Genomic DNA, 144179 nt, shown 5'->3' with positions numbered 1-144179 from the left:
AGCAATAAAACAATGTAAAATCACAAATAAACTATTATTAAGAGAATAATACATACGAATGGAGGAGTTAAAATGTATAACATTCAGCGCCTAACAGGGAGGTGCCGATTCTTGCCTCCCACCGCTTAATAAACTCGGCGTGGTATAATAAGTTCGCTTAGTGGGTGGGTTTCATACCATTTTGCTGTTGTTTTGTTAGATCTACTCCTGTTTGGCTTGCTTCTGGCTCAACATGGTGAATCTGTTATTTTGTCTCCGGCTAGATCTCTAATATCCCATGAACTATTACCTAATAAACATGTCACCCAAGAAACATATGACCAGTCAATGCTTTCAAAAAATGAGCAAAATAAAATTAAAAAAATTCAATGCACAACCAAAACAAACCTAAGTATATTCTTATATAAACAGATGGTGATTTAGTATCTTCTTAAGGTGACTAAGATTAAAATTAACTAACAAATTTAGAAGAACTATTTTTTCTGTTTATGTGGGTAACGACCTTCACCTTGTGCCACTGATACTAAATAAGTGAATTATAGAGTTAAACTGATGTAACATATTGTGGAGGGAAAATTGCCCCACTAATAGAAATCAGCCACATCATTTAAAGAATTACCATCTCTCTACTTTCGGTTTATTAGTCCTCCAAGAGCCTGACATTGATCAAGCCTAGTAAAACCATTAATAGCCCAAAGGTATTACTAACAGCCTCTCTTACTACCATATGACCAATTCGGCCCACTCATATTATGATCCAAAGATAGTCCTGATTAATCAATTCCTACATGGAAAAGAATCCTATATGGAAAGACACTCTGCATGGGAAAAGTTCTACATGGAAATAATTACAGAAGGAAGGTACCATGTATTTAAAAAATTATATACGGAATGAACTCTTTATGGAAGAAATGTGGTGGACAAACATAACGAATCCTATTATAATTCTACCTCAATTTGTATATAAATAGAGGCACAGATCTCCAATAAAGATCATCGAGTATTACAAATTTTTCTCTGAGTTGTTCTTGTTATGAATGATGATTTGTGTATTACAACTACATGGCATGTAATACCCCTAATTTTAAAAGGATAGTCTCAGCATTTTAATTAATGTTTTATTGCATTTTATTAGCTTATTTGTTTATTTGCCTGTTTGTGTAGTTGTGGTTTTTATTTAATTTAATTATTTGTGTGTTTTATTTAAACTGAATTATTTGTTTAATTGTTTTTATTTAGTTAAATTATTTCTTTTCATTAATGTATGCTTATGTGGAAATTTAATTTTTTGTTTTCATTAAATGTTTAATTAGGGTTCTATATTCTGTTTAGGTAATTAAGTTTTTGACCGACTAGTTTTACTTCTCTTTTAGTTTTTCTTCTCTGAGCATAATTAGGATTAGGGTTTATGGTTTTCTTAAGCCTAGAAATATATAAGTATGTCTGTCTACGGTTGGGAATACCCTATTCACGTACAAAGAGATTTGAGAGGAAAACAGAGGGAAGCTTGAGAGGAAAACATAAAGGGATTTGAGAGATAACCAGGGAGGCTAAAAAAAGAAGGAAGGGTTTGCTTCTGGATTGAACCGAGAGCAACGGAGGTGTTGAACGGCAGTCTGGAATCTGTCTAGAAACTCAGAGATGGTGGTTTAAGGTTTCAAAACTAAAACCGAAGGCAAGTTCCTATTCTAACTCCTTCCCTTAAACCTATGTTTTGTGCATGCTATATAGTCTCCAGGAGTAAAATTAAACTTTAAAACAGATGTTTTATGCGTGTTAAATTAAACTGTAAACTATTGTATGTTTTGTTTAACTGAAACTATTTTATGCATAAACTGTTACCAATTATGTGTTAAATTTTATTAGCAATTCGTATTAGCATTTGAGGAGTTTCTGGAACTTTTGGGGCTTAGATTGAACCCTAAAAATCTTAATAAAAATTCAGTACAAGAGCTCTGAACTTCGCCGAAGGCAAAGAAAATGAACAGAAGGAGTGTAACACGGCTCTCAGGGAGAGAGCCGGCTCCCTAATGGAGGGAGCCGGCTATCTATGAGGGAGAGCCGGCTCTAGGTGTGTGAGGGCCGGCTCCCATGAAGGGGAAGCCGGCTCCCTTGCTGGAACACCCCTACGGGGTGTATTTTTGATATTTTTTTTATTCTAGGGGCTTAACTATGAATTCTGAAAATTAACGGGAGGTTTTAAATGATTTAAATCAACTTATTAAAACCCTAAAACAGTTAGTATATGCTAATATGCTAATATTACTAGATATCATGAAATTTAATTAATTATTTGCATGCTGTCAGTGGATGTGGAATATTTGTTTACTTGTGGTTGTTCTTGCAAGTTAATCGGATTTGTATGATTATACCTAGGTATAATTGAATATAATATGCTCAGTTGGTTATTTGATTTAGATTATATCATTCCCTGGATTTTAATTGACGCTCTATTGTTTATTACTTTGTCAATTATTGGAAGGCCTTGTAGATTAATTGAAGTTTAAATCAAATTATTTATATTGTCAATTACATGGATGTTATTTTGGATTTTAATTGATGAACCATTAAATACTGTTCTATCAATTACATGGATGTTATTTTGGACTTTGGTTGATGAACCATTAAATTTTGTTTCTATCAACTATATGGATTATAGGGATTTTATTTGATGTACTGTTTGAAGTGATGCATCATTTATGGATCATATGCATTATATGCACCAGTATGGGACGGTGGCATATTAAGGATGGATTAGATCAAAACGCTAATTCCTACCTATTCATACATACGGAATGGATTAACTAAAACAGTTAAATCCTACATATCTTCATGCCCTGTCAACTAAAACAGTTGAATGACATACCAGATGTTTGTTTTTATATTCTGCATTAGGAAAGATATTATATATATATATTTATGGTACCGTGATATGAGCTTGAGTCTCAGGATCATGGTTAAGGTGCGTATATCGCCTAGGATGTATAATTAGACCTAATGATGTTCCCTGGTAGGTCTAGGTATACATGACCACGTTACGTGCGATTTGCATGTTACCTTCTACTCAGGCTGAGATAGAACTGTAGGCTAGTGAGTGTCCTATAGTGTGTATTTATACATATATGGACTACTTTAGTTATTGTTAAGCTATCTAGGATGTATCTGCATATCGAGTTTCCGTATAGATTGTAGTAAGATAGAACTTGCATATGGGCCTGACCCACTCTTATTTTTCAGATGTTCGTCAGTTCCAGGCTTAGAGCTTGATCGTGCTGAGCAGATATAGTCACTCACTCCTCCGACTATATAGGATTTCCTTTCATATTTTAGTTCTAGATTTTGTTTCCGTATTTTACTTTCTATTGGGATTTTATTAGGGGTCCACTAGATGGATTCCCGAGTTGTACGGATATCAGAAAGTTTGGAATTTATTAGTTTTTTTAATTTTGAGGATTTTAATATTTAGAATTCATTCAGCCTTTATTATTTATTTTTAAATTCTTTTGTCATCTATGTTCGATTGCATATTAATTATCTGGTATCCCTCAGATCTGTGCCCGGACTTGATCACCCGTGACTCTAGAATCGAGGGGTATCACACTCTTTTAGAGACGATACGAAAGTTTAACTATTTGGAGATTGATCAATCCCAAATTCTACTAATATTATTTGCTATATTACTAACAAATATGATCACCCTCGTGCAATCCTTCATCTTCAAGATTTAGTACCCCCTTCTTTGGATACACTGAAATCTCCTCCATTAGGATCCTCTTCGGACCCTACTCCTCGCTTGTCTCTTTCTAGAGAACAACTGAAGTCGTGTTGGCCCCGATGCGGTAACCTAACACGTACACCTAATTTTTTCCTTGGCTTATACCTTAAAGTAGCGCTAACCAGAACTAATCCTTTGATTGATAACTCTGCCTTTTGGAAAAGAAATCGATAACGTACTCTTTTACTCCTTTGGGTCTTTATCGCTTTCGCCTTGGACCCCATCCTCCTCCTAGAGTCAACCATTCTACGACTACAAAATATAATTGACTTCAGCTCCTCCTCACGAACTGTAGATAGAGTACAACGAATCCTAATATGCCTCTAAGCTTTAAGAGACGTAGCGTGGAAGTCATATAACGAAAGACACTCCTAAGAACACTTCAACCTGGAGTGCTCTGATACCAACTGTGATACCCTCAAATTTCCAGATGTAGGTTGGCCAGGCCCACGCTCGAATACCAGAGGATATCAAAATGAATCGGCAATAATCGAACACAGAATACAAATATGATAAATAGGAATAATTAAATGGCTGAAAGAAAATTAAAACGATAATCCAATAATGAAATCCTCAGAATAAATTTTTATAAATCAGAAAATATTCTGGTACATCTAATCCTCTAATACAAATACAACTCGGGAATCCATACTATGTGGACCCCTAGAAAATTCCAACTGAACAAGTGACTAAATCAGAACACTGAAACGTAAAGAAAACTTCTATGTAAATAATCTGAAAGAGTGAAGTAGATGATCTCTACTCAGCACGAACAATCCCTACTTCTGACGAATACCTGAAAATTGAAGTCTATAACAGATAAAACATCAATTAATTCCATATAAGCATACTACATTTTTTGATAGTCAATTATGCTTATTATAGTGCTTAAACATGATTAATATTGTTTAACCATACATAGACAAATTGCTAGAATACTAGTAAGCAATTAAATCCTTTATTCCATACTCAACATGTAAGTTTACTGTTGGAATTCATGTTGTTCCATTCTTTAGCATATTGTTATAAATCATGCTCCCAAGTATTTTTATATGTCTATTACAGTTATTTATATAATTTAAAGAAACTTAAACAACTTAGGAATACACCAAACGGCCAAACAGAACCCTAAAAACCAATTTCTGCAAGTTCCAGCGCGAGAGCAAGCTCCCAGACTTTGAGAGCCAGCTCTGCTCTCTTGGGAGCCGGCTCCCCATAAGTGGGAGCCGGCTCTATAGTGCTGGGAGCTGGCTCCCTCCATGTGGGAGCCAGCTCTGTCCATGAGGGAGCTGGCTCCCTCCATCAGGGAGCCAGCTCCCTCTCTCTTGAGAACCATAAACTGATCATGCTCATTTTTTTCACCTCCGGCGATGAAAAAAACTTTTTGCACTCCTTTGTTACAGTTCCTAGGATCCAATCCATGTCCAAAACAAACCCAGATATTCATATAAACTTAACAAGCATCCTTAATTTTAATTAAAACATAATTTCAGAAACAGTTTATACAATATATCGACTGCAGTTAAAACACCAAAAATAAAATTTAAACCTTGAATTAACATTCAAACAAGTTCAATTAATGTCCAATTAATCCTGGAGCCTATCTAGGCATGCACAGAACACAGGTCAAAGGGAAGGAATTAGAATAAAACTTGCCTATTAAGGTTTCGGTTTGAAACCTTTAACCGTCATCTGCTTAGACTTTCCGGCGACCTCAGATTGTCGTCAACTCCTTTGTTTACCCTTGGATGGATGTACATATATATATGGGTATTTATGTATATAGGGATTTTATATTTATTATTATTAAAAATAATATTAATATAATTATGGTCAGATATATATATTTTGTATATATAGTATAATGTAAATAGTAGTATATATATATAGTTATTAAGGTTTTGTTAATATATATATATATATATATATATATGTATATCTGGTTTGACAGACTAAACTTATATATATATATATAGATATTTATGTATAAACATGATGTTACATAGTTAAAATATAAATTGACAAAAGTTTTATTTTCCTTTTCTTTTCTTCACGGCTGTTTTAAAGCTGGGATAAGATTAGGAGTAGGGTTTAGTAGTATGCTATATATATGTGTGTTTATGTCTAGGCAAGGGTTAGAAACCCATTATGCAGACGTATAGAGATGAGGCAAATAACATAGAGTTTTTGAGAGAAAAACTGAGAGAGAGATAAAGGGAATTTAGCCAAAGATTAAGGCTGAACCAAAGAAGGAAGAATGGAGGTTGCTCGTGGGTCTAGCACGGAGCAGCAGAGAGGTTCGACGGCAACCAAGGGTGGCCGTAAAACAGAGATTAATTTAGGAAAAAGAAGGAGTTGGGTTTTATTCAAAACCCCTAAGACAAGTTCTATTTCTATCTCCTTCCCTTTGATCTGTGTTCTGTGCATGTCGAGAATAACTCCAGGATCATTAATGGGTAAAATCAATCATATATGCATAATAAAAAGATGAATTACAGTGCCTTATATTTATGTGTATGTTGATTTTATAACTTGATGGGTTTTGAATTTGCTTTGCATGATTCTTGTTTAAATTATGCGTGGAGGCTTTAAATAATGTTTAGGGTTGATTGGGACGTATAACATACTATTAGAACCTTAACGGAGGAGAACGGAGTCGCCGGAGTCGGAGAAGAGACAAACAATGAGGCTTCACGTTAATGTCTATGGGCTAGATGTCAATCAGTTTCGAGAAACCAGTTGATATCTGGAATTTTACATCAATCGGTTTTTGTAAACCGGTTGACACTTACAAACTTTATATCAACCAGCTTATGTAAATCGGTTGACACTTGCTAACTTTACATCAGCCGGTTTGTGTAAACCGGTTGACACCTGGAGAAAACACGTCGACTGGTTCCTGAAATCATCGTCTGTGTTGTCTAGTGTAGGATTTTGTCACACGGGTTTGTATCTAGGGATGGTTGGGTCTGTTTAAATGATTTTAATGAATTTCTGGGACTCGACAATTAACTGGAATGCATAATGTACAATAATATGCTAGGTTTGGAATAAAATCAACATAATGGTTAATTTATGGATATTGTTTTAAGCTGTTTTAAATCAAGCAACTGAATTGAAATAGTTTAATCATGTTGTACAAGTTATATAGTCTATTTGAGATGCCTGATAATTTATATAAAATAAATTATATGCATGCTATTTAGATTTAATAGTATTGCTAATTAATATACAAAGATTGTACTCATGTTTTATATCATGGCTATATGAGATCAATAGATGTATTTATAATTGTATGCATCTTTGTATGGATTGATGCACCAGTATGGGATAGTGGTATCTTAGGAATGGATTAACTAATAAAAAGTTAAGTCCTACCTACTTGGATATATAAAGGAATGGATTAACCATAGTGTTAAGTCCTACTTATTCTCGTCAGTCCACTATATCAGATGGATCACATTTTTTGGATTAGGCTTATATGGACTTTATGTATATGAGTATGGTACCATAATATGAGCTTGAGTCTCAGGATCATGGTTAGGGTGCGTATATCGCCTAGGATAGATAACTAGACATAGTTGATGTTCCCTGGTAGGTCTAGGTATACATGCTCACGTGATGTGCGATTTGCATGTTACCTTATATTTAGGCTGAGATAGAACTATGGGCTAGCGAGCGTCATATAGTGTGTATTTATACATATATGGACTATTTAGTTATTGTTGAGTTATCTAGGATGTATCTGCGTATCGAGTCTTTTCTTAAATTGTAATAGAGTAGAACTTGTTCGTGGGCCTGACCCACTATTATTTTTCAGGTATCAGACGGTTCCAGTCTTAAAGCTTGTTTGTGCTGAGCAGAGATGGTCATTCATTCTTCTGACTATGTAGGACTTCTATTTTTACTTAGTTTTGGATTTACTTATTGGTTCAGTTTATCTTCAGTTGGGTTATTTATTAGGGGTCCACTAGATGGATTCCCGAGTTGTATTTTTTATTGGAGGAATGCTTGTATCAGCGATAATTGTTTATTAATGAAAGTTATTCAAAGGATTAGTTATTGGTTTATCATTTTAGTTTCTTTTCAGCATTTTATTTATTCTTGTTATTCATATTTATATTCTGTGTTTGATTATTGACGATTTGTTTTGATATCTCTGGGTATTCGGGCGTGGGCTTGGCCAACCCACATTCAAAAATTCGGAGGTATCACAATAGGTATCAGAGCACTCCAGGTTCAAGTGTCCTTATGAGTGTCTTTCCTTATATGACTTTCACGTTGCGTCTCTTAAAACTTAAAGCCATATTAAGATTCGTTGTACTCTATTTACTGTTCGTTAGGAGGAGCTGATGTCAATTATATTCTGTAGTTACAAAATGGTTGGCACTAGGAGGAGGATTGGGTCCACGGCGAAAGCGATAAGACCCAAAGAAGTAAAGTAATATGTTATCGATTTCTTTGCCAGATGGCAGAATTAGGAATTGAAGGTTTAGTTTCGGTTGGCATTGCTTTAAAAGTATAAGCCAAGGAAGGATTTAGGTGTACGTGATAGGTCACCGCATATCGGGGCCAACACGACTTCAGTTGTTCTCAAAAAGGAGACAAACGAGGAGCAGGAGCCCGAATAGGATCCTAATGGAGGAGATTTCAGCGTATCCAAGAAAAAGGGTATTAAATCTGGAAGATGAATGATCGCGTGAGGGTGATCTTATTTGCTAATAATATAGCGAATGATATTAGTAGTATTGGTGTTGATTAATCTATATATAGTTAAACTTTCTTATCATCTCTAAAAAAAGATATATAAGAAGTACTCTTCAGGAGTTTGGGGATCGGATGGAGTTCTTATCAGAACGAAGCAATGATTTTATATCATATATAGGAGAGCATTAGTATTATGCTGTGACGTTCTAAGTTGCTTTATAAAGCCACGTTAGATGGATTGCATTCTGCGTATAAGGAGGATAAGGGTTAAGCCTTGTTATTTGTTTAGACAAACATATGTTGCTTTTAAGCAATGTTTAGAAAGGATGTGTTTCGAGGTTGGGTGAGTACCTATGAAACTATAAAAGGAAAGTTTGTGAAACAATTTTACAAGTTGATTTCAAAAGAGACTTTTTTTTTTTTTTTTTTCTCGATTGGACGATGTCTTAAGTATGAGTATATTTTGTGTTATTGTGTTTGTCATACGTGTTTTGTTTTTGTTAACTATTCAGAATTTGCAATGTGGTTTAGTTGGGGACACAAGTATGTGGACAACCAACTATTGTTTTAATAACAGGGAGTAATAGCATTATTACGCTAGGATTGTGAGCATGTGGTCATAGGATTTGGTAGATATACATAATTCTAGTCAATCTATTGGACCTGGATATGAGTCATTATGGTATGTTATATGGGATGGGATAGTTAAACCATCACTATGAGTCAAATAATCTAGAACGATTAGTTTGTTATACTTTACGCTAGGTATAGATCCGTATCTTTTTACAAAGCCATGATAATGGTAGTTGTTAATGTTTCAGTATTCGTGAGGTTGTGGTAAGTAAACACCACTGTAACGCCACAATGGTTTATCAGAGGTGTCAGAGTTGCAGAACATTTTCTTGGAAATTTCAAAAGTTATTCCCAAGTCGGAAAAAAGATTTAGTACTGGTTTAAGTACTTATTAGAATGACGCCAAACGAGGACAATACTGAATAAATCTTCATCAGTCTATTCTTAATCAAGAATTTTATTCATGAGGGTATGTCATTAAAAGGAGTTGACAGGGTTGCATATCAAGGAGGAAGCAAAGTCTCTTCATTTGCATAAATAATATGGAATTTTTATATATATATATATAGGTCATATTTCGCAACAATTAGCTGCTGCTAGGGAACTGATGACTATATGGATGATGGAAAAGTTCCATATTCATTAGAAGTTAGATAAGAAGTCTGATTAACATTTACTTATATTAAAGAAGCAGGGTGTGTCAAGATAGGATGGGGAAGACCGATCACCCATATAAGGAAGAGGTACACGGTGTGTGTGGAAAAGTCATAGCTAGTACTTTCGATGTATAAAGTTACCGGTTAATTGTCATTATCGGTAAGTTTGTCACGGATTAGCGGTGCAAGAATTTTAGTTGCAGAGTTAGCTTTTGAAGATGCTCTAATTTAAACAATGGGTGCGACGAAAGCTGGTGGTACCAAACTAATGGTACTTTTGGTAGACAAATGGGAAGGAGGATGTAAGGACTGAGGTTCACAACTCTTAGTTCTTTATTCATCCTGGTGGAAACAAAATGCTTCACGGTATGAAGTAGATGTTTGGAGGATAGGCAGGAGGAGGGACATAGTGATGTTGACACCATCTCTAATATTTATTACATAATCGAGCTGGACTATTAGAGATCACTGGATCCTTGCAGCCATTTTCTATACTAAAGTGGAAATGAGAGAGAGCACTTTCCACGAATTTAGTTGAAGGATTGCTGACTTTATACAAGGGTCAAGATTCTGGTTAGGATACTGGTTGACTGATAAATTAGGTCAGCTTAATTCTTGTTTACTTTGAACTGGTATGATATCAGTTCATATGAATAGAACAGATCACAAGACGACTTAAATGGATAGAAATGGTGATTCAAACTTTGCATTAAGTTCCATTTGGTGGAAGCGGATATGGAAGTGGATGCTCTCCATAACCGATATGATATATAAATCTTTCGATTAGTGGTTGAGTTATCAGTTGAATTTATAACTTGTATAATAATGACACTGGCTATTACCAAGGAAATTAAGGAAGTCAACTTCAAATATTGGAGCTGACCTTAGTGGAAGTGTTACCTTACTCAGATAGAGCTTAAGGTACTGGAGGAGGATTGGTAGTTTCTGTAAATGATGTCGGAGTGAATGAGAGGAAAAATTTGTCAATTCTTGTAATACCTCTAGTTTTCAAAAGGATAAGATTGGAATTTAAATTTTGTTCTATGTAAATTTTAATTTGATTTTGTGGCTAGGTGCTTATGCGTCAAATTGGTTATATGTTTAATTGTTTTATTTTTACTTGATTTAATTGTTCATAGTTTATTTGAATTTTCCGTATCTGATTAATTAGTCTATTTGATTTAATTGTGGTTAGTTGCTTTATTTTTATTTTAGCCGATAGGATGGGTTGGATTACATGGGTACGGTTAATACTCATGATTTTATATTCATGTATTTATGGGGATATATGTATGTTTGGGTTAATTTATTTATAAGGAATTATTAATAATTAAATTAGAAAATTATTATTATATGAATATTATAATTTTAGGGTTTCGTTTAATCTCACGAGTTAGCCGACTTAGTATAATTTTATTTTATTTTCCCGTCTCCTCTCAGAATTGGAATTAGGTTTTCTTTAAGCCTATATAAATACAACAATAGGTCGTCTTAGGGTTGGAAAATGAACACAGACCCTATTCACGTATATAAGGGTTTATTTTACAGAGAACTTTTAGAGTGAAAACTGAGAGAGGGTTTGAGGAAAACAGAGTAACCTAGGTGAGGGTTTTGGCTGCGGATTAGGGTTCGGACTTAGGAGAGGGGAAGGCTGAGCAGTAGAAGGTGGAGTTGACAGTACTCGGACGTTGTCAAAAAGCTAAGGAAGATGGCGACATGGTTTTGAATCCAAAACAGTAAAGACAAGTTCTATTCTGTCTCTCTCCCCTTGGCCTGTATTCTGTGCACTCTTAGATAGTCTCTAGGGTTTTAATTAAATATTAATTGAGTTTTTGCATGCCTATCATATGCCAATATAATCATCTGTATATGTTTACAATATGTCTGAAATTTTTCTCACATCTCTGTTCTTCGTGGTTAGTTTTAAAGCATGATACTATTATGGTTTTAATTGTTGTTGTTGTACTTACTGTTGTAAACCAAGTACTGGGATGGCAATGTATAAATATTAGACTGTTAAAGTTAGTCTTAAGGAAGAACAGAAGGGTAGGAAGAGGCCGGAGATGAACAGATGATGCAAAACGAAGCAAGAAGGAGCAGCTCTCAGAGAGGGCAAGAGAGAGACGGCTCCAGAAGTGGGGAGCCGGCTCCCCTTTTGCAGAGCCAACTCCAACAGCCAGCTCTAGGATGCTTGGAGCCTGCTCCACTTTTTTTAGAGCAGGCTCTATGATGGTTTTCATGTACAGGGTTGTTTGGATGGGTTCTGGAGTAGTTTTTAAGCTCTGTTTGGAACTGTGTGGATGATTCTTGAATCTGGAACTGTGTGGGAAGTAAACTAAAATGATTAACATGCAACCTAGGTATTGTTATAAGCTCTCAGTGCATAAGAGATGCAATTATGCAAGTGGAATAGGAAACAAAGGAGAAGGCTCAAAGGAAGAAAGAGAAGGCTCTAAAATGTGGAGCCTGCTCTAGGTGGTTTAGAGCCTTCTCCAGTTTTTTAGAGAAGGCTCTAGGTGGTTTAGAGCCTTCTCCAGTTTTTTGGAGAAGGCTCTTTTTAATAGTGTTTTCAGAATTTTATTTTTATGAACTGTATTGTTACTGTTGGAGCATGGAAACTGTTTTGTTGACTCTGGGGTTTTACAGAGGGATTATAAAGTTGGTTTAGGGTGTTATTAAATCTTTAAATTGATTAAGTTTGACCTCTAAGTGAATGGAATTAATAGTGCGTTAATTAACAACTTTACATGCTGTTAACGGCTGGAAGGAAGTTTATTGTCTAGTTTTAATTTGACAATTTAGGGTGCTATATAATGATTCTAAATTAAGTTTAAAAGCACAGTGAAGTCTTTTAAATTAATAAATTGGACTTGGGGCATAGTGCATGGCTCTGTGCTAAAAGATAAGACAGAATACAAGTATACAACTTAGTACACTGTTACCGGATGGAAGGAATTAAATTGTTTAAATTAATGTACCAATTTATTGGACTATAATATGATTATAGAATTTATTTTAAATGCATGATAAAGTCATTGATGTATTAGATTTGATCTATGCATGCTCTGGATGGTAGTTGCTGAATTATTAATGGTTTCCTGCAACTATATGGTTTAACTCTTGGATTTAAATTGCTGAAACTTTAAATATGTTTCTGCAATTATTTGGATTTTGGTTTTGGATTGTAAATTGCTAAACTATTATGTATCAGTTGAAATTTACATGGTTTTGGATTTAAATTGCTGAAATACTAAATACTCTTCTGCAATTATTTGGAATGGTTTTGGACTGTAAATTGCTAAACTATTATGTAATTGTTGTAATTTACACGGATATGGAGGATTGTATGCACCGGTATGGGACGGTGGCATACTAGGTTTGGATTAACACCAGTTGCTAAAATCCTACCTATTTTGGAATAAGGGTACGAGTTGTTAAATAAAATCCTCCTTATATATATAAGTCGGTGCGGTTGAATACGCTGAATGACTTACTGGATTTCTTATGAATGAATGTGAACGGATTTTATATATATTATTATGGTACCACGATCTGAGCTTGAGTCTCATAGTCGACGGTTAGGGTGCGTATATGCAGTGTGATGCGTAACTAGCTATGTTGGTTAAGGTATACCCTGTTAGGCTTAGGTAGTCATGCCCACTCAGTTGCGTATTGCATGTTGCCGTCTATTCAGGTTGAGACCCTCAGCATAGTTTAGTGAGAGTCCTGTAGTGTGGATATATATTTATCTATTACGGACTATATAGATATGGTTGGGACATTTAGGATGTATCTGCGTATCGGGTCTCTGTTTGGATTGTAGTTAGGATAGAACTTATTCGTGGGCCTGACCCACTATTATTTTCAGGTAACGGACGGTTCCAGGTCTTAGAGCTTGTTCGTGCTGAGCAGAGACGACTACTCATTCTACCGACGACGTAGGAGGTTTCTTCATGGTTTAGCAGTGGACTTCTTTTCAGTTGTTCGCTTTCCAGTGTTGGTTTTGATTAGGGGTCCACCAGATGGATTCCCGAGTTGTATTGGAATTGAAAAAGTTGGATGTATCAGATTAATACTTTATTTATAAAATTTTATTTTGAGGTTTTCAGTTTTGGATTATCATTCTAGTTTCTTTTCAGCAGTTTTATTTATTCTTGTTTATCTTATCTGTATTCTGTGTTCGTTTATTACTAATTTGTTTGATATTCTCGAGTAATCGGGCGTGGGCCTGGCCAACTCGCATCCGGAAATTCGGGGATATCACAATTCTTCTCAATGCACTCAGACGATTATAAGGTTCATCAAGATATCGAATATCTATTCTAATGAACCGGTTGGTGTAAGCACGTGTTTAATTGGTATATCTAGATAAGTTGGTTTTAAATTAATGTTATACGTATGCTATGCATGCTATGACTATGTGTGATTTCGTTCATTGTTAAGTTTAAAAAATTGGTACATGGTTGAATTGTAGGCATGATTGATTTGCCAAAGTATAACTAAATATATTTAAGGAGGCATGGTTGATTTGCCAAAGACATGGTTGAATTGTAGGCATGGTTGATTTGCCAAAGTATAACTAAATATACTTAAGGAGGCATGGTTGATTTGTCAAAGATATGGTTGAATTATCGGCATGGTTGATATGCCAAAGTATCAAAAATATATATACTTAAGGCGGCATGGTTGATTTGCCAAAGTATAAAATTAAAAAAAAAAACTTACTTAAGGAGGCATGGTTGAATTTCCCAAGTATAAGTAAATATATTCATAACGGCATGGTTGATTTGCTAAAGCATAATTAAAAATTGCTTTATGAAATTCGCTATTGGCTTTTTAGTATTGCATATAGATTAGCGTTACCAAATTGTTAGCACTGAATGTATATGAATTTTGTGTGATTATCCTATGACATTTGGAGGAATAAGGATCGTTACCTTAACTACATATTGGGTAAGATTGAGTCGTTGTTAGATACAACCTAGGAGTTGTACATTTATGGTGTTTCTTAAATATGGGAACCGTGATTATTTTTGGATGCATTGGAATTTGGTGGAGCCTATACACGGAGGCTGAGTCTATACGAGAACAGAAATGAATTTTAAAAGCAAATAGTTCAGAGTTTTGTGAATTCTGAGGACGAAATTCCTTTTGTTAGGGGGGAAGAATGTCATACTCCTAGTTTCAAAAGGATATAATTGAAAATTAATTATTTTATTTTATTGAAATTTAGGTGCTTACGTGGCTATGCATTGATATGGTTTCATGATGTATGTGTAATTGAATTAATTGTTTAATGTTTGTGTGGTATTTGTTTAATGTTTGTGTGATATTTGTTTAATTGGTTACTTGAGTAATTGTGTGAATTGATTTGTTTGTTTTAAATTAATTATATGTTTAAATTGATTTAATTGTTTAATTGACATTAAATGTTTTTTTATGTCATGGAGTTGGGCTTGGACAGTAGTGATGGACTAATCGTTTAGGTCTCATGGACTACTTGGATATGAGGTTAATGGGTACGTATATTTACCCATGGATGGATGTACATTTATATATGGGTATATATGTATATAGTGATTTTATATTTATTATTATTAAAAATAATATTAATATAATTATGGTCAGATATATATATTTTGTATATATAGTATAATGTAAATAGTAGTATATATATATAGTTATTAAGGTTTTGTTAATATATATATATGTATATCTGGTTTGACAGACTAAACTTATATATATATATAGATATTTATGTATAAACGTGATGCTACATAGTTAAAATATAAATTGACTATATTAGTTTTATTTTCCTTTTCTTTTCTTCACGGCTGTTTTAAAGCTGGGATAAGATTAGGAGTAGGGTTTAGTAGTATGCTATATATATGTGTGTTTATGTCTGGGCAAAGGTTAGAAACCCATTATGCAAACGTATAGAGAGGAGGCAAATAACAGAGAGTTTTTGAGAGAAAAACTGAGAGAGAGAAAGAAGGAATTCGGCCAAAGATTAAGGCTGAACCAAAGGAGGAAGAATGGAGGTTGCTCGTGGGTCTAGCACGGAGCAGCAGAGATGTTCGACGGCAACTAAGGGTCGCCGGAAAACAGAGATTAATTTAGGAAAAAAAGGGAGTTGGGTTTTATTCAAAACCCGTGAGGCAAGTTCTATTTCTATCTCCTTCCCTTTGATCTATGTTCTGTGCATGCCGAGAATAACTCCAGGATCGTTAATGGGTAAAATCAATCATATATGTATAATAAAAAAATGAATTACAGTGCCTTATATTTATGTGTATGTTGATTTTATGACTTGTTGGGTTTTGAATGTGCTTTGCATGATTCTTGTTTAAATTATCACGTGGAGGCTTTAAATAATGTTTAGGGTTGATTGGGACATATAACATACTCTTAGAAACCTTAACGGAGAATAATGGAGTTGCCAGAGTCGGAGAAGAAACAGACAATGAGGCTTCACGTTGACGTCTATAGGCTAGATGTCAACCGGTTTGGAGAAACTAGTTGACATTTGGAATTTTGCATCAACCGGTTTGTGTAAACCGGTTAACACTTGCAAACTTTACATCAACCGGTCTGTGTAAACCAGTTGACACGTAGAGCAAACACGTCGACTGGTTCCTGAAATCGTCGTCTATGTTATCCAATATAGGATTTTGGCACATGGGTTTGTATCTAGGGATGGTTGGGTCTGTTTAAATGATTTTAATAAATTTCTGGGACTCGACAATTAAATGGAACGCATAATGTACAATAATATGCTAGGTTTAGAATAAAATCAACATAATGGTTAATTTATGGATATTGTTTTAAACTGTTTTAAATCAAGCAACTGAATTGAAATAGTTTAATCATGTTGTACAGGTTATATAGCCTATTTGAGATGCTTGATAATTTATATAAAATAAATTATATGCATGCTATTTAGATTTATTAATGTTGCTAATTAATAAACAAATATTGTACTCATGTTTTATATCATGGCTATATGAGATCAATAGATGTATTTATAATTGTATGGATCTTTGTATGGATTGATACACTAGTATGGGATGGTGGCATCTTAGGGATGGATTAACTAATAAAAAGTTAAGTCCTACCTACTTGGATATATAAGGGAATAGATTAACCATAGTGTTAAGTCCTACTTATTCATGTCAATCCACTATATCAAATGGATCACATCTTTTGAATTAGGCTTATACGGACTTTATATATATGAGTATGGTACCATGATATGAGCTTGAGTCTTAGGATCATGGTTAGGGTACGTATATCGCCTAGGATGGATAACTAGACATAGTTGATGTTCCCTGGTATGTCTAGGTATACATGCCCACGTGATGTGCGATTTGCATGTTACCTTCTATTCAGGCTGAGACAGAACTATGGGCTAGCGAGCGTCCTACAGTGTGTATTTATACATATATGGACTATTTAGTTATTACTGAGTTATCTAGGATGTATCTATGATAACCTTGTGGGCGGATGTACCGTGGGCGGGTGCGAGAGACACTGTCAGGCTACCACACTGGCGAGTTACGAGTGCACAGTCCCACATCGCCTGGGTAGAGGAAAGGTGAAGTACTTATATGTAAGTGTGTCACCTCCAATTGGTATGAGGCCTTTTGGGGTAAAACCCAAGAGCAAATCCGTGCGGGCTAAGGCCAAAAGCGGACAATATCATACCATGTGATAGAGTGGGTCGTTACAAATGGTATCAGAGCCTGACCTAGCCAGAAGTGTGCCGACGGGGACGTCGGGCCTCCAAAGGGGGTGGATTGTGATGACCTTGTGGGCGGGTGTGCCGTGGGCGGGTGCGAGAGACACTGTCAGGCTACCACACTGGCGAGCTACGGGTGCACAGTCCCACATCGCTTGGGTAGAGGAAAGGTGATGTACTTATATGAGGCCTTTTGGGGTAAAGCCCAAGAGCAAATCCGTGCGGGCTCAGGCCCAAAGCGGACAATATCATACTATGTGATGGAGTGGGTCGTTACAGTATTTGTGTATCGGGTCTTTGCTTAGATTATAGTATAATATAACTTGTTCGTGGCCTGACCCACTATTATTTTTTAAGTATCGGACGGTTCCAGTCTTAGAGCTTGTTCGTGCTGAGCAGAGACGGTCACTTATTCTTCCGACTACGTAGGACTTCTATTTTTATTTAGTTTTGGATTTCCTTGTTGGTTCAGTTTATCTTTAGTTGGGTTGTTTATTAGGGGTCCACTAGATGGATTCTCGAGTTGTATTTTTATTAGAGGAATACTTGTATCAGCGATAATTGTTTATTAATAAAAGTTATTCAGAGGATTAGTTAATGGTTTATCATTTTAGTTTCTTTTCAGCGTTTTGTTTATTCTTGTTATTCATATTTATATTCTGTGTTTGATTATTGCCGATTTGTTTTGATATCCCTAGGTATTCGGGCATGGGCCTGGCCAGCCCGCATTCGAAAATCCGTGGGTATCACACCATGAAACCCAGTTGTTTGGTCCATTACTACTATCCAAGTCCATCCATAAAATAAAATTTTAAAATTTAAAACATTATTTAATAAAACAAATAAACAATTATTTCAATTACCACATAAGCAAACAACTAAATTAAAACAAATAATTAAATTAAAGCAAATAATTCAATTAAACAATTAAACAATTATTCAATTAAACACATACCATGAAGCCACATACACACTTAGCCACATAAGCACAGACAATACAATAAAATAAAATCGTTAAATTCCAATTATATCCTTTTAAAAATTAGGGGTATTACATTTCTCATGTTGCCATGCTTAGATCTAGAGCTTCCATGTTTGATTTCTTGCCATTTTTGAAACTTTGAAGCATGTGACTATAAATATATATATATATATATATATATATATATATATATATATATAATTTTTGTTTCTGAATTTGATTTCGGGGGTCATGTGCCAATTTAAGTGACCAATCTTGACTTATTGAGGAATAAAGGGGCCCACGAACATATTCGAATACTCCTATGCTGTCCGCGTCACAGATCTGTGACTGTTCATGTTTTTTTTCCACAAGTTCGATTAATCACACTAGTACTCTGATCGATCAGAGCAAGATCGATCTCAACCATGTCTTGATCGATCCAACTTGGATCGATCTCATCTTTTTCATGATCGATCGACCTTCACTGCTTTGCATATTGATGCCCCTGCACCCTCGTTAGTGTTCATGCTAGTTCATTTATGCCCAATGCCTATGTTTTCCACATTGGATGCATTCCATACTTATAATGTTTAGCATGTTTCACTTATTTGAACATTCAATGCCTATGCTTGGCTGCATTATCCCTTACATAGATTCAAGTGATTTATTCTGAGTTGTCTATCTTAACTTGACAAACATGTTTCTATATGTGTGCTTTCAATTCTGTGTCTCATATACTGTTCATGTTACTAACTACAATTATAAGTGTTTCTTTCTTTTGCAAACCTTGGCTCGAGTCAAGACTACTGCCCGGCAGTAATATGAGCACAGAGTGAGGCAGCATGTAGAGAAGCCTGAGGACCCAGCTACTGCTCAGTCCGAGCGTTCCGTCCGAGCGCTCCTCCTCTTTTGTATCCGCTTCCTCATCTTCTTCATCCGCTGAGGAGGCTAAGCATACATCATCTCCTTCACCGCCACCGACACAGCCCAACATGGTCCGAGATAAACCCACCAGGAGATATTCGCATCTTTCAATGGCGCATGAGTCTGTTTTCGATGATACTTTCTTCTCCCTGTCAATTCTGACCAAGGCGGCCTATGATGAGATCGACCGGCGCCATATTTCACCTATCTTGGCCCCGGTGGCCAATTTGGTTTACCCGCGGCTCGTTCGGTTGTTCTACCAGAACCTCCGACCAGCCCCGAGTAACCTGGCAGAGTTACGAACTACCATTGACGGCCAACCTATCAGCATTACAGTTGAGACACTGGCCACAGCCTCTCAGTGTCCGCATGTCTGCCCTCTAGGTGTTGAGTATCCTATTCTCAGGAGTCCATCTGATGCAAACATGGCTACAGCTCTGACTGGCCCTGTTAATGCCGGTGAGACATTTGCCACCAGGATTCACTTGCCCGATGACCTATGGTTCTTTGATTCGGTGTTATTCCGAAATATATTTATGGCGGGGCACAAAATTCAGAGACGGGTAGATTATCTAGCAGCCCTTTATGCCTTCTACATCGAGCATTGGTTCTCAGTTCCTGCACTCTATTGGAGTGTCATGATGAAGCTCTACACAAATTATATCAGCAAGACCAAGCCCAAGAAGGGCAAGTTCCTCCCCTTCGCTCATTTGATTGCCCAGATCCTTAGGGACCAGCACTATCCTTTTCACTGGGACGAACGTCCTGAGACAGGGGCTTGCCACTACAGCAAGAAGGACTAGAATAAGAGCTACAATACTCTTATCAAGATTCTAGAGGATAAGGCCTTCTTGGCAGCTGAGGAGGCAGAGTTGGCAGAGATGGAGGAGGCAGCCGAGGGAGCAGCAGAGGCAGCAGCAACAGCAGATGATCCAGCAGACGCACCAGCGGCTGCAGATGCACACATGGAGATAGATTTGGAGCAGCAGCCTCCAGAGAAGTCACCACATCACTCTCCAGCGGGTTCACCACTTCATTCCCAGAAGCAGAGTCAGGGTAAGCATCAGTCTCACGATTCCACCATTCCTGATGCTCCATCTCAGACACCCAGCCTAAGGGAGCGTCTCCAGACATTGGAGGATGCGGTCGTCTCCCTCCCAGCAGACTTGGACTACTCTCCGCACAGATATCCTGACTGTGTTGTAGGGCATATCCAGAAATATCTGCAGTTCACGACCCGCGAGACCCCTAATTTTAAAAGGATAGTCTCAGCATTTTAATAATTATTTAATTGCATTTTTATCTGTTTAATTGTTTATTTGCCTGTTATTTGAATTAATTGATGAATTGTTTTATTTAATTGTGTTTTTATTTTTCTTTAATTGTATTATTATTTTCTTTCATTGAAGTAATTGTTTTAATTATTTAAATGCATTAATTGGATTACATTAGGGTTTTATTAATGTTTAATTTAGGGATTAATTAGGGTTTTTCGTCTCTAATTATAAGTGGACTAGGGTTTATATTAGCCTATAAAAATACGGTGATAAGTTTGTATAGGGTTACAAATAAACCCTGTTCACGTATTGAGAGGCAGAGAGAAACAGAAGGTGAAACTTGAGAGATTAACAGAGGGGTTCAAGGAGGACGGGACGGATTGCTTCTGGGTTGAACCAAGAGCAACGGAGGTGTAGAGTAGCAGTCTAGGAAATAGTTGAAAAACTCAGAGACGATGGTTTAAGGTTTTGAATGGAAACCTAAATGCAAGTCTCTATTTTAACTCCTTCCCTTAAACCTGTGTTCTGTGCATGCCTAGTGTAATACCCCTAATATTCAAAAGGATATAGTTAGAATTTAAATTCAATTTTCTTTGAATTATGTGCTTATTTGCTTAATTGATTAAATGTGTATTTATTTAAATTCATTATTTATTGTAATTGTTTGTTTATTTTAAATTAATTGTTTAATTATTTATTTAAATTTATTATCTGATTAATTGGTGATTGAATTGACATGTTCTATTTGATAGCTTATATGATTTATTTGTATTTTTACATATGTGCTTAGGTGGACTATGTTGTTTAGTCTTCTGTTTATAAATTGTATACGTCATAAATAGTTTAGGGTTTCATATTATTCACATAGGTAACCGACTTATAATGAGTTGGGAATTAGAATTAGGTTTTAGTAAATGCCTATATATATTGAATGGTATACATCGGCTAGGGTTGAAAAATAAACCCTATTCACGTAAGGGTTCATGAGAGGAAAAACAGAGGGGTTCTTGAGAGGACAAAAAATAAAGGGAAACTGAGAAAACCAATTAGGAGTTCAGTCGTGGACTGAAGGACATACCAAGGAGGAAGGAAGGGATGGTTTGTGGGATTGAAACCGAGCAGTAGGAGGTTTGCCGTAGGCAGCAGTCGTTAGAGAATTGAGAGATGACGTTGAAAGGTTTCAAACCGAAACCTAAAGGTAAGTTTCATTCTATCTCCTTCCTGTAAACTTATGTTCTGTGCATTCTTTATAGTCTCCAGGGATTAATTCAACTTTTAAAATTGATAGTTGGATTGCATGCTATTTTTAAAACTGATCCAGATTCCATGTCAATTTTAAATTACAACAGTTTTATGTAAATTGTGTAATCTTGAATTGTGATACATACTTAGATGTTTTCAATTGAAATTTATGATGTATACTGTGTAGTATACATGTTGGGAATATGTTGGGATCTAGTTTAGACACTTAGGAACCCTAGCAATGGAAGACAGAGGGTCTGGAACACGCCGGAGAATGAAAAAATGGAGGCTGGGAGAGTGGAGACTGCTCCACCCTTCAATGGAGCTGGCTCCACATGATGTAGAGGCAGTTCCAAGAGGAGTGGAGCCTGCTCAACTTAAATTGGAGCCTCCTCAACCTAAAATTGGAGCCTCCTCTACATTTTCTAAATGCCCAGTAAGTAGTTTTGATGGTTTTTCGGACTGTAGGGGCTAAAATGCAATACTGAAATTTAATTGGGGGTTTTTAAAATAATATATATAACATATTTAAAGACCCAGGAATATTGGTTTATGATCTGGAAAGGGGTATCATGATTTTTAAAGAAAACTATACATGGTACCAATTAAGGAGGAAGACTTAGTTTCTAGTTTGTTAAGCAAACTAAATGGACTGGTATGAGAGTTATGTTTTAGATTTTATATAAATGATATTTATATATAATTTAATAAAGGTCATGAATGTTGGTTTATACTGTATTAATAGACTCCATGAAATTTAACAATAATTTACATGTTGTCACGAAATATGGAAGTTTGATTACTAGTGGTTGTTCTAGCAAATTAAACGAACTAGTATTAAAATACTGTTGGGACTTCATATAATGTACTCCATCTAGACTTCTGAGTATCATTATATTAGGCATAGGATTTATAATTGGGAGTTAAAAGGACGTCATAAGATTTAAAGATTAATTCATATGCCGTCAAGGATTGAGAAGGCTTTAAATGCTAGTTTTCATTTTAGAAATATAAATGAACTAGTATGGAAGAATTGGTTAGGAATTCTAGTATAATGTTGCTCAGTTTATAATTCTGATAATCATTATAACAAGCTATGGATGTTAATTGCTGAACTGTATTAAATTTCTGTTTTGACAATTATATGGAAATGGATTGTTTAAATTGTTTAGTATTATTTTAACAATTTAAAAGGAGGATCTATAATTATAATCATATACTGGATGCATGATAGAATCTTATCCATATCTGATTTCTATTATGTTGGTTTCTGGATTTACTTGATGTTCATTTGGAGTGTGCATCATTCTGGGATCATATGCATTATATGCACCGGTGTGGGACGGTGGCATATCGGAGATGGATTAGATCAAAAAGCTAAGTCCTACCTCTTCATACATACGGAATGGATTAACTAAAATAGTTAAATCCTACATGGATGCATGTCCTGTCAACAAAAGTAGTTGAACGACATAATGGATATTTATTCTATTTTTCTGCATTAGGAAAGAATTTATATATATATTTATGGTACCGTGATATGAGCTTGAGTCTCTTGATCACGGTTAGGGTGTGTATATCACAAGGGTTGAGTAGCTCGATATAACTGATGTTCCCTGGTGGGTCTAGGTACTTGGTCGCTAGAAAGCGCGTTTTATATGTCACCTTCTACCCAGGCTGAACTATGTTATAGGCTAGTGAGCATCCTATAGTGTGTATATATATATATGGATTATTTTAGATATTGCCGAGCTATCTAGGATGTATCTGCGTATCAGGTTTATGTAAGGATTATAGTAGGATGGAACTTACATGTGGACTTGACCAACTCTTATTTTTCAGGTGTTCGTCAATACCAGGCTTAAGGCTTAATCGTGTGGATGCAGATACAGACACCCACTCTTCCGATTACATAGGATGTCCTTTCTTATTTTTAGTTTTGGATTTTGGTTTTTTATTTATTGTTCATTTGGAATTATTATAGGTCAACTAGATGGATTCCCGAGTTGTATGGATTTGAAAGATTTAAATGATATTAATTTATTATTTAAAGTTGGAGGATTTTTATTTTAGAATTCTTTTAGCGTATTATTAATTTATTCTTATTTCAGTTTGTATTCCTGTTTGTTTATATATTGATTGTCTAATATCCCTCGGATCTGTGCTCGGACTTGATTACCCGTGGCTCTAGAATCGAGGGGTATCACACCTAGGTGGACTCCAGGGTTTAAATAAATGTTAAAACATATCTTTATACATGTTTAAACTGTATTTGATCTCATTAAATCAAACTGGTTTGGGATTGATTGAAGTTGAAATTAAATCTTGTTGCCGTTGGTTTAAAAGCTTGTGTTTAATTCATGTTCGTTGTTGCATAATAATGTTTTATGATTAATATGGGACTGAGATTGAACTCTAATAACATAAATATAAGTAGTATACAGGATTTGGATATCACCGGAGGCGAAAAAGATGATCAGAATAGGTGAAATGACTTGTAGGGATGAGGAAGCCAGCTCCCTCAATAATAGAGTCGGCTCCCAGGAGTGTGCAGCTGGCTCCCAACTCTTTAGAGCAGGCTCCCATTGTTTTGGAGCAGGCTCTCAACTTGTGAGAGCCTACTCTCACCCACAAACGCGTATTAACGATTTAAAAGTTTTGTTTGGGCTGTACAGGGTGTTTTTAATCCGTTTAAATTGCATTAAATGATGTAAGTAATTGCTATGGACCTGTAAAAATATGGGGAAGCATTAATTCATAAATTGGTTAAAGAATGGAGCAATATGAATTTAAGGAAAAACCAACATGTTGCACACTGTTTTGTTAATTAATTTATTTACTGGAACTTAGAGATTATTTTGTATATGATTTGATATTGTTTAGTCATATTTTAACAGAGTTATGAGTATAGTGGATTATCTGAAATTAACTATGCTTGGTTTGGATTAAATTGGTATTTAATTTGCCGTAAACTGTATCAATTTATGGACGGTTTGGAGGATTTAAATGCTTAGATTTATTTTAGCAATTTAAAGGATTGGAACATGATTTTTAGGTCTTATAATGAATCCCTAATATCATCATATATGTATTAAACTTTATTTATGCATATCTTGGAGAATGGTTGATGAATACCTGTTACTGTTTTATCAGTTATGTTATTTGGAGGATTATATGCACCGGTATGGGACGGTGGCATACTACGGATGGATTAGTTCAAACACTAAGTCCTACCTATTCTGGATTGAGGTATGGATTAACCATAAAGTTTAAGTCCTACTCATGTTTGTGTCATGTTAATAAACAATTGAATGACCTTCTTTGGTTTCTGGATGGTTTGTTATATCTATGTCAGGCTACTATATCAGATGGATGATATTTGGTATTAGGTTTATGCGAACTTTATATATTTATGTTATGGTGCCATGGTATGAGCTTGAGTCTCAGGACCATGGTTAGGGTGTGTATATCGCTTAGGATGGATAACTGGACATAGTTATTGTTCCCTGGTAGGTCTAGGTACATATGACCACGTTATGTGAGATTTGCATGGTATCTCTACTCAAGCTAAGACAGACCTATTGGGCTAGTGAGCATCCTATAGTATGTATTTATACATATATAGACTATTCTAGTTATTGTTGAGCTATCTAGGATGTAACTTTATATCGGGTTTCTGTATGGATTGTAGTAGGATAGAACTTGTATGTGGGCCTGGCCCACTCTTATTTTTTAGGTGTTCGTCAGTTCCAGGGTTAGAGCTTGGTCATGTAGAACAGATACATATATTCACTCCTCCGACTACGTAAGACTGCTTTCCATGCTTAGCTTTATATTTTGTTTCAGTTGTTTCCTTTCCAGTTTGGGATTCTATTTGTGGTCCACTTAATGGATTCCTGAGTTGTTAAATTAACGAAGGTTTTAGATTATTGGATTTTAATAATAGTATTTGAGGATTTTTAATTTAGAATTTTTTCAGCCTATTATCTTATTTTTATTTCAGTTTTGCATTCCGTGCTTATTTACATATTAATTGGTTGGTATCCCTCGGGTCTGTGCTCGGACTTGATCACCCGTGGTTCTAGAAATGAGGGGTATCATAGTTGGTATCAGTGTACTCCAGGTTCAAGTGTCTCTATGATTTTATCGTATAAGACTTCCGCGTAGCATTTTCTCTTGTTTAGAGCTTAAATTTAAGATTCGTTGTTTTCCTTTATGGTTCATTTAGAAAGTACTGATGTCAAGTTTATTCTGTACTTTTAGAATGTTTGGCACTAGGAAAAGGATGTGGTCCGCGATGAATGTAAAGAAGGACCCAAAGAAGAAAAAGATTACTCCGACGATTCCCCTGCGAAGGCCGACCAAGAAGGTAGAATTGAAGACCAAGGAATTGGTTCCAATAAGTGTTGCTCCGAAGTATAAGTCAAGGAAGGTTTCTGGTGTGTAAGATTGGCCACCATACTATGGACCTAACACAACTTCTGTGGTGCTCGAAACTGAGCCAAGTGGAGAGGAGGACCACGAAGAAATCAGGATAGAGGAGATACCAAAGCATCTAAGATAGAGAGTACCGGAGTTCAAGGATGAATGCACTTTTAAGAGTAATTTTAATTACTAGTAGTAGTGGAGGTATTAGTAAAAGTGTAGTACAGATTTAATCACGTACACTAGTAGTATGTTAAAGAATATATGACAATTATTTTTTTGGAAGTTTACTATTTACAGAGGTTCTTAATAAAGTAAACTAGTGGTTTTGGCTATTTCTTTTGGGTTTTATGATAGCATTTTTGTGATTTTTACATAAATGGTTTTATTAAACTATTTTGGAAAGTGTATAATGCAATAAAAAAGCAATATTGCAGTGGAGTGATTTGTATTTGGACAAGCAAACAAATTCTTGCTTATAACTATGTTATGTGGGTACGAGACGATTACCAAGGCATTTATAAAAGAACTTGTGTAAATCAATATTGTAAGTTTGATTTCAAAGGAAGAATTCCCAAGGAAGAGCGATATTCTATATGTTAGTAGATTTCAGAGTATTTTGTATACCTTATGTGTTTTGCTCTACGGACTATTTAGGAAGTTTGGTTTTTATTGTTTAGCTGGTAATACAAGTGTGCGATAAACCTCAGGGGTTTTCTACACCTTTAGGCAATACTGCTATTTTACATGAGAATGATGGGCCTGTGACACTAGATATTGGTAGACTCAGATTTTTAGCCAATCTATTGGTCCTGGACATGCACACTTATGATGTAATACTTGGGATGGATTGGTTATCTCACTACCATGCCCAAGTTAATTGTTATGATAGGTCTGTTTTCTTTACTATACCTGGTCAGGATTTGTACATCGTTGTTATGCCACGTTCTAACAGGGTCACTAGCACTTCTTTGTTCCATATGGAGGATGAAACGGATGAGGAGATTTCTGTAGCATTGGATAGCATACCAATTGTACAGGACTTTCCGGATATTTTTCAGGAGATTCCAGGGTTGCCACCTAGTCGCGAGATAGACTTTATGATTGACTTAGCTCCACGCACTACGCCTATTGCTAGGGCACCATATTGAATGGCACCAGTGGAGATGAGAGAGCTGAGGGATCAGATTCAGCAATTACTCAGCCAGGGTTTTATTCGTAGGAGTACTTCACTCTAGGGAGCACTAGTTTTGTTTGTGAAGAAGAAAGATGGTTCGTTTCACCTGTATATAGATTACAGGGAATTGAACAAGGTTACTATTTGTAATAAATACCCTTTGCCCAGGATTGATGATCTTTTTGATCAGTTGAAGGGAGCTACATACTTCTCTAAGATTGATCTGCGTTCTGGATATCATCAACTTAGGGTACGGGAGCAAGATGTTCCTAGGACAACGTTTCTCACTAGATATGGTTCTTATGAGTTTCGTGTCATGCCGTTCGGACTGACTAACGCACCAGCAGTCTTCATGGATTTGATGAACAGAGTCTTTAGGGCTTATTTAGATCAGTTTGTCATTATCTTTATAGATGACATTTTGATTTATTCAAAGTCAGAGGACAATCATGCTAGACATCTTCGCATAATCTTACAGACGCTTCGTGAGCACTAATTATATGCCAAGTTCGAGAACTGTGAATTTTGGCAACGGGAAGTGAAGTTTCTGGGTCACGTGGTGTCAGAAAGGGGAATAGCGGTAGATCCAGCTAAGGTTTCAGCAGTGGTTAAGTGGGGACAACCTACTTTACCTACTGAGATTCAGAGTTTTCTCGAATTGGCAGGATATTATTGTAGGTTCATCCAGGGGTTCTCAAAGATAGCGGGACCGCTCACTTATCTGACTAAAAAGGGTGTACTGTTCGTGTGGGATGAACATTGTCAGAAAGCTTTTGATGAGCTAAAGTGCAAGTTGACTTCTGCACCAGTTATGTCTACTCCACAGAGCGGGATTGAGTATCTTGTCTACACAGATGCTTCTTTGTAAGGTCTTGGATGTGTTTTGATGCAGGAGGAGCGACCGATTTCATATGGATCCCATAAGCTTAAGCCTCACGAGCTTAATTATCCAACACATGATTTGGAATTGACAGCTGTGGTCTTTGCCTTACGTATTTGGAGGCATTATCTGTTGAGAGAATCCTTCAGATTATTTAGTGATTATAAGAGTCTACAGTATTTGTTCACTCAACAGGAGCTGAATATGAAACAGCGTCGATGGTTGGAGTTTGTGAAAGACTATCATTTCTCTATACAGTACCATAAAGGGAAAGCGAATGTGGTGGCAGATGCACTCAGTCGCCGACTTGTTGCTAGTATTTCTGCTTTATTCACCACTGAGTGGAATGTTTTGAAGACGGTGGATGAGTTGTCAGACACTTTCATGGCTTGTATAGTAGTTACACCTTCTATTATTCACAAGGTTTTGAAAGCACAACTCACGAATCAGTAGTGCATTGACAGAGTTACAAAGATAACTTTTGGGGAGGTCCCATTTTACTATGTTGGGACTGATGGAGGTTTGAGGTACAAATGACGGTTAATGGTACCTTCTACTGATGATTTGAGGAAGGATGTGATGACTGAGACTCACCACTCTAAGTTTTCTATTCATTCAGGAGGAGACAAGATATATCAGGATATGAAGCGGCAGTTTTGGTGGGCAGGTATGAAAAAGAACATTGTTATTTTTGTCTCTTGATGTAGTACTTGTCAGATGGTCAAGATTGATCATCAGCAGCCGCTAGGAGCTCTACAGCCACTACTTATACCGGAGTGGAAATGGGAGAACATTTATATGGATTTCATGGAGGGATTTCCTAATTCTTTTAAAGATAAAAATTCCATTTGGGTCATCGTTGATAGATTGACTAAATCAGCTCATTTATTGCCTATTCACACTGACTTCACTTCAGAGCAGTTGGCGAGATTTTACATTACCGAGATTGTGAAGTTACATGGCATTCTGTTATGTATTATATCGGACAGGGATTCAAGCTTTGTGTCAGGATTTTGGAAGAGTTTTCAGTAGGCTTTGGGTACAAAGTTACATATTAGTACTGTTTATCATCCTCAGATTGATGGACAGACCGAGAGAGTTAATTAGATCATGGAGGATATGTTTTTTTCGTGTGTTATTGATTTCAAGGGCCATTGGGAGGATTATTTACCCCTAGTTGAATTTGCGTATAACAATAGTTTCCAGAAGACTATTAGTATGGCACAGTTTGAGGCATTATATGGCGGACCATGTCGATCTTCTGTTTGTTGGATGGAGGTTGGAGAGAGCAGATTCTTGAGTCCTGAGTTCATTAAGGATACTTCTGAAAAGATTGCTCTTATTAGGGATCGCATGCGCACTGCCCAGAGTAGGCAGAAGAGTTATGCAGATCATCGTACTCGTGCGTTGGAGTTTTGGGTTGGGGATTAGGTTTTACTCAAAGTGTCTTCTATGAAAGGAGTAATGCGCTTTGGGAAGAAATGGAAGTTGTCACCACGGTTTGTCGGTCCATTCATGATTACGGATCACGTTGGAGCTGTCACTTATCGGTTGGCACTTCTGGATAATTTGGATCGTGTGCATAATGTGTTCCATGTTGTGGAAATTTTTATGAGAAGAATATCGGTATCAGCATATTGATGTTGGGGAGATTGAGTTACAGCCGGATGCAACATATTTGGAGCCACCGTGTCGTATTGTCGACCGTCGGGATCAAATTCTTCGTAATAAGGTTATCCCTTTAATGCGTGTTTAGTGGAGTCATCACAATGAGGCTGAGTCTACTTAGGAACGGGAGGATATCATTCGCTCGCAATTTCCTAAAATATTAGAAAAAGGTAAGAGCGAATTCCGAGGACAGAATTCCTTTTTTTAGGAGGGAAGAATGTAATATCCCTAATTTTAAAAGGATAGTCTCGGCATTTTAATAATTATTTAATTGCATTTTTATCTGTTTAATTGTTTATTTGCCTGTTATTTGAATTAATTGATGAATTTTTTTTATTTAATTGTGTTTTTATTTTTTTTTAATTGAATTAATTGTATTATTATTTTCTTTCATTGAAGTAATTGTTTTAATTATTTAAATGCGTTAATTGGATTACATTAGGGTTTTATTAATGTTTAATTTAGGTTTTATTATTCTTTTATGTTTCACGTTGTGGCCGACTGGGATTAATTAGGGTTTTTTGTCTCTAATTATAAGTGAACTAAGGTTTATATTAGCCTATAAAAATACAGTGATAAGTTTATATAGGGTTACAAACAAACTCTGTTCATGTATTGAGAGGCAAAAAGAAACAGATGGTGAAACTTGAGAGATTAACAGAGGGGTTCAAGGAGGATAGGACGGATTGCTTCTAGGTTGAACCAAGAACAACAGAGGTGTAGAACGGCAGTCTAGGAAGTGGTCAGAAAACTCAGAGACAGTGGTTTAATGTTTTGAACGGAAACCTAAAGGCAAGTCTCTATTCTAACTCCTTCTCTTAAAACTGTGTTATGTGCATTCCTAGGTGGACTCTAGGGTTTAAATAAATGTTAAAACATATCTTTATGCATGTTTAAACTATATTTGATCTCGTTGAATCAAACTGGTTTGGGGTTGATTGAAGTTGAAATTAAATCTTGCGGCCGTTGGTTTAAAAGCTTATGTTTAATTCATGTTCGTTGTTGTATAATAATGTTTTATGATTAATCTGGGACTGAGATTGAACTCTAATAACATAAAAATAAGCAGTATAGAGGGTTTGGATATCACCGGAGGTGAAGAAGATGATCAGAATAGGTGAAACGGCTTGTAGGGAGAGAGAGATGGCTCCTTAAATGAGGGAGCCAGCTCCCTCAATGATAGAGCTGGCTCCTAGGAGTGCGGAGCCAGCTCCCAACTCCTTGAAGCAGGCTCCCATTGTTTTGGAGTAGGCTCTCAACTTGTGAGAGCCTGCTCTCGCCCAGAAACACGTATTAATGATTTTAAAGTTTTGTTTGCGTTGTACAGGGTGTTTTTAATCCATTTAAATTGCATTAAGTGATGTAAGTAATTGCTATGGACCTGGAAAAATATGGGGAAACATTAATTCATAAATGGGTTAAAGAATGGGGTAATATGAATTTAAAGAAAAACCTACATGTTACACATTGTTTTGTTAATTAATTTATTTACTGGAACTTAGAGATTCTTTTGTATATGATTTGATACTGTTTAGTCATATTTCAACAGAGTTATGAGTATAGTGGATTATCTGAAATTAACTATGCTTGGTTTGGATTAAATTGGTATTTAATTTGCCGTAAACTGTATCAATTTATGGACGGTTTGGAGGATTTAAATGCTTAGATTTATTTTAGCAATTTAAAGGATTGGAACATGATTTTTAGGTCTTATAATGAATGCCTAATATCGACATATATGTATTAAACTTTATTTATGCATATCTTGGAGAATGGTTGATGAATACCTGTCACTGTTTTATCAGTTATGTTATTTGGAGGATTGTATCCTCCGGTATGGGTCGGTGGCATATTAGGGATGGATTAGTTCAAATATTAAGTCCTACTTATTCTGGATTGAGGTATGGATTAACCATAAAGGTTAAGTCCTACCCATGTTTGTGTTATATCAATAAATAATTGAATGACCTACTTTGGTTTCTAGATGGATTGTTATACCTATGTCAGGCCACTATATCAGATGGATGATATTTGGTATTAGGTTTATATGGACTTTATATATTTATATTATGGTGTCATGGTATAAGCTTGAGTCTCATAACCATGGTTAGGGTGCTTATATCACCTAGGATGGATAACTGGACATAGTTGTTCTTCCCTGATAGGTCTAGGTACATATGATCACGTTATGTGCGATTTGCATGGTATCTCTACTTAGGCTAAGACAAACCTATTGGGCTAGTGAGCGTCCTATAGTGTGTATTTATACATATATGGACTATTCTAGTTATGGTTGAGCTATCTAGGATGTATCTGCGTATCGGGTTTCTGTATAGATTGTAGTAGGATAGAACTTGCATTTGGGCCTGGCCCACTATTATTTTTCAGGTGTTCGTCAGTTCTAGGGTTAGAGAGTTTGGTCGTGCAAAGTAGATACAGACACTCACTCCTCTGACTACGTAGGACTGCTTTCCATGCTTAGTTTTATATTTTGTTTCGGTTGTTTCCTTTCCAGTTTGGGATTTTATTAGCGGTTCATTTGATGGATTCCCGAGTTGTTAAATTAACGGAAGTTTTGGATTATTAGATTTTAATAATAGTATTTTGAGGATTTTTAATTTAGAATTCTTTCAACCTATTATCTTATTCTTATTTCAGTTTTGTATTCCGTACTTGTTTACATATTAATTGGTTGGTATCCCTAAGGTCTGTGCTCGGACTTGATCACCCGTGGCTCTAGAAACGAGGGGTATCACAGAAATGTTTGAAAAATTGAATACTTGAAGTAGTTTTCTCCCAATGCTTGTTTGCAATATTGGTGCCTATTTTGTGAGAATGAGCTTAATGTTTGTGGGTATCATTTCTAGAAACCCTCACAAGACTTCACTCGTCCACTAGGGGTAACCTAGAGGTTTAAAAGGCTTGTTGCATGTGCTAAATGCAATCGTGTTCCCTACGAAAGTGGCGTTATCCATTTATTACTTTCTAGTTTATAATTATTTAGTTGTTCATTTCATTCATTTACCTTGTAGTTCGTTGCTATGGACTAGTAATATTTAAGTTTAAGGGTGTGATGAGTGCTGAAAAATGCTCATTTAAACCCCTTGAGTTCGAGTATTCTAGGACCTTTATCTATCTTATTTTCCTGTTTTAGACTAATTTCATGTTATTGCCCTTTTCAGGCACTTATCCCAAAAATAAGTTAACCCAACTAAATTAGAGCATAAAAGATGCAATCTCCAACTCAATGGATTAAAAGAGCAAAGTGGAAGCAAAGAGGTGAAAAACAGCATTCTTCGATCGATCTCACAGTGATCGTTCCAACCATTTCAAGATGGATCGAGCCTCTTGTCCTTATCCTCAGAAAATTCCTATCTTCGATCAATCCAACATTTCTTCGATCGATCGGACTTCTTTGATCTTATCCCTACCTACCACTTTTGTCTTTTTCCTAAAATATCCCAAAAATAACTCAGATTTGTCTTATTCCAAAAAGGCGCCGCCATGGTTCGATCGATCTGACCATCCTTGTGATTGATCGAACCTCCTCAAGTGCGAGAAAAATAGAGTTCCAACCAATTAAAAGGTGTGCTCGTGGTGTAATCATTTGGAGGTCTTAGTGCACGAGGTCTGACCATTGGGTATGACATTTGAGCTACCTATATAAGGATTTTGAGCCATTTTACACATAGACAATCTTAGAGAGAAATGAACATAATACACAAGAGAGGTTGGAGGAGTCTAGAGATTAGAGAGACACATACCATTTAAGAGTCCTTCCACTCATCTAGGGCTTCCATTAAGGAGAAGAAAATCATGTCAACCATGGAGTTGGCCCTTAAGGGTTGGATGACAACATCAATGAGTGGCTAAACATCTTCTTGGGGCTAGAGCTAACCCTAAGCATGCCTCCTAGACTTTGATGTTTTGTAATTAATGGGGATTAGTGTTGTAATTCTTGTTTTGACCTTTGATATATATAAATCTTGTTTCTACTATGATTTGTGTAGTTTAATACTTCCAATTGATCATTTCATTCTATTCATATGTCTATGTATACTAGAATAGATGTTCATGTGTTTATCTCTAGGTTTTCTGATATTGATGCATTCCTATGTGTGTTGATGCTATGAATCTAGTAATGGTCAAGGTATGGTGCTTTAATGGAATACTCGTGTGATTTGTTTAACGGTTCATGTTCATTTCTTGATGGATTGTGTCTCTTCCTTAGTTTAATTAGTTTGATTTTCATGTCCCTAACTTAGTTGTGGTGTAGTTGCTTTACTTTCTTAGATGGAAGGACAATCCATGTTTGTTGTTTGATGTTCCATACTTATGAATGCAAATAGTATATTTCTCTAAATTGTGGGTGTGTATTGATTGAGGGCTTAAAGGAAGGAATAATGGCTTAACTTAATATGTTGTGCTATTCACTAAATTGGTTAGACAATGTATGCTTACTTAGCCATCCATACTATTATTTCAATCAATTGCACACAATTTCATTTATAACAGATGTTTCCCCTTTATCCAATAAACATTGAATGTCTAGGAAAATGGTGCTTAGTGGTGAATTCTAGGTCCCAAGACCTCTCTCTTATTCTCTATACTTTACTTAATTTAGTTGTTTCACATTGCTTTCACTTAGTTAAAATTGTAGTTTAATTAACCAATCAAACTAACTTTTGATCACTCAACCTACTAATCCGACCTTGTTTCCAAGCAAAAGTACGCTTCCAATCCCTTGGGACGATCCCTACTCACCCTAACTATATTTTTAGTTAGAAGTGGTAGTAGCATTTCATAAATTTAAACTTGGCACACTACACTTTTGCATGCTTTGGTTTGAGGTGACACCACTTCAGGCAATAGTTTGGGTGCAGTTCTTATGCAAGGCGGCCATCCAATTGCTTATTTCAGCAAAACGCTTTCTGGTAAAAATTTGAATCTCTCTATTTATGATAAAGAGATGCTTGCGATTGTTTCTACAGTTTATAAATGGCGTCCTTATTTATTCGGTCGTCACTTTAAAATTTACACGAATCATCGGAGTCTTAAATATTTTTTAGAGCAACGGATTTCTTCCATTGAACAACAAAAGTAGCTATCTAAATTATTGGGATATGATTATGAGATTATATATCGCCAAGGCATTGACAATAGGGCTGATGATGCTTTATCTCGTGTTTTTGAGGTACTGAGTTTTCTCGCTATCTCTTCCCCTATTTTTTCTGGCATTGATGATATTGTTTAAGAATGTCACTTAAATGATTCAATGCGAGCTATTATCACAGGTCTGCAACACTCTTCTTTGGCCAAGAAGTACTATTCTTATGTGAATGGAATTCTTCGCTATAAAAGCCGTATTGTCGTTGTTCTTTCTTCTCCTTAGTGTTCTAAATTATTGCATGAGTTTCATGCCACACCGACGGACGGTCATTCTGGGTTCTTACACATTTACAAGCGCTTGCATCATAATTTTTATTGCCCGGTATGAAAGGAGCAACTAAGTTTTTTATTGCTCGATGTGATGTTTGTCAACGCAATAAAACTGAATCTCTTTTGCCACCTGGGCTTCTTAGCACTTTGCCGATTCCTGATGACGTGTGGGTTAATTTTTTCTATGGATTTTATTGAAGGATTGCCGTCTTCAAATCGCAAAACTATAATTTTAGTGGTTGTGGATCGCCTCTCTAAATATGTTCACTTTAGTGCTCTTTCTCATCCATAAATTGCCACTACTGTTGCTGATATTTCTATAAGGGATGTTGTTCATCTGCATGGCATGCTTCGTACAATTGTCAGTGATAGGGATTCCTTATTTCTCAGTAATTTTTGGGAAGCCTTTTTCACTATGAATGGTACGCAATTATATCGAAGTTTAGCTTATCACCATAAGACATATGGCCAGACCGAGGTTACTAATCACACTTTAAAGTGTTATCTTCGATGTTTTGTTGGTCAACAACCTCAAAATTGGTCTCGTTGGTTGCCTTGGGCTAAATGGTGGTATAATACCACCTATCATTCTGCTATTCAAATGACTCATTTTGAAGCTATGTATAGCTGTCCTCCTCTTTCAATTTCAACTTATCTTTTAAGTAGTACTACTGTTGATACTGTGAATTTGGCATTACGGGCCAGGATCGTACTTTGTAACTTTTAAAGGCTCATTTGCAATCTATTCAGGCTTGTATGAAAGTTCATGCTGATACCAATCGCACAGAACGTTGTTTTCAGGTAAACGATTGGGTTTTTATGCAGTTGCAACCCTATCGACAGTCCACTGTTGCATCTCAAAATTATTCCAAGATTTCTCCACGTTTTTATGGGCCTTTCCGCATTCTTGCAAAGATTGGTCGGTCGCTTATAAGTTGGATCTTCCAGCCGGGTGTTGTATACATCCAACTTTATATATCTCTGCCTTGAAGTTGAAATTGGGTGTTCATGTTAGTGTTGAACCTCGCTTACCCTCTATATCTATGTTTGATGCTACTGAATGGGTGCCTGAAAATATTTTTAGATCGCAAAATTTTCAAGAAGAACAACCATGTTGTTACTCGTTGGCTCATTAAGTGGCAAGACCATCCTGTTGAGGAAGCTACTTGGAAAAATTATAAGGATTTTTGTGCTCGTTATCTAGATTTTTCGGCTTGAGGACAAGCCATGGTTCAAGGAGGGTGGAATGTTAGGAACCTACTACTATTAAGTTTATTTTAAGAATATTGTTTCTTTCCGATTATTATTTGCTATGTTAAGAAGTCTGTTATTTCTATTTTTCATATATATATGATGCTCGTGTAATGGAATTAAGGTTATTATGAATAAAAACTAATATTTTTGGTGGCTAACCCCTAATTCAAAGAATTATCGGTGGTTGATTTCCAATCAAAAGATCAATTTAGGGTTTAGAACCCTATCAGAGGGGTTGTCGAACCAGAACGTCCACGAGTGCTCCAGCACATATGGTTGGCTGACGAAGGCCGCCAGTGGCTTGGAAGACGACGATCCGTCATCGTCGCCGACGACCTCTCCTTCCTCTCGCTCTTCGTTATCATTGGGTTGAACCCTAGGATGGTGGTCCTCTAGGGTTAAAGATTTATCTACATCCACTATATATATATACATATTTTTAATAAATATGCCTATATATATATATATATATATATATATATAGGGGTCAAATAGCTTGGGCGATGTTTGTTCTTAGGGAAAATTGTTGGAAAATATAGTTGGGAATTGATACTTTTGACAATAATTTTTCAGAAATAATACTTAGTTACAGAAGGCATCCTCAACTATTAATTATTGTAATTAAATCCTCCAACAATTAAAAAAAAAATTAGAGATTTTAGCTCTACTGAGCTTTTGATTGAATGAAAACTTCTAGTTTTAAAATTGAACTAGGAGATTTTATATTTTATATAACTGATTTTTTTTTTTCTTTTTTTTTTTCTAAGAAATTGTCTTCCTTTTATATTTTTATAATTTTCTCTTTTATTTCATTTTAGGAAGTCCTACTATTTTATCAATTGAACTGATTATTTTTTATTTATTTATTTTTGTATCTTATTCTAGTAATTAGAATCTTATTCTTTTTTTTCGTAATTTTAAAAGTTGGTTGCCAAATAAGCCTTTATGCTCCACTATATATAGTTGTAGTTTTAGGAGGCTCATTTATTTATTTATTTTGGGCAGGAGGCTCATTTATTCATTCATTATTGTAATAAGTAAACATAGTTCTTTTTATGAAACTTTGTAGAATCAAAGTTTTTCTATTATTTTACTATCGAGCTTCTTCCACTTTGTCATTATACTAATGAGATTTGGTATTTTAAGTGCACAAACCCACTATCACTGTCAAAAAATTAATAACCATTGGGTGATTGTTTTTTTTTTTTTTTTTTTTTTTTTTTTTTTGGCCAAATTAAGAAGGGGATTCAAACAAAGACACACTCGTTTGAGTTTTGATATTTTAATTTTTCTAAATAAATTTTTTATTAACGAGATGTTTTTTAGTATTAATTTTATAAAATTAACGGGAGTGGCCAAATAAAAAAATAATAATAAAAAAAAATACACAAACCCACTATCGTGATCAATAATTAATGACCATTGGGTGACTGGATTTTATTTTTATTTTTTATTTTTTATTTTGAGAAAGGAGAACTCGAAAAGGGACACACTCACTTGAGTAAATTAGACGCTCAACTACCTAAGTCAATAAATAATACTTGGAGAAGTGATTTAACGAATCAATCATTAAAACATACAGGGTAATATATTTAACTGTTGTTGCGGGTCGAGTACCCACTCCCAATCCGCCCATATTGATTGGTTTGGAACTTTCTTTTCTTTTCTTTTTGTTTTTCTTTCGAAAAGTTGGGTAATTGGGCCATAACAAAAGACATGTGCCATAGTCTATTGGGCCACTTTGAACAAAACAAACCCAAAGCAATTAGGTTCACTAAAGTTATACCCAACCTAGCAAAGCCCAAGGCAATCAAATAGCGTTTGTAACAACCGCTAGTTCATCTCCGGTGGTTCAAAGCCAACTAATTTGGCATATTTGAGAGAGCTGGAGAGCCCAGATCGATGAATCTGGAGGGCGTGGGGGGTGGTCTGATGAAAGAAGAAGGAAGATCCCAAACACTACTACCACGTTGAGCAGCCAACCCATTCTTACGAAGGAGTCTCTTTAAAATACACTAGGTTCATCATACATTTTTTTTTTTTTTTTTAATTGCGAGAGTTGATACCAAATTTGAATTCCGAACAGCCTGAGATAGGGTTTAGGTCTAAGTGAATGTATTGTTTATTTGACTGAATAATGATATTCGAAACGAAGAGTTTGAACGAAATTAAGAGTTGAAGTCTCCCTATTTAATAGATACACTTAGTTGAGTCCCGCACATCGCTCCTAATTGGTTCTTATGTAACATATGGGGAGCCTTTCTGGTACTAAAATTGCATGTTGTCTATTACGTACTGAATTTCTGATCCTATATATTGCAATTGTTCAAGTAATTAAGAGTTAAACTAGATGGGAAATTTTTATGTCAAAAATGATCATGATAGTGTAGATTGTACAAAATAGCACAACAGGATTATCCCAGTTTCAATGAGGCAAGACGGGAACTAATATTATAGATTAATTTTAAGCACACATACATAATTCATTTACAACATATAACTCAAAACACATCATACTTTACCATTTTTTTTTCTTTCATCTAAGAATATATATATATATACACACACACACACACACACTAATCACATGCCATCAAGTCTCATGGTCTTCTTCATTAATTTGAATCCTCATTTTCTCTAAGAATGATTTTCCACTGAGCTTACGGGAGAAGAAATCTTTGAAGTACTTTTCCATCACTACTCTCTTGAATAATGGGGGATTTTGTGGGTTTATAAGGCTATGTGCAGGTCCAACCTCTGCTTCAAACTTGGGATTGAAAAACATGGCAATGGAGATTCTTTCTTTCATTGAATTCACTGTCGCCCTATGCTCAATGCTATTATACACGCCATTGCTAAAAATCTGCAAAAAAATAAAACCAAATTGAAAAGACACAACAATACATGTCTTAACTTGACCATGAATTTTCTTATAGATATTGAATTGATCAAAACGGTGTAACTTACATTGGACCCTCTAATAATTAACAATTATGAAAAACCCAAAAACTGTTAGTCCATATATTAATAAATTCGATGATATTCTGTGATTTTGTTTACGAAACATTTTCTCATAATATATGATCTTTAGTAATTTATCCTGGTATATACTAGTTCTTATGAGTGCGGATCTTGGTTCAATGGTAATGCTCACGTAATTGAAAACAACCTCTTTATGCAAAGAAGACTCGGTATATCTGAGTCTCTACGAAACTGGAGCCTCGCGCACAGATCGAGCATAGTTGCATACATATATACAAAATATGTACTGATGCTATCTAATCAAGTTTTAACACCTAGTTTAGTACCGAAGTTTAAAAGCTGTAGAAATGGAAGCTTCCCAGCCAGTAGCTTTATTTGAGCATCAGTAATTGTCTTTGATAAATTACTGGTACTTTCTCACACGTCAAGGTAAAAAAAATGGAGCATTTAAGACCCTATAGGAAGTTAGGATCAACTGTGTATTTGTGTCTTTATTGCCAAACTAAAAAATAAATATATAAAAAAAATAAATAAATGTTTTAATTAATTCCGAGCTAGTTTAATTTTAAAAGTGCCAATTGATCAGCCTATCTGATATGTACATAAAGTTCATATATATGCCTATATGGATGTATGTCTGCGTGGGTGGAAAGAACGCTAAAAAAAGGTTGAAAATTAGGTAGCGTGAAATTTAGGCCAGATTCAACTAGCATATGATTACCACATTCATTTATTTTAATTTATATATGTAGATATATATATATGTGTGTGTGTGTGTGTACATATATGGAGAGAGAGAGAGAGAGAGAGAGAGCAAACCTCTAGAATGTCTCCAACATTCACTACAAACGAATCTGGGAGGAAATTTACAGGAATCCAAACTCCATCTTTTTTAACTTCAAAACCTTCCACTCCATTTACTTGGAGAAGGATGGTGATACCGCTAGCATCCGAATGCGGCGTTAGGCCTATAACTAGCTCTGGTTGTGGACATGGAGGATAGTAAGTCATCCTCACTGATTGCATCCCATTTTCAAACATCTCTTCTATCTCTCTCTTGTCAATCTTTAGAGCCTTCGCCATCAACCCAAAAACCCGCATGGCAAGCTTCTGCAGCTCCGACAAGTAAGACTCCAAGCTATTCCTGCAGTAATATTAATAATCAAGATCATAAGAGCATGAAGTACGTACAGAGAAGTACAGAGAAATATATACAGACTAGTATGTATATATATATATATATATATATATATATATAACTAGTCCAGTACAAGACTCTTGTCATTATGCATGACAGCGTCGGTACCTCAGTGCTGAAGGTAGTTCTGGTAGTAAGTGTGGCTTCCTTCTGTGTAAAGGATTGGTTATCATATAAAATCTGTCAGCCCAATCGACCTTTTGATCTTCAGATTGGAGTATGGTCTGTCCATACCCTTCAACATCATCTGGCCTTAGTTTGTATCTCATTTTCTCTTCCAATGGAAGGTTGAAGAATTCTTCAATCTCATATTTCAATTTCTCCACCAAGGAAGAGCCAACTCCATGGTTCACCACCTATAAAAACACAATCATAATCTTTTTTTCTTTTCTTTTTTTATAGCTAAGAAATTAATATATAACAGGTAAAATTACATATAGAAATTAATCTCAACATATATTCAAGAATGTACGTGATCATATCGGGTAAGTAATTACCTGAAAGATGCCCCATTCTGTGCATGTCAAATGCAATTTCTGTAGTTCGTCTTCGTTTGCTTCATCCAAAATCAAATGTTTCATGTCAATGACAGGGATTGTTTTGCCGGAGGAGAGAATTGAAGGTTCTCGATCTGCTTGAACGTAGCGCTGTGGCACGGCCTCGAGCATAGAGCACTCTTTCACCATCTCCTGAACACTCATTGAACTCCCAGAGCCAGAGGTCACTGGTTTTGATGGTGATGCCATTGTTAAGCTCAAGTGCACCTATGCAACTGCATCTTGAGATGTGTATTTATAAAGCCACAAATTAAACACCTTTTGGTAAAAGATACACAATTAAGAGAAAATGGTAATTTTTTGTTTCCTAAATAAGAGAAAATGGTGGTAATTAAGAAACAAATATGATTTAATTAATGGTGTCAGGTATAGACTTTTAAATTTATATTTTATGTGGTGTTAAATATGCTGCTAATTATCACATATGCTTCAATGCAAATTTGGGTTGAATGGTAAGTAATCACGCAGTGGGGACCACACTCTACGCGAACTGAACTCAGGGAGAGAGTTCATAACAAAGGGATGTGATGATGATTTTGTTTGGATAATGCAAAATTTATTTATAAAATATTAGTATTATTGACTTGTACAACTTTCTAGAATCTCATCTTCTTTAAAAACAAGCATGTGTAATGTGTTAACCAATTTCAGATTGAATTGTAGCTTTCTGGTGCAAATGTACGGCTAATTCCTACCACCCACCACTGGCATTATGCGTTTAAAGCTAACCGCGTGCATCAGTTGAAAAGATAATCAATCAAAGCAACTTCAAATATTACGTCAAGAATAATCAATTAGCTGTACATTTGCTGTCTTCCACTCCTCTCTATTATTGTCAAATTAAACAAACACAATAAAGAAATCAATACATACAACAAGAAAGCATAAGTTTTACATGATTGATTCAAAATTTAAGATTACGTTTAAAAATCTTAAAAATTTCATTATAATGATTAAAAGAGTGACAAAAATTACCAAAATACTTTCAAAAAATTCGAACCTTGAATCTGCATAAGTGAATTTTAATATACAATATCTATTAAGTTCCACACTACCTCTTATCTATCTCTCTCTATATCTCTATTAACATGTGTTGTTCATGAATCACTGTTAGCTACAGCTCATGAGTGCAAAATACTTCTTTACCAAGAAAAAAGTCGTTTGCATGGATCGAATTCAATTCGATCAATGTCATGCACACATCACTCATGCAAAGGAAAAAAGAAAAGTAAAGAAAAACTAATACTCTTTAAGTTAGTTGGAAGTTGGAACATTTATCACGGTACCAATAATAAAATTAATAGTGTAAAACTGTAAATTACCCTAACACAATTAAATTAAATTATTACATTCCTGAAAAAATGTTAATTCGACTTAATAATTTAATCCGTCAATAATTTTTTGCATACATTGAATAAGGTTAAAATTTTGTTATTTGTCTTAATATATTTAAGTCTAAATAGTATAATCTTAAAAGCAAAATACGCACTTTTTTTCATTAGGCTTAAAAAATTAGGTTACTTTTTTCCGATTAAATTATTAGATATGAATAGTATTCGTTTTGAACATAAACAAACACTGTGAGACCCACCAATGAATTTCAACCATTCACAGAACCACCAATGGATTTCAACTATTCAAAGAACACAAATGGATTTCATTTGATCTCAATAGTATATTTTTTTTTTCGAACAGTATTCATTTGAACATAAACAAACGCCGTCAGACCCACCATTGGATTTCAACCATTCACACACCCACCAATGGATTTCAATTTTCAACTATTCTAATGAAGAGGCGGACCACTTCATATCAATTTACTATATATAAAATGTTCTCTTATTTTTCACTTGAACTTATAACGACATTATTCTTTGAGATTACGTGTTCATTAACATCTGAGTTATTTATTTATTTGGTGAATTGAAACTTCTTTTTTTAGGTAAGCTGGTGAATTGACTTTAAGTAATATAAAGATAAAAATTTCATAGTACTTGTCTCGATCTTTTCAAATATAACTATTTATATTTATAAAAATTAACATTATTTATAAAACGGAATCTTCTAATAAATGTAACTCTTTGCTCCTTCATCCTTTAACATTGAGCAAGCCTCTCAACACTGAAAAAAAAAAAAAAAGAAAGGATGAACACATTAATTAAGCACATGGAATTTTTATAATTTAAATTTATTCCAATGTTTTTTTTTTTTTTTCCCGAAAAACTTAACCAGTAGTACAGATGAAAGTAAATATGTACAAGTGAATGTTGGGCTAAAAGGACATTAATGTGTGCAACTATTCCAAATACTGCTCCATATATGTTTGAAAACTCAAAAGATAAATTTGATCACATATATATATGATAATCAAATCCCAGTGTTTTTCTTTTTCTTTCTATATGTTGATTGGAAGAAGGAGTAATTTAGAATTTAAAATCTATATTAAGGTCATGACAGGTAATTTTCTAAAGTCGAGCCACAAAGGATATTTTATAGTAGTAATCGAAGTCAATTATATATTATACCATAAGATAATTACATTTTTATTGAATCTAATTTTTATAAAATGATTTTTTCTTTTCTTTTCAAGTTAATAAGTTTACTATGTCACGAATATAATTTGTGAAGTTTTATCATTTTTCATAGATTATTAAACAAAAGTTATAGTTCATTTAATGTTATATACATATATATATCTTAACAATCAAAGAGTTTCAATTTGTGCTTGTTGCAAATCCTTGCCGACAGCAGAAACATGAACACCATGGATGAGACTATTCATGTGATAATTGCGAATTTCCAATGTTTTTATTGACATTTAAAATATATTTTTAATAACCTGTATCATAAAAAGACAAATTTTAATTTTGAGATCAGCAACTTCAGTGCATTATGATTTTTCACTGAGGTCAACGGTTGCCTTGTTTTATTATTGTCACTTTCACATATTAGGTGAATAGGTGTTGCTTATCTCACTTGTTTAATTTTCTATTTTTTAAAAAACGTGCCTAATAGTTGTAGATATTTTTATATGAAGTTTACTTTTTGACTAATATGCTAGGGGGCTAACAAGGCACGCTTCTGATTCTGACAAACAAATTGTAGACTCACACATGACATGTTCAAATGCAAATTGATAATGAAATCGTCATCGGTGATCAAATAAATCCTTTGCTATGACGTTATCTGCATTTTTAGATAGGTAGGTAGATTCATTTCATTGCATTTTGAGTAATTCTATGACGTAACATTCGTATAAAAAATACTTATTTAATATATTTATATTGAGAATGCGATCCACAGTTAAATTGTGAATGCATTCTCAATATTTAATAACGATGTATTCTTTATTTAATATTATTATATAAGATTGCATCAATCAATTTTACTGTATTGAAAAATACAATTGTCCTAGATGTATGGTATGCAAATATGCATAATTGTTTATATGCATTTCTAGAACGTACCCCAATTTGCAGATGGGATGAAGCAGTAAGTTTTAGACCATAATTGTTTATGTATCAGATTTACATCAATGTATGTATGCATATATATATATATATATATATATATATATAAAAAGATGGTATCTAAAAATAACTATGGATGCATTCTCAATATTTAATAACGACGTATTCTTAATTTAATATTATTATATAAGATTGCATCAATCAATTCTATTGTATTGAAAAATACAATTGTCTTTTAGATGTATGGTATGCAAACATGCATAATTGTTTATATGCATTTCTAGAACGTACCCCAGTTTGCGGATGGGATAAAGCAGTAAGTTTTAGACCATAATTGTTTATGTATCAGATTTACATCAATGTATATATGCATATATATATATATATATATAAAGATGGTATCTAAAAATAAATAATTTTACACGTATATGATTGTATATTCTATTTGTTGCTTTGTTTTTATTTTTCGGCTTATAATAAAACTATGTGGTGTTGCCAATTTTTCACTTGTCGACATCTATGTAAGCACGAGAAATCTTCCAAAATGCCTTTCACGCGACAGTGTAAATTGTTGACCAATGACAAAACAAAAACAATAGTATTTAATCAAGCATGACTTGTCCCCAAAACGTGAACAATGCATATGTACCTGTAAAGTCAGTTTGAAGTGCTTTTATGAGTAACAAGCCTTTTTGAGTGTTTCCCATTAAATATTAATGGGAAAGTACTCATTTGAGATTGGACTATCACTCTGCCAGGCACTTCCACCAAAATTAAGATTGTTCATCTTAGAAAAAAAATAACAACACACACACACATATATATTGTCTCTTTCTTGGTGTCATTAAAATGGAATTAATTTACAAAATCAATCAATTTGGCCGGTCATATAATAATAATTAAAAATACTAATCAAAGTAACTGAACTAAATGAGAAGAAAAAAATTATTATATCCTTCGTTTACGGAGGGATCGAGAAGAAAAAAATTATTACATTCTTCGTTTTCAGAGGGATCGACTTTGATACCATTTGTCACGACACCCAACTATGTAAATAGTGTCCTCTACGTTCAATTAGGAGAAATTCACATATACAAGTACATACAAGTGTTATTTTCAAATGATGTGAGATGTTACAGAGTGACCAGTGTATATATTACGAAAATGATGATAAGTTGATAGCAAACAATAATTCTTTTTCACATGTTTGCAATTAAAATTCTGTAAATTTTCAAATCAACCAAGAAAATCAAATGACAAAATTTTGGTTTTTTAACATCAAATGATTATAAGATATATATGAATTAAAGTGAGACACCAATTACTTTGATATGGATGCTATAAGGGGAAAAACTACCGAAAATTCCAAAGTACATAAATTTATTCAAATTTTCTTTTTCTAGGCATAATTATATGTCAACAAGATCAAGAATGCAATATTATTGGATCACATAAGTAACCTCTTTATTATGAAGTAGATTCGATCCACAATATTAACAAAAAAAATTTATGTAGTAAAATAGAGTGTCCTAATAATTTGTGAACTTTGGTTAAAACAACTATATGAATGATTAGGCTATGTTTTGTAGCATAGACAAAATAAATAAAAAATAAAAAAAAATAAATAATAATAATAACAACAATAACAACAACATTAGTTATAAGAAAAAAGAAAGGAAAAGAAGAACATTAGTTGTAAAAATAAAAAAAATTAATTAAAAAAAAAAAAGGGAAAGGAAGGGAGAGGTTAGTGTTAAACACCCATCGTTTTTGCTTTGATTAAAGAAGAAAAAGAAAAAAAAATAATAGTAATCATGTTTGAGGAAAGAATGAAAAAAAATCTATCATACAATTTTTTACTTATTGTCTTATATAAAAATAAGGATAAATTTGGTATTTAAAAATTTCATTAAAAGTAAGTTTGCAGAGTCACTCTAAAAAAAAAAAAAAAAAAAAAAAAAAAAAAAAAAAAAAAAAAAAACGTACTCTTTGAGCAAAAACAAAATAAAATAAAAAACCTCTAGTCTGCACTCTATTTTCCCTTTCTTCTTCTCTTTTTCATGCACATTGAAAAAACACAAAGGAAAAGGAAAAATTCTTCCCCTTATTCTGATAGATGTCCAAATGTCATGACAGGCCCCAACCCAACAAATCAAAGTCCAAACAAAATGAATCCCAAGTCTGATAGCCCAAGGCCCAAAATCTCCGTCAATCTTATAAATTTTGTTTTTTAATTTTTTGTGGCAGACAATTAGGACATCTTTTGTGGAGATCAAGAAGGAAAATTGAAGGAAGACAAGGTTGTTTTTGCTTTCTCATTGGTCTTTCTTCCTCAAGCTACCACCGCAAGTCCATGGAGTCAACGCCATCGGAAATTGTTAACTTGGGAAAATCTCTGATAGTACCTAGTGTTCAAGAACTGGCCAAGGAGCCCATCACCAAAATCCCACCTCGGTACGTCCGCGAACACGAGGACTCTCCAATCATATCCCATCACAATTTACTTCCATCAGTACCGGTCATTGATCTTCAGAGCTTGCTTACAGCAGATTACATGGATTCTGAATTAGAGAGGCTACACTCTGCTTGCAAAGAATGGGGTTTCTTCCAGGTTAGTTTTTTGTTTTTTTTTTTTGTGGACCCCATTAAAAAAAAAAATTCAAGAGCTATACTTGACTAAAGGTGTTAGTTTGGTGTTTTTCTTGTGTAGATAGGGTTGGGCTAAACACCTCAAAAATTTGGACCAAATATGGTAGTATAGTCGCTTCTATGATTTTGTTTGGATGCTATGAAAACAGGATGACGGAAAGTGAGGAGAGTTGGAATCTTTCCAACTTTGGCATTATGAAGTATTTGTGACCGTATGGGCCCACCAATGTATCCCGCATTATCTTTTCATAAATTAGCTGTAGGTGCAATAATGTCTCACAACCAGTGCTTGCGTATTAGACATTGCATTCACTATGACAGTTTTGGACTCAGCAGTCACAATTCATTCCATTCGCATGTGTTTCTTATGAACTCCTTTTTTGTCTTTTTTGAAAATGGTTTTTGTTCTTATCAACTGTCAAAAATTCTACTTCAACAGTATCCTGTTATCGAATTCATCTATGCATCTAGAGTAATAGTTAGGTCCTCATTAGTGATTTACATGCCGACTGCTGATGTGGATTAATAATAAATAGATACATTCTATTTTAATTACCAAATCAGAGATGATAATCAAATCAACATCTTTGATTTGATAAGTGGGTATCTACCCATCATATTGAATTTGGTAATTAAAGATGATATGTCCATTTATTATTAGTTCACATCAACCGTGAGAATGATATAGATCCCCATTAGTGATAACATAAGTATTGTTCAGCCAACGAAAACACCATTTGTTTCTTGATGGTAGAGAATAACAAATTAGTATCGATGGGGTTACTATTTTTCGAGCACCTCCAGGTATTGAATACTCATCCTTGAGGCCAGAAATAATAATAATAATAATAATAATAATAAGAAGAAGAAGAAGAAGGGCTATTTTCATAAAACCTCTACTACTTTCAAATTTTAATCATAAACCCTCAATCTATTTCAAAAAAATCCTTACACTTTAAAAGGTGATCATATTACTCCAATATCCAGGTCTAACCCGTTAACCAAGCTGTGAAAAGACTAATTTGACCTTACTATTTAATGTTAAATTTAAAATTGAAAATTATTTTTTATAAAATTAAAAAATACCCTTGTCTTCTTCAATACCCTTATTTCTCTCCATCTCTCACCCCCCTCTCTTTAAAACAGACCCAAAACCAAAACCACCAGCCGACGCCGAAATGGTCCCTACAACACCTAGTCTGAAGATCGCCCACAGCTCACCCACTGCACGAAAACCAACCAAAAGGTCGTTGCTCTCTGTTCCATTAACCAGGTCGCCGGAATGGCTACCTGTTATCCCTATCTCTCTGACATATCGTTGGAGTTAATGGATGTTTGGTCCCTGAAAAAATTAGCACCCATCTTCCATTAATGATGCTGGCAACGACCTTTGGTTGTTGCATTTCTTCTCCAATTACCGTGTCACCGGATGGAAACTTGGTTTCCATTACCCGACGATGACCATTATGTCGCCGTCTTCCTCAACTACTGGGTTGTTATTTAAGCGACCCATCCTCTATCCATCAACAACCCAAACCAGGTCGCTAGAATGGCGACCTTGTTCATCCTTACACAGTGACCTTGGTCGCCATGCTTGCACCAACGATCTTCAAAGACTCAACCCTAATTTCTCACCAAGCACAACACCAAACCCAAATCAACATGGTCACTCCTTCTCTTAACACCCTTAAACCATCCTCCATCTCCACCATTAGATTCCTATGTAGCTAGAAGATACACGTGTGGATGTGGAGTGTGATATTTGTGATGTCGTTACAGAACCATCACTTCGTCTGGTGATGGGTTTGTTTTAAAGAGAGAGAAAGGGGTGAGAGTTTTAAAGAGAGATGGGTGATGAAGAAGACAAGAGTATTTTTGTAATTTTACAAAAAAATAATTTTTAGTTTTAAATTTAACATTAAATAGTAAGGTCATATTTGTCATTTTATAGTCCAGTGAACGGGTCGGACCTGAATATTGAGGTAATATGATAACTTTTTAAAGTATAAGGGGTTTTTTGAAATAGATTGGAGGTTTATGATCAAAATTTGAAAATAGTGGGGGTTTTATGGAATTAGCCCTAATAATAATTATTATTAATATGATATTTTTATTGAGATTAAGACTTACTTTTGGGATTATTACATATAAATGGTGATAATGACTCATATTTATCATTTAATGGACTCAAAGTTTCATAGTTTCTAAAAAATGAAGTTGACCAAAATACTAATGTGGACATGAAAAAACACTGTTTACCCTCTTGAGATACCACTTTTAGACACATAGGTACCACTTTTTGTACACGAATGTATCACTTTTGTTTTGGACATAGAGGTATCATTTTTATTCACATAAGTACCACCTTTTGTGCATAAAAAAAGTGGTACCTGATGCACAAAAAGTGGTACCTATGTGCCTAAAAGTAGTACTTCAGTGAGAGTAAACATTGTTTTTCTATGTCTTTATTTTTTTGAAATTATGAAACTTTGACTTCATTAAATGATAAATATAAGTTAGTAATACCATTTATATATAATAATCTCTTTACTTTTAGTACTGAATGTACTTTGTTTGGAGGGCTTAGGTCAACTACCAAATACCGAATCCTATGTGCAATTAAAAAAACGACCAACAGGCGTGACCCAACAGTACCCTAATATGATCAACACTTGTGACTCCACCGAAATAAGACTATATATAAATACTACTAGATGTAAGACGAATTTTTAACCATTGGCCTAGTATAATATATAGTGTACAAAAATGGGCTAAGTATAAGGTTTAATACATGGATAAATTTAAGGTCTGTGTTTTGAGGAAAATAGTATATACTACCCGGCCCAATTGTTGGTACGGTTGGGAAACTTCGTATCATCGAGGTATTGTAAAACTTTTCTTGTTTGGATGACAAAAATAATTGATGAACGGTAAATACTGAATGTATGATTTTCTTTGTAAATACTGGATGTATGATTTTGTTTGCTAAATGAAGCGCAGGTTATAAACCATGGAGTGAATGGTTCATTGTTAGATGAATTCAGAAGAGAAATTATAGAATTCTTCAAACTTCCAATGGAAGAGAAAAGGAAGCTATGGCAACAACCAGACAACCATGAGGGGTTTGGGCAGCTATTTGTGGTATCAGAAGAGCAGAAGCTTGACTGGTCAGACATGTTCTACATAAACACCCTTCCAACCAATTTAAGGCAGACTCAACTATTTGAACATCTGCCTAAAAACCTCAGGTCTCTCCCTCTCTACATTTATCATGTATGTCATATTAATATTGTTGCCCCCATGCCCTTACTCTCTAGTTCAAAATGAACCCTCATTTGCCCAACAAAATTTTCGAAACACAGACCTTTTCTCTCCTTCAGCAGTCTCCTAAAATTTTTAAGAACTAAATTTCAGAAAATTATTTTGATTCATTTTTTTTAAAAAAAAATCATATTATTGTTAATGGTTGTCCTATCTGAACTAAATTCCTTGCTCCACTGTTCATATGAGTGTAGGAAGACATTGGAAGCTTACTCTACAGAGGTGAAAAAACTAGCCATGACCATCTTAAGTCAACTGGCCAAAGCTTTGAAGATGGATGATGAAGAGATGAGAGAGCAATTTAGTGATGGGGTGCAGTCAATGAGAATGAACTACTATCCTCCATGCCCTGATCCAGATATGACCATTGGCTTCACTCCCCATTCGGATGCCGATGCTCTAACCATTCTATACCAGCTCAATGAAACCCAAGGCTTGCAGATACGAAAAGAAGGAAAATGGGTACCGGTTAAGCCGCTTCCAAATGCTTTTGTAGTCAACATTGGAGACATTATGGAGGTAATTTTTTAGCTTAATTTTGAAAAATGAAAGGGTAACATGCCAATTGGCTCAATTTATGTGAAAATGGATTTTGTAATTGTGGCAGATTGTGAGCAATGGCCTTTATAGGAGCATAGAACACAGAGCAACGGTGAATTCAACGAAAGAGAGGCTCTCCATTGCAACATTCTATAGCTCCAACTTAGACTCAGAGTTAGGCCCTGCACATAGCCTTATCAGTCCATATAACCCTGCAGTTTTCCGGCGAGTCCCTATTGATAAGTACTTCAAGGACTTCTTTTCTCGAAAACTCGACGGTAAGTCATACCTTGATTTCATGAGAATTGAAAAAGGGGATGGCTGCAGTGGTTGAACGAAGCTATGCTGGTTGAGCATTTAAATGGTAACACAAGAAAAAAAAAAAAAAAAAAAGTATGTTAAAATTTTCTGAAGTACTGCTGCATAATTCCCTAGCTAATGTGGCCTTAGCTTTCTTTAAATATTTGACCAAATGATTTACAATCAGCTACTAATAATCCTTACAGGAAATACCCTTCTTATCAAAGAACATGTAGTTCTTCATGTTACATTTGTGAGCAACGAATCCAATTTCAAATTTAAAAATATGATTTCTTTCTATTTCAAATTTAAGTTCGTACTTTTAAACACAACATCGTGTATTATCGAATGTCTTGACTCCTTTTCTCAACACACGGTATCATTGCAGACTTGCAAAAGGTTCAAGGTTCTAATAAGCATAATTTATGTAATCTGATTTTGAAGATACTAGTGCAGGATTGGTTTGGTTCAAAGTCATTTTTTGGGGCGTCTTTGATCTTTTTTTGTGCGATATGGAAATTGGAATGTTATTTGCCATCACACAGCTTTTGTACCGATGGTTATATAAGAAGACATTGACAGAGCCTGCAACTAATCTGGCTATTTCTGTTTTGATTAACTTGAAAATTTGAACCAAGAAGTTCAGAATATGTTTCAAAATCCATTACTAAGGATAATTAAATGATGGATAAATAAATAAAAACATTAATTATGAAAATTCAAGTAGCTCTTTGGTTCAAGGTTCTAATAAGCATAATTTATGTAATCTGATTTTGAAGATACTAGTGCAGGATTGGTTTGGTTCAAAGTCATTTTTTGGGGCGTCTTTGATCTTTTTTTGTGCGATATGGAAATTGGAATGTTATTTGCCATCACACAGCTTTTGTACCGATGGTTATATAAGAAGACATTGACAGAGCCTGCAACTAATCTGGCTATTTCTGTTTTGATTAACTTGAAAATTTGAACCAAGAAGTTCAGAATATGTTTCAAAATCCATTACTAAGGATAATTAAATGATGGATAAATAAATAAAAACATTAATTATGAAAATTCAAGTAGCTCTTTGGTGCATCAGAAATAAAACCACTACTATTTGCCACAAACTACCTTTGTCACTATAGTTACATTGCAAAGGAAGTGTCCTTCTGGGGATGGCAATTTGCCCACCCATTTCATTTAAATCGTTTTTGGGGAACTGTTTAAGTTATTTGGGCGCAAATTTAGGGAGAGGGTGGGGACACCCTGCCCCGCCATGACCCGTTTAGATTATTAGGCTTGTTTAGTTTTGGTGCCATTATAAAATGCTTGTAATTTAAAATTTTATGTCATTGATTACTTTTTTATAGATTTTTTTCAATAGTTATATAATTATACTTCAGGAAAATAAATTAAAAAATAGGGATAATTTTGGGTGTGAAAGGGGCGGCGGTGGCGGGAATAAGGTGGGAGGGTACCCATTTTTGACAATTTTGAACATAAATGGGACGGAGACTTTTAAACAGAGTTGAGAAAAGGTAAACCTGTCCAAAACCATCCCGTTGCCATAATACTACTAGTGCATCATGTAAAACCGTTAATTAATCCATGACATTTTCTTTAAAAAAATTGATGCAAATGACATCAAAATTTCTAGGAGTGTTGGGCCGCAAGCATTCAAAGACTTCCTTACATTCCATTTGGGCCCATCATACACAAGTATTATACATTTATATTGCATCAGACTATCATCACTCACATCCGAATGCGGTACGCATCGCAACTCTTGTGAAAGTTTTTTTTTTTTTTCGTAATTAAATTAGGTATTAGCTAATACGAAGTTCATGCATGCAATTTGCGTGTCAAAGTACACAATTTTTATACATTTATATTGCATCAAACTATCATCACTCACATCCTAATGCGGTACGCATCCCAACTCTTGTGAAAGTTTTTTTTTTTTTTCGTAATTAAATTAGGTATTAGCTAATACAAAGTTCATGCATGCGATTTGCGTGTCAAAGTTGCATGCATAGGTGAGAAAGTGACTAAAGACAAGTAGACAAATTTTATGCATTTTTAAATATATATATATATATATATGAGAGAGAGAATAGCTGATCACTACTACAATGGAACCAAAAATGATGAAGCTAGGAGGATCTCTTGAGGTACCTTGCGTTCAAGAACTGGCCAAGGAGCCACTTACCACAGTTCCACCTCGATATGTCCGCTCTGATCAAGACCCTCCATTCATATCCAACACAACTTCTTTACCTCAGTTCCCAGTCATCAACTTCCACACTCTCCTTTCAGCTGGAACTTCGATGGATTCAGAGCTTCAGAAGATGCACTCTGCATGCAAAGAATGGGGTTTCTTTCAGGTATCTATATCTATATCCATATCCATAATATTTGTATGCAGCATATAAGTTCCATCCAAGTTTTTTTTGGGTAATTAAATATATATATAACCAATATAAGTTTTTTTTTTTTTGGGTCCATATAGCCAACATAAGTTCTATCTAATAAGAATTGTGATTCAATTAGTTAAGTAGATAAAATAAGGTCCAATTTGTTTTCACTTGAAATACATCAAGCAAATCTCTAGCCCTATTCTGTTTGATTGATAGGTGCAACAATCATGATTTTTTCTTAAAACTCCTCGTTTCTTGTGTATTAAAATAAATTGAACTTATCATAACTGTCCATTGTCTGGGGTACCATATATACTCTCGAAAGATTGTATAGTACTTTTTCGCTAGCAAGATACATGCGTGGGAGGAATTAAAACCAACATCTCAATAGAAGTCTTAAAAAACAAAAAACAAAAAAAAACGGAAAAGAGCAAAGAGATCCTCGCTTAATTTGAAATTTTTATGTATCATGGATAGAAACTTTCAATTTGTCTTGATGCATAATAAATGAAGAGTTTTTAAGAAAAAAACATGATTGTCCATTGGAGGTACCAATTAATAAATACTCCAAAATATTATATACTTTTTCGTTAGCAGAATACATGCATGTGCCACCTTGGGCACACACATGCTCTCACCGAGGCTAGAACTCCTAATCTCCCCTTTAGAAGGATCAAGTTTATACCAATTGAGCTATTGCCAATTCAGTATAGCTAGCCTAACTATCATGTTAAGAAGGTGCGTTCTAAAATCTTTAACTATTAATATATAATTCAATTATTTAAATTCCCTAATAACAATTTTCTGAGACCAGTTTTTTGCTTTTTGAGAACTAAAAATCATAAAAGAGCTTCAAAAGATGCACTCTGCATGCAAATAATGGGGTTTCTTTCAGGTATCTATATCTACTGACTCATACATTAATATTTGGATGCTGGCTGCTGCATATAAGTTCTATCCAAGTTTTTTTGGGTAAATATATTATATATGTACCAATATAAGTTTTTTTTGGGTAAATATTGCCAATATAAGTTCCATCTAATAAGAATTGTGATTCAATAAGTTAAGTTGATAGAATAACGTCCAATTTGTTTTCACTTGAAATTCATCAAGCAAATCTCTAGCCCTTTTCTGTTTGATTGACATGTGCAACAATCATGTTTTCTTCTTGAAACACCCTATTTCTCGTGTATAAAAGCAAAATGAGAGTATCATAATTCTTTATTGACCAAGGTACCATATATAAGTACTCCCGAAATATTATATAATTTTTCGCTAGCAGGATTGCGGGAGGAAGCACCAACATCTCAATAGAAGTCTTTAAGAATAAATAAAATAAATATAAAAGATAAAAGAGCAAAGAGATTATGGCTTAATTTGAATTTTTGTTACACTTGGTATTTCTTGCCAATAAACAATCATAGAAACTTTCAATTTGTCTTGATACACAATAAATGAGGAGTTTTTCAAGAGAAAACATGATTATCCGTTCGTTGGAGGTAGCACTTAATAAATATCCCAAAATTTTGTATATTTTCTCGTTAAAAGAATACTTGCATGTGTCACCTTAGGCACACAGATACCTCCACCGAGACTAGAACCCTTGATCTCCTTTTTGGAGAGATCAAGTTTGTACCAACTGGGCTATTGCCCATTTGATATTGCCAGCATCGAAGGTGGGTTCTAAAAGCTTTATCTATTAATACATAATTCAATTATTTATATTCTCTAATAACAATTTTATGAGACCAGTTTTTTGCTCTTTGACAGCTAAAAATCAGAAAAGAGTTTTAAGTACTACTATATATGCAGTAAAGTAAGCTGCTTGGTTGAAAAATGCAGGACACATAGTGTACCAGAATTATAACATTAAAGAGTTTTAAATATTACTTATAAGAGATTTAGTGTTAATTAAAAATTTTGAATAGTTTATTTGTTTGTGCAAAACATATTGTTTAATTTTTGGATATTAAGTTAGTTAAAGGATTAATAAAATAAGATATATATCAATTTTTGGACTAACTAGTGTATACAAATACAAAATGATAACATGCCTGCAGTTGATCAATCATGGAGTGAGTAGTTCATTGATGGAGAAAGTGAAGATAGAGATTCAAGAATTCTTCAGACTGCCAATTGAAGAGAAGAAGAAGTATTCACAAGAACCAGGGGACTTAGAGGGATTTGGACAGGCCTTTGTAGTGTCTGAGGAGCAGAAGCTTGACTGGGCTGACCTCTTTTACATGGTTTCCCTTCCAACTCATCTCAGAAAACCCCATTTATTCCCCAAGCTCCCTCTTCCATTCAGGTCATCGTTACTCTCTCTCTCTCTCTCTTATATATATATATACATGATTATCACTCTGTTAATTAAGCTAAACAATTTTTCTTTTGATCATGCGCACAGAGATACCATGGAAGAATACTCAGCAGAATTGAAAAGCCTTGCCATGAAGATCCTATTCCTTATGGCAAAACCACTAAAAATGAAGGCCGAGGATATAAGTGATTTGTTTGAAGAAGGAATGCAATCAATGAGGATGAATTACTATCCTCCATGTCCACAACCAGAGCTGGTCATTGGCCTCAACCCTCACTCCGACTCTGTCGGCTTCACCATCCTCCTTCAACTCAATGAAATGGAAGGCCTCCAAGTCAAGAAAGATGGGATGTGGGTTCCTGTTAAACCACTCCCTGATGCATTTATAGTCAACATTGGAGACATCTTAGAGGTGGGTTGTGATTTAATTAATTTGTAAATGAGTATGCTATTAAGGTTGAAGAGTTTGAACGAAATGAGGAGCCGAAAACTCTCCATTCCAATGGATACACTTAAATGGTCCCCTTTCAATGGATACACTTTACTAGGCCCACGCCACTCTTAATTGGGTGTATCTAACGGATATGAAGTCTTCGGCTCTCCCTTTTATATATGATCTTCCATTCCATGCTATATACAAGACTCTGCTGAGGTGATAACTCATTTATCATGTCCTAATTAATCAATATAATATAATACCTATATATACATGTCTATATTATATATGTTTTTGCAGATTGTTACCAATGGAATGTATCGTAGCGTGGAGCATCGAGCAACCGTTAACTCAGAGAAAGAGAGGCTGTCCATTGCTGCATTTCTTAGCCCCAAACTGGAGGGAGATTTGGGTCCCGCGCCAAGCCTAATAACTCCTGAGACTCCTGAATCGTTCAAAAGAGTGGGTGTTGCTGATTATTTCAGGGGATTTTTTTCTCGGGAGCTCCGTGGGAAATCATACATTGATGTCATGAGAATCCAAAGTCATGAGGAGGATCCAAGCAAGCACTTAGCACCACCTAAAAACTAACCTGATCATGTTTGAATTCTAGTGAATTAATAAATATTGCATTACATGTTATGAGTACGTTCAAAGTGAATTAGTAATAATTGTTGTATTACATGCTTGACAATAATGAGGAAGTTGTGATTGAGTCGTGCACCTGGTTTTAGTTTGGTAGTTGTGCCCTAAAGCTCTTATTGATGATCCCGCCCTGTTTGAATTTTTGGTATGATACATTCTTGAACACAAGAAAAACTTATGCCTTACTTGATTTGTAATTCTAATAATAATTTTCTATTCTCAGAAAATTAAGAATAGAAAATTGTACAAAAAAAACTCTGTTTGGTTCAGCTTTCGAAAAATTGTCAGTTATAAAAAGGTCTGTTTTCAGATAACTGTCTTTTATTGTTCTCTAAAAACTATTTTATATTCTTTAAATTATTGATAACTGTTTTCAGAATTATAAACCAAACAAGTCCTTAAATACTGTGGTTGTAGTTCAGACAATAATTTATACACTTACACATAAGTGAAAAAGCATTTATTTTAGAGGATCCTATGTTGTACCATATCATTATTACTGTCACTGAGGCACTGAGCATTTAAGTTTTTAAGTTGAACAAAGGTCTTCCTCTGCCTTGGTTTGGGCTTGTTGATTTTAATTTTTGAGTCACTGCTTGGGCTTGGGTCAGGCCTTGTTGGTCCTTCTGGCTTGGGGTTATAGCGTAGGCTTTCTGGTTATGTTGTTTTCTTTTTCTTTGAGAGGTATGCCCGTTGTATACTGTAAATAGTTTTCATTTTTATACAAATTTAACTTATCAAAATAATAATAATTTGATGCACTTAATTAAATATGTTTAATAATGCAGGTAAGGCGATAGTATTTTCCATTACATGTGGGGCTATTATTAATTATATTTTATGGTAATAAATTTTCTGTGTAGTCAGGTTTGAGTATAACATGTGTGCACCGATAAACTTCTCTACTTGATTCATATTAATCACCATTTATTTGAAATTGAAAACATACTTAAAACTGTTTCAAATGATGAACTCGCTCACAAATGCCTTCGTAACCCAATGATTGGCTGAGAGCTACGCTTCGAACATTCGCATCTCTAAGTTTTAATCTAACAAGAACTTGTCTTCCCTTCCTCCTATAAAAAAGAGTTCATTTTCAGGAATATGACTTCTTTAAAGTGATATGCAATTAAGTCATTGTTCTTTTTAAAAATTATTATATCAATTAAGTCATTGTTCTTTTTAAAAATTATTATATTATCCTTTCAACAAATATGTATGTTATCAAGTTGGAAATTTTTTAAAACTATGCACTTATCTTCATTTGACTTTTAGACAATTATTTTGAGATTGTAAAAAAAAATAATAATAATGGACAATTAAATTAGAACTGAAAGATAATTATTTGTATTCTCCTTCCTTTTTGACAAATTTTGATCAGAACAAATCTCACAGATTCTTACAACCAACCACATTTTCTAAATTTGATTGAGAGAGCTAGATAAACCTGTTGTGTTCTTGATTTTAAGAATTCATGTGTTCTATTAAAACTAATTCATGTAAACGTTGGGAGTTGATTGAGTGGCATTTATCAATCGAATGCATGACATTTGTTTGTTAGGCCATCCTCTAATTATTAGGGTTTTGTCTTTGGTAGGAACCTGAGCAAAAAAATTTGATTACTTTAATTATTAATTTAAATTATAAGTTAAATTAACAAAGTTTAAATTATAAGTAATTAATTTAAGTCTAAAGTCGAAACTCCATTAGTGGTCTCAGACACTACCTGCTGTGCATGGTGAACCAGTAGCTCTATTATTATTACTTTAAGTATTAATTTACATTATAGTGCAAGGTGGGTGAGAAATGTAACAAAAATGAATTCTTCTTTGTCCTTTTTTTTCTGTTCAGAGGGAAAAAAGAGAGATAAAAGTACATCAACTACATTTAATTATTAAAAACAAAAGTAAAGCAACTTCGATTCAAATAATTTTTTCCTTACCTACAATAATTTTGTAGCTAAATAGTTTAAAAGAAACACAATGACGCGATAATAATACTCATCTTACGTCCTCATCTATTGAATCGAGTGTGTAACCTTAAATTTTGACCTAACATAGAGAATACGACTCTCTTTAGAGTTGGTTTCCGAAGTATTCTTATCGAGAGCCTTCTCAAATTCATCTAACGGATAAAGCATAAACATTCTTGTCGTCATATTTTTCCAAGTCTACTTCTCTCAAGTCATCTTCAACTACAATAAGTGAAGCAACATATTTTTTCTCTTGATCAACCTCAATAATATTAGTCGTTACATCAACAAAATTATTATTATTTTTAGTGCCACTATCTTTTTTGTGAATTTTCTTTATAGACTTTTTGATAGGTAGACTCTCTTTCCAAAAATACTCGTCCTCGAGTTTCTATTCAACTAATCTTCTTTGTCTCTTTTACTTCAAAAGAATTCGTCCTCAAATTTCTATTCGACTAATTATATATTAGTATAAATAAAATTAGTAAGTGTGCCAGTTTCCGATTTAATCACCGCATACCTTGATTAATTTCAATTTAATAACTGCCAAACTGATCTCGCCTAAACCCTTCATCATTGAGGTCCCCCACTCCAATTAGATCTCCATCACACACCAAACCGTGATGGCCATCTTTAACCTCTTCCAAGTTACGATCATCAGTATCTTTGAAAAATGGGTTTAGATGATTACCTTGCTTGCAGCTATCCCTAGGCTTCACATTGGACAAGTCAATGCAATTGTCCTTGTCATCACAGTCTTTCACTTCTATCTTACCCAAACCACCAGTTAGCTCTTCTAAGACCATTCCTAGCAGGCTCGTGGAAACCCAATTTCTGCAAACCAATGGCTTAAAAGCCGTGCAGCGGCCTAGTTAGATGGACTGAGGCCCCTTTGCAACCGCGAGTCAGCTCGCAGTATTCAGTGAGCTGGCCCGCGATCACTATAATTTTTTTTTCGTTTTTTCCTAATGCAAAGCGGACGTGTTTTGGTTTTTTTTGCAATGACTATGCATAGTTACCAAACGGTTGAATTAAAACCTAAAAATAGGTTATTTAGAGCTCTTTTTTTTAGAAATAAAATAAAATAAAAATTATTAAATAAAAAATATATTATTTAGGCATTGTTTATCCAAAAAAAAAAAAAATTTGGGCCAAAAATAAATTAAAAAACCTTTTTTTTTTCCCCTTAAAATTTGGTTTTTTAAAAAAAAAAAAAAAAATTGCTTTAAATTTTAAATGTGTAGGCCAAATAGTGTATTTAGCCGTTAAAGCATTGTTTCTACAGTACCAAACATTGCCTTAACGGCTATAATTTTAAAAAAAGTTTAAAAATTCAAATTTTTTTTAACTATATTCAAAAAAAAATTTTAATTAAAATTTTTAAAATCTCTATAAATACCCCAACTCCTACCTTCACTTATCACATCTCTATTATCTACCATTCAACTTATTTCTTCTTCTATTTTCTCAATCTTAGCTATTATTTTCAAAGTCATTTCAATTATATGAATTCTCGACATCCATTTTATTACAACACCCAATTCAACCCATCAAACGATGAGTTTTTGCCATTTTCCGAAGACAATATCAATTTTTATAGAGGAGATTCTCAATTTCCTTCTCATCAACCATCCCAACTTTCTTATCAACCATCCTAAACTTCTCGTCAATATTGTGGTACTAATGTTCCACAGTCAAGTAACTCAAAACAATCGGCTATCCGACATAATAATTGGACCAAGGCTGAAGATGAGGCTTTATGTTGGGCGTGGATGTCGATTACCTCTGATGCAATTACGAGGGCAGACCAAAGTAAGAAGAAGTTATGGGAGCAAATTCTAGAACAATATAAACATATTGGTGTTCCAACTGAGCAAAATGATGGAGGTTTGATGAATCATTAGTCAGTGATCCAACAAAAAATCAGCAAATTTTCCGGCTGCATGACTACCATAGAAATGAATCGTCCCAACAGCTTCAGCAGTGATGATATGGTGAGTTATTTATTATTTAAATATAACTCGTAAATATTTTAAATAGTCGGCTTTTAATTTTTTGTTATTTTTTTCGTGTGGATGATAGCAATTAAAAACCTGTTTCGTAGCCAAACAGGTGGTGAATTTAAGTTAGAAAGTAGCTTGGAGATCTTGAAGCATGACAATAAACGGAATTCACATTGTGCCGAACAAGTAGGAAAAGGAAAAAAGAAAAAAGAGCCGAAGAAAAGGAGTGGATTTGACTTTGACATTAATGAGTTTGTTGGGCACTCCTTACCATCTACTCCATCAAGTCATGCAGCCACGACAGATGGAGCCTCAACTGAAGAATCATTACACATAGGGGAAAATGATTCACCTGGTGTGAAAGAATTCAACTACAAAGACCAGCAGGAAGAAAAGCGGCGAAGCAGCGTCGAGCAAAAATTAATTCAGCGAATGAATTGCAAACTTCATTCGTTTCGAAATTTAATAATATCACTACCCGTTTTGAGAGTCGTCAGGAGAAAATGCAGAATGCCCAAGTGGCACGAGAGGTAAGAAAAATGGAGAAAGAGAAGACAAGGCAGCTAGAGATTCTAGAGAAACAGAGACTTGAAGAAAATGAGCTCATGTTAACAGATCCAAATTCGGCACCAACAGAAGCAGGAAAAGCTTGGATTATTGCACGACAAAATGAGATATTGGCATCTTTGAATTCACGGTCCGCCCCAAAGTTCCCATAGGATTTTGCAATCCTTGGTCTATTTATTTTGTTATTTCAATTTAGGATATTGTATTGTTTAAGTTATTTTTAATTGTTTTGTTTAATTTGTTTTTTTTAATCCATAATGGATAATGAATTGTTTCAAGTTCTAATATAAATCATAGTTTTTTTAATAATTTGCAAAAATATTGTTTAATTGAAAAATATTGTCGTTGAGAAAATATAGCCGTTGCAAATATAGCCGTAAAAAATATACCTGTTACGAATATAGCCATTTAGGAAAAGTTAAAAATAATAATAATAATTTTTTTTTTTTAGAGCGAAAATTCGGAGAGCCTGATGGAGTTCATGTTTTTGGAGAGCGAAAGCTGCTGATGTGGCTCTTGAAATTACTGATGTGGCTCTTGGAAAAGCTGATGTGGCTCTTGGAAAAGCTGATGTGGCGTTTTTAAAGAGCCAAAATCTGGAGAGGTTGGTGCAGATGGCCTAAGGTATTTCAAGTATTCCTGTTGCAACTAACGTGTGGAAAACTTCGTCATCCTCAACTGCAGTATATGTAGCAATAAAATTCTGTTCACAATTAATCTCATCAAAAACACTTGTTGCTTTAACAAAATTTTGACTAGACTAGATGCCACCATCCTTCGACTCTTTGACAAACTGTTTCTCTTTGTTACAATTTTGATATTTTTGAAACATCAGCTCTTCATAATTTGATGGTAAAAATTTAGCTATGAACATCCATTTCATCTTGTACCACGATCGAACAGGATGTAATCATTCCCTTCTTTGATGAAACTATATTTGTTCCTACCAAATCGAAGCCGATCCTTTAAGCTTTGAAGGCATACTTGCTTATTTTCAGGTACATCAAAATATTCGAAAAATTCTTCAACTTCTTCAATCCAGTCGAAGACATCTTTAATAATGAAACTTCCATTGAAAATAAGTAAACCAAGTTTTAACTGAAATTCACGATTGTTACGTCTACCTCGATCACGGTATGCAATCCTCATCATCGGAAGAATCATTGAAATAATTCGCATAGACTGGAGGCCTACGTGGAGAAACAGGAACATAATCCATGCTTGGTTGGCTGCGAGACGCATCATCAGCACGAATACAAACTGAACCACGATTTTGCTATGAAACGATCTTGAGTATGCATGGTTGCCCAAGGGATTTTCACTCAGCGATCATCTGAGAAAATGATCTTGGCAAAGTGGGTGCTAAGAAAACGATCACCTGCCATCAGACCGGGATAAAAATAAAAAAAAATAAAAAAAAAAATGGGGCTCTGACACTAACTGAGTAAGCGATAAATTTGTTCATGAGGAACAGATGATCTTGAATCCACAAGGTGGGTGTTTAAAGAAAATAAATAAAAAACTTAAAATATAAAAATTAGTAAACACGTAAAAGTGTCATACATCATGGCATTAACATGCTATGTGAACTCGCTACTTTATTCTCTGTTTAGGACTTTATGCACTCCTTAATGATTCCATGATCATATACGAAGAATGTAATATAGAAAAGGGGTCATGCTTATATTGCTTTTGTTGGTTCCATATATATTGAAGCTGAACCTGAACCTGAATCCTGAATGAATTTTTTTATAATTTCAGTTGAACAATAGTAATATTTTATGAGTATATAATGGGGCCAATTCCCCTGAAATATATCTGTATCTAATTTATGAAATATATATATATAGTCTTATGTTTCAATTTTTTTTTTATTTTTTTATTTCTTGATATGATATGTGTGGAATGAATGAAATTGAGCAATATAATTTCACACAAAATCGTTTGTATAAAATGTAAAAATTATTTGTCGACTGAAAATGTAAGATATTATCTACTTTTACACTCTTTTGTAATTACAATTTTCAAAATCGTTTACATATGTAGAATTTATCCCCTCGTTCGAGTGTCAAAAACTTTTACCTAATTTTCTTGAGTTAAAATAAATAAATAAATATATATATATATATAAGATACATGTGTACAGCCGACTCAGGCAACAGCGGATATGCCGTGTGCCGGAGTCGGCACTCGGCGCAAATATTATTCTATGATATGATAAGGTTTCTCCACATTTATTAGATCTCAGTCCAATTGGACACTTTGCCCAATCACATTTGGCCGACTTCAATTGGATTTTGACATGTAAACCCTAATTGAGGGTGGCTATGACACTTGGCAAATATAATATATATTTATTTATTTATTAGAAAAAAAAGGTCATACACATTAAACCCATTCTGATAAATCAGAAGCGGGACAGGTCAATTCGCATAGTCAAATAAATACAATAATCAATAACCAATTGCTCCATTCCACCCTCCTTCTCTGCCGCACAATAATTTTAGGCGTCTCCTTTATTTTGCATCCCTTCATCTTGACGATCATTATCATTGGCCTCCTTCGAAATTCCATTATTTTGTTGAAAATTATTGTGCTTATCCATATGTATGTGTACACACCCAAAATAATAGGATCAATTATTGTGGGAGTTTTTTTATAAAAAAAATAAAAATGAATAAATAAATAATTATATAACTTCTAAATTCTAACAATGAAAACTTATATTAAATGTGTCAATTATTTTTTTAAATTATTAAAGGAATATAAAGTTTGAAACAAACTACATGGTCATCGAATATGTTTAATTGTTTGTGATAATTTAAAAGGTTTAAATCTATCTAAACTCATAAACGGAGATTTAAATAAGACAAAAAACTTACACAAGCGGGTGTTCAAGAACTGATATGTGTTTTTTTAGTTGGGGGTGGGGGTGCAACAGGATAGATTTTTTTTTTTTTTTAATAAAAAAAAAAAGACACCCTTATATTTGAGCATCAAACCAGCACCACGAGGAAGGTTGACATCAAATTGAAAATTTGAAATAGAACACCAATGGACCACCGTGACATCAAATTATAGAGCATCCAATCCAACTGGGGGAACCAAGTAGAGCAAAATTCCAGAAAAATACAGAGAAGTCTATGGCATTTTGTAGACCTCACTTTTTAGCAACATGCAGCCTCAGAGATATCAGAAAGAAACAAAAAAATATATATATTTACATTTTAAAAATTAAATATATAAATTACCTCACAAGCATAAAAAAAAACCCGTCTATGGGGCCCGTACTTTATTATTATTATTATTTTATATTGGCAAAAAATTTTAAGTATTACAAGTGAGACTTATCCCACATCGAATTTGGATAGGGGTTAAAGTGTATATAAATGATTGTGTATACAGTACTACCGAATAACTTGAGTTTTTTAGTATATGGATAAACGTTCACCCGTTACAATTAGTATTAGATCAAATACTTAATTCGGTGTCCGGATCTGACCCAGAGTAGGTAAGGTGGCCCATAACACTTAAAATTTGTAATTTTATTCTTTATAATAATATAACACATTCGCGTAATTTCATTTTCTGCTCACTATCTTGCTAAACCAAAATGAAGTGATTAACACTATTATTTTCTTTATTTTATCTTCTCTCCAAACTGATTTTACCATATCCACTTTGCCTATTTATCCAAATGCACCACAATTTAGAAAATAGATGATCAAAAGAGTTGTCGATAAATATGGCACAAAGCCCTCAATTGAGTAGAGTTACAAATTCTTCCATTCCTATCCTTTAGTAACAAATAAATAAATAAATAAATACAAATATTAAAAATAAAATTAATTTATGTACTTTTTATCAAGCATAATTTGACCTCTTTAGAGCAAAAACCAGTTTTTGGATTTATCTATCATAAATTTCCCCTTTTAAGCTAAAACCATTCCCCAAAAATGACGGTACGATTGAATTCCCTGAAATTTTGAAATCCCAAATAGAATCTCTTACGCGATATCTGCTGTCATTCCGTGTTCATTGTACCAATATTCAGTATTCACATAACAAATATATAAATAGAGAGAGAGAGGGTTTAAGCATCCAATTTTCAGAGAGAGAGAGAGAGAGAGAGAGAGAGAGAGGAGGACAGCCCACGATCTGCCTACGCAACTCATCTTCCCCACAAGGACCAATCATGCCATCAGGTGCAAAGAAGAGAAAAGCCGCCAAGAAAAAGAAGGAAAATAACCCAAACATCTCTAACATTGCAACTCATTCTCAAGGTACTCTTTCTCTGGTCTTCACCTTTTCCATCTAATCTACACATTCCCATCTGTCAATCAGTCGCTCGCTCTCATATCTGCAATGGTTCATGTGGATCTGCCTGTCAATTTGGCTTGTTGGGTAATTGGGCATTTGTCTATATATCTTGTTTGTCAAAGTTCTTTGTTCTTCACTTTTATTACCCTTAAATGTATTTGTATGGATAAATTGGCTCGGTGGTTATGTGTTATTGGATTGTGTAAAGCTATCAGGAAATCATTTTAGTCCACAATCTCATCCACCATCCAAATACACCACCTATAGTTCTCTCATATCATACACTAATATTTTCGTAGTTAATTTTGATTTTTGGCTCATGGCTCAGCTTACTGGATGTATATTTATTATCGTGTCTTGTTTTTCTTGATGCTGTTATAAACTGTTGTGAATGTATCAAATATGGTAGGTGATGATGGTCAAAAAACCCATGATGAGAAAGAGAGTGATGGTAGTGAGCGTAGTTCTCCGATGTCTCAGGACCACCATGACCGGCAGCATTCATTCTCCGAGGGACAGGAGGAAGATGTCGAGAAGAGGGAAACCACTTCATCTGTTCGATCATTTGTCACTGAGAACAAATCTACTATAGGAATTGACCATAATAATGGAGAGAGTAGGAATAATGAAGAGGGCGATGTACCCAAGGATAATTTTGAGAGCAAGAATGCTAGTATTGAGTATGTTGAATCAGCGAGGGAAGCACGTGATGGACGCTCTAGCAGTAGTAGCTCAGATGATGAGTCCCGTGTTTATGATAAAAAAATAGTGGTGGTGGAGTCAGGGAAGTCAAAAGATGAGGCTTCTAATTCTATTCCGGAAAGTGTTACTTCTGTTAATTCAGTTAAGCCAGTTGATTCTTTGCCTGAAGTGGTACCTCAAGTTGTGGATGGTGTTCCTCTCAGTAAGGCTTATAATACAGTTGTGGAAAGTGCCCCTATTGGTGTTTCAGATAAGCTTTCATTCTCTGAAGAGGCGGTTCAAGTGGCTGAGAGTGCTCCAATTGAGAATTCTGTGCCTACTGATGTTGCGGACGAAAATGGGGAGAAAATGTCTTCAATAGAGAACAAGGGTTCTGAAGTTCCATCGGCTGTGATGGGATCACAGATCAAGGAGGTTTCACCGTCAACTGAGCATGCTGCAGCATCATCAGATGTGAAAGGCTTTGCACCACAAGAAAATAAAGATAAATTGATGTCATTTAACCCTCCTGGAGTTGATACCAGTAGTGGTGCAGAACACATCAAAGACACTGAGGTTCCTGAATGCTCTGAAAGCCAGGTGTGGCCAATAACTCCTTTCTTTCACATGAGGTTCAATTTATCATTTGTTTGCTTCAACATGTAATGAAAAATAAAATAATTTTTCCTCTTTTTTTATTTTTATTTTTATTTTTTTATTTTTATTTTTATTTTTTTTTTTTTGTGAAATTATTGGCAGCCTCTGGTAGATTCGGCTCCACAAGTGGTGCAAACAACTTCCTTGAAGAGTTGCTGTGGACTTTTTGAGGTGTTCACAGGCTCCGCTAGATAATTTCAGGTGGTGAAGCTTTTACCAATTTTAAAACATGTACCTGTTTTGTTAACTTGCTCTGTCATTGATTACTCCCTGCTATTGTTTAGATTGAGGCTAGGAAGCTATTAGCTTGTCATAGGTTGGTCGTTCAAAGTGTGTTGAGTACGTTTGTTGCTTATTGCTGCACATATGCTTGATTGCTGATTGGTAATCTTTTACATTTTAATATTTGTAATGCTGTCTTGTTAGTGTTTTGAATGTGTGTATTTAGAAAACGCAGTTACGCATGAATAAATGGATGAAATAAGAAGTTTATAAGATTAACACAATAGCCAATTCAGTTTTTCAACTAGTAATATTTATTTGCCAAATTATTAGTCACTTGTTTGTGTGCTTTTTACATGTCATCTATTCTTTTATCTCATTTTCCTTTTGTATTTTCTTTATAACAATGAATTTCATTCAGTTAAATGATAAAGTCCATAGTGTATTTTATTAATGGAGATTTCTTTTACAGCTTAGACAATGAGATTGTAATTAGATACAACTAGAAGCTGCAAAATCAAAAGTATCATGCAAGAAAAAGAATATAAATGTGATTACGGTGAAATTTGAAGTAAAAGTGAGGGAGTTCTTAAGATTTGATATAGGAGATATGGAGATACCTAACAGAAAATTTTGTTTAAGGTGCTCTTGAATTGATGGTGTTTTGCCCTCATTACTGGAGTAGGCGGACATGGAATGAGAGTTGCTTATGATATGTTCTTTGATCAATTCAGACTTTAGGTCTTTAACCTTCAGTTACATTGGGGACAATACTAGATCCTAAATTTTATTGATGTTAAGGAATTTCCTCCAAGATTCCTTCCACTATCTTGGCATCCAACCATTGTCTGTGCTTCTCTGTTCCCAACCTGTTGCCCATAAATTAAACCTGTAAAGATATGATTTATTGTCATTGAAGTATTATGGTCATCCACGGAATAAATATTGGATTTCATTCTTTGGCAGTCTGTGGAAGTAATTGTTTAAATTCATAATTTCTACTAGCACTGAAATCTTGTATGATCTTGTCTTTTTTATCACTTAACAACTATCTAGGGATCAAGGATCAAATTTCCTTTTGTTTCAAGTAAATCAGTCGAAACAAGTCTTTTTTCCAATGAACTGAACCGACTCGAAATTCACATGTTTCCATAACAAAGTTATTTCCAAACATACAGAGAAAAGATTTAAAGACACTGAAGCAGTTGAAAAATTTCCCTTCACATCGAAGACTGTTCCAGAAACTGGTACTAGGTAGTTTTTTTTTTTTATTATTTTCCCATGGGTAAAATACATTGACCTCCCCTTACACACAGCATGTAAGTTTGAAAAAAAGTTACACTGTACTCCCTAGAACTTTGGCTTGCACTAACAATGAACCCCCTCCGTCCAAATTTCTGTTTGCTTCGTCATAAAAATTAAGTGTGCTGACCAAAATGCCCTTCAACCCATTTGAAATGACTTTATTACCCTTAAATGCTATAAAAGTACAAATATATATATATATATATATATATCTTGTTTTCTTGGACAAATATATCCTCCACCACCCCACCGCCACCAACCCCTTCTCTCTCTCTTAAATATAAATAAAAAACCACCAACTGCAGCATTCTCTCACCCACAAGAAAATTAACATCATCTCTGTGCAAATCAAAGAGTCTATTTAAACATAAACCCATTTCATATTTTTCCTATATAAGTCTAAAAAAGTCAACATAAACCTTACCTTGCCCAAGCTGTAAGTCTAAAATTTCATAACAGATTCAAAGAGAAGGAAAGTACAGTTGAAGGCTAGAACCATTGCCTTCCAGTCAGGACAGTAACCCATCAAGCAATTCAAACCACTGCAACTCAAAAACAATCAAAATGGGTTTGATTTTGGTTTTAGTAATCAGTAATGGTGGTAATTAGATTCTTAGAATGTTTTGGTTTTGAAGTAACAGAAGGAAAAACAAAGAGTGAGAGAGAACGAACAAGAGAAGAGAGTGGGTATGAGTATCATTTCTCATTTTCAAATACTTTCATTTTTATGGTACTATACCATTGGGGGATATAATAGACATTTTATACATAAATTTGATGTCAGTAAGTAGTAAACCGTCAAAAGATGTTGGGTGTAACATTTTGACAAAAGTTTCCACCATGTGTATGTTCACTACGTCTCAGGGGAGGTCGGTGTATTTTACCCTTTTTCCAAATTCCAAATGACGGGGATATTGAAGAACTAAAAGCCAAAAACACAACAGAGATATCTCCAATTTGTAAAGATATCATATACAATTTGTAAAGATATCATATACAAGTAAAAGTACAAAAAACATGGGGTCGAAAGAGTTTATCGTCGGAGTTGCTAACAATAATAGTCAATATCTCCAATTTGTAAAGATATCATATACAAGTAGAAGTACAGGAAACATCGGAGTCATGAGAGTTTATTGTGGGCGTTGCTGACAATAATACTCTTAACTTGCAAATTATTTTCGTAAGTGTTTATTTAATGGGTAATTTACACAGACCTCCCCTATGGTTTGCCCTAATTACACGGAGCACCCTTCCTGTTTCGGAAATTATTCGGACCTTCCCTACTTTTGAAAATATCCTACACGGACCTCCCTTATGTGTGACGGACCGTTAAATACACGAACGGACTTGTCAAAATTATTGAAGTACCCTCTCCTTGGCATCTAAAATTACTAAACTACCCCATAAGTTATTAAGTAGGCATGACATCAGCTTGTCAGTATACAGACCGTCAGTTATCGCTTCTCTCTTTATCTTCACTTTCTCTCTTAGGCAGCTATGGACTCAGAATCTAGGAAACTGGAGATGTTCTCCTCCATCCTCCAAGAACCCCTCAAACAGCTCCTCCGCCGCCACCGCCCCAACTGCCTCGTCATGGACATGTTCCACCGCTGGGTCCCCGACGTCGTCGACGCCATCGGCGTCCCCAAAGCCTTTCGTTCTGATTCAAAGCCTTTCGTTCTTAAGGGTCTTCCCGATCAGATCGAATTAACGAGATCTCAACTTTCGATCTTCGCCAGAAGAGGAATTGAATTTCCCGGGAAATCCATGAGAGCCGAGCAAAACAATTTTGCCCAAAGAAGGCAAAATTCCGCCATTGATGAATTGGTTATATAGGTGTATTATATATACATGTATATATATATATATCTTTTAATATTTAACTATAGGGTTTGGTCTGTTTGGATTGTACGACCAAATTGCACTCCTAGTTGCATTAGGGCATGAAAAGGTAGGTTTCTTTATAAAGAAGATAAGCTTTTGGAAACAAATTCTAACAAATCAAAACTAAGGTTTGACTAGGAAAGTTTTCACACCTTTGATAGTAATCTTAAAAGGAAAAAATAAAAATCAGGATGGAAATCTCGCATATATATTGATGAAGATCGATCAAAAAAGAAAAAGGCAAAAACAATGGAAAAAACAAGTTGTGACGACCACGACGTAATCAGCAATCTCCCAGATGAGCTACTATGTTCAATTATCTCACTACTTCCGGGGAAAGAAGCCGTGGCAACAACCACCGTGTCTACCCGGTGGAGCCACCTCTGGAGGTCCGTTTCTCGCCTGGATTTCGACCCGAAAAAGCCGGACACAGATGATAAATATAAAAACAATATATTTTATACTAGGGTATTTTAGGGATTTTAGAAAAAATAGCAGATGACGTCATCAATTTCTGTCGTTAACCAGCGTTGACCGTAACGGAAGAGAGGTCCGTGTAGGATATTTTCAAAAGTATGGGAGGTCCGCGCAATTTCCGAAACAGGAAGGGTGCTCCGTGTAATTATGACAAACCATAGGGGAGGTCTGTATAAATTACCCTTATTTCATTTGTGGCTTATCTCAATATGTTTGCTTCATGTATTTTACACTATGCATGCCTCTTATGCCATAGTGTCATAGTTAGTTATAGTAATATAATATTACATGAGAAAATTAGCTTTAAAATCTTTCATATTGGCTTTTCATTTGTAAAGATTTGGTTGATAATATTGATGACTCATTCACATTTGTGTTCACTCCTCCATTGCATCCGAGTGTACTCTCATTGGATGTACGTCTCTTCAAAACATATTCAATGAGTTTATTATTTTGCTTATCTTGATGCATTTATATATATTTTGTTTCCATGTGTTATCAATTTCATCTTTGTCATTCTTATTGCATTTCTGAAATTTTGCCTAAACATTTTTGTTCCAGGTCGATCACACTCCAAAAAAAAAATTGGACCTTATTATTATTATTATTATTTTAATGGCTATTAGCTATAAGATGCCTTGGACTCTATTATTTTCTTTGTGCACTTCCTAATAACAACATAGATACTTCCTTTAGAGACTAAAATACTTTTTTGCTGCCTGACAGCCTTTGGGTCTCATTTGATGCAGAAACAGAGCATTAAGGAGCTCAATTGCACCAGTGTAGCTTGTGGAACTCATAGAAGCGTGTTCGGGTTAACGAAGTTTGTGATAGTTCCCTTCTGAGGCTCTTTCTTGAAGAATAATGGGCGAGAGGTCTGACTATACAGTAATGTTAATATTATTTTGGAAGGCCGCCCAAAGTCATTAGTATTCCAATATTGCTCTCTTTTTTTTTTAGGCAGGATTAGTGTTTTTCTCTTTGTTGGTGTGTTGTAGGCATCTTTATATTGGATAGAAAAATTGCACAATGCAGAATACAAGATTTACTATATGATTTAACATTCATTTGGTTGCTTGTCGAATTTGGTTTCTCCTCACAATGTTATGATTGGATCTTTACTCTTACTTCTATGCAAGTGTTTTCTAATCTTATTGTGAGCCTCAAGGGTTTGTGACGCTATCAATTATACTGTGTTACATTTGATTGCCCAATTTATCCATTTCACTTTCAGCTGCTTAAATATGGATTAGAGTTGATTATTGCATATTTTAAAGAATTTATATTAGGTTTGAAGTACTGATGGAACTGATTATATAATCTACCCTCTATGATTAATGTTGCTAATAATTTAGTATTTAATAAAATTTTGAGGAATTAGCTTGCTTCTATTGTGTATAATTAATAATTTAATGCAATGGAGGAGTTGTTTTTGTCTTTTTTTTTCCCTTCCAAATAATTGAAATGAATCTTTTTCTCAGCCATAAGTATTTGTGACTTGAATGTATATTTGCAGTAGTCTAGAATTTGTAATTAGTCAAGTACTTTTTCCCTCTGTTTATTGATTGATGTCGGACGCATTTTGACCTCGGCTTGAGGACTTATATGGGCCGTAGTCTTGGTCCTTAGAAAACAAGAATGGGGGATCTTGTTCTTCCTTGTTCAGATGCATGTGGAATCATGTATTTGCTTGAAGACTAATGTTGAAGTGATTTCTCAGAAAGTGAGGTAGCACAAGCTTTTTCTTTTGAGAAACCAGAACTTCGTAAACCTAAATCAGTGAATGAGATAGATAGAAGTTTAATACATTATCATCATGTTTTTCGTTTCATCTTTATTTTGTGTTTCTTTCTTCTTGTTGTGGAAATAGTTTCCATGTTACATTCTCTTTTAGCATAATAGTATGAAGACCTTCATGAAGTTATATTAATGCAATATCATGGAGTAATGTCTTTTTCACGCTGATTGATGATAAATATCTAAAGCTCAAAAGTAGGGGAGATTCGATTGGCAAATAAATTTAAAACACCCATTACAATCATGTTCTTTGTACATCATTTCCTTTATTTGATACAACGCAAGTCTTACCACAAAATGACAGTTGCCTACTAAATTGTGCCCAGAAAAAAATACAAGTAAAAATAAAAATCACAGACACAGAATATGACTCAACCCTGGAGTTTATACCCTTGAACTCCTTGAAACACCACCATGAATGACAGCAATGTATAGAAGATGAGTAGCTGAAAGAATAATTGTGAATGCTTCCATCGTTTTCTGCAAAACAGAGCAAAATTTTTGTAAATGTGTTAGCTTATTCTGTTTTCATGACCGAAGTTCTATGACAAATTGATGAGTGTTATTTACAAAGAAAGCCATGAGTTGCTCTTACCAGACGGGCGTTCCTGTTTTGCAGCTCAATCTCTTTGCACGCAAAGCTGCACAAATTGCAATGCTAGTCAATTGATAGAAAAGCTATATTTCAAGTGATCTTTAAACTAGTAGTACATTTATGCAAGTTTTTACACATCACAAGTGATTGATAATGAAGATTTGTGGAGGATAATGACATACCCCATGGCAAGGAGAGTAAGTGTCCATGCTATGGTGGCAGCAGAAGAAGCAGGTCCCAGGCTATCGATGTTCCAGAAACGAACATGGTTGAATCCAGCGATGACTGACGAGAGACCAACAACTCCCGCGATCAAAGCAAACATTACGAAGAATCCAGTGGCAGCATTTCCCATTGGGAAGTATACAGGAGAAAAGTGTGCAGGGAGATGATATGCTGGACCTGTTAGCACGCATTTTCCACAGCATTAGTATGTCAAGAAAATCAAAGTGTTTGTGTTTGTGTGCGCGCGCGCGCGAGAGAGAGATATGGAGAGAAATTTACCGATGATGAAACCATGATCAATGGCTCTATTCAATGCCCATCCACCGATGCCCGAAACTATGAAATACATGCAGAAATTGAGGACCAAAAGCAGCGATGCAATGGATTGGAACGAATTTTTAGCCATTTTGGAGCTACTGTGGTATATGATAAAGAGCTTCCGAAGGAGTTAGGATTTAGGAGTTGTCAGAGGTCCTAAAAGATGTTTAGACATATATGTGTTTCTTTGCAAGGCGGGGAGGTCTTATAAAAGGCCTTATTAGAAGGTTTTGGTTCTTTTCTTGCAAGGTTGTTGCTTCTGAAGGGCTTTGTGGGGTTGTCAAGATGATGCTTCAAATTCAAGGCAAGGCAGCAAAACCAGATTCTTTCTTGGCTCACATTTCTGAACCTTCTTCTCAAATGGTACATTCTTTAGTTCTTTCTAGGAGGGAAAGTGATATTCTTTTCCTAGGAAAAATGTACTTCAATGTTCTTGACACATAGATAACATGATTTTGACACGTAATAATATAACTCACAAAATAAAAAATTAAATAAAATATAATTAGTTGTTAATAAGGGGTGAAATCATATATCACCAAGTCTGCCCCCAATGGAGAGCAGCCGGTGGTGTGGCAAAACCAAGTGGACCCATTTTCTCAAAAACAGTACTCCAATAAACCCTAATTGTCAAATCTGACCAACCTGAGTCGCATGAGAAAAGTCAAAATTGCAAATCTTTTATAGTGGTACACTATTCTCAGCCATATGTTGTTCATAATCTACGCAATTGGCTACCTTATGATTTTTCCGTTGCTCTGATGAATAGTCATGCTAGCATTTCCCGCCATTTTTCGATGTCTCAAAATTTCACCCAAATCTTTCTTCAATTCACCTTTTGTATTCTCCATTGCTTTCACAGACTTCTCCAAATCTTTCAAGGGTGTCACCACTTCCACAAGATCGAGTGCTTTCTCTTGGAGTTCAGTACTCTCTGATCACCTAAAGCACAAAAGACTAGATGAAGCTCGCTTGGTTTTTGATAGAATACCTTTGCCCAGTGTTCATTTGTGCACTAAGATGATAGTGGGTTATGCGGAAAACCAAAGAATCGAGGATGCCTTGAAGCTGTTTGACAAAATGCCGGCTAGGGATGTGGCTTCTTGGAATTCTATGATCAAAGGGTGTTTAAATTGTGGGGATTTTAATATGGCTAGGAAATTTTTTGATGAAATGCCGGAAAGAAATGTGATTTCTTGGACAACAATGATGAATGGTTTCTTGCAGGTTGGGAAAGTCAAAGAGGCTGAGCACTTGTTTCATGAGATGCCCACAAGGGATATAGCTGCTTGGAATTCGATGATTTATGGGTATTTTAGCAATGGTAGAGCTGAAGATGCTATGAAGTTGTTTGACAAAATGCCTTGTCGGAATGTGATTTCGTGGACTTCAATGATTAGTGGGCTTGACCAGCATGGGAGGAGTGATGAAGCTTTGATTCTCTTCCCGCAGATGGTGGGTTCCGGTGTTGAACCCACTTCGAATACGTTTTCATGTGTCATAACAGCTTGTGCAAATGCATTCGCTTTACATCCAGGTATTCAAATTCATGCCCATGTTGTCAAGCTCGGCTACTCTTTTGATGTATATATTACTGCATCCCTTATCACATTCTATGCAAATTGCAATTGGATAGATGATTCTTGCAAGGTTTTTAATCTGAAATTGCATGTAAATGTGGTCGTATGGACGGCTCTTTTGACAGGGTATGGTTTGAATTGTAAACATGAAGATGCATTGAAGGTTTTCAGTGACATGATAAAAATTGGTATCCTCCCGAATCAATCTTCTTTCACTAGTGCCTTGAATTCGTCCTGTGAACTGGACACTCTTGATAGAGGGAAAGTGATTCATACTGTAGCTATCAAACTGGGCCTGGAAACTGATGTCTTTGTGGGTAATTCTCTTACTGTATTGTATTCTAAATGCGGAAATATCAATAGTGGAGTAGCCATATTCAAGAAAATTGATCAAAAGAACATTGTTTCATGGAACTCAGTTATTGTTGGATGTGCACAAAATGGGTGTGGCATGTGGACACTAACACTCTTTACCCAAATGATACGTGCTGGGGTGGACCCGGATGAGATCTCATTCACTGGTTTGCTTTTAGCTTGTAGCCATTCTGGAATGTTGCAGAAAGGAAGATGCTTTTTTAAGTATTTTGGTCAATGTCAATCCGTTGAGGTAAAGCTTGAGCACTATGCCTGTATGGTGGATATTTTGGGCCGAAGTGGGAAGTTGGAGGAAGCAGAGGAGTTAGTCAGAAATATGCCGATGAAGGCTAGTTCAACCATTTGGCTCACCTTGCTCAATGCTTGTAGAATGCATTCTAATTTAGAATTGGCTGAAAAAGCTGCAACATGTGTTTTTGATTTAGACCCACAGTGTAGTGCTGCTTATGTTTTATTGTCTAATTTATATGCTTTTACTAGCAGATGGAGTGATGTCGCAAGAGTAAGAGGGAAGATGAAACAGAGAGGAGTCACAAAACAACCAGGATGCAGTTGGGTTACTCTAAAGGGATTGAGGCACATGTTTCGTTCTGGAGATAGATCCCATCCATTAAGTGATAAAATATATCAGAAACTGGACTGGTTGGGAGATAAGTTGAAAGAGTTCGGGTATGTTCCTGATCAAAGGTTTGCATTGCATGATGTAGATGATGAACAGAAGGAAACCATCTTGTCTTATCATAGTGAGAGGCTTGCTTTTGGGTTTGGGCTGATTAGTACTGTAGAGGGAAGTACAATAACAGTGATGAAGAATCTCCGTGTATGCGGCGATTGCCATGCTGCCATTAAGCTTATGGCGAAGATTGTTGGGCGTGAGATTGTTTTGAGAGATTCTAACCGCTTTCATCACTTCAAGGATGGCTTTTGTTCTTGCAGGGATTATTGGTAAGACAAGGCTTTGAGGAGTGGAGGAAGATGAAAGATTGAAAGAAATTCAATGAGATGCAGAAAGTCTGATTGATCTTTTGACTGTATTGAACAAGAAGTTTTCAAGGAATATTGCAGAATTTGAGTGAGAGATGCTGGACTGAGTAGTAAAAACTGGAGAATTTGAGGTTGTAACCGCAGGAAATGAAGGATTCATGAAAGAAGTAGATGATGTCAAGAAGTTGAATTTGAACGGCGTGCACAAAGAGTCTGATCCATATTGTGATTGCATTGATGTTATAGTTTTAAACAATATGGAAGGACTGGCGAAAAGAAGCACTAGATTGATGACTTAAACGTGCAGTAACTGAAGGATTTAAGAAGAAAGTACTACAAGATGACATAAAGAATAAAATGTTTGCTTGTAAAGCCAAAAAAGAGATTTTCATGTGGAATTGCAAAGTGTTAACGAAGAATGTAAACAGGTCACTCAAACTAGTTGACCAATTGGAAAAGATGTTGTTATTTTGTGGCAAGTGAAGAGTAAAGACAGAGTTGCTGAAAGTACTGCAGTGTCTGCCCGTGGTTTGAATTCTTGATCAAATGGTGTTATACTGAAGCTTAGGGATGTGGTTTGAATTCTTCATTCTTCATCAGATGGTGTTATACTGAAGCTGATGGATGCAGTGATGCGCTGAGGGATGCAGTGAGCTCTTTTTTGCATTTGCTCACTTGTCAGCAAAAAGATCAGAATCCTTGTAAATAGAGAAGAACATGCCTCTTCTGTTTGAAATTGTTAAGTTAGTTTTAGGTATTGATTTGAATTTTGCTCCAGCTCATGGTTTCTTTTGCTTTATTACATTTTGATCTTGGCTAGTTGCTCCATGGAGACTTGCAACCTTCAATCTGGCATATAACTCATATTATGAAAATAAGAAAAATAAACAGGGGATCGATCGCAGCTGTATAATAATATTGCTTCTCCGTGCTGGAGCAATTCCATCATCAAAGGAACTTGGATCAGCACTACTAGTACACTTTTTCACCTGCAGTAGCAAAACAACCGTGGAGCTCTTCCACCCACATTGTTCCAACACAATCATCTTTTTCCACCTCCAATATCACCCACCATAAAAGGTAATATTTTACAACCGCAGCCAAAATTTGTTACCTCCTCCTTTCTCAATATGTTAGGCGAAGGGCCGCAAACTCTAAATGAGAGTCTACTTGATTACTCTTATCAAATATATGTGAGTTACGAAAATTTGGGATCAATTGGTAAACCAGTACAAACAGGAAAAAACTGTTGTTGTCATTGACCATGAACTTTTTAGTCACGAAAATTTGGAATAAATTGGTAAACCAGTACAAAGCAGGAAAAAATTGTTGTTATCATTGACCATAAACTTTTTGGTCACGAAAATTTGGGATCAATTGGTAAACCAGTACAAGCAGGAAAAAATTGTGGTTATCAAAACAGAGGTTTAACATATATCAACAGATTATGGTTTCGAGGTCGTCCATGCCTTGTGAAAATGAAAGCAGGTTTTTGGCTCGCAATAAAAAAAAAGCTAGGTTCCTGATCTAGCAACTCGTAGTCCTATCTATCCACCTCTCCAGACACAATATGCATAAACTTTTTAGTCACTTATGCATCAATCAAGCCAAAATTCCATAATAATAAACAATAATTAAAATTTTCCATAATAGTGTAATCCTAAAACAGCATTTGAAGCACCCACATGGCAAAAGAAACTAGTGTTGGTCGGATATCACTTGCCAGACAACTGAGAATATTCAGGTTATTGCAATTGAATTGTTTCAAGTAAGACTTTCACGGTGCAATTGAATTGTTTCAAGTAAGATCTTCATGGACCTAACTAACTGCTTGTTCTCAGGAGAAAATGAACAAAGTTCTTTTAAATTGGATAATGAATAAAATCCAACTCAGAGGAGATGTCAACCTTGGATATGGTTCGAGTAGAAGACAATTCAGATTAGACGACCATACAAAGTCAGGACACTAAGGTTCAACGTCAACAATGAAAAATAATTAAGCAGCAGCACTGAGTTGCAAGACAAACGAAGTTTTAATACTAGATATAATGTAGAAACTCCCTAAAGCATGAAATCTTATTCATCCTCCTGGCTGCGCAACCTAGCAAGCTTGTTGGTAACAACAACATCAAGTTGAGCAGCGCGCTCCACGATCTCTTTCCTCTTCCTCGTGGATACATTGTGTGCAATCTCCGCACAATAATTCCTGCATTGAAAATGATAAAGATACACAATAACAAATTAGGACCAAGAATTTAGTAGGATTGGAATGAAAAAAAAATTAAAACAAAAAAAAACAAACAAACAAGAAATGAAAAATGAGAAGGAATTTCTTTTGTTTTGTACCTATTGTGCATCATCAGAATTTCAAGCTCTTTCACATTGTGCACTACGAACTTCTTGAAACCATTAGGAAGATAGTGACGAGTCTTCTTGTCTGAACCGTAGCCAATATTGGGCATCAAAGTGCATCCTTTGAATTTCCTTCTGACTCGAGAATCAATACCTTTTGGCCTACGCCAGTTTGGCTGTCATATATGAATCCAACAACACATGATTAATGCAAGTAATTTCACAATGTAACCTCTGTGTAGTAATTTGAACAGGATACGGTGATACCATACGGAATTGAATATCAAAATGAGAAGACAGAGAGACAAGACAGCAACAGAAACACATCAGGGTGAGCAGGAAATAACATGAAAGGAAAATGTGACATTCGGTAGCACAACACATGATACATAGCTAGTTCACTGCTGATGGTCAGATATTTTCATACCCGTAACAAAATAATTAAACAATGATTTAATCCCAGGTGGCAGATTCACAGTTTAAAATCCAGCTCTACCAACTAACTCGTTTAATGTGTTTCGTTTTTTCAAGAAAACAACCCCAAGATGATTCTCACAACTAATTGCAGAGTAGATCACTACGACTTTTCAATTCATTGACGTAGATCTCGGACCTATGAACGGGGATATTTCCAAAACTCACAAAGACAAAAGGATGTGAGTTAGACAAAAAGAAAAGAAACATGGACAAAAAAAAAAAGAAGTGACTTGGACAAAAAGAAAAGAAACATGGACCAAAAAAAGAGCAGTGACTTGGACAAAAAGAAACAAAGTGGCTTATAGACAAATCTCTTTTCAGATACAAATCAATCAAATATTGATTAATACGTAATCAATCAATCGAATATTGATTAATACGTAATCAATCAAACACTACTTGAAAACGGCTCTTCTATATATCATATAGACGGACAATCAAACATATTTCTCCATTCAATAGCAGCCCAAAGGGGTAAATAGGGTCCCAAATAACAAGAGATATGTAAAAAAAAAAAAATCACTTCTAAAAATGAAAGGGTAACAACAATTTAAATTAATAAATAAAATATTTTAATAAACAATAAGAAACCCAAATAAGATTATAAAAATAAAAGGATTCAGGAAACGCAAGCAGGGAAAAAGTAATAGCGAGCATAAAAGAATGAAGCTTGCCGTGTCGCAAGACCTGTTCAGTATTCAATTTCTGCCCTTTAATCAAGACGGATGACCAGCTAAAGAAATAATGTCTGGACATCAGATAGCATGGGCAAATAAAACTGAGACAGATAGATAGAGAAAATAATATGCATATTAAAAAAATGATCTTTGTGTTTGCAATCTCAGCCGAAAGATGGTGAATATTTTGTGCAATAATCACTTCAAAATCAGAATTGAGATATAGTTTACATCATAGATTGCAAAACAGAAGTAAAGGAAAAAAGAAAACTAATAATAAGTAATGAAATATTAGAAAGGAAATTTTAGTTCAATATAAATAAGTTTAAAGATACTAAATATGTTTGAGAGAACAGACAATAGTGTATTGTTTATATTCACCATTCTTCAACTGCAGAAGAGATGGATATATCAACCGACCTCTTCACAAATCTAAAATTCACATACATCAAGAACCAAAATGTTAAAAGGGAACAAATAAGTTTCTTTTAACAAGGAAACAGAAACAAAATGAAAATCACCATTTTGCATCAAGAGATGCATGTCATTAAAGGCTGGAGCACCAAAACGATCTTAACATTTCACATTTTTTTAGGATAACCAACTAAGATAAGTGCCAAACTTACCAACAAACCCTCGTTGCATTAGGTGACTCAACTAAAACAATTGGCACAGGTCCTATTCTTTTTCCGGTTAGGAGAGCAAGGATGAAAAATATAGCCAATGTTATCAATACAAAAGGCTGGGGCCACAAAGATCTGGACTCGTTCTTGCAATTAAAAGCAATATTAAGTAAAAATGAAAATTAACTATAAAATGAAGCACTTACTTTAGTGGCTTAATGTAAAAATTATGATTAATGTAATCGAGTTTCATGATAAAATCAACCTTTTGCATCCTTCATTCATCAATACAAAAACTTCATATTTTGGCCAAGTACAAATTACATCAATTTTCGTACTGAGAATTGGTGTAAAAAATCGTAATTCTAAGAGCCAAAAAGTTGTAAACGGAACACATAAATTTTAAGTTAATAAATTATAAGGTTGGGGGAAAATGATTGAATTAACTGAAACAAAGCACTTGTTTAAATGTATTTACTTGATTGAAAAATATGTAAATTCTCTAATGGCCTGAGAATTAAAAGGCTCAAATTTTTGCACTAAGACAACCAAAATAAGTCCTCCAAACTTTTGGCTAACCAAATTATACATCATGCTCTTGCTATGCGAAGCAGTTGTTCACAATCATCACCAAATTAGAGCCCATTATGAATAAGATCAAATTAAGTCACACAAACAAAACACATCTTAAATACCAGCAAATAACATATACCAATGAAATTAACAATAACCAATTAAGTGAAACAAACAAAAAATAATAATAATAAATGAACTCGAACACACAACAAAAATATAGAGCTAATCATAAAATGAAGTAGATCGATCATCATGCGATTGTAAGCATAGAAATGTAAGATAAATTCACACGCCCTTTTATATACATATATATATATATGAACAATCGAATGGATCTCTAGTATGAGTGTGTATATATAACATACCTTGACGGAGACCTTGCGATCGCTCCAGGGCCTCTTGAACTTCGTGGCCCTCTTCTTCACGATCTTCTTGCTCAGCAGAGGCACAGCCATTGCTAACACACTTACCTTCTACACAAATAACCAACAACAGATCTATCAAATGTTTCTGCATATACATATATACACACACACACACAGAGAGAGAGAGAGAGACTCACAGTGATTTGGAGCTCCTATCCAGCCGCCCGCCCTCATTCAGAGGCCTACTGCTTAACCTTTTATAAGCACGCTCACGAGCTCCTCGACTAGGGTTAGAGTCAAACGTCTACGGGGGATTAGAGGTTCCCTATTACCTATTAACGGCAAAGGATTAAGGTCCACTTATGAAACAGTGGACATGCGATGCATACAATCACGATATTTTTCTCAAAATAAAATTGACCCATAGGACCTGTTTGGTGTTGTCCAAATTTCATTTTTCTTTTTTGCATTCCTGTGGAATTGATTAAAATTTTGAATACAAAATTTTAATTTTCAATTGGTGTTTTATATTCTAGTGTTTCAAAAATATAGAATTATTCTAATTCGTATTTTAAAAAATAATTTTCATAACACGGTTAATATAATTTAATAGTACTTTTTCACTTTCTTAAGGTGAGAGTTCAAGTCCTCGTAAAAATACGTGAGTATGTGGGTTGGTAATTCTTACCAATGAAATAAAAATAATTATACAAGTAACTAGAAGCAAGTATTATCTAAAATTTCTTTTCTTGAATCAATTTTCGTAACATAATTTTAAAATTACTAAACACATTTATTTGTTTTCTATTTGTAAAATTGTAATAACAAGAAGTGTTAATAAACAATGTGCGTCTACTAACTACTAAACTTTTTGTTCTCTGTTTGTGCCCCCCAAGAAATCATAAACTTGATTTTACTTTTCTAAGTGAAAGTAGAAAGGAGAAATGATGTTTATTAACACTTGTTGGTGTACAATTTTGAAAGCATAAATCAATAAAAGTGTTTAATAATACATATTTGTTACAAAATATATATAATATTTTTAATTTTTGTATTTAATTTTTATTTTTTTCCATTAGTACCAAAAAAAACTTAAAATATTTATACAATTCAATTATTTCACAAATATTAACAATACCCAATACATGATAATAAAATACAATATTCAATTAAAAATCACAAATTACATAAATACAAAATAAGATATATTAAAACAAAAAGACTCTAACCAATTATGTATACATAATATATTTAACATATAGTATATTATAATAAATAAAAAATGTTAAATAATATATTTTATAATTTAATATTTACATATAATATATTATAAATAGGGTATATAATAATATAAAATATCTATTGCATAATAATTTAATAATAGTATGTAAAATAATTCATAAATATATAATAAATCATAAATATTTTTGTCCCAAAAAATAACTTACACTATTATATAATATATTATATATTAAATTTTTTATTAAATAAAAAATAATTTACACTAATATGTAATATAATTATTTTAAAAATATAAATTTTTTAGTTGTTAATATATAGTATTAATATATAACATGAATCCCACGAATTTTATTTGAAACAAAGAATGCCTACGTAGACTAATGAAAACGTTTTTTGCTCAACAGTGTCAAAAACATATGTAACATTTTTTTTTATGTTTTCTCTTTTCTTCACAAAAATGAAAAACATTTTCGGCTATAAAAAAACATAAACATACGGTTAATCATGAATTTTTTTTTTTTTTTTTTTTTTTTTTTTTTTTTTTTTTTTTTTTTTGATGGATTGGCAATAGAAAACGGAGCCAATATATATGCTTTATACTTCTACTCATAAATTACAATTACTAATTTTAATAAGAAAAATTATAAAAGTGGACTAGTTGTCTCCCATAGTTGTGGATAGAAAGCTGTTATGGGGAACCTAGTAGTCATGTGAGATTGAGACACATCTAGCCTAGTAATATCTCCTCTACCTGATAAAATAAATGATGAGGGTTCAAACTTGCCTGAGTTTCTTGCCAATGAAAAATAAAACAACAGCTAAACAGGAGTATAAGACTTCATTGTAGATACAAAATCCTGTATATTCTTATATGTGCACTAAAAAGTCATGTATTACATCAAAATCTTATATTACTCTGTAATCTCCATTGCACAAACCTTATCAAGAGGGCAAGCATTCAAAGAACTGTAAATCGAACAGTGAAACTCGTAAGAGTTCGGCAAGGAGGGGATAACATCAACCCAGTCTTTGTCAACCTTCTCTACATGTGAATTTGGCTTCGGGATTGCATGAAAATGGAGTTTATCAATCTGTTTTGTCAGCTTCTTCATAAATTTCATGGAGAATATCAAGTGAAAATTTTCAGTAAAATGTTTCATATCCTTGAAGATTCGGATCCCAACATGTGCTTCACATGAATTAACTAGCCCAAGTAACATTCTCCCGCCAACGTGTGTTTCATTAACGCTGCAAACCTGCAAGAAAGTGTCGTGCCAAGAAGTTAATTCAAAGCATGATGTAACGATATTTCAGGAATGAGAAGACCAACCAAAATCAGTATGGATTATATATAGTAGAAAGATTATACGACATGCATCCAAAGAAAAAAATAAAAAAGATGAGCCTAAAGTAAAGATATATAGCAGGATGGTCTAAGGTATAAGGATTCATCTCTTTTATGGAAAGTCATAAATGCCATTGATCTGTTTAGGTTTTGTCATGATCCTTCCCCAGAGGGTAAAGGACATGCCAGGGAACCCACTTTCATCAAAAAATTCAAGAGCATCTTGATAACTCACCTCTCCCACTGTTCAGGAAACAAGACAAGCGTGTAAGTAAAACTTGCCACACAGTGCAGCACTAACAGTAAAAAATGTGGAACTCAATGCCCACAAAAGAGCTTTGCGCACACATTTTAATCCATCCGACCCACTACATTAAAAGTAAAAAGAAAAACAAAAATGCAAAACGTTATCAAGAGGCAAGCCTAGAAAAAGTTTCTTTTACTTTTTTTCCTTGTGTGTTACGTAATTGTTAGTTGTTAGTAAGTGGAGAAGATGTTCTCATGCTCTTAGGAAGCCCTTGAACCGGTTGGAAAATATATATGTTGTAAAATGGAAAAAATAAAACATATATTAAGTTTTTAACTTGCTTTAAGTAAATGAGAATGGGACAAGCATATTTTGCTGGCTGTCATGTACCCTTGTGTTTCACTTGAATAGGTAGTTATCTTTTCAGAACTTGTGAGTTTTAAGTAAAATGCAGGTTTCTGTGAGTTTTTCCCCCTTTTCACTTTTATTCCAGTGTATGTTAATGTCATAAATTACCACACACGCCGCTTGAGGGAAAAACATCGGATCTGGGACCTTAAAGAATAAGGTTGGATTAAAAAAAATGTACGCAAAAAGAAAACACTAAATAACATTTCATTACATCTCATTTTGTATATACATAGAAAAAAAATATTGCGAAGTATCTAACCTCAATATACTCCACCCCCATTTCGCTGAGATTCTCTAATATGTTGTTGGATGAAAGTAAGCTAACAACCCCTCCAGATCCAACTGGTGTTTGGAGTAATTCCCATGGTGACTTCATCAGAATCTTATGCTTGTTTTGTTCTTCGAGCGAATTACTAACAACTGGCAGCTTCTCTTCTTCCAAGAACCAGACCTATAAATAGATTGCAAGGTAAAAGGCATGAGGGTTCACAAACTAAAGAATGAGATGTACAAATGTAATCTCACTATCATATATGAATTCATTAAAGACGAAGTTATCCCATATGAACAAATATGGATCCTCACCGAATCCAAGTCAATAGCCTACAATAAACACCTTTAGGTTGTTAAACCACACAAATCATGGTGGTTAAAGTTTATGAAATAAGATTTTTTTAGTCCTGTCGAGGATCAACTCTGAAAATGCTCCAAAATTTTTCTAAATTTATTTTTGAAACTCCATTAGCGTGTTATAAATTGCTGCATGCAAACAATTCAAAATAAGCCACTACAAAATGCTGAATACATCAAACTGTCTTGAAATAAAAAATAAAGAAATATTCTTTCTTTTGCTTTCCATTGTACAGTTCATTAAAATCTACAATGGTCATCCTTGAAATCAATTCTAATTACACCACGCTGTTATATCCAATAATTTACAATTTGTTTGGCAAAAGAAAATAACATTCAGAAGCATCAACCTTAGTCCAGTTGAGTGAGGCACCCCAAAATAACTGAAAATAAAATTACAGATTTGTCCGTAAGGAAAATGTCAGGCATATATTCGTCCTATTTTGCTAAGGGCACTAGTATAACTAACCAAAATTACAAGATACACTAGACGTGTATTTCAAGATCAAACTATGGAATAAAGGTAATTAAAATTTTCAACCATGAAGTCACTGTGGAAAAATAACCAATAAGTCACATCCTTGCATGGTAAAGGAATAATGATCTATAAGTAAGAAATTTGAAAACAAATTTCAGAAAGTGATGTACTAACCTTCTCAGAATTGAAAGCAAAGTGGTCATGACTTGAGAACAATTTTTTCAGAGAACTGATTGTATGAGCAGGGCAAACCAAAATCAAAGGCACATATGCACGGTCTTCTATCTGCAATGGACAAATGGATTTATCAGACCATATTGCAGAGTTGCTGCCTACACAAGGGGAAAATTTCCTTTGAAGTGGATTATTGTGATATTTAGCTTAATAGAAATCAATGGTGACTAAAGTTCACTTCTATATTTGGATTTTGGAGTGTGTCATTGCCTATAGAAACCATCAACTCATATCCCCGTGGATAGAATGTATTGAGAGGAAATACCAAATGACAAAAAGGGAACTGTAAGCACACAAATAAGACGAAAATTTACAATAACATATTTCTTTTTTTTTTTTTTTTGATAAGTAAATAAAATAGTTCTTTTTAGAAGAAAAAAAAAAAAAAGAATTAAAATCATGTAATGAGCCTTGGTTTTGGCTGCATGGAAAACATAAGGAGTAGTAGTTATATGAGAAAATAATAATAATAATAATATCCAAATGACTCCACATTATCTGGTGAAAAAGTTGCTATATGATTGAATTGCATTATTGTATTTTATTTAACGGAGACCACACTGGGTAATGACCCTTTGCCCATTTATTGTATTTTCCTTTTAAGTACCTAAAAATCAAATATTACAATTTCATGGTGTCCAATATTTCCGACCATAAAAATTTTAAGTGCCATACACAAGCAAAAAACAATAAAGTAAATTTGAAAATTCTTAGGAACTATTAAGAAAATGTAACAAAAGTCAAACCAATATGAAAAAATCATGTCAAATAGCAGAATAAGAAACAGAGAGAGCCTTGCATCTACTAGTTAGGAGCAAAGCACAAAAAATATAAAAAATATACGAACAATTTAGCATTCTTTATCACGTCAAGAAAACAATAGAGCTCATTTAAATTAAAATTTGAAAGAGGTGCTACCTTCACAAATTTCTTAACGTCGCAAAGTAATTTCTGTAGTAAAAGACAGGATGAGTCCTCCATTCTTTCAGAGTCAACAAGATTAGGGTCAGAGACACTCCCCTGCATTTCACTGTCATCCACAGCTAAAGCAATAGCAACTTTGCCACTAGATGTGAGAAGGTGACCCTTTTCTTGCAACTCGGAATTGGCATTTAGCTTTTCTCCCCTTCCAGTAGCAAGGCATTCCTCCGAAATTCTCAAAGTGCTTCTCACTTGCTTGGCTAAATTACCCGTGATAAACTCTGGTAAATTCCATCTGAATCAAAAAGTAGCACAAAATAGAGGTGTCAAACCATCAATGCATTTGGCACCAACTTGAACAAAATACAAACCCTTGATACTACTATACAATATGCATATGTCCTCAATGTTCTACACCTGATGGAAACATATTTAAAACCAGTTTTTAGATAAATGAAGTTACTTTTGTAGCAATGATGGAAACATATTTAAGACCAGTTTTGAACTTTTGATGTCTATTGACTGGGGGTACATGAATATGGCAAATAAAGCCTCACTCATTCATCACCATATTGGATTTGCTTACAAAAGCATATTGAAAAACAAAAAAAAAAACGTGATTGAGAAAAATAATATTTGGAAAGTAGCCATACAACCACAGTAACATACTAACATTGCTACACCTATTGGCTTTCATATATTATATTTCCAAAATCAAATAAAGCATGAAAAACATTGAAATTGAAAATATATTATAAAAACAAATTATATAACCAAATTAGATTCCTAATATTATTTTCTATACTATTTCTCTACTGTTTTTAACCAAATAGCATATCAGTGCACACACTCTCCAATCCACACATGAATTAAATGATCAAGATAAAGCAAAATGGATCCAAATAGTGAAATTTCACCTATCAGAGGGTATCTTAAAATTCTGCAGTGCCTGTTGAAGCAATTTGGATTTTACTCCCACAATCTGATCTGCAAGCAAGCTTGTTTGGGCTTTCTCTCCAAATCTAAACCCATGAAAAACATGTTTCTGCTCCATTTCACACAGTTTCTTTTTTGCTGCTATGAGACGTTGTTGAAACTTTTTCCTTTGCTTCCATTCCTGAAATGTACAACAGACAATTTTTTAAGATTAAATCCGCAAACAAGCTACATGTGCAGCCATAAAATTGATTCAAAACTGCATTTTCTGGCAAAATGGAAAGTGAAACATTCTTGAGAACAAAAAAAAACATATAGCTGTTGGTCTTTCAAAATATTACTGAATGCACTTCCAGTACTGCTTAACACAAATAGAGTTTGATACTACATATTTTTTTATTTGAAGCACGAGTCAAAAAATTACAGCTGTATAAATATTAAGCTTGATAACAACTCAAAAAAGAAGAGTAGGAATTTCCTTAAAATGCTAAGAGGACACCTACATCTATGGAAATACCAAACAGAGAAAGCTGGAGCAGAAGGCAACAACTATAAAGAGGCACGCTTATCAATCCAATACAACTAACAACGCTAGTGTGGTGCCCTAAAAAGCATAACATCAAGTAAATGTTACTCTAATAAGATGAATAGGACCTAATTCCATTCAGAAGTCACTTGCCATCTCTACTTGCTATATAAATATGTGTGCATGCATATGTAAAATTATTAATCATAAATAAAACAAAAGTGCAAAATGTAAAAGAATGAATAACTAATAGTTTAATAACTGATAAGAGTCTATATCTAGGTAAAATTAAGTATTTACTATGTAAGCAAGGCTTTCCTATAGATATTATATGTCCAAAACAAGGAGGAGCTTAATAAAGCCACCAAGAGGAAAACAATAACAGTTATCTAACACAACTCTAAAATGATTAAAATGTGAAATCATTTCAGCCGCCACTCATAGCGCTCCCTCACCCCTGACTGGAAAAGAGACATATGACATAGTGGCAATTCATGAAAGGAGCAAGCTGAGAACCTAGTCCCAACATAAAAGATCCTCCAGCCACTCTTAATTTGCTGAAGAATCGGTTGACAAATTTGTTGATCTGGGAGAATGTAAGATTAAGGCCTTCGTATTAACTTTGAAGAATCTCAAGGCTTATGTTGGCTATCTTCAATAAAACACAGCATCCAACTAAATCCAACTGAGAGCACGAAGATTCCCTCCCATAACCATGCTGTAAGAGACTATATTTTAAGGAGGCTTAAAATAGCTAAACTCGCACACATTTATAGTAATGAAATTACCAACTAGATGAACTTGATTCTGTAATCAAAGAGCCTAAATCCAACTCATCTAGTATATACAGCTCAACGGCCCATAATGAACAAGATAAAAGGAGTGAATCAAAGAGAGTAAAGACCCTAAGGAGTTTAACTAGATGAATTTTCTATCTTAATTGTGGCAAATGCAAAAAATATTTTACCATAGTCTAGCTAACAAAGTCATAGTTTCACCCAAATGCAAACCCACAAAGCAAAGAAGAATGTCCACTGAATACTTAAATAAATGTAACCAATGGGTGCTTAAATTAAATTATCAAAACAGAAAAAAGAATTTGTGTCATTTACAAATTTAAGAGATAATAATAATTCAGTAGAACAGTAGAGTATGCCTCACAAGCTGGCGCCTTTCTTTCTTGGACCTCTCATCAGAGCGTATGTTTAACTCAAGGAGCCCCTTTGGAGGTGTAATCAGCATTTCTCTTCTGTTAATATCAACATTTGGAACAATTGCTTCCACAAACGGAACCCACACAAGAGGAGCAGAAGCACCTCCATTTGGTTCTTGCTTTCCAGTTCCATCAGGCATTTCAGTGGATGAATTAAGCATGACATGTAAAAGATCGCTTGCACCACTGTCGAAAACATTTACAACAGTTCCCACTGGTTCACCAGTTTCCTGAAAGAGAAGAAGAAAGATCAATGCCATGGAAATCAAAGCTTCTACCAATGAAACAAAAGGAACCAAATATTCTCCTAGAGTAAAAAAAATCAAAAGGAAGATGTATCAAAGCAAACAATATCACTAAAGTAAAAGTACAAACCTTGAGAATAACTCTCATGCCAACAAGATCACGGGTATAAAATTCGCCTTCCTCCAACTCTGGTCTATCTTCTTCCCTTACAAGTATGATTGACCCGACGAGTTGCTGCGCCTGAAAGAATAAAGAATAACAAAATTATATCAGAACTACATGCACACAAAATAAAACAGTAAATTTTTTTTTTTTTTTTTTTTACTAGTTGGTACTCACACACACCCCTCCAAGGAATTGTTTGCACCTAGCAAGAATCGATCATGAGACCTGATGCTTCATGAAGGACCAGGGCCCAAGTCTTTTCCAACTAGGCCAACCCCTTGGGTTTAAAACAGTAAAAATTTCACGGCATTATTTTTAAATTAATTGCCTCCAACACACACTACCTATGGCAACCTTGTGGGCGGGTGTGCCGTGGGTGGGTGTAAGGCACTGGCAAGCTACCACACTGGGCGAGCTACGGGTGCACAATCCCACATTGCCTAGGTAAGGGAAAGGTTAAGTACTTATATGTGGTGGTGTTATCTCCAATTGGTATGAGGCCTTTTGGGGTAAAGCCCAAGAATAAAACCACGCGGGCTCGGGTCCAAAGCGGACAATATCATACCATGCGATAGAGTGAGTCGTTACAAATAGTATCAGAGCCTGACCCAGCCGGAAGTGTGGCCAACGAGGACGTTGGCCCCAAAGGGGCAGTGATTGTGGCGACCTTGTGGGCGGGTGTGTGTGAGCGTGTGCAGGTGGCACCAGTAGGCTACCACACTGAGCGAGCTACAAGTGCACAATCCCACATCGCCTGGGTGTGGATAGGGCAAGTGCTATATGTAGATTCAACACCCTTTTATGATACAATGCGTTTTAAAACCGTGAACCCACCAAAATTCCAGAGTTAAGCATACTTAACCTAGAGTAGTACCAGGATGGGTGACCCCCTGGGAAGTCTCTGGTCAAGGTGCCAAAAGCGAACAATATTGTGTCTGAACAGGGTGAGGGTTGTTACACTACCAATTTTCAAATTGTATTGATGATGAGCTATGGTTGAAAGGATTCATGTAGCTAACAGCCTAACACTAAGTCATTAAGGTGAGGATGTTCTCTTTGACTTGCAATAAAGCAAGAAGTTAGCCTGAGAGACTTGAAGCAACTTAAATCTACCTAAAAAATTTAACAACTAATAATGGCATACTTAGTACATGTTGACGAGTCTTCCACTCCAACGTTAAAATAACAATACTTTTATTTCTTGGAGGCGGGGACTTTAAAAATTATTTATAAACAGATTAAAACTAGTCCCAACCTGTTATAAAATGCACCAAAAAGATAAACAGAAGCAAATTTTGATAGAAACCATATATATTTAAAAAATAAATAAACTTTCTAACAATCGAAATCTGTTACTAGCAACTGTTGCTTTTTCATCATTATTTTCCTACAAAACATTATAGGTTTTCTAAGATCATGATTTCATCATATAACAACAGCAGTAAACATACCCAAGTGTGCAAAGCATCATAGAAAATAGAAAAGTAAGACTGTGCATGAAAATTTAATCTCTGTAATTCTGAAGAGTTCAGCGGGAAAAGAGAATTATCAACCAACTCTTCAAACTTGGACTGAAAGTTGACACAGATAGGCAGCCAGCTGAGGTTGGAACTATTCAGCTGTTCAACCTGATGTTGATGACGAATGACGATAGACAGGGAATGAAGTACTTACAAATAAATAAACCTATATTGCTGTAAGAAAATATAAAAGATAGCGAAATGCATATTAATGACATAAAGCAATCAATAACACCATGCTTATGAAGAAGAAAAAAATTCAATCACCATGTTTATTACCTCAATAATGTTATCTCGTAATAATTTACAAGCCACCACATTCTGCTAAAACAGGTGCTCCTAAGATCCAGAACTAGTGGTTAATGATGTAAAAGGACAGACCAGCCTAATTCTTCCAATAAAATCTCAACAAAAAAAATAAAATAAAATAAAAAATTCCCATCTGATCCCTGGCAGTGGCATTGATTACAATGTGCAGCATATGAACTGAAAAAAAAGGCAAAAATATGGCAGGTTAAGAACAACAAAGTACTCCAATTAACTTTACCTGGTCTACTGTGTCTATTTCCCTGAATCTAACAATCCAACTCTTCTGTCCAGGGTGTCCTCCTCTTCCCTCCACCAACTCAACTTCTTGAATTGTACTTCTCCCCATAAATTGTTGCCTCAACCATCTTCTCCCTGGCTACAAAAGAACAGTAATTTACAGTAAAATAATGCTAAGAATTTGAGGAGAGATACCCAATTAAGAAGGTTTCAATACTATTGCTGGACTTCCCCAATATTCTTTGTACCTTGGAAAATCGCAATTCAGGGAAATCAGTGCTGGGTTTTACCCGAACCTCTCCTTGAAGCCCATGAACATTGCATATATACCCAATTTCAACAAATTCTGGTTCGGTCTTACTGGTTTCAACAGTCACTTGCATAGCTGAAATGGAATAAAAAATAAATAAAAATAAAAATCAACACAATCCCGTTACATATAAACCTCAAATAATGTAAACTTATCAAAGGATATTCCCATGGACATTAAAATGTTCCAATATTGATATATTTTAATCCAATCTTATTGCTTGCAACAATTTCTCAAGCAGCTGCAGTGGAATTTTTTTGATAAGTAAGCAGCTGCAGTAGATTAACAAACAAGAACACGATTGCATCACAAAAAAAAAAAAAGGTGAAAATGTTTTAACTCCACTAGTGGATATCACAACCAATGTTGCAATTCAATTCACTCTCACTGCTTTCAGTAATCTCTTGACTAAATGAAGTCAGAGCGAAATTACCAACTGATTCAACATTCCTATAGCTTGAAAAACAAAACACAAAAGTGAACAATAAAAGAATTTATTAAATGGTGAATCCTGATAACAAGTACACAAACCCATAAATTTAAAAGACAATTTAAATATAACAGTAAGGAATAGCATATTTATGTAATATCATATTTAGGTTAATCTGACTGATTTCTTCTATCTACTGAATTAAGCCACATCAATAAATAAGATAACAAGGTCCAACACATAAAGTGACTGGTTGTTTAAACCCGTAAAGTCAATTAACAAAACATTACACAAATTAGACGAAGCTGACACATGAAACACAAGAATTTCCAAACCTATCATATGGACATTCCTTTTAATGTTGCACAATAATTTAATTCCAAGTCATCATTCACAAGAATTACTTAGAGAAAAATAAAACAAAATCAACAACCAATGACACAAACCTGTCGTGTAAAGGACGGGAATGATCAACATCCACCACAGAAAATCGGTACATAAGCTGAAATATGTATTCTAACATAAATGAATTTTGATTGTATCATTTCTGATTTCAATAATACCCAACACTGAACAGACACATAATAACACAAACTCGTACCATAAAATGCTAAAATAATCCAAACTATCAAAGGACACCACCATAAAAGCATATATATGTATCAACTGTTATTGGTTTCAACATATTCTGGAGTAGCTGAAGCTAAATAAACAAACAAAAAACACAAACCCATCACATGAAAAATCAAAATAATCCAAATCCATAAAATAAACCCTCCAAAAGTATAAAAACATGCTAAATTTAAACTCGAAAATTAGAATTACCAGTACTGTGCAGAGGAGAGAGGGCATGTTGGTTAGCATGCGAAGAATTTAAGGGCAGTTGATAAAAGCATGAAGAAGTGGACACCAGACCAACACATCGACTTCGAAAGGCGACTGTGGGTCGCTGAGAGGTAGAGATATGGGGTAATGGAGAGAATAAATTTGAAGAACATAGAAGAGATGAACTCTGCATCATTCAGTCACTGAAAACTGAATAATTAGACTCCAAACGAAGAGATAAATATCTGGGTACACAATTAAACGTACAAAATCGTCTGCATAATATGCATAATAGTACCCTTTTTTTTTTACTGCCCCAACCAAACCAACAAGAGAAGCAAAATAAAGAACACAGCATTAGCCCAAACAAAGAGCCCCAATTCGGCCCAGCCCAAACAGTATCAAAAAGACACTTCTAGTCTAGGAAGCCCTAGACTATATGTGTCTAGATTCTACGTGCATCCGGTGAGAACAAAGGGTGGCTCAGGCGGTGGCCTAATAAACGACGGCAAGTGCCAGTCCAATTGTAGCCGTCTAGCAAGGGGGAGTCTTTGACTTTGAAGGTGAGCAGTTTTAATCAAACCATGTCAGTGATTTGTCTAAACACCATGTTCTGTGTCGATCTCTGATTTGTGAAGATTCTGTTATTGCGTTCCTGCCAGATCCTGTTGATGGCTGTGGAGAGCATAAGCTTGTTCACCGAGGACCTCAAATCCCTTCTTAACCAGCGCTGTGATGATCGTTCAACCAAGTCGGACCAAGAAGAATGGGGTAAGTGGAATCTGCATTTCTGCTGGAAAGCGATCCAAATGGGTCTGGTAAATGAGCACACAAAGAATAGATAACTGTGTGATTCGTCAACCAAGTTGTAAAGACGACATGTTTTAGGGCCAGAGAATGATCTCATACTGCTTCTGTCAAGCATGGGTAACCTGTTTTGCACTGCGAGCCAGAGGGAAAACCTACAACGCGTTACTGAAAAATTATTCCAGATTAGGTGAGTCTAAGGTTTTGCTTGCCTCTAAACTTCGAGCCAACCCATTGTATGGCTAAGTGAGAAAATTCCTATAGGTGATGGGGTACAGACAAAATTATCAGCAGACTCGGACGGTGGCTCAATATTGGTAAGCTCGGGGAAGTGATCAAGAAGGTGCTGTGGGAAGGTCCATTGCCTATCTTGGACAAACAGAGATAGTTTTTCAACAAGTGGGACTTGGGAGTGAATGATGAAATCCTCTGAAACTCTTGAGGATAGAGGTTCATCCTGCAACCAGCTATCCTCCCAAAAAAAAGTTGAGGCTCCATTTCCAACCTTTATCTGTATCATAGACCTAGCCACTCCACGCAATTATAGGATTCTCTTCTAGTTGCTTAAACAGGACTGTGGGATACCAATGGTCCAGAAACATCTATTTCTAACCAGCTGAACCCTCACCTATTAAGCCCATAGATTGTCCCTTGTATTGGATAGGAGTGTCCAGATATATCTAAGAGCAGTTGTTCTGTTCGCAACCTCAAGTCCTCTGAATCTAAGTCCCCCACACTCTTTAGGTTAACAACAAGCAACCCAATGGACCTTAGCACCTGTATGTTTAAAATCAGTACCTGTCCATAAAAAGTTTCGCATAAGCTTGTTAACTTCAGTGATGACTGACATGGGTAGGATAAAGAGGTTAGACCAATAATTGATCATGCTATAAAGCACTGATTGAATTAACTGAGCCCTACCAGCATATGAGAGGGAATTTGTGGACCAATGGTTGATCATTTTTGTGATTTTTTCCACTAGCCCTCTACAGTCATTAGCATTGAGTCTAATGGAAATTAGTGGTATACCCAAATACCTTATAGGTAGAGAGCCACAGTCATACCCAAGTAAAGCCTTAATGTCTTCAATTGTTGCATTATCCACACCAAAGACAAAATAACGAGCTTTTTGAGCAATTAATACAGAGACCTAAGAGCCAAAAGAAATGATCAAGTGCCTGTTTGAGGGTAGTAATGGAAGATAAGTCTCCATGGCAGAATAATAGAAGATCATTCGCAAATATGAGGTAGGAGATGCCTAGGATCCTGTATCTTGAGTGGAACTTAAAATCTGGACTGTCAGTAATGAATCTTTTGATGATAGAGGAGAGGACAACCATGGCTATAACAAAAAGAAATGGTGAAATTGGGTCTCCATGCCTTAACCCCTTGACTCCTTGGAAGTGTCCGTGGAACTCTCCATTAAGTGACACTGTAAAGGAGGGGGAGGTAATGCAGGCTCGAATCCATTCAATGAAGGGAAGAGGGAAACCAAGCAAGGTTAATACATTCAACAAAAAATCCCATCCCACTGAGTCGAAGGCCTTCATGAGGTTTTTCTTAATTGTGCACCTAGATGGAGAGAGAGGTTTGTGATAACCCTGTACAAGTTCCTATGCTAGGAACACACTGTCCCCAATATGTCTGCCCTTCACAAAAGCATTCCGCCAGAAGTCAGTGATGGAAGGAAGTACTTGTTTCAGTTTGTGGGCCAGTAGCTTAGCTATACATTTATAGATGGCATTGCAACGTGAAATGGGCGGAAAATCATTAAGAGATGTAGGCTAGGGGTCGTTGGCACCAATGCAATATAGGAGTTGTTAACTTCTCTCAGTAGTTTGCCACTAACAAAGAAATTCCTGATGGCTTTAGTCACATCCCTACCTATCACAGGCCAAGCCATATGATAAAAGTGGGCAATGAAGCCATCTGGTCCTGGAGACTTATCTTTACTAAGAGAGAAAAAACATGATTGGATTTCTGTGTCAGTAGGAATTGCACAGAGTATTGGCAATAATATAGGTCGGACTGTTTTTGTAATGAAAGGCTGTAATGCTGCATTATCAGGGAAATAGGGAGGAGAACAACCTAATAGGTTATGGAAATGTGAAACAGCCTCTGCAATCACAAGGGGTTTGGGGCCATCAGAACTTGAAGTAAAACATGTAATCTTCCTTCTATTGAGCTTTGAGTTGTAGACCTTAAAGAAAAAGCTAAGTGTTGCAATCCCCCTCATTCAGCCACCTCACCCTTGCTTTTTGCTTGATAAACTATTCCTCAACAAGTGCACATTTAGAGAGCTGTTGTATCAGTTGCTTTTCCTATACTCTCAACTAAACATCTCTACGGTTGGAGTCAAGTAGCAATTGACATGAAGCAAGAGCCTGTCGAGAGTGGGAAACCATTGTTGTGGCTTGAGAGATTTCCAGTTTGCATGTATGCCTGAGTGCACCTTTAAGAGATTTGAGCTTTTATGAAACCTGAAACATTGTGTTACCACCTATAGGAGTAGACCAAACCTGCTCCACTGTAGAGACGAATAGAGGGTTAGTAGCCCAAGAATTGAAATATCTAAATGGAATTCTTCTTGCTCTAGGAACTAAGCCCAGCTTAACAAGTATGGGGCTGTGATCTGACAAGCCAGGAGGCATGAAAGTACAATCTGACATAGGTTAGGAGATGGTCCATTTCTCATTAATTAGTGCTTTTATCAAGCTTTTTTGCAATGTTGGCATGCCTTAAACTTATGTTGCTCCATGTGTATTGAATCCCAAAGAACCTTAGGTCCTCCAACTATGAGTGATAGAGACAATCCCTAAAGTCATTTATTGTAGCCATCCACCTCTGGGAGCCTCTAAAGTTTTCTAAAGGGGAGTTGATTATATTGAAGTCACCAAGGATGACCCCTGGGCAGATGCAAAAAGTGTGGAATGCTCATTAATGCTATCCCAAAGCTCCAGTCTTTCTATATCATCATTGGCTCCGTAAACAAAATGAAGCATAACAAAGAGAATTATCAGAATTAATAGTCACTGCACAATGGATAACCTGCCTAATAGCTTTGATCAGCTCCACTTTGAACATATCAGGATTCCATATAATCCATATTCTTCCCCCAAATTTGAGAAGCCATGATTATGTAGGATGGACCATCGAGGAACAATGGTCTTATGGACTAGGCTAAGACCGTACACGTGTGTGTTTTGTGACTCTCCGCGCGCGAGAGAGAAACATGGGGAAAAATCTAGATAATGTAATACGGGCAGAGACTAAGCAAGAAATTTGGATTGGGCTTGGGTCCTAGCCCCAATTTTCTGATTTCTGAAAAGTAATTTCTTGCTTAAAATGAATAAATATATTATTTAATGCGGACTTAATTCAAGTGGTCTCTGGTTTTCTTTTCAAATGAAAAACTTCACTTGGGCCTTAAAATCACAATCCCAGTTATAATTGTAAGGGGTGGCATTTGAGCGGGTTAAGCAGCCCAATGGTCACTTCAAGCTAAACCTAATATACTAACGCCTTATCCTATGTAACTAACCTGGAATAGCACTCAAAGTGAGTCAAACTTGTGAGAATTCAATAATGTAATTCATATTAGAATTTGGAAATGACTCAAAATTTTATATTCTTTATTATTTTAGTTATAAATTTAACTTAATATCAATTATTATAATTTTATTCAAAACTTTTAAAAAGTTAATAAGTACCAATATTATCATGTCATCCAATAATAAATAATCCAATATTAACTTATATCATGTAAACAACACGCAGTAATAAAAATGTAAAAATTATAATTTTTTCTTATACTTGGGGTTGTTCGGATTAGTAAAACATATTTTTTAAATTCTACCTAAAATAAATTCCGACTCTGAGATTTAAACTCTACTCCGATCTCATGATGTCAAATATTTTACTTTCCGAGTTAGTCCAACTCTTAATAATATACAGTAAATTTATATATATAAGTATATATACAACTCATATATGTGTGTGTGTGTGTGTCATCTATCTATACGCATAGCATTTTTAGCCTTGTCCACATGGAGATGGGAGTGGGCCCGTGGGGGTGTTAAATTGGAAATTTGTTGTGGGATTTTGATATTTGTCTTTTAAGATACATGTGTGTATCAAAAGTCTAGTTCTGCTCTTGTTGGTGATTAGTGTGGCAATTAATGATCATGGACCATGTACCTAAAATAGCATCCAGTCCCATGTGACATTAAAGATTAGGATTGGTATCGCATAACTGGTTAAGTAAACAGTTGCAAAACTGATTAAGCAAACTGGCTATTCATCACTGTAAAAGAAGGCTTTGGAAATCATCTAAAATGGGATGTGTGATTTTCATCGAAATGACCAAGGAATTGTTCAAGACAATTGTCAATATTGATTCCAATTAGGCAATATATTTTTGTACAAAATGTATATTCTTATACTCTAGTCCGATAATATCATATTTAACGTATGAATTTTACTGTTGTACTAAGTAGTACTTTCTAAATTATATTTCGTATCCAATTTTCGAAAAAAAAATTACTTCGTATATATTATTAAGATTTCTCAAAACGCTTAACCGAGTTACAGATATCATATTTTTCTTCTATCGATTTCGTTAAAATCATTCATGATTATTCTTGATCTTTGATTTATTCTTTTGATGGGGAAAAAATTAGAATTTCCCAAGATTTCACTAGGTTTCTACTTCGTTGAATTCCCATTTCATTATTTGGTATTAACAAAGCTTAAAGCTTGACGCAATCATATTGCTAATGGATTGAAAGTCACTTCTTATATCATCCTCACCTTTCTGTTTTGTTAGCAAATGAAAAGCCTTTAAGCTTGAGGCAACAGACGATAAAATTGTACGCCACTTTTTAAAAGCATACCCTTTTAAGAAAAGACTTTGTGGTTCCAAATTATTTCAAAACTCAATGTTACTTTTATATTGTCATGTTTTTTCCTTTTTTGGTTATATATTATCCGTGTTCTATATGCTACACTGCTACTTGGTTTATGGTAATGCGATTATGAATAGTAAATCCCTATTTAGCCTGGTTGCCTTAATCTTCTATTTTTCACTTAAAAAAAAAAAAAATTTGAATACTAACTTGCGGAGTTGAGACGGGTTTGGCTAAACCCTACTCTGCTCCGTTAAAAAATTCATCATACCATTCCGTCCCAATTCTAGGATGAGTTTGTAATTAGTATACCATCCCCTCCCTTATTTCGGTAGACAAAGTACCGACTCCACCCGACATATTACATTTAAATGCGAGGCGAGGCGGATTATATTACTTTTATTATGCAAAAAAAACTAGTCTAAGGTGCTCAAATTGGGTTAATATATAAGCTGACCAAAATTTTAAATTACAAAGTAATAAATATTAATATATTAATGGACCGTTCTAACAAAATAATACAATCTTAAAAATACTACATATATATTTTATATATAAGAAAATTTTAAAGGTACATATATATATTCGGACTGATTCATCATTAATTCACCCACGCCTCAAACCCGAATTTTAAATTATTTTACCATACTCGCCCTAAGCTCATTTAGGGGTGAGGTGGGGCAAAAACCACTGCAGTGGAAGAAATTGTCACCCCTATGAATTATGAAGTATTTTGAGAGGTTCGTATCACCATCATCGACTATATATATATATATATATATATATAGTTAAAAATAAATTTTGACTTTCCCATTGTGTTTGATTTTTAAAAAGAAAAAATAAATAAAATCAGGGTTAGAGTGGATAGGTACTTTTATAAGTTTAAAAACTTATCCATTGCTTGATCCTTTAATTATTGTGGGTGACGAGGGAATATTCCTTTTCATATTAAAAAGTTTCCCTTCCCCTTTTAATATGCATCATCTAGGATATCCTGTTACACTGCGCAAATAAATATTATACACGCAAAGTTTGTCTTAGCACTAGTTCATGTCACTAGTAGTGCATGTGGTCCAACAAGACAGAGGATGTCATCAATCACTAGCATCATCATTTTTGTTTTTCTTAAATTTAGTGGCCATAACAATTCAACATGGTACTCGACCAGAACAATTCAATATAGTTTTCATTATTAATGACTCCTAAGTTTTTACCATTTTACCCAAACTTAACTCATTTATGAGTTAAAATTATCTTCAATGACTTGTGTAACGCATTACCAATCAACTAAATAGAAAGTGGAATTCACTCCTAAATTCATCTTAGTCTTTCTCGATCGAGCATTAAAATGGCTTATAAAGGTAACGATATGGTTACTAGGGTTTGTGTAGTTGCTCAAAATAGAATGTGATGGTTCAAGTTCTATGGATAAAGTGAGTATGTGACAACAAGTATGGTCACTAAAATTTAATTTTTCTTTTAATTTAAAATGCTATCCATTTAAAAAGTTTGTGTACGACCACCATGAATTGATGTCTATAATGAGTTATTTTAAAAGTTGTGTGGGATTCGCTATATCTTACTGCCTATAACGAGTCATTGGAACTCTTTGGCCACAAATGCTCGCTACATTACTCACTGTCTGTAACGAGCCATTTAAAAAATATTGTATTTGGTTGTCATAAACTGCTGTCTATAAAGAGTTGTTTAAAAAGTTATGTAAGACTTACCCTGTCTCGTTAACACGAGTCATTGGAATTTATTACTCACAAATATTTGCTGTATAACTCATTATTTGTAATTGTAACAAGTCATTTAAAAAGTTATGTGGCGAGCCCCACTATACCATCTTCCTCTGCCACAAATTAGAGCACGAGCACACCATATGCTAAGAGGAGAAAAGAACCAACTTAATATTGCCTTAATTAATATTTGACAAGGAAAGCAAATATTTATTAATGCTAATTGTAAATTTAATAGAATATCATATCATACTTTTGTATACAAATTGATAACAACCCCATCATTTGCTTTATACAATTATCAATCCAGCCTACAATGATTTGCTTGGTACAATGATCTATTTTTAACATGCAATCATACAAACACAAAGTGAATAACAGCCGGGAAACAGCCCAAGGAAGTGTGGACATGCTATAATCATTTGCTGGATACAGTAATTTTCTTTTAAAATTCATTGAATGATTTTAAAAATTATATAAACTGTAAAAATCATAAACACCGCACCTCATCATAGCTCTTTGAGGAGGACCTTTATGGCACCAGCCTGATTTAGTAAATGAGTAGTAATTATATACAGTTAGTTATATATATATATATATACACCACAAGGATTAAAATACCATCACACACACACGCACAATATATATATGTTTAGTCTTAATCGACATAGTGTTGGGATTATGTGATTATTACAGTCTACTATTTTCAACCCAAATTACATTAGTGTCTGAATAAGGAAAAATAAATAAAAAATAAAAAAGAGAGGTTCAGTTGGGGGAAATAATGCAAAATTGAAGGAAGAACACGTAGGAGGGATGGAAGAATATCCATTGAGACACAAAAAAAAACAAATAAAATAAATAAATAAATACTTTCCTTTTTGTAAATGGATGGTATTATATGACTGGACTATTATACCCTTCAAAAAAATCCAAGTGTAAGCATTTATATTTATAGATTCATACATCACCTACTATTCCATAGTTTGCTATACATTATTGAATATGTTTATATTATTTTGCATCATATATAATTGACATACCTTAGGAAAATTCTCACTGAAATTTTACATTTTTTATTTGAAACGGCATAGTCCTTCATAAAATTATCCTGCAATTTTTATATGATTAATATTGCAGTAGTGAAAACAGAGGGAGCGAGATATTCTATTTAAATGTTTTGCTTTACTCACACTTCCCTTTTCTTTAATTGTAAAATGTTACACATTAATTTTTTATTTTTATTTTTTTTCAATTTGTCGTGGATGTTTCTAAGAGTTATATCTCCTCTCCATATATTTGTATATCATGATTATCATCCCAAGACAACATTAAGTTATATAACAAATTTTGGCTAAAGGGCCATTATAAATTATACAACTCTCTTAATTTTTTATTTTTTTTGTTGCAAGTTTGAAAAAATTATCATTGTTATATTTGGGAGCATATAATCAGTGTTTTAAATTAGAATTAGAATTGAAGAAAATTTAGTTTCAAAATACAATTAATTATTTTTCTTTCAATTTTAATCCTATGACACTTGATCTTCAACCAATTATGTGCTTCAATATAATTACCAAGAGTAAGCGCTATACCTTGTTTCCAATACTCAGCGGCTTAATTGAACCAAGCCTATGCAATTTCATAATCTCCCTGTTGAATGGCTTGTTGTCGGTGATCCCAAAAATAAATATTGTTAGAAAATTATTAAATATTGTGATGGTAAAGATACAAAGACGTGAATCTAAATTTGACTTTTTTTTTTTACAGGTTCATATATATTTTGATATTTAGACATAAAGTTTGCATTGTTTTCAAATTGTTACAATGATATCAAATATTTTCTCTCATGACCCTCCCCTGTTCAAAATTTTATAGAGAGGATGAATGTGATTTTGGATTCAACGTTTATGATGCCACTACAATTAATTAATTTGTACATTTCACACTTTCCTCCATTTTTTATCGTTCTTTCTATTTTTATAAGAGAAAACCTATATCACATGCTAATTTTATTAAAAATGAAGTTAAATCGATAGTGAATTTATTGGCCTCGAAAAAGAAAAAAAAAGAAGAGACAATGAATTTATTAATTTTAAAATTGAACTTAAATCAACGGTGTAATTTACTAACTCATTCAATACAAAGATTTGTTTATAATAAAATTATTAAACAATTCAACATTTCACCAATATATATTTATTAAACAATTAATTAAATATATTTAGTATGTATTGGAGTTTAATCTTACCTTGCAAATTTTTTTATAAGAAATGGCCTGACAAAATCCCCTGCACTTCTATTTGGTAAAAGGAGAAAAAAAAAAATGAATGTAGCAAGTCCACCAACTACACAAGTTAACTTATATAATAATAGTAATAATAACAACAAAACAATAATAATAATAAATAAAAAATACACGAGGGTAATATAGTAACTTTACAATCCAACCTTAATCTTAAAACGATCTCCTCGTATACATGTAAATAGCAATTTCCTAGTTTAATTAAAAAATATATATATATAAATCAAAAACTCTACACAATCACTAAAACCTATCCACTAGGCTCGTTTGGATATATCTCGTCTCATTTATGTACATAGCAATTTCCTTATTTAATACTATTAAAACTCAAAACTCAATTACTAAATGTAAAAATAAATAAATAAATAAATAATTGATAAGTTAGAGCCGTTGATATTGATAATGCAAAAAATGACATTATCATACCATAAAATCAATATTAAATTAATCTTATCTTAATACATTTTTTAAAAAAATGACATGCCACATCAATTATACCATAAAAATCACTCTTAATTGATCCTATCTTAATACTTATTTTTTTTAGTAAGTACTAGTACGGATACAGGAAAATTATCAAGGGTGAAAATAGTAATTTCATTACGCTTACGGACACCAAAACAAGATTTAAATACAGTTTAATCCTCAACCTCTACCCTCCCCTCAGAACTCCCTCTCAATCATATTCTCTGCTCTCTTTTCAGTCCTTTCGTCCAATCACCTCTAACTCTCTCTCTCTCTATATATTATATCTATATATTTCTGCTAGAGAGAGAAACAAGTAAAAGGAGTAATTGAGTGAAAGAAAGACAATTCTCTCTCCTCACGTCTTCACGTTTCTCCCCCTTTTCTTTCTCTCTCCTCCGATCATGGCGAGGTATCTGTCGATTCTGTTATAGATTCACCTCTAATTGGGTTTATGTTATCGTTGAAACATCTCCTTACTACTCAGTTCTAGGGTTCGCTCACTTAATACTTCCTCTTTCAGGTAATCGCTTTCTATGTACATATATGCACGTGTTTCAGTTATTCAATTTTGTATCTCGATTTTGTAATTTGAAATTCTGATGTTGTGAGTTCTTGTTGTCTGACTTGATCGAATATGGGTTGTAAAGAATTTAATTTTTTGCTGCGTTTCTTGAGTGAGGGAGTTGAAAATGGGGTTGTTGAAGTTCGGTAAAGGTGTTACCTTTTTGAGAAATTATGGTTGTTTGCTGCAGATTTTTTTTAAGGTTAATGGGTTACTGACTAAACTTATATTATAAGAGGGTTATTGGGTTACTGATTGCTATATTTTTAAATTTATTAGAATTTTGTATTAATTAAAATTAGAATTATATACTGTGGATCTTATTTTGCATTTTTGCCTCTTTTTTTTTTTTTCTTTTCCTGATGTTCAATTTTGCATTTTTGCTTCTGAGTCTAATTAAACTGTAAGTAATTACTCAGTGGACTCAGGTCTCTCTTTCACCTTAAATCTCTTTATATATATATATGATGCTTGTTTGATTCTAAGGTTGTTTCTTTATTATTTTCGTTGTCTCTCTAACTCTTGTACCCTTTTGGTGCGTGATTCTGTTTTATTATGTTTTAAACATGTATCTGTTTACATGCAGATTCATGCTGACTGCAGCTTGACCTTTCCATTTACACTTGAAAATGTCACATGCACATATATATGAATACATTTTGTTAACATTGTTGCATAAGTTCATTACTGAATAGCTGAAATAACAATTGTTGATTGATGTAAATCCCTATAATTTGGATCATCGTGCATTTTGGACTATTTTTTTTAGTTTGTATTCTAGAGACAATTACTATTCCCTTAGGCTCAATCTCTTCTGTACTTTGGCCAATTGGAATTTTCTTGTAGTCAGAAATGAAGATGTGTTTGAGGTTTTTCAATATAGCCCACTGTTGTGGTTTCTGTATTTATGGTAGTAGACTTTCTTGCAATCATGGTCTTTGTAATCTTGGCAATCAGGATTAGAATGTAACTATTTTGGATAGTTTTATTCATTAAGGGACATAAACTTAAGTTTTTGTGCTCAGAATTGTAACATGCTGAACTATGTGAAAATTGAGTCAAATTGTACTCACTAGTTGGTCTTTCTTTTATGCATGAGTGGAATTGTTTCAGTCTAGTTTTTTGAATCTAAAGTTTATGAGAATCCTGTATGTGTACTGAAGGTGATGTGGTCACTGGTCAACTACAGATGTCCTTTAAAATTATGAATAATGTGTCATTAACATTTGGTTTCACCAAAAGGTTTTTGTGTATGTGGCAGACACTTGTCTTGACTTTTAATTCCCAGTTCCTACTCACCCAAAGCATTGATGATCTTGTCTCTTCATAAAATATATCCAATCAAAGTTATTGGTGAAAATTAACTTTTACCTTTGTAACACAAAGCATTTCTCTCTTTTTATGTTATGTTTTTGTATTTTTACTCTTATTTTTGTTTAGGTTTCTTATTTATTCAGAAAGGTAATGCTATGCGGCAGTCTTCAGATTATTTCTCTTCGGGTAATTCCTGAAGTCTCCAAGCAAGTTATCTAGGAAGCAACCAAAGAAAAAAGCTGTTTATAGTAGTTGATGTAATAATGTATTTAGGTCCTTCGAAGTTTCCATCAATGAACACATCTAAGGAATTGGGAAGTGGACCATGGGGGATTTCATCTGGATCCGAATCCTTTCACACTTCAAGTGATGCTACCCTTTTCTCAAGCTCGTTACCTGTTCTTCCCCATGAAAAGTGTATGCACCAGCTTGCTTGAAGACTTTGTATACTTCTATTCATTGTGTGAAACAATTTTCTTACCTGTTTATTTTGTATAAATGCAGTGAACTTAAATGATAGTTGTCAATCTATTGATGACGTCTCATCTAGCTTGAACAAATTTCACCCAGATGTGGAGGGTATTGACTTGCTTGAGGATGATGAAAATAATGCAATAGGAAGCTTGCTTCCTGACGATGAGGATGAGCTTTTAGCTGGGATAATGGATGATTTTGACCTAAATGGTTTACCTAATCGAGTTGACGACTTGGAAGAGTATGATCTTTTTGGTTGTGGAGGAGGTATGGAATTGGAAGATACACAAGACTTGAGTATGAATATGTCAAAGGTAAGTTTATCTGATGGTGTTGTTGGGAATGGGGTGGCTCATTATGGTCTTCCAAATGGTGTTGGTACTGTTGCCGGAGAGCATCCATATGGAGAGCATCCGTCCAGAACATTATTTGTTCGGAACATCAATAGTAATGTTGAGGACTCAGAGCTAAAAACTCTCTTTGAGGTAATTCAATTAAGTTGGAACTCGTTATTAGACCACAATATCCCCTTCTCTTTGTCTTATTTATCCTGCTCTATTATACGCACTCATTTCTTTCGTAAGTTTTAGTTCAGACATGAGATAACCACGATTTTATTTAGTTATTTTATTTGAATTGTGAAATGTTTAATTTTAATTTTTCAATTAACATGAGTTGTCTAATTACTTGGGATTTTATTACTGGAATGGGCATTTGAATTTAAATGGGTTGTATGGGTGGGATGTTTTATTTGGATTGAGTTGAGAAATATTACGGAGAATTATTACAGTATCCCCTTCTCTTTGTCTTATTTTTCCTGCTCTATTATATGCACTCATTTCTTTCTTAACTTTTAGTTCAGACATGAGATAACCACGATTTTATTTAATTATTTATTTGAATTGTGAAATGTTTAATTTTAATAATTCAATTAACATAGAGTTGTCTAATTATTTGGGATTTTATTACTGGAATGGGCATTTGAATTTAAATGGGTTGTATAGTTGGGATGTTTTATTTGGATTGAGTTGAGAAATATCTTAGAATTATACAAAAGTTTTGTGAACTAATAGTCCCAGACTCCCAGTCGGGTGACAATGTTGAGTTGGGCTACTGGAATATGAATTCTGGTGGAAGTTTTACTGTTTAGAATTTGGACACATCAGTCATATAAGGGTTCTACTTATATATTCATATCACCCCAAGGCATCAATACATGGGATTGGACTTCTCGGCATCCATGTCATTTGTGGGGAATTTTACATTGGTGCTATTATTATTAATGTGATAAATGGGAACATGCTACTGGGCACATTATTCTATTATTAGTAAAGCTTTGAATATGTGGTCCTGGCCCACTCCTGGGCACTCGATGAGATGTTATGTGTGTTGAATGATAGCTTCATTGTCAATGCTATTAAATATGTTTCTCTCAATATAGACATTCATCATATCATTCATCAATTGATCTTCTATTCAATTCGATTGCCCAGTTGAATCTTCACAATATTCAATGCAAAAAATGCCCTCTTTACCGTGTCAATTGCCACCCACAACCTTGGGGCCCACTAGATTGTAAAGATCTTTTTGAGAAACCCACTCCTCCTTCCTCGAGTCTTGTTTTTCGTGTGTGAAAAACAAGACTCGAGGAAGGAGGAGTGGGCTTCTCAAAAAGATCTTTACACTCTAGTGGGCCCCAAGGTTATTAGGATCGGGATTCTATGTAGAATTGACGAGGGGTCCAGAGGACTGGGATTGTAGGGATTCTATGTAGAATCGACGAGGGGTCCATAGGACTGGGATTGTAGGATTGTAAGATTCTATAAAACTTTTAACTCATACCAACTTTCGAGATCAAATATCTCCGACATAAGTAGGGAATAAGGGTATAAAGCCAACGTGAGACATTCTAACAAAATTAATTAACATTAAAAGATACTAATATACTTGACAAACTCTTAAAATCATCTTTTGATTTTTTTTTTCGAAAGGTTCCATTTTTTGATTTTCTCTATGCAAAAACATTGACATAATAATCAAGTAGAATCTCACGGAAGAAATTAAAGTAAAGCCTAAGCAAATAGAAAAAAGGAACAGAGAAACGGAGAGAGAAAAGTGCAATTTAGTTGGCTAATTGTTTGAACAATTTAGTTGTAAAGTTTACTTTTTGGTTAAAAAAAGAACAAAACAGAGATGGAAATAACAACGGGGAAAGATGACGCTTCTCTTTGTTATTGTTTTGGAATGGATAAAGAATAGATGAAAAAAATAGAGTTCTTTCGATTTCTTGTTCTGAAAAAGAAAAAGAAAAGAGAAATTAAGAAGAATAAAACAAAATAGAGGATTTTTTTAAAGTTTTGAGCATAGTTGTTAAAGGCGCCAAAGGCGCGCGCCTGAGGCGCAAGGCGCCTCCAGGCGCCACCCTGGCGCCTTGAAAGGCTTAAGGCGACTCTGTTGTAGTAGGCGAGCGCCTCTAAGAGAAAGGCGCAAGGTTACAGGCGCGCTAAAGGCGTGCCTGCTTGAAAAATAGTTTTTTTTTTTAATTATTTTGTTATTATTTTGGATGTGTATGGTTTATTATTTGTTTATTCTTAGTTTTTATTTGTTTATTACAAAACCTATACAAGACTTACAAGTTACAAAACAAAAAAAAACGAAAAAGAAAAGAGAACCAAAAAGCGAAGAAAGAAGAGACAGAGAAGTACAAGACAAGAGTGAAGAGCCTGATCTGCGAAGCCTGGACTGAGACTCTCGGATCTGCGTCTGCAGGTAAGGTCTCCTTCCCTCTCATCTTCTTCTCTTCTTCTTCTCTCCTTCTTGCTTCTTCTCTTCTCAGATCTGCCGGAGGCCCGGATCTCTCAGATTTTTTTTTTTTTTTTCTTTTCTCTATTCTTCTTCTTTTCTTCTTCAGTTCTTCTTCTTCTCTCGGCTCTCAGCCTCTCTCGGCTCTTGCTCTTCTTTATTCTTTTATTTATTTATTTATTTTTCTCTATTTTTTTTATTTTTTTCTCTATTTTTTAATTTTATTCGTCTTCTTTTCTTCTTATTCTCTCGCCTCTCTCGGCCCTTCTTTTGTTTTCTTATTTTTTTATTTTATTTTTCTCTATTCTTCTTCTCTCGGCTCTCTCTGCTCTTCTTTTATTTTTTTATTTTTTATTTATTTATTCTGGTCCTCTGTTTTTTTATTTTTATTTTTATGCTTGTCTAGAATAGTGCCTTGCATGTGTTTGAACTTTGATGATCAATCTGTTTCTGTTTTTATGCTTGTCTCTGTTTTTATTTTCTTTGTTTTACAGTAATTAATTAATCCAAACAGTTTTATTGTGATAGTCCAGAAATGTCTATTCTTTTTAATTGTTTGACACTGATAAAAAAAGTCATTGAGTGAGTTTGTGCATTTCTGTAATCTTGTATTAGGTTGCACGTTAACCTTAATTAGTCTTTTCTACATGCTGACACACGCATATATATAATAAACACACACACCCATATATATATATATATATATCTTCTATATAAAAATTATAATTCTGTCAAACCTTGACGGCAAATTTTACAATTTGCTTCAATTTAAATGTACAATCCACCTTTTAAATAATGTTTTAGTGTGAAAAATTATAATTCTGAATGTTGACTTTATTGGGTGGGTTTTATTTTTATTTTTTTTCAACGTGCGCCTCGCTTCAGTCGGGCGCGCGCCTCGCCTTGCGCCTCAGGCTCCAGGAGGCATTTGCGCTTTTGTGCGCCTTGAGCCTTTAACAACTATGGTTTTGAGCCATACCTTTGAAATTCAGAGTTGGATACTTGAATCGTCTCTACATTTGACGCTGGGACTCTGTTTTTTGTTTTTTATTTTTATTTTTATTTCCATACCTTTGAAATTCAGAGTTGGATACTTGGATCGTCTCTACATTTGACGCTGGGAGTTTTTTGTTTTTTATTTTTATTTTTTAATTCAATTAGGCTAAAGAGTCGGGCTTTATATTTAAAATGATTAAATTTATTGCCCAAAATGGGTTGTATGCTCAAATAAATCTAGAATAAGAACCAAACAACATAATGTAGCAGAATCGGCAGGATCATGCGATTCTCCACAATTGGCATGTAATCAGGATCAATTTGGCAAATTGGTATAGTACATTCGTAAGATTCAATGATCCAAATTGGGATTTTAAATACCATAGTGGGCCCACTCTCTCTTTCTTTATATACGTGTATATATTAATAATGTGTACTTGTTCCCTCTCTCACAACACTGATATATATACACACACACACTAAAGCAATGATCAATTTGACTATAGTAATTTATTTATTTATTTTTGGAATCTTGTGGTGAGAAAAGTTACGACTATTTTTGAATTTTGAGTAGATTGTTGCTTCTCTTTGAGAATTATACAAAATTTCTGTGGGGACAATTATATATATATAAAAAAATCTTCCATATAAAATTGAAATCATAGCAAAGTCCAGGGGGGCAACCCTCTGTGGCTTTGCCACTTGTGCTGGACCTTCCATCATATGTTTCTTGTAGGAATCTATTCTTGCTGAAGTAATCATGATTGGGTTTCTATGGCCCATTGGGTTGGAAGACATCTGATTTATTTTAATTAGAGAGAATTTTGTTGCCTACATGAAAGAGTTATAAAAGATAGTCCAGAACCTTAGCATTTTGAAATTGTTAGTGTAAATTCCTTAGGGGGGACCCATGAATTGTTGGGCCTCTCTTTTCTGTAAGGTATGCGGGTACTTGAATTATTTTGTGAAGTCTGAGCATATGTTGCAAGAATCTACCTTATTTGGTTCTGTAACTACCAATTACTAACAGATCTTTTTACTTGATTTGTGAATTACCACATTCCTACTTTTAGCAATATGGTGATATCAGAACTCTGTACACCGCATGTAAGCATAGGGGCTTTGTGATGATATCTTATTTCGACATTCGTGCTGCTCGAACTGCTATGCGGGCATTACAAAACAAGCCATTGCGGCGGAGGAAACTGGATATTCACTTCTCAATTCCAAAGGTATAAAATAATTTGTTGCTTCTGAAAGTTGATTCATTCTTCTTTTTAATTTTTTAACCTTCTTCTTTTTGGTCTGCACCACACCAGGATAACCCATCCGACAAGGATATTAATCAAGGAACTTTGGTAGTTTTTAATTTGGATCCTTCAGTTTCTAATGATGACCTCCTTCAGATATTTGGGGCTTATGGCGAGGTTAAAGAGGTTATAAAATTTTCTTTTCTTCTTAATTTATACCTGTCCTCAGATTCATCGCTTCATGAGTTCATCATGTATTCTTTGTATTTTTTTTTTCCCTGAAAATATTCCTAATCATTAAACTACGAGTGCTTGTATTCTTTGTATTATCTTTTTTTTTGATATCTGAACAAGTGTTTTCATTGTACAAGAGCAGATAAGGGAAACGCCACACAAAAGGCACCATAAATTCATTGAATTTTATGATGTTAGAGCCGCAGAAGCAGCACTTAGGTCCTTAAATAGGAGTGACATAGCTGGCAAACGCATAAAGCTTGAACCTAGTCGCCCTGGGGGAGCTCGTCGAAAGTGCGTATACTGATAATTGTTTTATGCATTCCAGCTTTCACTTTCCTCGTTTGATATTATTATGCTCTCTCCACCACAAATTTTGCTATTCTTTTTTTCCATAATTACTGCTTGGCACATTTGTAGAATAATTTCCGTTTTAGACTCTTTGCATTAATTTTGGTCCTCTGATTGTGTTTAATGACCAAGTTTTCCCTACTTTCTCAGCGAAATCATTTTTGTTTTTGTTGTTTCAATGATGTTTTAAATATCAACGACTGAGTGCCTTGTGCTTGTTAAAATGGAAATAACTAAGATGTGGCACTATAGCAATTTCATTCTCATGGAGAAACTTGACTCTGAAAATGAAATGATGTTGTTCAAGCAGTTTTCAAATAAAAGAAAGGAAATGGAATTTAGAAGGCTCCTGCTCAACAGCAGAAAGTATCAGAAGGAAATTTTTGCTCAGTTTCTGACTTGACACCTAATTTAGGGAGTTCGTTTGTCTTTTTTTTCCTAGTTGGTACTCACACACCCATGCCTCCACTGAGGCTCGAACCCCTAACCTCTCTTTGAGAAGTAGAAGCTTGGTACCGCTAGGCCATTGGTCTGTTGGTAGTTCGTTTGTCTCGTCTTGATAGGGGTAAGGATTTACTTACTATTTATCAAGTGGGATAGTACTTCTGGTTTCTAATGAGGAACACCTTTTGATTTGAGACCTTTTTCAGTATGTGCATTCCTCATCTTTCTGAGTAGTAAGGATTCTTCTCTTTAACTTATTTTATTATTTATATTATCAGTGATGCTTTCCTTTCATTTACATAGGAAAACTCTAAAATTTAAAGAGGAAATAATAGAATGCAAGGGGGATAGTAAATTGAAACCCTGTAAGGATGGAGACACTGAGAAAAATATTTTCAAGTCATGGAAATTGTAGACAAGAATTAGAGATGTTGATTTTGGTAGATCTATTATGGAAGATAGTGGTTTAGTTTGGTTATTTAGCAAGTAGTGTTATCTGACTTGGTTGTTTAGTACCTACCTAGGAAGCATGGACACGTGGGACATGGCTACAAGTGTCTTGTAATATGGATATTTTCTTTTCTTAGTTGGGCACAACTAGGACAATGTGGGGACAAATATGAGACACTTTCAGGATGGCGAGGTAGTTATGCATTTATTATTATTATTTTTCTAAAAAAGGTTAATACATATTATGGGTTAATTAGAAAAATAATATAAAGTTTTAGAAAACAAAAACAATATATTCATCCAGTTCTAAGCTGTAAATTAGTGATTACATTCATGATAATTCAAATAAAATCAGCATTTTTTTTTGTATATATAATAATATACTATTATTATATTTTAATGTATCCCTACTTTGTCCGTGTCTTATTCTTTGAGATTTGTCATATTGCCATGTTTGTATTGTATCTATGCTTCTGAGGTACCTATAAAGAGTAACTAAGGGGCTTTATTATTAGCATACTCTTTCACGAACGAGTTGTACCATAAAAACCACAATTCTGGGTAATTGTGCTTTATTCTCTTCAATGGAATCCAGCACCGTAGGCAATTTGTGATTTTGTTGATCTGAAAAATTGACGGAAATGCTTCTGGAAAAGTGAACTGATATGCAAGCAATATCTATAACCTGTAGAAAAATTTTATTGTACAGATATTGGAGTGATGTAGGATTTCCTGAGTAGCACGTCATTACATTGATTATATTGAGGACCTGCCTAAAACATTAGTAATTGTCCTCTGAGATTGGCTATATGTGGTAAATATAATGATATTCATTGAAGTGGAATATCAATTTTGCACAAAGAAATTCTAAATGGAAATGACTAAAGACACTAAGAAGAAAGGTCATTCTATATGGGATAGAAACGAGTGATAGTGTATGAAAGTAAGGGAATGGAACTCTGGTGCCTCATGAAGCATCAGGTCTCAGGATCGATTCCTGCTAGGTGCAAACAATTCCTTGGGAAGAGAGAAGGTTGGGGTGGGGGGGGGGGGGGGGGGGGTGGGGTGAGTACCAACTAGGAAAAAAAAGAAGTAAGGGAATGGAACCTCAAGGTTTGAAGGCAAAGATGTGGATTTTCGAGACATGGCAAAGGCAGGGGCTGAAGTTGTGCATAGGTTGCTTTCTAGAAAATTTTACCATTGGTAAAATATCTGCTTAATGGACTAATATAAGACAATTTGGTGGATCTAGATGATAATTCATTGATAACTTTTGAATTAACTCATGAAGGGGTGCCTGATGGACTGGTTTATTTATAAACAACGCTCTTATGATGGGTCAAGTAGGGTTGTAGTCATTCAGCGTTGTTGGACTCTTCCTAATGCACAAAGTAAAATTTAAACCTGCTTCCTGTGTAATTGGTACGTACTAAAACTCACGGTTTGCAGACTTTGATACTTATTTATCAAACTAACATCTTGACAATATATATAAAGTTGCAGTTGCAATTAAGGCTAGTAAGATCATGATACACTAAATACAAGAAGTAAAAAAATTACAGCCAACTGTGGGCTGAACTCTGAAAAAAATCAAAATATGTTACTGGAATAGCGTGTGGAAAAGATAAGAAAATCTTATCGGGCAGCTTGGTTGGTGTGAACCCAAGACCAACAAAACTGTGACGCTTTTTGCCTTTTGATTTTATAATGTATTGCATCAGGAGGCAGTGGTTGCATTTGTCTGAATATGTTCAAAATGAACAACAGGGATGGTCAGAAATTTTTTTGGAGGTTCTAGAAAGGGAGAGGGTAAAAGGAAGGACATCGATATAATTAGTATAATACATTCAGACTTATTCAATGAAGGTCTAGAAATTGAAGATAGGTTACTTGACAAGAAGCATTTTCACGTAATTATAGTGGAAAGACATTTTCAGGCTGTTGAGGCTGATAAGATGGCGCATGTATTGAGAGGAAAGTCTGGAGAAAAAGCGGCACCACCCCCCCCCCCCCCCCCCTTCTTTTTTTTTTCCCCTTTCCTTTTTCCTTTAATAGAATAATATTGATTTACATCTGTAGTAAGCATCATTGTTATCTTTCATCTCTAATTTGTTATTATTTAACTTAAATGTTTCTATGCTGTCTTTTAATTCCTAGATTTTGGTTATTTGATTATTTTACTTTAAACATTCAACTGATCGGTATAAACCTGATTGCGTCTTATACCTTCAGCCTTATGTTGCAACTGAATCACGAGCTTGAACAAGATGAAGCTCGAAGTTTTCGACATCAAGTGGGTTCCTCTCCTCCAGGTAAAGGCCTTTTATACTTCTCCTTAGTCCTTACCATGAACATTTTGAGTGTTAAAGAAATATAATAGTTTTTAGAGTTGTATCTTCTTGATCTGTTATTTTAAATGCACTCTCTTAAAAGCTGGAGTCAATGCTACATTTTTGGCAGGTAACTGGCCACAGTTTGGTAGTCCTTTAGAACAGAGTCCTCTGCAAAGTCTTAGTAAATCCCCCGGTTTCAGGTCTCTGAGCCCTACTGTTGGTAATAACTTACCTGGATTAGCCTCCATTCTGCATCCTCAAGTGTCAAACTTTTCAAGGGTTGCACCTATTGGCAAGGATCCCGGAAAGGGTAGTCATGCAGAACATATATTCACCAACACAAATTCAAACCATGGAGCTGCCTTTTCGCAGTCTCATTCATTTCCTGAGCCAAAGTTGTCATCTGTTGGTGCTTCAAGTTCAAATGGATCTGGTATTGAAACACTGTCTGGACCACAGTTTCTTTGGGGAAGTCCCAATTTGTACCCAGAGCAGAACAATTCTTCTGCTTGGCAGACACCATCTGTGGGGCATCGATTTACAACCAATGGACAGAGCCACGGGTTCCCATACCCTGGTCGCCATGGATCTTTACTCAGTTCATCTCAACACCATCACCATCATGTCGGATCTGCTCCGTCGGGTGTTCGGAACTTTGGTTATTACCAGGAATCTCTGGAACCATCATTCATGAGTCCTGTTGCTTTTGGAGGCATGGGTTTAGGCCATAATGACAGGAGTTTCATGGTGAATGTGGGTGCTCATGCTTCTGTGAATTCTGGCATCGCCGTATCAGGAAACATGTCAGAAAATGGTTCTCCTGGTTTCAGAATGATGTCTTCCCCACGGGTTAGTCCCATGTTCTTAAGTAACAGTCATTTCCCAGGACTGACACCTACCAACATGGAGAATTTGATTGAACGTGGACGGAGCCGACGTGTTGAGAACAATGGGAACCAGATAGACAGCAAGAAACAGTTTCAGCTTGATTTGGATAAGATTATAAGTGGGGAAGATACGCGGACAACTTTAATGATTAAAAATATCCCAAATAAGTATGTAATCCTTGCAGTTTTGTGAACAGGCAGCTGTATATGCTTTTATAATAGTTAAGGCCATCATGATATTAACCTATTTACCTCCAGGTACACCTCGAAGATGTTGTTAGCTGCCATTGATGAAAATCATAGGGGTACTTATGATTTCCTGTACCTGCCCATTGATTTTAAGGTAACTTATGGGAATTTGATGAGTAGTTCATATACCCTTTTTTGAGCTCTCTCTAAATGATGGTGCTTACTGCATTTCATGCAGAATAAATGCAATGTGGGCTACGCGTTTATCAATATGTTGTCTCCTACGCACATCATCCCATTTTACAAGGTTTATACTGGCCTTCCTGTAGGCATGCAGAGTTGTCACCGTTTTTTTGAATGAATGTTGTGCTATGTAGTTAATCATCTTCTTTACCCCATATGTCTTCATTTTTATATTTAGCAACTGTCAAAATCTGACATTGCTTGTTGAAGGATAGAGTTATGAAGGTTTGGAAAGATAATATTTTGCTATATACTTATGTTCTGAATTTGAATAGGCGTTTAATGGGAAGAAATGGGAGAAGTTCAATAGTGAGAAGGTTGCTTCCTTGGCATATGCCCGAATCCAGGGAAAGGCGGCTCTTGTCACACACTTTCAGAATTCAAGCTTGATGAATGAAGATAAGCGTTGCCGGCCAATTCTCTTCCACTCAGAGGGGTCAGAGGCTGGTGATCAGGTACATATTTAATTTACCTGGTGAAAGGTAAAGCCTTTGAGAATACTGGATGTATTAAGTTATCTAACTTGTCATATGATTGATAAAACCATTTAATATGCTCTGGAACTTCCCAGAATTCATATTCCTTTTCAGTTCTAGTTGAGTGATGGTTCAATAAACTGTCTGTAAAACTGATATATATATATATATATTTATTTTTGATGTTGCTTTGTCAATTTTGAAGATACAAGTAGGCATTGGCCTGGGAATATAATTGGTTTTATTTTTTTAACACTGTTGCTGACATGACCGAATTTGTAGTTCATCCAGGAACATCTTCCATCCAATAGTTTGAATATCCAAGTCTATCAGTCAAATGGGTCACGCTCTGGGAACTCTCCAGGAAGCCCTTCGAAAGATGGTTCAGGCGAGGAGCCTGAGGAGAGCTAACAGTGGCGTCTAAGCAGATTGCCCTTGGCCCAAATTGGTGGCGGATGTGAGTGCTAACTATCGCTTATGTGTATAAAAATTAGATGGAGATGAACAAAAGAAACAGGCTTGCAGATTTTGTGTATCATAGTTCTATGTTTTGCCAGAAAGCTTTGAAAGCAGCAGCTGAAGCATTTTGGTGTATGTGCGGATCAATGGTTTGACATATTTAGGGATCAGAATAAGGTGAAGCATGTAGCTGAAACTGAATCTTCCCAGCTGCCAAATTCATTGGTCACCGTGATGTGCATGATATTTCTTTTCTTCCCATTTTGAAGTCCTTTTAAATTTTTGTGAGTTGAATTTGAACTCAGCCTGCAGATATGATGTTTATATGGGTGTCTTGAAGGTTGAAGTTTTGGGTTGGTAATTTATGGTGGGGACTTTACAAATTGTATAGTGGGGAGAAAAGCTGCTTCTTGTTACTCTTATTTCACCATTGTTGACATGAAATGAGAAATATGTATTTTGGACATGTTATGGCACGAATACTGTTCATATCTTCTGGTTTTTATTTTCAATAGCAGAAGAGGTGACCTTTCATCTTTATATACATGGACGGACCTTTGAAATGATCCCCTCTGGCTCTGTTAAATGCATTTCGCTTTGAAAATACTTATTTTATGTAAAAACTTTGAAGCAAAATGTTATTGGGAACCAATTCAATGCACTTCCCCAATCAAGGTATCTCCTTTACCTCCCAAAGTGGATAAGTTAGGGTTCTCTAAATGAGCAAAGTGGAGTTTGTGAATTTCTTGCTGATGACCTATATATATATATATATATATATATATATATATATATATATATATAGTACCCCAACTTAAGATGAAATTTGGCTGGCTGTTGAAGGGGAATGTGATTGCTTGTTTACGCCCTATTTATCTTCACTCTTGGGAGAAACACTTTTTTTTTCCCTGGCTTGCTGGGAGGTTCGTAAGAATGCCTCGAATTCAAACATGGCAAATGTGCAATGTCCAAATCTTTAAGATCTATTATTGAGTGAATAAATATGCTACTTGTTTATCCAAAATCGTTGATTTTTCATTCCTATTTGTTTAAGAAAAGGTCCATGTGCACTGCCATAATTTTAGGGTAAAAATTCAAATGCAGATTAAGCACCATGGACTTTTTGACTACCAGTACTAGAGCCACGACCGTCTCATTTCTTAATATGGAATAATTTCTTCCATCCTCGACTTCATGTTTTGTGTGCGTGTCATTTCAATAAAATTAGACTGCATCTCCAATTTCCTCAATTCTCATACATACATAGATACATACATATATATGAGATATATCATTTCTATAATCTTGACAGCATTCCAAAATTAAACCCCAATTAGATTGTACAATGTATAGACTCTCATGAAAGTCTAGGTACTTCAATGATTACCCAAGGTTCATTATTTTTTTGTGTAGCGGAAATGCTGTCAGCTTTGACATATCATATTTCCCTGTGAACTTGATGAGAAGGCACATACACTACAGTAAATTTACAAGTCCAGTTCACCAGTTAGTAAACATTCATACTCTGTAACTAAGTCAAAAACACCAAATCTACGTTTCTTTGTACATTATTCAAGTAAAATATTTACATATTCACACATACAACTTAACACATGGTCATAATATACAAGGAAAGGGATTGAGCCACAAAACGCAAGGCATACTACATAAATCTAACCTGCACATGAGGAAGAATATTTTACAACCACCAAAATTTTGATTTACCAGGAAATGCTTAGGGGATTTCGAGCACAATAGATGATTCCATGTGGAACAACTTACAGATAACATCAAAATAAAAGTTTTGGAGACGAAGTCACGTCATTCAGCTTGCATCCACCTGTCTTGATTCCCTTGTTTTAAGTTTAAGTTTAAGTTCTACGATAAAGTAACATTTTTTATCCTCTCTGACATAGCGGATGTGACCATTCATCCTACTGAGAAGTTTTAGGGACAGACTTAGTCCAAGCCCTTCCTTTGTTGACCACTGATTTTCACCTTCAAACATATCTCTGATGAGAGCAGAAGGAAGACCCTGGCCTGGGTGAGCAATTCTACAATAATGAAAAGGAGGAGGAAAATATTAATCAAAAGAGCTATCGGTCGAAGTGCTTTTGTTCTACATTGTTCATAACAAGATTAAAGACAAAACTTGTAATGAGAAATGTCAACAGCCCATGAAGAGATCTGTGAAGGTTTTGGTGTTTAGGAAGAGAAGGGTGCAAGTTTAGGGTTCTTAAAATTATAAATATTTCCTGCTTATTGCTAGTTTGGAGCTGGAGCAATTAGAAACAGTTTAAGCAACAGTTTGGGTTTCGGGTGGGTGGTGGGAGCTAGGAAGCCAAGTGAAAAACAAGGCAAATACTGTCCAGCTTCAAGTGTCATTGTCCAGCTTCAAGTGCCATTAAATGTGTAAAGGGCAGTGCAGCTAGACAAATGATTTTGCAGGCTTCAGAGGGAGTTTTGGTAGATGCATGGGGTGCTTCAGGGAAGCTTCACTTAGTAAAGTGAATTTGTGAAACACTGCACAGAGCTAAAGAAGCATGAGCTCATACTTCCTAAGATACATCATCATGAATCAAGTTTCATTGGCCATAAAAATAGGAAATGCAACTACTTGAGAAAAGAGGGAGGGAGAGCATCAGAGCAGTCATTGTAAAGATTCTGAAGTCCAGAGCGTCTCATAGTGCATATAAAATGTATATATTTTTTTCTTAAGTTATATAAAATGTATATTCATGTGTACGTGTATAACAAATTATGCACTGATATGAACAATTATGCTTACATGTGCAATATTTATATTATTTCAACATGCAGGTGTACAATACGGGTTAAAATGCAACAAACACTTTTAATTCCAAAATGATACTCCCTCCGTCCCATAAGAAGTGTTACTTTTAGGGAACTGTGACTCCCACAAATTGAACTGTCACGGTTCCCCAAAAGCGACACTTTTTTTGGGATGGAGGTAGTATTTGTCAAACTCATTGTCCAAGCAATGCAAATGCTCATATGGAACTGCAGAGGAATTAAATTTCCATGGTTTTCATTTTAGTGTAAGTATAAATATATAAATATTTTTTCCCATATTGCCAAACCCTTGATGGGTCCAAGTCCGGGTCCTAATTTTTTCAAGATTTGTTCGAACTTAATTTTGATTGACAATATTTTTGTTTATTACCTTTACAATTATTCATGATGAGTTTTTATATTAAGCAAGACTTTCATACAAATTAAAGAGACAAACTATATATATTTAAGTAACACAATTATGCAAAACAAAACAAATTCAAATGTATGCTTGTATTCTAGTTTATCCCCCATTCGCTGTTATGGTGAATACTATTAGGTATTTTTCAATAAGTTAAATTAGTTAGTACTCAACAAACCTAGATGTCCTCGATTGCAATAATTTAAAAGATTTGTATCAGGAACTTTAACTATTTTTCAGTTTGGTTCTCCAAATAAAAAAATTAATTGATATTTAGATTAAACCAAATAAATGAGAGAATTGTGCTCTTTACAATATGGGACTTTACATTCTATAAAGGGGGTATATTCATGATTTTCATGTATCATACATAATAAAACAGAAGTAGATAAGGTTATTTTATTTAGGTTTTCTTGTACGCTTCTCAGAGATTTGCGTTTTCCATTAAAGAAAAAATAGCTGGAAAAGAGCCCTGTAGCATAAGGAAAGGAGAGGATCAAAGATGGAGATATGGAGTGTCCAATTATCAGAGAGAGAGCAAATGCAATTTTTTTTTCTGCGTTGTCATGTATGCCTCTCTTGTCCGTGTCCTAAGTTAGTTGAACTTTCTTGTTCCTTTTTCTTGTTTTGGTCTTTCATAATTTATGCATTTTGAAGTTGCAACTTGTCACTGTATAAAGGAATAGATGGCTCTTGAATCCTGATTAGACAATTTTCTGCCCACCAAATTAAATGAGTATAAATCCATACTATATCAGCCAGCTTATTGACGTGTGGATTATGTGCATTCATGAACAGTTGGGGCACGAGAAAACAGAAGAGCTACCAGAGGCTGCCTCTCCCAGAAATAGTACCTCTCTCAGCTAGAAAATTAGCCTTAGCATTTGCTAAATATATATAAGGGTGATGGTGGTGGCTGTGGAAGGAGGAGGTGGCCATGGTTAAGGGTGGTGGTGGTAGGTAGACAGGAGAGAGAGAATGAATAGAAGGAAGAAGAGAGATGATAAGGGAATTAAAATGAATTATATAAGATGGGCAAAAGTTTCATTTTACATATATAGATATTTAATTTTTAAATTACTATAATATTGCGGGTATAGTAGACATTTCACACATAAATTTAATGTCCATAAGTTTCACCCGTGTATAATTAGGCTAGGCCAAACCTTAGGGAAGGTCAGTGTATTTTCCTCTTTTCCATTTTTTTTTTTTTTTTTGAAGATGTAGGATCTTCATTGGACATGCATCGATTCTGACTAGATGTTTGAAAGACTTGTCCCTATTTGAAATGCATAATTTTTTATTCTGGGAATATAGCATAAGAGGAAAGATATATCACTTACGTTAACAAAATAGCTATACCATGATCAATAAATTCAGAGATTTATTTATTTTATTTTGGTAGGTTTAAATGTTTATTTCATGAACAGGATATTCAGAAGATGAACATCTTAATAACCAAGGTACCTGAACTGCAAATGAACAAACTCATTCCCATCATGTATCAGCTTCGAAGCAGGTGACACCTTGATTTCTACCCAGCCATCCGGAGGTGTATGATGCACTATATTAAGCAAGAAATCGGACATGAGCAATTGAAGTCTCATCTGGTCACCAAGCAGAGATAGTTTTTTAATTTCTTCAGGGATCTCAAGAAATAGTTGTAGATTTCTTTCTTTCAACAATATCATTACTTGACTAACAATGGCATCTATAACATTTCCAAGCAAAAATTCCTCCATTTTCAGATCCACCTTCCTGCTAGAACCAAAAATAGAGTAATACATGCTCAGATGTATTGCAAAATAGCTTCAATGGTGCAATATAGGATAAAATATATCGTGATCTAGTAGTGTTATTATGATATTAATGATTTGAAAATGGGAGCAAGAGAAATTAATCTGAGACAATGTATTACCAAATCATGATCAGGTGGAGAAATGGAATATTGTTAATGCAAAAGGCACTGGAGGACAATCATGAAATATACCCAACATGAAGCAACAACTAATACTTAGGGCTTCACTAATTTAAAATCGCAGCAATTACTATTAAAACCTTTTCTCTTGATGACTATGTAAGTCGAGTGAAATGAAAAGGATTATTATGCACAAAAAACCAACGCATCAGGTAATCCGAAAAGCCAGTCATTTTCTAAAGATAAAAAAATTAAATTAACTCTTACACGGTTAGAGCAGGCATATAGTTGTCTGGTTTCCAAAAACACATGAACATTCCTTTGAAATGAATTAGAAATCAATACAAAGGGAAGATGACAAATATGAAAATTGAAAATTGATGGATAATGCCTCAAAAACTAATCCAACATTCCAACAAAAATGGGAAATTTGTCCAATTTAATGCAGACAAAAAAATTAATTCGTGCACACTGATGTGGGAAGTTTCAGTTTGCCCTATTTAATGCAGACAAATTCATATGATGTAATAGAAAATCGCATAGAACTCAGGAAAAAGCGATGTTAAACAGAAAGTAGACCTAAAGGAAAAAAACTTACCCATCCTCTATCCTTCCTAGATCCAAATCCTCGAGCATTGAAATTATCTGTCTTTCACACGCATCACTAGTCTCAAGAAATTGCTTCTGTTGTTCTGAAATAGGTGTACTTTCCAGGAGTTTGTGAATGAACCGAATACCATTCAGTGGATTTTTCATCTCTTGTCGAATATAAGCCAACTCTTTATGTTTTAAAATGAACTCTCTGTCCTCTTGTCTATTTCCAAAGGCATCCTGCAAGTCAGGCACCACAGGCTTCAAGAAGCAGAAACACCCAATTACGTTCCCACTTTCATCAGTTCTCTTATTTTCCATTAGCATTACCTCCACTAATTTTCCATTCCTATCAAAAAACCCAAATGGGAACTTCTCGGTATCATGACCACTAATCCCTCGATAGAGAAGAATGGTGAATTTAGTGAGTGCCTCTTGACTTTTCAGCCGACAGAAGCCTCCAAAAATTTCCCCAGGAAGCATTTTCCCAACAGTCTCATGTCTCCTCCAACCAGTTAGCTTTTCCATGGCTGCATTCCATTCAGAACAGCAGCCATTCTCGTCTGAAGCAAAAATCGGAGGAATTAGTGGGCAAAGACTTTGTATGATAGCTGTATAATCCCCTTGCAAACGAGTGAATTTATCCATTACAACGTTTTCAGACGTGATGTCTTGACCCACAAAGCACACCCCAATAATGTTGTTCGTGTAGTCCCTACTTGTGCAGGCATTGGCCACAATGTGTACAATGGAGCTCTGCTGCTCTAAGCCAGACTTTCGCATTTTTATTTTAACATTTTTGTCCTCCTGACCTGGATTGAATAAAAGTAAATTAAAAACTACACCGTCAGAGAAAAAATAAAAGGAAAACAGGAGTTTGAGACTCCAAGTTCCCCCAGAGTTCTCTGCATAATTCATTGAATGTGGTTAAAGGATGACCAAAAGAAGAATTATCTATCCACAAAATTTTATCCTTTGAAATACACCAGATCATAGAGTAAATGTGTCGTTTCCCTAAGCCATTCAAATAAATGGTCATTGGCACATCTAATATGTTGCAATATCTCTTGTGCACTTATTCCATGACCATTGGAACAATAAGGTTTCATTACTTCTGAAAACCTTATACATAGTTAAACATGAAAGAGGACACTTGAATTAGATGGTGCTCTAAGTGAGAATCTTGACCACGCTAGGTAATGACAAATGAGAATCTTGATCATTTATGTAGTAGGTGGGTTGGATAAGCTTAGACAACCATGCGAGAAATTGAATACAAAATATTATACGAACATGAAAATAGAGATTAATTTGCTACCGTGATACAATGCGTTCTAAGTCCTAGTTTCCTCAATTTTAATGCAATAAAAGATTTACCTAGCAAAGCTCTGAAAATAAGATTTTCAACAACACCACGTGAGTCCTCATGAATGACTTCATTCACCATGGACTTCCCCATTGCTTCGCTAGCTTGTAATCCCGTCAATTCAGCAATTTTTGAGTTCCATCCATTGATGGAACCAGATGAATCAACCCCAAAAATAGGAGCTGTTGCTGTCTCAATTAATCTGACCATTTCACCTGTAACGGAACAAAGTTCATCCATCCGCTGCACCTCAGGATCATTCTGTTGAGCATCTGTCATTGCCTTTGAACCACTGCCTTCAATCTTTTGAAACGAATCTCTCATTATTAGCTGCAAAGAGTGAATAGCATTAATTTCCGAAACCTCCCAAGGCAAACTTCTGCTTTTAGCCACCTCAAGAAAAGCTTGGAATGAAGATCTTGGGTGTATTCTTGCTCCGTCATCTTTATCCTCTGGATGATGCTTTGCTCCTCCCCATTTAACTTCCTTTGCCGTGTGAGACCTGAACCAAAATAAGAAATCTTTTGCAGTAATTCGTGCCATAGCCATGCCACAAACAGCATCACCCAGTAAAGCTGCACCAGGGTAACCTGCACTGGCCAGACTGTCACTGCTTAGTCCTGTGGAGTTCCCATGATGATTCAACAGCCACTCTGCAATATCTTTTATCTGTGACTCGGTTGGGGTTACACCTAGTAGCCAACATTTCTCACTATAGTACAATGCAGCCCCATCACATTTCACAAGATCCATGATAGTAGGAGATTGAGTCACAACCCCAAGAGGGGCATCCCGGAAAAGCAGGTCGCATAATAAGGTTTGTGTCTGAAGAATCTTTTTCTCTGCCATTTGTGATGCCAGTTGAAGCTCCATGTTGAGCTGCAAACCAAATGCCTGCATGAAAAATTCACAAGCATAGCGAAGCGGGAATGGAACGTAACGTGGAGAAGTGTGGTGGCACACTACCAAACCCCATAGCTCCATTGAGTTGTTGCGATTGATAGCAACTGCCATGACCAATGAGGCAATAGAGCCCATGTTAGACATGTACTGCATATGGCAGCCGTGGGGGGAACGAAGGGTTGAATTGACCAAGACAAGAGGCTGACTTAATTCTTCACCTTGAATGACCCTAACCGGATTGGCATTGCAATCACAGATCATCCTGACGCGATTCTGCTTGAACAAGAAACGAGCCGCTTGGGGGATATCTGTTGCTGGATAATGCAATCCTAGGTAGGCTTCTAAATCAGACCTCCTAATTTCTGACACAACTTCACCATGTTGATCTTCATGAAACTTATAAAGCATAACCCTATCATACCCAGTAAGCTTCTGAACAGCATGCACCACAGTATCACACAGAACACCAATATTTCCCCCAGGTAGTGATTGCATACTAGAAATCGCCTGAACAGCGAGTTTCTGCGACTGAACAGCGCCGGCCAGTGAAAATGCTGGATTTCCCGACAAAGCCGGTTCCAAATCAATCACAATTCCTACATCAATTCGGTGGAGTACAGCATAAAATGGCTTATGGGTACTCCTAGTATGGACCCAAATCGGATTTAACAGCGAAATTTCCTTGGACGAAACAGCTTTGGCCAGTGAATTTCCCGAAGAAGGGGTAAAAAGGGTTTTGGTATTTACTCCTATCAGACTAATCTGGTTCATTGACCCAGACTTATTGTTCAAACCCAGCAAATCAAAGCAATTTTCACTATAACCTATGATTTTGAGACTGGGTTCTTCAATAACAATCAAACAACCAAAGGGTTGGACAAGACCACCCCTCTGAATTTTAGACAGATAAGCAACAATTTCCTCATCTGGGACATTTTCAGGAGCATTTATAATTGACCTAGAGTAGTTAAAGGACTTACCTGACCCATCAGACTCTTCAAATTCAGTCAAAAGCCTAGCATCCGCATTGTACAGAGCTATGGCTTTGTTCTTCTGGTCGCTGTTGTTGGGGTTCATGATTCTTGCAGCTGGAGATAAAAAAGGCGGTAGTGATGTTGATGGGTTTCTCTCTCTACTCTCTCTTTCTTTTTTGGAAGGTAATTTTTCTTTCTTGCTTATGGTTTTCCTCGTAAGCTCGATTCAGTACAATGATATATATATATATATATATAGCTGTGGATGTTTTGTCTCTGTTGCACCGAAGGACGTAATGCCACTATAGACGATGTTTACAGTTCTCCACTCTAATTATTGTGAGACTATCTAGTTTTGATACTGTTTTTTTCTGTTATCTTTCAAATCTGATTGTTAACACAGTACGTAGTGGTAGTACTCTCTTCCAAAATAAATATTTCTTTTGGGGATCCAATCTAATTTATTGAAGACTAATGCATTTTTGGGAGGAAGGAAACTCATGCTTCATAATAAGAATGTTCATTATTTTTGACAACATGATATTTGAAGACGATGCCATACAAATATTAAAAGATGAACTCTGTCATCGAAGAAGGCAACACTTTAATTTAAAACTCATCGCAACACACATCTTACTCTTGCCAAGTTTAGATTGACAATAGTGACACAAATTTGCAGTTGAGAAAATATTTAAATTAAAATTTATGAAACAGCTTTGGTGAAGAAAATGTTTATTTTATGTTACATCATTTTTTTTTAAGATGTTATGAAATTTTATGTAATAGAATATTTATTGAAATGCATTTTTTTTTTTTTTTTTTTGAAAAAAAATGGTTGAATTGTTTGTTATACTATTTTCGAACGCCAATATTTACAAATAATTCAAATTAGTAAATAGTACAATATCCATTATCTGTTGATATATTTATTATAGAGGTTAAAAGAAGGGTATTTTTATTTAAAAAAACAATAATTTTAAAGGAAAAAAAATTAAAAATTAACCTTTTTACGGCAATAGAGTGGTTAAATAGTGCCTTAATGGCTATATTTTCGATGTTGCTCAGACAATGGAAAAAAACTGAAATTATTGCTCTTAGTTTCACCTTTGTTAGGGTTAAAAAAAAAAACTAATTTTTGGCAATTTTCTGAGCCAAACAGGTTCGTTGCAATATTACTCTGGACCTGTTTTTTCTTTACAAAAGAAAATTGATTGCAGGCCCGCACGCTTAAGCCCATGATTGGTAATTTGGTCGCCGAATACGGCGACCCATAAGTTGTGCCAACATTTTGGTGATCCCCATTGGACTGGACTGGGTCACCAAAATGCACCTTGGGATCAATTTCAATTTGGCCCAATCCAGGTTGGCACCCATGATTGGTAATTTGGTCGCCAAATACGGCGACCCATAAGTTGTGCCAACATTTTGGTGATCCCCATTGGACTGGACTGGGTCACCAAAATGCACCTTGGGATCAATTTCAATTTGGCCCAATCCAGGTTGGCTAATTAGTTGCGTGACTTGTGTTATTTCCACGTGGCAAATTGCTAACGTTGGACAAGTGGAGTTAAAAGGGCTCTGATTAGAGAGAGAAGACGTTCGAAAGGAGTCAGAGAGAGAGAGAGAGAGAGAGAGAGAGAGACTTGGTAGCTACACTGTATGTATAATATTTATGTCTGAAATAAATCTGGTAAATCATGTCGATATTATCTCTGTTTTAAAGTATATATATGTGCATCGACTGTATAACTAGTAATTCAGCCATGTGAACTGCCAATTTAGGTTAATTATTTTTCTAGGGTTTAAGTTTGTAGATTGATTTCGATTCTGAAATGATGATTCTTACAAACTGTTTTGAGTTCATGCTATGCAAATAATACTTATTTTATTTATCATAGGGTTGACTTCATCGTGTGCGCTTTCACTTTCTATATTTTGGTGCTTTTTGATCTGTTGCTTTTTTTGTTTTAATAATTAATTTTTCATTCAGTTCATTTTATATATTGTGAATTTTAGTCTAAAAAGTTTTGTTCTTTTTTTACATGCTCCTGCCCCCTGCTATGCCTGCCCCTATTTATTTATTTATTTATTTTTTTTTTTTGTAATTGTTGTAAAAGGAAAGGAAAACTCTAGTTTTTCATCAGTAGAATTGCTGTAGAAGTTACAATTGATTTTATTTTAATGCTAGTAGTTTTTGATATATATGAGCACAGAGGGTGTAGCTAACTTAGGTTGTGGTTTATTTGGAAACAAAAAAGAAAAATTGCTTACAAATGGTCAAAATTTAAAAACCAAGTCAGCCAATTTTAGCTTGTGATATTGAGAGGTGTCAAGTCTCCTTCTGCTGATCTGATTGTTTAAAGGGGTTCTGTTTCCCCACTGATGTTCTTATATCAAGACCGTGGAACATGTCACAAGTGTGCAGATCAAATGCCATCATTTGAATGAAGACCAAGTCGAGCTCGGGCTTTTTAAAAGAAAAAAAAAGTGGTCTCCATGTATGACAAAAATCAAGCATGATTTCGAAGCATTCTTCCTCTCATGTTAGGATATCTGGATAAGCAGCTGACTTTCAGACTTCTATTCGGAATTTTCATGATGGTGAGCAACAACTGTATTTAACAAATGCTATGGAAGAATAGATTTTCTCTTGTTCCCTTACAACAAGAATGTACACAAACATACACACACTCTTATTAGATAAATTAAGTTCATAACCACTGGATCCAAACATGTTTATTCTGTTGCATCTATCAATACAATATGCTTAAACTTGAATCCTGGGTGCAGGGGAATAAATCTTTGCATAAAGATTTCAAAGCATTTAGCTTTAAATGTCATATACAGAGCATAATGACATGCTTTATTGGGTTTGGATGGAAGTGCCAACACATTAGCAGTTATATGAATGCTAAGTACTGCTCTAGTTTCCTTTCTGATAGTTTATGCAATAAAATAAGTTTGAAATGTTATAGGTGGATTTTAGGTGGTTCGAATATATAGTCATTTTGTTCATGGAAGATTTGGGGCCACCTCGTGCATTCAGAGAAGTTTCTGAGAAATTGCCTTCCAATTATTTTGTTTCTTCCTGCCAACGCAAAATTTTTTATTCCTGTTGTTAGAATAGTGAAACTTAATGGTACTTGCCTTTAAATTTTCAACTTGCAATATATGACCATCCTGTTGGTGCATTCTTACTCTCTGTAAATTTGCATCATAATTCACATAAATGTATATGCATGATCAAGTATGTGAAATTGGTGATTCCTCAATGCTTTTGGTTGATCTTGCCATAGTTGTGTACTTTATGCAGAGATCCATTGCTTTGTTTAGGTGAAAATGGCAAACATTTTATTTACAAGCTATATAGCTGAAACACTCCCGACAATATAGTCATTAAATATACTATTTTGTTAGCTAATATATTATAGTCCAATTTATTGCAGGAATCTGCAATACCTACCTGCTCATCAAACATGGAGACGATTTTCTCACCATTACCAGACTCGATCAATACATGAAACCTCAGGATCATTCTGTTGAGCATTAGTCATTGCCTTTGAACCACTGTCTTCAATCTTTGGAAACGAATCTCTCATTATTAGCTGCAAAGAGTGAATAGCGTTAAGTTCCGAAACCTCCCAAGGCAAACTTCTGCTTTTAGCCACCTCAAGAAAAGCTTGGAATGAAGTTCTCGGGTGCATTCTTCCTCCATCATCTTTATCCTCTGGATGATGCTTAGCTCCTCCGCATTTGACTTCCTTTGCCATGTGAGACCTGAACCAGAATAAGAAAACTTTTGAAGCAATTCGTGCCGTAGCCATGCCACAAACAACATCACCCATTAAAGCTGCACCAGGGTATCCTCATTGGTCAGACTGTCGGTGCTTAGCCCTGTGGAGTCCCCATGATGATTCAACAGCCACTCTGCAATATCATTCGGTTGGAGTTACATCTAGCAGCCAACATTTCTCACGATAATACAATGCAGCCCATCACATTTCACAAGATCCATGATAGTAGGAAATTGAGTGACAACCCGAAGAGGGCCATCCTGGAGAAGAAGGTCACAACCCCAAGAGGGCTCTGTTTTAACACTTCAACTTTTTCTCTGCTATACGTGATGCCAGTTGAAACTCCATGTTGAGCTGCAAACCAAATGCCTGCATAAAAAATTCACATGCATAGCGAAGCGGGAATGGAACATAACGTCGAGAAGTGTGGTGGCACATTATCAAACTCCATACCTCCATCAGTCCATCCAGTTATTGGGATTGATGACAATTGCCATAACCAATGAGGCAATAGAGCCCATGTTAGACATGTACTGCATATGGCATCCGTGAGGGGAACAAAGGGTTGAATTGACCAAGAGAAGAGGCTGACTTAATTCTTCACTTTGAATGACCCTAACCGGATTGGCATTGCAATCACAGATCATCCTAACGCGATTCTGCTTGAACAAGAAACGAGCGGCTTGGGGGATATCTGTTGCTGGATGATGCATTCCCAGGTAGGCTTCTAAATCAAACCTCCTAATTTCTGACACAACTTCACCATGTTGATCTTCCTGAAACTTATAAGGCATAACCCTGTCATACCCGGTAAGCCTCTGAACAGCATGCACCACAGTATCACACAGAACACCAATATCTCCCCCAGGAAGTGATTGCATACTAGAAATCGCCTGAACAGCGAGTTTCTGTGACTGAGCCGCACCTGCGGGTGAAAATGCAGGATCACCCGACAAGGCCGGATCCAAATCAATCACAATTCCACATGAATTCGGTGGAGTATAGCATGCATAAAATGGCTACCGGGCACTCCTAGTATGGACCCAAAACGGATTTAACAGCGAAAGTTCCTTAGATGCAACAGCTTTGGCCAATGAATTCCCCGAAGAAGGGGTAAAAAGGGTTTTGGTATCTACTCCTATCAGACTAATCTGGTTTGATGACCCAGATTCATTGTTCAAACCCAGCAAATTAAAGCAATTTTCACTATAACCTATTATTTTGAAACTGGGTTCTTCAATAACAATCAAACAACCCAAGGTTTGGACAAGACCACCTCTCATAATTTTAGACAGATAAGCAACAATTTCCTCATCAGGGGCATTGGCATTTTCAGGTGTATTTACAACTGATCTAGAGTAGTTAAAAGCCTAAAGGACTTACCTGACTGGTCACTCTTCAAATTCAGCCTAAAGGACTTACCTGACTGGGTTCTTCAATAACATCCGCATTGTACAGAGCTATGGCTTTGTTCTTCTGGTTGCAGGAGTTGTTGGGGTTCATGTTTCTTGCAGCTGGTGATAACAAAGGCGGTAGTGATGTTGGTGTTGGTGGGTTTCTGTCTCCCCTTGTTTCTTGCAGCTGGTGACAACAAAGGCGGTAGTGGTGTTGGTGTTGGTGGGTTTCTCTCCCCCCTTGTTTGTTGCAGATGGTGATAACGAAGGTGGTAGTGATGTTGATGTTGGTGGGTTTCTCTCTGCTTTTTTCTTGCAGCTGGTGACAACAAAGGCGGTAGATGTTGGTGGGTTTCTCTCTATCCTTGTTTGTTGCTTAGCTGGTGATAACAAAGGCCGTAGTGATGTTGGTGTTGGTGTTGGTGGGTTTCTGTTTTCCCTGGTTTTTTGCAGCTGGCGACAAAGGCGGTAGTGATGTGTTCGTGAGTTTCTGTCTCCCCTTGTTTCTTGCAGCTGGCGACAAAGGCGGTAGTGATGTGGGTTTCTCTCTCCCCTTGTTTGTTGCAGCTGGTGATAACGAAGGCAATAGTGATGTTGACGTTGGTGGGTTTCTCTCTGGGTTCCTCTCTCTTGCAGCTGGTGACAACAAAGGTGGTAGTGATGTCGTTGGTGGTGGGTTTGTCTCTCTCCTTGTTTGTTGCGCAGCTGGTGATAACAAAGGTGGCACTGATGTTGGTGTTGGTGGGTTTCTCTCTCCCCTTGTTTCTTGCAGCTGGTAACAACAAAGGCGGTAGTGATGTTGGTGTTGGTGTGTTTCTCTCTCCCCTTGTTTCTTGCAGCTGGTAACAACAAAGGCGGTAGCGATGTTGGTGTTGGTGTGTTTCTCTCTCCCCTTGTTTGTTGCAGCTGGTGATAACGAAGGTGGTAGTGATGTTGATGTTGGTCGATTTCTCTCTCTGCTTGTTTCTTGCAGCTGGTGACAACAGAGGCGGTAGTGATATTGGAGTCGGTGGGTTTTTCTCTCCTTGTTTGTTGTGCAGCCGGTGATAACAAAGGGGTAGTAATATTGGTGTCGGTGGGTTTCTCTCTCCCCTTGTTTCTTGCAGCTGGTGATAACAAAGACGGAGATCTGGATGTGATGATGCTTATGTTCACCTTGTTTTCTGAGTCTTTTTATTATTATTATTTATCTTGTAGCCTTGTAGGCATGTTCGCATTGAAAAAAATGGCCTCCGCCTTCACAATGCTTATCTTCAATAATAAAGTATGAGGCTTTGATGGAATTTTTGGGAGTGTTAATTGTATTTAATTCTGTTGGTGCTATCTTTTTGTCTGTTTTGCAATTTCCATCTCTATCCAAACAGATCAAAGAGATAAGGCTTTTTTTTTTTTTGATTTTTTAAGCTACTGAATATATATATATATATATATATATAAAAGAGAATAATTGCATGATGGCCCATTTGGTCAAACAGTCCATTGGACTGTGAGAACAAGTCCAAGAGTAGGCCAACAAGAGAGAAGCCCAGAGAAGTTGCTAAACTCCTACATAACGGTTTTGATTGACCGATAATGGGTGGTTGTTAGAGCACGATTCCGATGTGAAGCCTAAGCAAAATGTAGATAATTGCCGGTATGGGTCACAGTCCGGCTGTTTCGGAGGAGGACGACAGCAAGAAGGAGACAGGTTTCAGTCAGATAGGATTCGCCTTGATGTAGAACAATCATGTAGGAAGCCCAATTTCAAGATTGACGAGCCTGGAGCAAATTTTTTGAAGAACGATCCTGTGTGTAGATTTCTTCTTCTTAAAGATCCGTTCATTGTGTTCTTCCCAAGTGTGGTAGACCATAGCTGAGAAGCAAACCTTGCGAAGTAGATTCATAGTAGATTTTCTCTTCATTTGGTTACTGATCCAAGGAATTAAGGTTTCCCAGCTTGTGATTGAAGTATGAAAATTGCATTTGTCTTTGATGAACCTCCAAATTGGGGATATAAAAATACAATTGATGAACAAATGCTCATGCCATTCAGGATTGTTTTGGCACAGGGCACAAAGATTGTGATGTTTTGCCATCAATTTGTTATCCAGTGTATGTGGTCTGGATTGCACTGCCAACCATAAATTGAACTTCATACGAGGTATTGTAGGGGAAAGCCACACCAGATTAAACCAAGGAACTGGTTTAGAGTTTGCTGCAAGATACAATGACGTATGCTTCAAGCTGAATAGCCCAAAGGATGATGCAATCCATAGTTTTGTGTGAAAACTTGATGAACATGGTGGTTGTAGAAAGAAGCTCGGGAATAGCAGATGTCAAAAAAGAAGGAAAGGACCAAGATGAATTGGTTATGAAATTATCAACTGTGATTCCATCGTTGAGTCCAGCATCAGTAAAGATTGTGATTGGAAATCTTGTGCACAATGGACCACCTGGAACCAATTGTCCCACCATAAGAGTAAGGTTGTTAAAGGTCAAATTCGTTCAGTCTCTCTGGGACAAACTAAAGAAATTTGAGATTTTTTTTCTTTTTTTCTACTACATGGGCTAAAAATACACCCATATAGTATATGACCACATTATGGTTCGAGGATATAGAGGTTTTTCTAATTGGGCTAGATGTGGTTGTTTCTATGTCGAATGCATACATAACCAGTAATGCAATTCGGGCTTAGCAAGCTTTTCTATCATTTTTCACAATAAATTAAAACATACAGTGGATGAGTAATTTGTGCGTTTGAGTCAAAATAATAATAATAATAAACACATCAACTAGATTTTGTGTGGTACCAGAGAGATAATATATATATATATATATATAAACAAGAACTACTGGGCATTCAAACAATAGGCGGCAAATCGAATAATTGGCCATTCCTACAACCCACATGCGTCTTAATAAGAGATATTATAATTTAAATTAACTTACACTTTTCATATGTTATCACTTTAATTCATTTAATCATATATATAATTTCACCTTGAAATGGTAAAACTATAAGAAACCTTTTAGGCGTCGTAAGATTGAAATTTACCATTAAAAAAAATGGTGGGCCCGAAAAGTTTCTTAATACCATTTCCGCAATCCCAACCTTGTTATTCCCCGATCCAGTCTGCTCCACTTGGATGGCAAAATGGTGGGCCCTAAATAGTGGACCGAGGAATGGGTCGTCAGAATGTCAGATTTGGCGATCAAGCCCAGGATCGCATGTGGTTTTCGGGGAATTGTGAACGGGGAATTCTGAAGAAAAGCGTGTGAGATAATACTTGCAATGCACAGAGTACATGCTTGCATTGTACTAATAACAAATGAAACACAATTATGAAGTTAAAAGAATCAGTTACCATGAAGGTGCTTGCTGGCTTAACTAGTAAAATATGTCTTGTGTGTTTGTGCGTGTGTATAGAGGAAATGCTGTCAGCTTTTACATATCATAGTTCTCCTAAGAAGCACGGACAAATTCATAAAAATTAGGACACAGACACGGCGAATAGTATATATATATATATATATATATATATATATATATATGTGTGATGTAATACTTTAAAAATTACTGAGTGTTACTATTTTTCATCAAACTCACAATGAAAAAAAAACACAAATCATAACTCATAACTAATAAATTATAAAAGAACAATGTTGCAGAGTTATAAAACCAAATAAAAAACAAGACATTAGAATAATAACTAATAACATTTAATTATCATTGCAACTTTACTCCAAATACAAAAAGCATAGATAAAAAGGACTATTAACATTCATGACTGTTTAACATTTAGGACTTTACTGTTAGCACTTAACATTCACAAAAACCTAAAGGCCAGTCCCCAAAAAAGATACAAAAACAAGTCAGTGTACTATCATCTATTCCCATACATCATTTGACCTTGGACTTTTACCATTTACAATACTAAAAGGGTAGTACAAAACAAAAAAAACGAACATATCAGCATTCAAAAAAAAAAAAAAAAATTCCAGAAGTGTCCGTGCCGTGTCTGTGTCCGTGTCCGCGGAGTGTCCATGCCGTGTCCGCTGAGTGTCCGTGTCGTGTCCGAAAATTTTTAAAAAATAAAAAATTCCAGAAATGTTTTTTGGCGTGTCCGACACTGTGTCGGGGCGTGTAAACGCGTGTCCATGTCCTACACGTGTCGGACACGGATTATTCGCCCATTTTGGAGTGTCCGTGCTTCCTAGTAGTTCCCTATGAACTTGTTGAGAAGGCACATACACCACAGTAAATTTACAAGTCCAGTTCACCAATTAGTAAAAACATTCACTCTCTAAGTAAACAAAAATAAAAACAAAAACAAATGTAGGTTTCTTTTTACATTGTTCAAGTAAATATTTACATATTCACACATGCAACTTAACACAAAGTTGGTCATAATATACAAGGAAAGGGATTGAACCACAAAACGCAAGGCATACTACATAAAACTAACCTGCACATGAGGAAGGATATTTTACAACCACCAAAATTTTGATTTACCAGGATATCCTTATGGGATTTCGAGCACGATAAACAGTTCTGTGTAGGACAAGTTACTTGAAACAGACGGATAACATCAAGATAAAAGTTCTGGATAAGAAGTTAGGTCATTCTGCTTGCATTCGCCTGTCTTGATTCCCTTGTTTGAAGTTCAAGTTCTACAATAAAGTAACATTTTTGATCCTCTCTGACGCAGCGGACGTGACCATTCATCCTATTGAGAAGTTTTAGGGACAGACTTAGGCAAAGTCCTTCCTTTGTGGTCCACTGTTTTTCAACTTCAAACATCTCTCTGATGAGAGCAGAAGGAAGACCTTGTCCCAAGTGAGCAATTCTACAATAATGAAAAAGAAAAAGAAAATATTAATCAAAAGAGCTATCAGCCGTGCTTTTGTTCTACCATGTTCATAACAAGATTGAAGGCAAAACTTATAATGAGAAATGTCAACAGCTCATGAAGTGATCTGTGCAGGTTTTGGTGTATAGAAAGAGAGGATGCTAGTTTTGCAGGCTTCAGAGGATGCATGGGTGCTTCAGGGAAGCTTCACTTAGTAAAGTGAATTTGTGATGTCCAGAGCTAAAGAAGCATGAGCTCATAAAAATAGGAAATGCACCTACATGAGCAAGATGGATGTCAGAGCAGCCATTGTAAAGATTCTGAAGTCCAGAGCGTCTCAGAGTGCATATAAAATGTGTGCGTGTGTGTGTGTGTGTGTGTGTGTGTGTGTATATATATATATATTTTCTGGAAGTTATATAAAGTGTATATTCATGCGTACATGTATATCAAATTATGCCTTGATATGAACAATTATGCTTACATGTGCAATATTTATATTATTTAGTGAAAATGCTACATACACTTATAATTCCAAAATGATACTCCGTATTTATTAACCTCATCTTCCAAGCAATGCAAATGCTCATATGTAATTCAAATGCATGCTCGTATTACAGTGTATCCCTCATTCACTCTTATGGTGAATAACTGAATACTATCTAATATTTTTCAAAAAGTTTAATTAGTTAGGACTCAACAAACCTAGAAGTCCTCGATTGCAATAATTTGAAAGACTTGTATTAGGAACTTTAACTATTTTTAGTTGGATTAAAAAAAAAAAAAAATGAGAGAATTGTGCTTTTTACAATATGGGACTTTTATAGGGGGTATATTCATGATTTTCATGTGAGGCAGTTTCAGAATTTAAAAAAAAGGGGGGGGGGGGGGGGGGGGGGGGGGGGGGGGGGGTGGGGTGGGTTCGGGTGGGGGTTTAAATTTCAGATTATGGCTAGCTATCATTAACTTTAACAAAATAGCTATACCACGATCAATAAATCTCAATTTATTTATTTTATTTCATTATCCGGATAAAGTCCACATTCAGAAGATGAACATATTTAATATCCAAGGTACCTGAACTGCAAATGAACAAACTCATTCCCATCAGCTTCGAACCAGGTGACACGTTGAATTCTACCCAGCCATCTGGAGGTGTATGATTCACTATATTAAGCAGGAAATCTGACATTAGTAACTGAAGTCTCATCTGGTCACCAAGTAGAGAAAGTTTTCTAATCTCTTCGGGGATCTCATGAAATAGTTGTAGATTTCTTTCCTTCAACAATATTATTACTTGACTAACAATGGCATCTATTACATTCCCGAGGAGAAACTCCTGCATTTTCAGATCCACCTTCCTGCTAGAACCAAAACATAGAGTAATACATGCTCAGATGTGTTGCAAAATAGCTTCAATGGTGTAATATAAGCTAAAATATATCGTGATCTAGTAGTGTTATTATGATATTAATGATTTGAACTCGGAAAAAATGATGTTAAGCAGAAAGTAGACCAAAAGGGAAAAAACTTACCCTTCCTCTATCCTTCCTAAATCCAAATTCTCAAGGATTGAAATTATCTGTCTTTCACACGCATCACTAGTCTCAAGAAATTGCTTCTGATGTTCTGAAGTAGCTGTACTTTCCAAGAGTCTGTGGATGAACCGAATACCATTTAGTGGATTTTTCATCTCTTGTCGAATATAAGCCAACTCTTTATGTTTCAAAAGTAACTCTCCGTCTTCTTGTCTGTTTCCTAAGGCATCCTGCAGGCCAGGCACCACAGGCTTCAAGAAGCAGAAACACCCAATTGCGTTCCCACTTTCATCGGTTCTCTTATTCGCCATTAGCATGACTTCCACTAATTTTCCATTCCTATCAAAAAACCCAAATGGGAACATGTCTGTATCATGACCACAAATCCCTCAATAGAGAAGAATGGTGAATTGAGTGAGTGCCTCTTGATTTTTCAGCCGACAGAAACCTCCAAAAATTTCCCCAGGAAGCATTTTCCCAACAGTCTCATGTCTCATCCAACCAGTTAGCTTTTCCATGGCTGCATTCCATTCAGAACAGTGGCCATGCTCGTCTGAAGCAAAAATTGGAGGTATTAGTGGGCTAAGACTTTGTATGATAGCTTTATAATCCCCTTGCAAACGAGTGAATTTATCCATTACAATGTTTTCAGACGTGATGTCTTCACCCACAAAGCACACCCCAACAATGTTGTTCGTGTAGTCCCTACTTGTGCAAGAATTGGCCACAATGTGTACAACTGAGCTCTGCTGCTCCAAGCCAGACTTCCGTATTTTTATTTTAAAATTTTTTTCCTCCTGACCAGTGGATTGAATACAACTAAATTAAAAACTACATTGTCAGAGAAAATATCAAAGGAAAACTGGAAGTTTGAGTTCTCTGCATAATTCATTGAATGTTATTAAAAGATGACAACAGATCATGGAGTAAATGTGTCATTTCCTTAAACCATTCAAAGTGATAGTCATTGGTACATCTAATATTTTGCAGTATCTGCTGTGAACTTATTCCATGGTACCAATAAAGTTTCACTACTTCTGAAAAACTTGTACAAAGTTAACCATTAAAGAGGAAGCGTGAATTAGATGGTGTTCTAGGTGAGAGTCTTGACCAAGCTAGGTAATGACAAATGAGAATCTTGATCAATTATGTAGTCGGTGGGTTGGATAAGCTCAGACAACCCTGCTAGAAATTGAATATAAAATATCATACGAACATGAAAATAGAGATTAATATACCTAGCAAAGCTCTGAAAATAAGGTTTTCAACAACACCACGCGAGTCCTCGTGAATGACTTCATTCACCAGGGACTTCCCCATTGCTTCGCTAGCTTGTAATCCCATCAATTCAGCAATTTTTGAGTTCCATCCATTGATGGAACCAGATGAATCAACCCCAAAAATAGGAACTGTTGCTGTCTCAATTAATCTGAGCATTTCATCTTTAACGGAACAAAGTTCATCCATCCGCTGCACCTCAGGATCATTTGGTTTAATCTTTTGAAACGAATCTCTAATTATTAGCTGCAAAGAGTGAAGGGCATTAATTTCCGAAACCTCCCAAGGCAAACTTCTGCTTTTAGCCAACTCAAGAAAAGTTTGGAATGAATTTCTCGGGTGCATTCTTGCTCCGTCATCTTTATCCTCTGGATGATGCTTAGCTCCTCCCCATTTGACTTCCTTTGCTGTGTGAGACCTGAACCAAAATAAGAAATCTTTTGGCGTAATTCGTGCCATAGCCATGCCACAAACAGCTCACCCAGTAAATCTGCACCGGGGTAACCTGCATTGGTCAGATTGTCACTGCTTAGTCCTGTGGAGTCCCCATGATGATTCAACAGCCACTCTCCAATATCTTTTATCTGTGATTCAGTTGGGGTTACACCTAGCAGCCAACATTTCTCACGATAATACAATGCAGCCCCATCACATTTGACAAGATCCATGATAGTAGGATCACGAGTCACAACCCCAAGAGGGGCATCCCGGAGAAGCAGGTCGCATAATAAGGTTTGTGTCTGAAGAATCTTTTTCTCTGCTATCTGTGATGCCAGTTGAAGCTCCAAGTTGAGCTGCAAACCAAATGCCTGCATGAAAAAATCACAAGCATAGCGAAGCGGGAATGGAACATAACGTGGAGAGGAGTGGTGGCACACTAGCAAACCCCATAGCTGCATCGAGTTATTGCGATTAATAACAACTGCCATAACAAATGAGGCAATAGAGCCCATGTTAGACATGTACTGCATATGGCATTCGTGGGGGCAACGAAGAGTTGAATTGACCAAGACAAGAGGCTGACTTAATTCTTCACTTTGAAGGACCCTAACCGGATTGGCATTGCAATCATAGATCATCCTGACGCGATTCTGCCTGAACAAGAAACGAGCGGCTTGGGGGATATCTGTTGCTGGATAATGCAATCCCAGGTAGGCTTCTAAATCAGACCTTCTAATTTCTCAAACAACTTCACCATGTTGATCTTCATGAAACTTATAAAGCATAACCCTGTCATTCCCAGTAAGCCTCTGAACTGCATGCACCACAGTATCACACAGAACACCAATATCTCCCCCAGGAAGTGATTGCATACTAGAAATGGCCTGAACGGCCAGTTTATGTGACTGAACTGCACCGGCCAGTGAAAATTCAGGGTCACCCGACAAGGCCGGTTCCAAATCAATCACAATTCCCACATCAATTTGGTGGAGTATAGCATAAAATGGTTTTTGGGCACTCTTAGTATGGACCCGAACCGGATTGAACAGCGAAAGTTCCTCTGACGCAACAGTTTTGGCCAATGAATTCCCCGAAGAAGGGGTAAAAAGGGTTTTAGCATCTTCTCCTATCAGACTATTTTGCCTTGATGACACAGACTCATTAATCAAACCCAGCAAATCAAAGCAATTTTCACTATAACCTATGATTTTGAGACTGGGTTCTTCAATAACAATCAAACAACCAAAGGGTTGGACAAGACCACCCCTCTGAATTTTAGACAGATAAGCAACAATTTCCTCATCTGGGACATTTTCAGGACCATTTACAACTGACCTCGAGTAGTTAAAGGACTTACCTGACCCATCAGACTCTTCAAATTCAGCCAAAAGCCTTGCATCTGCGTTGCACAGAGCTATGGCTTTGTTCTTCTGGTTGTCGTTGTTCTTGGGGTTCATGATTCTTGGAGTTGGTGATAAAACAAAGGCGGTAGTGATGTTGATGTTGGTGGGTTTCTCTCTCTCTGATTTCTTTCTTTTTGATTATGGTTTTCCTCGTACTATGATAAGTATGTATGTATATATATATATATATATATATATAGCTGGGGATGTGTTTTTTCTCTGTTGCACCGAAAGACATAATGCATGGTTATGTTCCTGAGAACCATTCTTAGTTCTACAATTTAATTTAATTTTTTTAATTTTTAATTTTTAATTTTTAATTTTTAATTTTTTTAATGATAAACAAACACAATCACCTTATTTATTTATTTATTTTTATGGCCCAAAGGCCTTTTGATAGTTCTACAATCTTGGATACTACAAATATTAGAATTATAATATAATAAAATTTCATGATCTTTTAGATTTATGTAGAGATTGTGGGATGGCAGGGAGTGTTGAAGAGTCTATAAAACTTTAAAAAGGTTATATATATTTATAAAAAAGTACAAGATTATTTGGAAATTACGGAATTTTGTAGGTAAATCGTTATGGCTTTCCTCGGAAACTCGATTCAGTACTATGATACATATATAGCTGTGGATGTTTTGTCTCTGTTGCACCTAATAATGCCACTCTACATGATGTTTATGGTTGTCCGCTCCAATTCTTGTGAGATTATCTAGTTTTAATATTATTTTTAGCTGTTTTCTTTTAAATCTGACGGTTAACACAATACGTAGTAATATTGTTGATTTTAATCAATCATTCATTAAACACGTGTTAACTTCTATAATTTTTTTTTATTTTTAATAATTACAATAAGAAACACGCATTAATTTTGATCTTCCCCTTCCAAAAGTAAAATTACTGAATTTCAAATTTTTATATTGATAAAAAAAATTCTCCTTCCAAAAGTAAAATTACTAAATTACAAATTTTTATATTGATAAAAAAAATTATAAAGTATTATGGAGAAAATTAAAGATTCCATATGAGGACACCAAGTACGGCGCAGATCGGATACGGCCCACATGACACAAAATGGGCCAAGTAGGTGATCTTGATCCGAACCAACCAGTCTCAAGCTAGGCCCAAGATTGAACAGTGATGCTAAAGGCCTGCTAAAAGTAATCGAGCCCATGTCAAGGGAGGCCTGGAACATGGCCCAGCACGAGGAATTAGTTAGGAAACCTCTAGGACCATTGTAACAGTCTATCAACAGACTGAAAATAGATGGAAAGGGGGGAGATATGATTGAAGTGTAATAAAACTCTGTTAAAATTAAGAGAGCATTTTCTTGCATCTTCAATTGGCGCCGCATGTGGGAAGCGATGAGGATTGATTGACAATTGGTCAAAAGTGATTCAATCGCGAGTGATTCGTGACGAAGAAGCTGCATCAAGATCGGCAAAATCGTTATCTGTTTGGCTGAATTTCGATTCTGGTTGATTATGAGAGATTCGCGTTCGATCTACGCAGATCTGATCTGTGCTTGTTCAGTTGATCAACGCGATTGTGTTCTGTTTGGAAGAGTTAAACCTGACGAGTTCATGGTGGAATAAGTTCAGATTTGGCCTAGAAAGATCGGAATTCAACTGATTTGAGTCTAGATCTAGTGCGATTGCATTAGCGAAACCCAGATTTGATTAGAAATTTGCAGTTAATGACTTTGCTCCGATTAGGAATGATGATCAAAGGTGAGAGCTCAAATCCATTAGAGAATGGCCCGTAGTCGAAGCTCGATGAGTTAATGAGTGTAATCGAAGCACTAAGAAGAAATAATACAGAATTGCGAGCTGGAATTGAGCGTCGTGAGGCTCCTGCTATTCCAAGGCCACCTCCGGTAGGAGAAAGGGAGTTCTGCCATCCAATGTTGCTCATCACGATGATCCGGAAGGAAACAATAGTATGGATCTTTGTAATACCCCGATAATTTTAAAAGATTTATTAATTAGGATTAATTATTTTATTTTATTTTTTAAATGATTTATTTTATTTTATTGAGTGCTAGATTAATTATCTTATTTTAATTA

General features: G+C 35.2%; 10 protein-coding genes, 1 non-coding gene and 2 pseudogenes across 14 annotated transcripts; 5 read left to right on the top strand and 8 right to left on the bottom strand.

The window, feature by feature from the left end:
* Positions 1-39059: 39059 nt before the first annotated feature.
* LOC132314489 (oxoglutarate-dependent flavonoid 7-O-demethylase 1-like) lies at positions 39060-41709 on the bottom strand. The gene is made up of 4 exons (XM_059813354.1): positions 41377-41709; positions 40988-41235; positions 40501-40825; positions 39060-39562 (listed from the first exon to the last, which is right to left on the bottom strand). The coding sequence occupies exons 1-4, from the start codon at positions 41623-41625 to the stop codon at positions 39293-39295; spliced, it is 1092 nt and encodes a 363-aa protein (XP_059669337.1). The 5' UTR covers positions 41626-41709; the 3' UTR covers positions 39060-39292.
* A 5428-nt stretch (positions 41710-47137) lies between these two features.
* On the top strand, positions 47138-52023 carry LOC132314479 (protein SRG1-like). The gene is made up of 4 exons (XM_059813344.1): positions 47138-47517; positions 50556-50803; positions 51071-51395; positions 51484-52023. The coding sequence occupies exons 1-4, from the start codon at positions 47260-47262 to the stop codon at positions 51748-51750; spliced, it is 1098 nt and encodes a 365-aa protein (XP_059669327.1). The 5' UTR covers positions 47138-47259; the 3' UTR covers positions 51751-52023.
* A 1356-nt stretch (positions 52024-53379) lies between these two features.
* LOC132266726 (oxoglutarate-dependent flavonoid 7-O-demethylase 1-like) lies at positions 53380-57567 on the top strand. The gene is made up of 4 exons (XM_059767741.1): positions 53380-54079; positions 56173-56420; positions 56520-56844; positions 57169-57567. Exons 1-4 carry the CDS (start codon positions 53828-53830, stop codon positions 57457-57459), a joined length of 1116 nt encoding a protein of 371 aa, XP_059623724.1. The 5' UTR covers positions 53380-53827; the 3' UTR covers positions 57460-57567.
* Positions 57568-65975: 8408 nt separating this feature from the next.
* On the top strand, positions 65976-72728 carry LOC132314443 (uncharacterized). 3 transcript variants are annotated; one of them, XM_059813318.1, is made up of 4 exons: positions 65976-66338; positions 66785-67656; positions 67816-67914; positions 72357-72728. In XM_059813318.1, exons 1-3 carry the CDS (start codon positions 66251-66253, stop codon positions 67906-67908), a joined length of 1053 nt encoding a protein of 350 aa, XP_059669301.1. In that variant the 5' UTR covers positions 65976-66250; the 3' UTR covers positions 67909-67914; positions 72357-72728. The 3 variants fall into 3 exon arrangements, with proteins under 3 accessions (XP_059669301.1, XP_059669291.1, XP_059669296.1); XM_059813308.1 differs by having other exon boundaries at positions 72351-72728; XM_059813313.1 differs by having other exon boundaries at positions 72328-72728.
* Positions 72729-73616: 888 nt separating this feature from the next.
* LOC132314462 (membrane protein PM19L-like) lies at positions 73617-74728 on the bottom strand. The gene is made up of 4 exons (XM_059813330.1): positions 74498-74728; positions 74176-74395; positions 73994-74039; positions 73617-73878 (listed from the first exon to the last, which is right to left on the bottom strand). Exons 1-4 carry the CDS (start codon positions 74622-74624, stop codon positions 73783-73785), a joined length of 489 nt encoding a protein of 162 aa, XP_059669313.1. The 5' UTR covers positions 74625-74728; the 3' UTR covers positions 73617-73782.
* Positions 74729-74989: 261 nt separating this feature from the next.
* Positions 74990-78301, top strand: LOC132314436 (pentatricopeptide repeat-containing protein At5g46460, mitochondrial). The gene is made up of 2 exons (XM_059813304.1): positions 74990-76073; positions 76242-78301. The coding sequence occupies exons 1-2, from the start codon at positions 75308-75310 to the stop codon at positions 77438-77440; spliced, it is 1965 nt and encodes a 654-aa protein (XP_059669287.1). The 5' UTR covers positions 74990-75307; the 3' UTR covers positions 77441-78301.
* A 1014-nt stretch (positions 78302-79315) lies between these two features.
* On the bottom strand, positions 79316-82867 carry LOC132314473 (large ribosomal subunit protein eL32z). The gene is made up of 4 exons (XM_059813338.1): positions 82743-82867; positions 82546-82653; positions 79822-80003; positions 79316-79681 (listed from the first exon to the last, which is right to left on the bottom strand). Exons 2-4 carry the CDS (start codon positions 82633-82635, stop codon positions 79552-79554), a joined length of 402 nt encoding a protein of 133 aa, XP_059669321.1. The 5' UTR covers positions 82636-82653; positions 82743-82867; the 3' UTR covers positions 79316-79551.
* On the bottom strand, positions 81139-81225 carry LOC132284439 (small nucleolar RNA Z196/R39/R59 family). Its single transcript, XR_009472276.1, has one exon. It is a non-coding gene; the product is annotated as a small nucleolar RNA Z196/R39/R59 family (small nucleolar RNA).
* Positions 82868-84554: 1687 nt separating the features above from the next.
* Positions 84555-95056, bottom strand: LOC132314429 (uncharacterized). The gene is made up of 10 exons (XM_059813299.1): positions 94771-95056; positions 93454-93590; positions 93207-93344; positions 91104-91214; positions 90677-90958; positions 88971-89170; positions 88051-88348; positions 87073-87183; positions 86050-86241; positions 84555-85043 (listed from the first exon to the last, which is right to left on the bottom strand). Exons 1-10 carry the CDS (start codon positions 94964-94966, stop codon positions 84699-84701), a joined length of 2010 nt encoding a protein of 669 aa, XP_059669282.1. The 5' UTR covers positions 94967-95056; the 3' UTR covers positions 84555-84698.
* Positions 95057-105201: 10145 nt separating this feature from the next.
* LOC132314417 (protein MEI2-like 5) lies at positions 105202-119026 on the top strand. 2 transcript variants are annotated; one of them, XM_059813292.1, is made up of 13 exons: positions 105202-105516; positions 106999-107058; positions 107146-107289; positions 107377-107831; positions 112218-112376; positions 112464-112580; positions 112771-112922; positions 116106-116185; positions 116334-117261; positions 117352-117436; positions 117521-117589; positions 117801-117980; positions 118293-119026. In XM_059813292.1, exons 2-13 carry the CDS (start codon positions 107028-107030, stop codon positions 118410-118412), a joined length of 2520 nt encoding a protein of 839 aa, XP_059669275.1. In that variant the 5' UTR covers positions 105202-105516; positions 106999-107027; the 3' UTR covers positions 118413-119026. The 2 variants fall into 2 exon arrangements, with proteins under 2 accessions (XP_059669275.1, XP_059669271.1); XM_059813288.1 differs by having other exon boundaries at positions 118284-119026.
* Positions 119027-119992: 966 nt separating this feature from the next.
* LOC132314408 (phytochrome E-like) lies at positions 119993-127780 on the bottom strand. Its single transcript, XM_059813280.1, has 4 exons — positions 125561-127780; positions 124191-124995; positions 123142-123432; positions 119993-120514 (listed from the first exon to the last, which is right to left on the bottom strand). The coding sequence occupies exons 1-4, from the start codon at positions 127527-127529 to the stop codon at positions 120286-120288; spliced, it is 3294 nt and encodes a 1097-aa protein (XP_059669263.1). The 5' UTR covers positions 127530-127780; the 3' UTR covers positions 119993-120285.
* Positions 127781-130707: 2927 nt separating this feature from the next.
* Positions 130708-132503, bottom strand: LOC132314397 (phytochrome E-like; annotated as a pseudogene).
* Positions 132504-136981: 4478 nt separating this feature from the next.
* LOC132314391 (phytochrome E-like) lies at positions 136982-142249 on the bottom strand (annotated as a pseudogene).
* Positions 142250-144179: the final 1930 nt, after the last annotated feature.

This window comes from Cornus florida, unplaced genomic scaffold (genome assembly GCF_030987335.1).
Source record: "Cornus florida cultivar Cherokee Brave unplaced genomic scaffold, ASM3098733v1 CherokeeBrave_3.0.0_Hap2_Chr01, whole genome shotgun sequence".
NCBI classification, from domain to species: domain Eukaryota; kingdom Viridiplantae; phylum Streptophyta; class Magnoliopsida; order Cornales; family Cornaceae; genus Cornus; species Cornus florida.
The sequence above is the reverse complement of the archived record's forward strand: the minus strand, read 5'-3'. Positions and strand labels throughout refer to the sequence as shown.

Coding starts and splice junctions, on each gene's coding strand:
- LOC132314462 (XM_059813330.1), bottom strand. CDS start 74,624: ATGGCTAAAAATTCGTTCCAATCCATTGCATCGCTGCTTTTGGTCCTC. Junction 74,396..74,497: donor TGATCATGGTTTCATCATCG/GTAAATTTCTCT, acceptor GCGTGCTAACAG/GTCCAGCATATCATCTCCCT. Junction 73,879..73,993: donor AAAACAGGAACGCCCGTCTG/GTAAGAGCAACT, acceptor TCTGTTTTGCAG/AAAACGATGGAAGCATTCAC.
- LOC132314436 (XM_059813304.1), top strand. CDS start 75,308: ATGCTAGCATTTCCCGCCATTTTTCGATGTCTCAAAATTTCACCCAAA. Junction 76,074..76,241: donor TGCATTCGCTTTACATCCAG/GTATTCAAATTC, acceptor CTCTTTTGACAG/GGTATGGTTTGAATTGTAAA.
- LOC132314417 (XM_059813288.1), top strand. CDS start 107,028: ATGCGGCAGTCTTCAGATTATTTCTCTTCGG. Junction 116,186..116,333: donor AGTGGGTTCCTCTCCTCCAG/GTAAAGGCCTTT, acceptor CATTTTTGGCAG/GTAACTGGCCACAGTTTGGT. Junction 117,437..117,520: donor ACCTGCCCATTGATTTTAAG/GTAACTTATGGG, acceptor CATTTCATGCAG/AATAAATGCAATGTGGGCTA.
- LOC132314429 (XM_059813299.1), bottom strand. CDS start 94,966: ATGATGCAGAGTTCATCTCTTCTATGTTCTTCAAATTTATTCTCTCCA. Junction 93,345..93,453: donor CTGAATTGCGATTTTCCAAG/GTACAAAGAATA, acceptor GTTCTTTTGTAG/CCAGGGAGAAGATGGTTGAG. Junction 85,044..86,049: donor TGGGGGTGGAGTATATTGAG/GTTAGATACTTC, acceptor ACTTTCTTGCAG/GTTTGCAGCGTTAATGAAAC.
- LOC132314443 (XM_059813318.1), top strand. CDS start 66,251: ATGCCATCAGGTGCAAAGAAGAGAAAAGCCGCCAAGAAAAAGAAGGAA. Junction 66,339..66,784: donor CATTGCAACTCATTCTCAAG/GTACTCTTTCTC, acceptor CAAATATGGTAG/GTGATGATGGTCAAAAAACC. Junction 67,657..67,815: donor CTGAATGCTCTGAAAGCCAG/GTGTGGCCAATA, acceptor AATTATTGGCAG/CCTCTGGTAGATTCGGCTCC.
- LOC132314473 (XM_059813338.1), bottom strand. CDS start 82,635: ATGGCTGTGCCTCTGCTGAGCAAGAAGATCGTGAAGAAGAGGGCCACG. Junction 80,004..82,545: donor ATCGCAAGGTCTCCGTCAAG/GTATGTTATATA, acceptor CATATATGACAG/CCAAACTGGCGTAGGCCAAA. Junction 79,682..79,821: donor ATTCTGATGATGCACAATAG/GTACAAAACAAA, acceptor TTTTCAATGCAG/GAATTATTGTGCGGAGATTG.
- LOC132314408 (XM_059813280.1), bottom strand. CDS start 127,529: ATGAACCCCAACAACAGCGACCAGAAGAACAAAGCCATAGCTCTGTAC. Junction 123,433..124,190: donor CTAGGAAGGATAGAGGATGG/GTAAGTTTTTTT, acceptor TGGTTCTAGCAG/GAAGGTGGATCTGAAAATGG. Junction 120,515..123,141: donor TTTGTTCATTTGCAGTTCAG/GTACCTTGGTTA, acceptor TCATTATTGTAG/AATTGCTCACCCAGGCCAGG.
- LOC132314479 (XM_059813344.1), top strand. CDS start 47,260: ATGGAGTCAACGCCATCGGAAATTGTTAACTTGGGAAAATCTCTGATA. Junction 47,518..50,555: donor AAGAATGGGGTTTCTTCCAG/GTTAGTTTTTTG, acceptor AATGAAGCGCAG/GTTATAAACCATGGAGTGAA. Junction 50,804..51,070: donor CATCTGCCTAAAAACCTCAG/GTCTCTCCCTCT, acceptor ATATGAGTGTAG/GAAGACATTGGAAGCTTACT.
- LOC132314489 (XM_059813354.1), bottom strand. CDS start 41,625: ATGGCATCACCATCAAAACCAGTGACCTCTGGCTCTGGGAGTTCAATG. Junction 41,236..41,376: donor CAGAATGGGGCATCTTTCAG/GTAATTACTTAC, acceptor GTGTTTTTATAG/GTGGTGAACCATGGAGTTGG. Junction 40,826..40,987: donor GAACTACCTTCAGCACTGAG/GTACCGACGCTG, acceptor ATATTACTGCAG/GAATAGCTTGGAGTCTTACT.
- LOC132266726 (XM_059767741.1), top strand. CDS start 53,828: ATGGAACCAAAAATGATGAAGCTAGGAGGATCTCTTGAGGTACCTTGC. Junction 54,080..56,172: donor AAGAATGGGGTTTCTTTCAG/GTATCTATATCT, acceptor ACATGCCTGCAG/TTGATCAATCATGGAGTGAG. Junction 56,845..57,168: donor ACATTGGAGACATCTTAGAG/GTGGGTTGTGAT, acceptor ATGTTTTTGCAG/ATTGTTACCAATGGAATGTA.